General features: G+C 38.9%; 7 protein-coding genes and 1 long non-coding RNA gene across 10 annotated transcripts; 4 read left to right on the plus strand and 4 right to left on the minus strand.

Moving 5' to 3' along the window:
- The first annotated feature begins 16,673 nt into the window (after positions 1–16,673).
- Positions 16,674–45,556, plus strand: si:dkey-247m21.3 (5-hydroxytryptamine receptor 4). 2 transcript variants are annotated; one of them, XM_066646160.1, is made up of 7 exons: positions 16,674–16,746; positions 16,910–17,047; positions 20,144–20,344; positions 21,605–21,758; positions 24,066–24,628; positions 43,719–43,799; positions 44,678–45,556. In XM_066646160.1, the coding sequence occupies exons 1-7, from the start codon at positions 16,718–16,720 to the stop codon at positions 44,769–44,771; spliced, it is 1,260 nt and encodes a 419-aa protein (XP_066502257.1). In that variant the 5' UTR covers positions 16,674–16,717; the 3' UTR covers positions 44,772–45,556. The 2 variants fall into 2 exon arrangements, with proteins under 2 accessions (XP_066502257.1, XP_066502258.1); XM_066646161.1 differs by lacking the exon at positions 43,719–43,799.
- Positions 45,557–47,155: 1,599 nt separating this feature from the next.
- On the minus strand, positions 47,156–52,068 carry zgc:86764 (uncharacterized protein LOC797431 homolog). The gene is made up of 14 exons (XM_066646345.1): positions 51,888–52,068; positions 51,269–51,401; positions 51,055–51,177; positions 50,692–50,925; positions 50,339–50,509; positions 49,751–49,900; positions 49,482–49,632; positions 49,216–49,352; positions 49,003–49,098; positions 48,707–48,853; positions 48,292–48,387; positions 48,100–48,201; positions 47,679–47,780; positions 47,156–47,497 (listed from the first exon to the last, which is right to left on the minus strand). Exons 1-14 carry the CDS (start codon positions 51,902–51,904, stop codon positions 47,432–47,434), a joined length of 1,725 nt encoding a protein of 574 aa, XP_066502442.1. The 5' UTR covers positions 51,905–52,068; the 3' UTR covers positions 47,156–47,431.
- A 2,764-nt stretch (positions 52,069–54,832) lies between these two features.
- slc26a1 (solute carrier family 26 member 1) lies at positions 54,833–60,548 on the minus strand. The gene is made up of 3 exons (XM_066645977.1): positions 60,477–60,548; positions 56,827–57,460; positions 54,833–56,745 (listed from the first exon to the last, which is right to left on the minus strand). The coding sequence occupies exons 2-3, from the start codon at positions 57,442–57,444 to the stop codon at positions 55,234–55,236; spliced, it is 2,130 nt and encodes a 709-aa protein (XP_066502074.1). The 5' UTR covers positions 57,445–57,460; positions 60,477–60,548; the 3' UTR covers positions 54,833–55,233.
- A 3,507-nt stretch (positions 60,549–64,055) lies between these two features.
- On the minus strand, positions 64,056–65,306 carry rbp4l (retinol binding protein 4, like). Its single transcript, XM_066646405.1, has 5 exons — positions 65,190–65,306; positions 64,921–65,057; positions 64,706–64,818; positions 64,411–64,623; positions 64,056–64,066 (listed from the first exon to the last, which is right to left on the minus strand). Exons 1-5 carry the CDS (start codon positions 65,304–65,306, stop codon positions 64,056–64,058), a joined length of 591 nt encoding a protein of 196 aa, XP_066502502.1.
- Positions 65,307–71,030: 5,724 nt separating this feature from the next.
- Positions 71,031–79,394, plus strand: pde6b (phosphodiesterase 6B, cGMP-specific, rod, beta). Its single transcript, XM_066645517.1, has 22 exons — positions 71,031–71,730; positions 72,821–72,973; positions 73,685–73,774; positions 73,858–73,998; positions 74,194–74,268; positions 74,361–74,425; positions 74,506–74,572; positions 74,659–74,706; positions 74,824–74,973; positions 75,060–75,203; positions 75,297–75,362; positions 75,471–75,617; positions 75,740–75,847; positions 75,973–76,082; positions 76,219–76,306; positions 76,394–76,494; positions 76,586–76,693; positions 76,850–76,913; positions 77,001–77,075; positions 77,216–77,299; positions 77,417–77,573; positions 77,732–79,394. The coding sequence occupies exons 1-22, from the start codon at positions 71,260–71,262 to the stop codon at positions 77,788–77,790; spliced, it is 2,571 nt and encodes an 856-aa protein (XP_066501614.1). The 5' UTR covers positions 71,031–71,259; the 3' UTR covers positions 77,791–79,394.
- Positions 79,395–81,069: 1,675 nt separating this feature from the next.
- Positions 81,070–81,623, minus strand: LOC136668897 (uncharacterized). Its single transcript, XR_010795543.1, has 3 exons — positions 81,412–81,623; positions 81,280–81,334; positions 81,070–81,146 (listed from the first exon to the last, which is right to left on the minus strand). It is a non-coding gene; the product is annotated as an uncharacterized lncRNA (long non-coding RNA).
- A 2,350-nt stretch (positions 81,624–83,973) lies between these two features.
- On the plus strand, positions 83,974–84,588 carry hspb9l (heat shock protein, alpha-crystallin-related, b9-like). The gene has a single exon (XM_066646643.1). It carries the CDS (start codon positions 83,974–83,976, stop codon positions 84,586–84,588), a length of 615 nt encoding a protein of 204 aa, XP_066502740.1.
- A 3,792-nt stretch (positions 84,589–88,380) lies between these two features.
- zgc:103482 (intracellular hyaluronan-binding protein 4) lies at positions 88,381–91,819 on the plus strand. 2 transcript variants are annotated; one of them, XM_066646341.1, is made up of 8 exons: positions 88,382–88,838; positions 89,106–89,217; positions 89,622–89,759; positions 90,303–90,374; positions 90,500–90,580; positions 90,695–90,860; positions 90,997–91,185; positions 91,541–91,819. In XM_066646341.1, exons 1-8 carry the CDS (start codon positions 88,574–88,576, stop codon positions 91,583–91,585), a joined length of 1,068 nt encoding a protein of 355 aa, XP_066502438.1. In that variant the 5' UTR covers positions 88,382–88,573; the 3' UTR covers positions 91,586–91,819. The 2 variants fall into 2 exon arrangements, with proteins under 2 accessions (XP_066502439.1, XP_066502438.1); XM_066646342.1 differs by lacking the exon at positions 89,622–89,759 and having other exon boundaries at positions 88,381–88,838.
- The last annotated feature ends 52,360 nt before the right edge of the window (positions 91,820–144,179 follow it).

Here is a 144,179-nt window from a genome sequence, read left to right on the forward strand (position 1 = left end):
AAGCACAAGCATTACACGTTAAAATTTAATACAATTATTATTTATTTTTTAAAATAACACCCATGTACAAGCTTTATGTGGATGTTGACAATTATACAATAAGCTATTTATTATCATATTTACAATATGATGGTTAACTGATTATTATTTAACCCAACGCAATCTAATCAAACTTCCCATGGTAATGTTCCAAGATCTAATGTGAAGGCTTTCAGAGGAGAAGTGTCTGATGCCCTTCATTTCACAGGATGCTTTGAAAGAGCAAGTGTCTACAAACATTTGGACATATAGTATTGTGCAATTCCACAAAAGGTCACAAAAGTACAGTCTAAATTAACTTTCTAACAGCTCATGGAAAATTCCTTTGGGTGCCACACAAGCCCACTGACCGTCCACAGATGTTCCTGACAGCTGTTCTGCCAGAGTTCTGCTGAATCACAGACCCTAGCAGTCGAATCGCAAATGTAAATAATGCTTTGTCAAAGTTGTGCAGCCCTCTGTTAATTAGCATTAATTTATGATCATGTTTTAGCAGAATGCTGCTATATATACATACATACAGCAGAATAATAACAAACTAACAATTCAAACTTATTGATTTTTACTGAAGCCTTCTTTTAATCCATTGCTTAGTCTGTAAAACTTTATTTTACTCATTACATTTTATTTGTGTCCTGCAGAAATTTTAAATCTCCCAAAGCCCTCACCATTATTCTGTAAGTTCTTATCCAGTTCAGGGTCGCGGTGGGTCCAGAGCCTACCTGGAATCATTGGGCTCAAGGTGGGAATACAACCTGGAGGGGGCACCAGTCCTTCACAGGGCAACACACACACGCACGGACACTTTGAATCACCAATCCACCTACCAACGTGTATTTTTGGACTGTGGGAGGAAACCAGAGCACCCGGAGGAAACCCATGCGGACACAGGGAGAACACACCAACTCCTCAGACAGTCACCCGGAGCAGGAATCGAACCCACATCCTCCAGGTCCCTGGAGCTGTGTGACTGCGACACTACCTGCTGCGCCACCGTGCCGCCCCTCACCATTATATTTTGTGTAATTATATACATATATTATAAAACATCCAACCCATTATATTCATTCATTCTTCTGTAGCCACGTCATCCTGATCAGGGTTGTGCTGGGTTCGGAGCCAAGGACAAGGAGCAGTTCATTGCAAGGCACCTCAGGAACCTGGAGCTGTGTGGCAGTGTCACTACCTCTAGCGCCACGTTGCCAATTTTTTGTCAAAATGAACCACCAAATAAAGGCCTTTTATTTGTGTTTAAACATATTGTAGTGTGTTTACATGTAGAAGCGTTTGAAGTTAGTCAATCATACTTATGCACCGTATAGCAGAATCTAGGGTTTAACTCTAACAGGTGTAAAATTAGGGCATGACAATCAGCTGTTGTATATGCAAGATATACAAGACAACAAGAAAAAAATATGCAACCTTAACATCATACTTTGTTTATATTACAACACATTGTCAGAAATAAAACTACGTTCCATAGACAAAGCCACATAATTGATACTATCTATATCTGTAAACATTGCTGTAATGTTCATTGGATGAACAAGATACAGTATGAACCAATGTACTGCTTTGAGGGTACTGAAGCACAGAAGCTGTGTGAGAAGCAATGAGCACACTCAGTCCTCTCCTCTGCTGCTGCCAGCTAAAAACACTCCATCACCTTGACAACTCATTCTCTGGTGTACATTAATATTCATAAGCAATTTTATTAAATATTAATCTGTGATCACCTGTTTGCCTTGATTAATCACAACACTTCCAAGCAGATTCTTCTTGCATCATTGGCTCTTCAGTCCCTCGCTGATTGATCGCCACACTTTCCACATTTACAAACCAAACACATTATCATCTGTTACATCACTGTTACTGCAAACTCTTCCTGGTGTGAGACTGTTTATTACACTGTACATTTGAGTTGTACACAAGAGTTGTGGGCGATGGAGGCAAGTTGTATTACCTTTTTGCTGGGAGCAGCTTACGACGTCCTTCCAACCCTGCAAAATATTGGACAGTGGGTAGGTGAAGGGCCTAGTTGTAGGAAATGTCCAGGGGTTCGCACGTTGAAGCATATTCTATCGGCTTGTAAGGTTAGTTTGTCACATGGAGACACAATCCAGTGCTAAGGGTGTTAGCATGTTTGTTGGAGCAAACACCTAGAGGTTAATGCATTGATGAGTGGCTGTAGCAATAAAATTGTTAGGTTTGTGCAAGAGGGGGATCATCATTGAGAATGTGCGCAAGCTACATACATTTGTCGATGGGGTGAAGCACAAGATTGGAAATTGCTGATGGATGTAGGTAAAAAAAAAACTACAGGTCCCAGAGTGCATTGTGTTAACTACACTGAGGCCAGACATGATGCTCTACTCTGAAAGTAAACAGATTATTTATTTTAGTTCCATTTGAGGATGCAGGAGCTGAAAGGAAGAAACTGAAGTCACACAGACATGGCCGCTGAGGTGAGGGAATGCGAATGTGCAGTTTGGCATCAGGGGACATAAACAAAGGGCAGCTGTGAAGGAGTAATCAGAAACATGGAAGTTCACATGGAACTGGTAGCACTGAGCATGCATTAACGGTGCCAGTGGGGCTAGGTACAGCCTTAGTCACCAGGGAGGCCAGTGTGGATTTATGGTTGCTGATTTTAAAGGGTAAGGTAGGACTGTAAAGCTGTCTTGGATGGGGGTGGGTCTGGGATGCCAGACTTCACTATTGAGCCTTCTAGAGGTGTTGTGGGCTTAATTCATTGAGGAGACAAGGGGTGGTGCCTTTACTAGGCTCATTGATTAATCATAATTGTTAAGGATAGCTGGGTGCTGATCGGATCATGAACGGAAACAGCAACCCTAATGGGTAGGTGTAGGATATTATTAAAGGATGCTCCATGTAGCTGGTTGTTGATCAGTTCATAAATGGCCACAGCAACCTTAGTGTTGAGGTGTAGGATTCAAACAACAGAAATTTTGTGGCTGTAGGTAGGAAGAGAGTGCGCTGGGCCCTCTCTAATGGATTGGCATAGGCTATTTTACATCTTAACCTTTTCATGATTATTATGCAATACATTTACACTTTTGGCAGACTCTCCTATCCAGAGCAACTTAAACTAAAACAAGTTAGTGGTAAACAAATGTAATATAAGGAGTCTTGCCCAAGGACTTTTACTGGTGTAGCGTAATATGTGCTTGCCCAAGAAGGGAACTGAACCCTTGACTACTGATAGAAAGGCAACAATGTTCTCCAGTCTGTTATCCCAACCACAAATTCTGTACACACATCTTTACTCTGATGCTAGTTATTATCAACACAATGTTTTGGGGCATGTTGTTGTGTAGGACTGTGCTTTTTCCATTACGGCTTTACAAAGAAGCATGACTAGTTCAATCAATGGCAGCATAAGTCAATGACCTACATAAGCTGTTATGTAAACAAGAAATGGGTCACCCAAACCCCAGCTAAGAGAAAACGCATGGGCATTTTAAAGAGCCATTTAATTTCGAGTGACAGCAGAGGGCAAATGTTACAAATAAGTCACTTAGGGCACAGAGTAATAAACAGGAAACCCAAAAATCAATACATAGCAAAGGACTCCCAAAATAAATAAGAACCAATACTTCCATACTGGAGGGAGCCTCTGCTCTTTAGCCACTGATAAAGAATGCAACCATCTCCAGGAGCAAAAGGTAATATACGGGTTTGTTTTCATCCCTCAAAATATTACAGTCTTGCTTGCTTTTCAAAGCATATGCCTCCATTAACCTCCATTCAACCCAGCGAGTCACTGACACTCAGGTAGTTCAGAGAATTCTGTTAATGTTGTCTCACGCAGAACATGGAAGGTATGAAAGGACAATGTTTTGATTTCTGATTAACACTAACTTTGAAAGTACACAATGTCCTTTAACAGCAGTCACCGGATCTCAAACTAGTACATGGTCTACTGGACATTTTAACCCTGAAGAGTGTCAAAGCTGCCCAACATCAGCCAATAAAAATATTTGGTCTGGCTGTCCAGAACATTATCATATCACCACCACCAATCTAGTGAAAGAACATTTTTACAACATTTCATTTATAACATAATTATTTTCTTTAAAAGTGTATTTTTTTTAACATATTTTAAAATGGAAACTAACAATGTTTAAAAATCCATTGTATTACTGTATTCATATATCCATGTCTGTAATATTTAATCATTTTGTCATTTGGCCTATCACAAACATTGAACTTTGATCTCTCAAAAGAAAGCTTGGGAACCCCTGATCTCTGTATATGACTCAACTTTTCTTGTTTCCTATCTATTTAAGGTGGTGATCCAAGCAGGAGCAATCTGTTAAATCAGTTCTCATTCAGAAGATCGAGACTAGGCAGCCTACAGATTCTCTCTCATACACACAAGCACAATGTTACGTTGTCCGACATTCATTTTGTGGAGAGACCCTAAACTAACTTACTTTGTGGGGCTTGTGTAAACAGATTTTGGTCACCACAAGCAGAACCCCCTCCTTCACACACATGGATAATGTTGTGCACATGTGTACGCATGCTACATTAAACACCCCCAATTTATATTTGAGGAATGTGTTTTTCTAGGTGTTAATTTAACTGTGATTGCACTGTATGATAATCAGATTTATGCACATTTTTTTCACAAACCTGTGTAAAGGGGGAACAACTATCACACATACAGGCAACTGAGGAAACGCACTAAACCGAATGAGGACTTATTTTAAAATTTAAAAAAAGAAAACATAGTTAATTAAAACCATTTGAGGAACCTGATTCTACAGTCTTTGGTCAAGCTGTATAGGCCCCAATATGTTGTACCAGTCATTGAAATATACTGAATTAACCAAACGAAATGGTTTACTGATCATTAAATATCTAAAATAATAATAATACTAACAATAACAATAATATTAATAATGATGATAATAATAATAAATTACTACTTCAAATGACTTTCTCTGCCCTACATTTCCCTGTATCACAATATTACATAATAAAAAACACAAATCTTTCTTATGGTCTACTAATAAAAAAAATAGGTGCCAAAGAAACCTGTATAACAAACACTATTATCAGTTTTTATATTTCTTACTGAGTGTTTTACCGGGAAAATGTTTTGTATGATTGCCACCTCTGGTGGTGGTATGTGGTACAACTGAAATTACACTACAATCTTACAAGAAGCACTGCCCTATTCCTGCCCAAATGGGGGGTGGGGGCACAGGCCTGAACTCCTGCCCAGAGATGTATCTGTTTGTCTCTCGGTTACGGCCAAAGCCTTGACTGCTTATGTTGCTACTTTAAGAAGAAGAAGAAGAAAAATCTAGTTGAACAAATACAAACAAATACAAATGATTTGGATGCTATCAAACAACATCATGTTCAATCCAACAGCAAGATACCCATATTATCCCACCTATTCCCTTAAGCCCCACTTTCAGCTTTACAAATGTAACTTTCCAAAAACCTAAAAGAAGTATTTGGAAAATGTTTGAGAGCCATCAAATCATAATCTCCTGCCCCTGAACAAGAAATCAAATCCATGTGAATGGTTCGAATTTCATATCAGTCTCTCGGAGTACATGTGAATCCCTCTGGCAAACTGAACTTTAAGCCTTCACAGCAATAAGAAAAGAATCTGGTGATGGAAAAACAGCCTTCTTTGATACACGAAGGGCACATCAAAGCCGCCCCCATGCAGCCACTGACTTACAGCAATCTGGGAATTGTCATCCTCATCATTCATCATAAAAGAATTTTCACAAGGAAACAATTTATTGTGTCCCACCAACTTGCACAATTTACTGCATTTAGCTCATAATTCGAACCAGGAATCATTGCAAAGACCACGTTCAAATGGTTGGTAAATTTAAGTGGTTAAAAAGTAATGTTTTTTCCCTTTTCCCTTCAGTGTAATTCCCTGCAGTATCTTGGACATCTTTACCTATGTTTGTTCTGTGTTTGCTGTTGCTGGTTGTTAATTTAGGTGCTACTCAGTTTGAATAGATTATGTCAGTTTAAAAAACGGAATGACATCTTTGTGACTGGATATCATTCTATGCCACAGTGTATATGTGTCAGTCCTGGCAAAGTGCACTTTGAGCCTTTGCAACAATAATAAATGCCTTTGAAGATGGATAAGTTGCCAAGGACTAATCTAACAAATGTGCAGTACAGCAAAACATACAAAAAGCCCTCTAATAGGCTTACTACACAGTTCACGAAAAACTGGACTGCACATGAGTTTACCCTTATCCACAGAGAGAACAGGGTCGTTTGGGAGGATGAATAGCTTAATTGTGTGCATTTGCTTGGAAATAAACAGATGTCTAGTACTGTATAAAAACAGAAACCACCTTTTAATTACTTAATTTCTAGTCAAAACAGCCATTCATTATCAAAATATATTCATTTTTCAGCACCAGGAAAGAAGCAAATATTACAGATCCCATTCTTTTCATAAGACTTTAAAGTCCTTTAAAGAAATCACAGGCCCCCCAACACACATACTCCCTCAAAGTTATGTCTCTGATAATTTGCAGCATTTATTTAAGATCTGAGTGTGGTCAGTGGTGTTCTGACACCAGCAGCTTCTTTGTTTGCCTTGTAAGTTTCCTTCTTTTTGACTATGTCCTTTCTCAGTAAATGAGCTGTTCTCACAGTGAAAGGATAGAAAGAAATTCATATTGTTTTCAAATCTGGGACAAATCTTGTTTTTTCCATTTTCAAATAGGAATGTTTTAGGATCTATTTATATAATGGTGAGAGTTTTGTGGTCTACTGTGTGTTGCACAGTTGTTAGGAGTCACAAATTCTCTATAATTTAACTTTTTAAAGTCTAAGTTTAATTCTGGAAGCCTCTGGATGTTTTTCACATGTTATCCTTTGATTTCCTCCCTGATTACATAAGTGGATTATCCTATATCAAATCTCTTCAGAAATTTTAGCTGAAAAGTTTGTAACTCTCCATTTTGACTGTAAATCAAATATGAATATCTCAGGTTTTACACAGGACTTTATTAAATTCTACACCTTACCCATTATCCATATGGCTGACAGGAAGCTCCCTACATGAGCCATACTCTTTGCAAAGAGCTAAAGTCTTCTTTTAAGACCGTTCAAGGACGTTTTCATCAAACATTGGGTGGCAGTGTTGTTCCAGGATGAAGATCATATCATCATAAGCTCCTCAGGCGTAGTGTAAACAGGCAAACGGGGGAGTGAGTGTGTGCGCGCACCTTACACTCCAACAGCCCTGCATCTCCCTCCTGGATCAGCTGCTCTGGTGGCATGAGCGCTCATCAGCTGACTTCAGTCCACTCAAAAAATGGAATATGAGAGTTTACAGAAACAAAACGACACTTGATGATGATGCAGTTCTTTATGGATGAGGATTACTGACACCCAGGTGAGTAAAGTTATCATTTATATTAGAAGCAGTTTTACGATACACAGCTGTACATTGGAAACCAGCTTTGACTGAGGCTAAACAATTTTCAGAAACACAGAGAAACACAGAGAGAGAGAACAGGTAGAGTGTGTGTGTGTGTGTGTGTGTGTGTGTGTGTGCGCGTGTGGGTGTGTATATATATATATATATGTAACGTGGCAAAGTAATTTAGTGTTTAATGTATTATTATATTACTATCTATCCATTTACTGTCTGACTTACCATTTTCTTGAATGCAGTATGATTTAAAATGCATAAGCTAATTTCCTTGACCAAGTATGAAACATTTTCACCCATAATTCCATGTTCTGGTGTAAGTGTGGGCAACATGCCATAAATATCTTGATACTTAAAGACATTTTCACAATATACGTTGTGCCTCAATATTTTGTCACAGTAGTGGCTTATGGAACACCCCCCCCCCCATCCGATATTTTGGTACAATCATCTATTAAACATCTCACATACATTTCTGTGATGCTGGAACATGTAGAAGGTCAATATTCATACTATGCTCAGCAAATCACAATAACGATATTTCACATTAATCTTAAAGTATTGTCATGCTGCCCACCTCTAACCTGGTGAGTAGGTGGTAAGTGATGTTTAGGCAAACTGTGCCCTGAAGTGATACACTGTGAGATGAGGTCATTCTAATTAACGACAGTCAAGTCTCACAAGCCTTCAACACCCATGCCTTTGCAAAAATTAACAGCAAAATAGAATTTTGGAAAGCAAAAGGGAACAAGGCAATACCACAGGTTTAAAGTTATGTTTTGCTTCATTTTCAGGCATGCTGCTTTACTTGATCTGCATTTTCTTGCTTCAGTCTTGGTTAAAACGCAGAGGCAGTAGTTACGTCTTGGGAGAAAAATCTAATTGCAATGTTCTGGACCAACAATTGCAGATGCAATTTAGATGGCAATTACATTGTTTTTAATTATTATAGACTCTTGCCTGTGAAAATTAACTTCACAAAGCTGAAAAAACAATCCCATCAAAATGCTGGGTGGGGCTTCCCTCATAAACTCAAGCGATAGGTCTGGGTTGAAACAACTGGATTAATTGCATATTCCTATCTCCGTACTTGATGAAGGCAAAGCATGAAATAATACCTAAAGTTTACACTTTTAAATGAGTAATTTTAGATCAAGAAAGGTGATTTTAAGGTTTATTTTTGGATGGTACCGATCTGTTTTTGTTTCTTTGGTTTGGTTTGTGATGTCACCTGGATGTTTGTTTGTTTCTGATTAGTTTACCTCATCTACAGAAAGTTCATCAGGTGTGATAGTAGAATTTAAACAACGTTGTTTATTATGTTGCTTTAATAGTGTAGCTATTGTGATTTGAAAATTGCATTTGTGTTACATTGTGAAATAATGAAACTTTAAGCCCAAGTGCATTTAATAAAATTGTCTTCAGAAGGAGCCTGGACTATGTGTTGAGTGGGTTTTATTATTGTTTTATTATTATCGAATTTTGTTGTCCGTGTGTGGGCCCTTAGAACGCCTTCTAGTCACAATTAATGTCAATTTTTCTTATAACACAGTCCACAAATTCCATTTATAAGAACTAATCCAACTACCTGCACACCAATTTTCAACCGAACTACACTCTGAAAACACCAAACCCGCCCTGCTCCTCAGAGTTTATACCTGGAGCACATCGTCTTTTAATGTCGGCTGGTTAGGGCACAACATGTCACTTTAGATGTTGTTAAAAATCACTCACAGTATTGGGAAACTGCACCGCTGAAAAGCTCCGTATTCCCGGGTATAATATCACATGCACATGTAATTTCTACGTACTGATAACGCAATAGTCCGGAGCGCCTAGCGCCAGGCAGTAGGAATTTTGAACAGAAAATCTTTGTGAATTCAAAGAATAAGGCGTTCCTTCTTAGATTCTACGGCAGGTGTTTTGTAACAAGTTCTGCTACCGGCGATAATCTACAAGAAGTAGCTAAGATTTGTACAGAAAGCCAGTATATTTGGTGCTAGCCTGTTTTTTTTTTAAATAACTCTGCAGAAGGTTTGAAAAGTACTAAATCTAGTGGCAAAATCACAAATTGGCCATACTGAGCAGCAGTTTGGACCCGGATGTGACGTTTCACAAGGTATATAAACCAACAATAACGTGGCCAGAAATAGAACTGCAGCTGTGCCCGAATAATTTGACCTCAGCAAGAAGTGGAGTTGTTAAATGTTGGTATCTGGTTTGGTTTGTCGAGGGTGGAGGCGGTTTACTTACACATTGTATTGATCAGGGGGGGTTTACAGCGCTTCACAAAAGGCAGCACCACGTCTTGTGAGCTCTGAGAATTAACTGTGGCTGGCTGGTAGGACAGGTCCTGTTTGGAACTGTTGAAGCTGTGGTGGAATCTTCCAAGTCAGAAGGTTTAAAGAAATAAAGTAAGAAGTGAGGATATTTCCAGGAAGAAAAAAAAACGTAATATTCTGATGTTATCTCTCACATCTAAAAATCCTTGATGAGAGAGATTTAGCCAGTATTTGTCTGCTGAGTCTTCTGCTTACTTTTGGAGTGGGAACATGTGTTTTCATTGTGATTGGACATTGCGAAATCATTGCATTTATTTATTAATTGTCTGTAAGTGCTTATCCAGTTCAGGGTCACGGTGGGTCCGGAGCCTACCTGGAATCACAGGGTGCAAAGCAGGAACACACTCTGGAGTGGACACCTTACAGGGCGACAAACACTCACACATTTACCTATACACTCACACCTTTTTGAGTAGTCAATTTTGAGTAGCCAATCCACCTACCAACGTGTGTTTTGGACCACGAGAGGAAACCAGAGCACCAGCACCAAACTCCTTACAAACATTCACCTGGAACAGGGCTTGAAACCATAATCCCAGAACCCTGGAGCTGTGTGACAGCGACACTACCTGTTGCACCACTGTACCACCCAAAAAGATAAAAGATGAAGGTTGTCATGATTGGAAAAAAAATGTTAAGACAATCTGGTATAAGCCCACCTGGCACTCAGAAAAAAGGACACTGTTGAAGAAGCACTAGTCTCAGCCACACAAGTCGATGGATAGTCTGATACTTTCAGTGCACTAACCTGGTCTCACTGTCAGGATTCTGCCAGTTGCATACTGACTGACTCTCTTTAAATCTGCATATATGCGCTTCCGTGTATCATTTTGCAGTGTCTCTAACTGGACCGACGTGAATCATAAAAGACGTCATGCCAAAATAGCAGACTTGTGATTGGTCCTACTGCATGTCAGTCAGATGTCTTTTCCTGTAGTAGCAGGTGGTTCTTGGCCACATTAAATGGCAAAAGGCACTAGACTCTTCCTAGAGAGCGCTTACCCCGTCCAGGCAAAAACATTTAGAACAGACTTACATTGAGGCTACATTTTAACACAAAAAAATGTTTGGTAACAAATTATTTTTAAAAATTTTGGGCACAAATTCTATCTTTAGAAAAGGCTGTGTAAATCCAGAGCTACAGAGATGTATCAGTTTGGTTTTGGTTTAATTTTTAACAACACACATGTCATCTCAAGCAAAAAGGACATATTCTAGCCAGAATGACACACACATCGCTCCATTCTACATTAAATGGTGCAGCAGCTCACTTCCCTGTTCCTCTTAATTTTTTTTAAATCTTTAATTGCTGATAAACCAATTTATTTTTAAAAACTATAATTAAAAAACAATCATAAATTTCAGCCCTAAGAACAAAAGTAAGGTCTTCCAACTAGGGCTCAAAACCTAAAGTAATACCTGTGGAATGTAACCGGAGAAACATTTTTCAGCAGGTTTTCAGCACTAAATTCCTCTGCCCTAGACAAAACAGCAATGATTTATCACCATGTAATTCATGAGAAATGCCATTATAAAACTATTTTTGTAGCGTTAAACAGTGGAGCTGTGTTTAAAATGTTGAAGAGGCAACACCCTTCATGATGAAGGAAGCTTCTATGATAAGCTGATTGCTGCTTTGGTGTGCACTGTTAAAATTCACAATCTCTTTATCATTTCTTTCTCTAGAATTCACAGTTGATATTCTGTGCTTCTCTGGAATCCTGGTGTAATCTGTATTTATTTATTTATTTTATTTATTTGTACTATTTCTCTTGGGAAAATGAAAGCGGAAAGCACATGATGACGGGGATCACTGTAGTAACATTATCTCTGCTGCTTTCTTCTGCATGGAACAAAAAGCTGGGAAGCAAAGCCCAGCATCAAGAATCCACCACAAAGGGGTTGTTTTTCAAATGATGCACCAAACGAACAGATACATCATCGGAAGGGGCTTTTCCTTGTTTTTAACCAGAAACACTCACCCTTAACCTTACTGTTGTAGTGCTGTAGGAGGTGAGTGGATGTGTTTGTGACAGAAAAAGAACTGGTTACATTTTTTATTGTTGCTGAAGTGTTTTAGAACTTTTATTTTTAAGAGTGTATGACCTATTTACTTCCTTCTCTTCAGGTTCTGATAGGTCTGAAAGGTCACTGTGCACGTTTCTCTCTTTCAGAGGTTTTGCTTGTTCGCTCCCGTTGTGCTGTTGCTGAAGTGCACCTGCACAGACTCCAGACTTCACTAGAGAAGGCTGGAATGAGCTTTTTCAAAGGTAGTGGTAACGTGCCATTTCCTTTCATGTCAAAGAGAGTGGTGTATTGCTGTAAATGTAAACGCTGCTCAAAACATTCAGTTTGTCTGATGGAGTGGAATTAAAAAAAGGGGTTGTGTGGGAAGGTGTCAAAATTGATTATCAGAGCATTTGTCACTGTTTTTTCTTTTTTTTTCTCTCGTGCTTGTATCATATTAAGTGAGTATATAAGAGACAGTCGTGGAGAATGTAAATGATGTACACCCATGTTGACATGACAAAGAAATATGATTAATTGTGGGATTTTGTATGTTTATTTATTTATTAATATTTTATATAGATATTTGCTGGAGAGCAGTGGGAGTTTGACTTCAAATTTTATCCCTTTAATTGGTTCCTTAAACAAGTTGTGCAAGTATGTTATTTCTCACAACCAACACTGAGCTATTTCCCCATGAGGATGTGTTTTGGCAGAGTGTCCTCATCTTAGACAACATGGATGTGCCAAATTCTGTTAAGGCGAGTACAGGGCGTAACTGGGATGAAAGATTTGAGCTCTTACTTAATTTTTTTTTGCCTCAATAATTCATTAGTAAATAATGCACCATTTTAATTTTGACCATTTTCGTGAATGTTCAAATTCATGGTCTATTTTCTCAGCTCTACTTCGCATACAGAGGCACTTTGAAGTTTTCAGTTACAGACTGTAGTTCATTTGATGCTCGGTGCTTTGATAGCCCCATTCACACTGCTCTCAGAATTTCCGATATTCTGGATCTCCACAGGACCCCCACAGAGCAGATTTGGGAGGTGAATCAATCTCAGAACTGCAATGTGGTGGTGTTTTAGTGAGTGTTGTGCTGGTATGAGTGGATTAGACACAGCAGTGCTGCTATTGCTTTTAAGCCCTCAGTGCAGCTGCTGAAAATAGTCCAAAAACAAAAAATATCCATCCTACAGCATCCTGTGGGAAGTGTCTTATGACGATTCATGAACTAGAGGACATCCAACACAAACTGTGCAAAAAATCTCTGACCTCTGTACAAGGGAGGTGTATCAGATGAGTGATTTCGATGTTTAAGAGCTCCAGCAGCACTGTCTGATCGGCTCGTGCCAGCACAACACACACCAACACCTCCACCATGTCAGTATCACTGCAGCACTGAGAACGATCCACCACACAAATCATCCCTGCTCTGTGGGGGGCCTGTTCGTGGATGGAGCTGCTGCTCTGCATAGTTTGTAGAATATGGCACTGATAAAATAGAGAATGCCTATAGAAACAAGAATGCCATTTTACGGTTGTGTGCATGGTCTGTGTGTATTGATCCTAAAATGGTCAAAATAAGATGTCTTGGATGTGACAAGCTTATTTACGAGCACAAGAAAAGTGGAATTTATCTTATTTTCATGACATCTGTAGCATGTTTTAGCAGATCTTGCATAACTTCCAAATGAGTGACTGTTTTGAATTTGCATGGAGGAATATGGACTTCTCTCATTGTTTATTTGGGGAGGATTAGCTGTCACCATGTGGAGGCTGTACTGTACTTTAGCTTGGCTATCTCTCACTGTGTGTTGTTTACATCTTCCAAGACAGTTATTAAAACTATATATGAATGAATTCTGTGAGGGCACACATACATCAGTAACTAAATGAATGGTTATGATGAAAAAACATGTTTGTGTGTGTTTGCTGTCAATATGTTGCTATGGCAATATCAACTTGGACCTGTATTATGAAATATCTATGTGACATTTTACCCTGTGTCATTCTGTGCCCTGCCCTCCTCTACAGAACATTCAGAGATTAAGTGATTTTTGGTGTCTTCAGTCTACCAAAGGTTTTCTTATTTTGATTGCTTTATATTGGATTTTGTATGTGTGTGTGTGTGTGTGGCCATACATATTTCAGTAAACTATTTTCACACATGCCCTTGCTCTTCAATAGGTGGAAATGAAGGCACAGTTCCATGTGGTGTGATGGATGCATGCACATTTACACTTAGCCTCATGTGAGAAAGAAAAGGTCAGGGAGTAAATCCGTGCCCAGAATTGGCAGCCTCAATCCAAATGCATTTCTAAGGACAATTGATCTGTTTCCAGCAGCCCCACAACTCTTTTCAAGAAGATCTTTCTTCATAGACCTTAGCCTGTTAAGTGCTCGAGCTCTTTAGAGCAGCCACAAATAGAAAGCCTTTAAAATCACAAGCTGTAGTTAGAGAGGATGTAGAAATTTAATACAGGCCCCAATTGCAGAAAATGTATTTTCTGACACTGTTTAGAAAACTGTTGAAGATTGTTGTGGACATTTGCAGTTCCCTTAGGGTGGCTGAGGCTGAAATGGCAAATTTTGTTGAAAAGGTGCTTTTGGACAATCTCTGAGCTGATTTTAAAGGAGGTGAAATAGGCAGCAGCAATAAGAAAGAGGCAGCAAAACTGTTCAATCCCCACTTGAGTTTCCCATCTGGGCAAACACATCACACTTCTTTTCTATTTGCTCAGCAGGACCACACTCCAGTCCTGCAGGACTTATCTCCAGAGTGTTTTGGGCTCAGGGTGTGATCTGGACACTAATCGTGTGATGATGATGATGAAGTGTCCTTGCTGTTTGCTTGGACTTTAGGAATGGAGTGGCATCTGCCCTACAGATTTAAATAGAAGATAAAATTGAATAAATCCCTCTGTGGATCATTGTCATAATGTAAAAGCTAGATACAATATTCAGGCATTTGTTTATTTTCAAATTTGATAATCTATTCAGCACCCTCGTTGTCGTGGTTCTTCTTATTATTCGTCTTGTTGTTGTTGTTGTTGTTGTTCTTCTTCTTCTTCTTCTTCTTCTTCTTCTTCTTCTTATTATTATTATTATTAATATTATTATTATTATTATTATTATTGCTATTAATATACAAGAGACTTTAAATTATAAATTAAGACAATTTGAACCTGATTGGGTGGCACGATGGCGCAGAAGGTAGTGTTGCAGTCACTCAGCTCCAGGGACCTGGAGGTTGTGGGTTTGATTCCCGCTCCGGGTGACTGTCTGTGAGGAGTGTGAGTGTGTGTTGCCCTGTGAAGGACTGGAGCCCCCTCCAGGGTGTATTCCTGCCTTGTGCCCAATGATTCCAGGTAGGCTCTAGACCCACCGCGACGCTGAACTGGATAAGTGGTTACAGATAATGAATGAATAAAACTGATTTAAAAGGACAATTCCATGTAAAAAATAGTTTTATTTGAAATGAGTTTGAGGTTTGTAAACATTACTAAAGTTTACATTTATGGACCTACTCTTTAACTTAGAGCTGTTTAGTTCAATGCATTCCTCTTTGATAGACAGGAGAAAACCAAGCTGAAGGGTTTCTGTGCATCCTTCCACTGTGACAACACAACATAGCACTATGGCTCTGAATAGACATGAAGCTGTCAGGAGCCGAGTATTGAGAAAAAGACATGGACAGAACATCTAAGATATGGAGTAATGTTTAATGGACTAATGAGTCTAGAATTGTAACTGGAATGACTTGGAATGTGAGAAGTAAAAATGCAGCCAAAGTCCAAGACTTTTTACATTTTTAATATCGCATATAATGAACAGTTTGTATATAATTCTTAAAGCCACAGTATTAAAAAACTGATTTAGTTAAATAATTCATTCATTCAACCATTTTCTGTAACAGCTTCATTGTGATTAGGGTCATGCAGGGTTACAGGAGGCTACTTTGAATCAGTGGGCACAAGGCAAGACCACTGTCTGGATAGGGTGCCAGTCCATCACAGACAGATTTAGTGGTAAGATATAATTGAGGGGGTTGGTTCTTTTTGTTCCTGATGTATGTTTTTGTCAGTGCTAGTTCATTAAAAGCCAGCTGTTATTCAGATAAAAACATGTTATGTCCATTCCTGTTACAGAGGGATTTGCAGCACACTGCAGTAAAACTCTTCAATTTGAGGTTGGAAAAAATAATGTTTTTGATACATAGAACTATACAAGTGTACCATACAAACTGAACTTCAGGGAAAAGAAAGAAAGAAAGAAAGAAAGAAAAGAAAATGTAGGCTATGACTCTTTAAAGATAATGAGCTTTAAGTTTTGTTGGTCTGCTTCTCGAGTACTTGTCAGCTTTGTTTTGTATGAGAATGTAAAGGGTCAGGGGCATTTAAATATGGGTCATTTTCTCTTGTTTATTCTCCCTCAAGTGCAGATTGATGTAGGAGAGACTTTAGCCTACGCTTTTTAATGTGTCAGGAGAATTGTTTCTAAGAGACAAGCTGCATTATTTTGATGGTTTTTCATTTCCATGAAATGCTATAAAGGACTGATCGTCCAAAAGACCTTCTTCTCCTTCCCTGACAATATGAAGAACTAGAGCGTGACTGGCACAAAGTACCCAAGAATGGCCATGCTTAGTTTGAGCCTTAACTTCAGGAGTCCTGATGACAGATCCATCTTTCATTTAGAAGATACGCTTTGGTCCCAGTGCTCTCACTCTGAAGTTCACGCTTAAAAAAAATGATTGAGTTTTGAGATGTGAGAAAACTAACTTATTATTTCTCTCTCCGCAGAGGTGCTGCAGTGTCTAGTGTGGAGGAATCCCATCTGACCGGCTCCATGCAGATGACCAGTGATGGCCACAAAATCGGACCCAACAGAAGAGTAAGGAGCTTGAGGTTGTCAGCTATTAGATGTTTGAAATCTTTGTAAATCTCCAGTGAGAAGGTTTTGGCGTAGGTCTGAAGCATGCTTCCTGTTTTTCTTGGCTACCACACAATGACGTGGGTGAATCCTCTGTATAATCACTGGTTTTATTTGCGTCCAGTTCAGTTGATGAAGTGGTGACCGCACACATCCCACTTGAGAGGATCGTTCTGACTTTCTTCCTGGCCACCATTATCATTATGACTGTCCTTGGTAACCTGCTGGTGATGGTGGCTCTGTGTAAAGACAGACAACTGAGGTAAGACAGTTCCTGTCACATATACAGCTGTCATTCAACACAATAGTGGTGTTATTATCTCTTATCTGGTGGAATATTGAGAGATATGAAGAAGGGGTCAATGGGGCATTGGACTGACTTAGCATAGATAAGATGCAGAGAAAATCACTGAGAGTGTTTTGATGTGAATTGCTTAGTACTGCTGACATCGGTAGTAGTGGTAATATCCAGATGTCTGAAGCATATAAGGTCTGATTGCATTTGTTTATATTTTGAGACACAAAATGTATTTTTCAAAATAGAGAGGTACATTTAGGACACTGTTATGCAAAATAGTTCCAAAAGAAATGCAGCAAGGCCTTCAAATTTTGAAAAGCATGAACTGAAGTGAGGACATTGTTGTATTCCTGCTCTGTAAGTGGATAGTACTGACTTATTTTTGCTGTAAATGGAGCAAATGAGTTTCTGTGATAATTCAAACAGTGATTAAAAACTTACAGACAAGTTAAACTTCAAACACGTACAAACAGCAGTTGTTTTGGATCATAAATGATATACATATATAGTGCTAATCTTTGTTTGAAATCTGGGAACTAAATTACTCATTCATCAGATGTGAAAAAAGGAGATTCTTGAGCATTCATGGATGATTAAAAGTTCTATTAAAAGTCTTTAGTGACAGTAAATTTCTCTACAATTAACCATTTTCCATCAACCACTGAATGTATTTGTTTATATCTCAGTGATTGAATAATGCATCAAATGTATTCTCCACCAAATTCTCCATCAAATAATAATTATGGGTGGCACGGTGGCGCAGCAGGTAGTGTCGCAGTCACACAGCTCCAGGGGCCTGGAGTTTGTGGGTTTGATTCCCGCTCCGGGTGACTGTCTGTGAGGAGTTGGTGTTTCCTCCGGTGCTCCGGTTTCCTCCCACAGTCCAAAAACACACATTGGTAGGTTAATTGGCGACTCAAAAGTGTCCATAAGTGTGAGTGAATATGTGTGTGTTGCCCTGTGAAGGACTGCGGTTACAGATAATGAGTGAATATCATTCATTATTTTTATATTGACACCACAATTTCATTATGTGCAATTTTTCAATCACAAAACTAGCCAACATTATCTTGAACCAATTTTTAAATGGGAACATGCTAATATACACTATATGGACATAAGTATTGGGGCACACCTCCAAATTGATTTCAGGTGTTTTAAAGTAAGTCTTGTTGACATGTATATAACATCAAGCAAACAGCCTCACATCAGCATTCACAATGCCAAGTGTTGAATGGAGTGGTGTAAAGCGTGTCACCCTTTGGAAATGTGTTCTGTGGAGAGATGAGTCACACTTCGTTATCTGGCAGTCTGATGGATGAGTCTGAGTTTGGTGAATGCCAGTAGATCAGATGGATGAGTCTGGGTTTGGTGAATGCCAGGAGAATGTAACCTGCCTGACTGCATTTTGCCAACTGTGAAGTTTTGGTGGAGGAGGTATAAGACTATGGGGTTGTTTTTCAGGTGTCGGCCTAGACACATTAGCTTCAGTGAATGGAAATGTATTGCTTTGGCATACCAAGATATTTTGGATGATTGTATGCTTCCAGCTTCGTGGGAACAGTTTGGGGAAGGTCCTTTTCTGTTCCAATGTGACTGTGCCCCAGTGCACAAAGCAAGGTCCATAAAGGCATGGTTTGGTGAGTTTGGTGTTGACGGTCCTTGGGGATGAATTTTATGATAAATTGACATTTTTAGGATGCAGTCTAACACTATGCTATATACATGACATCAACTAGAATTGTTGTCTGGCACTCTACATTTAGATCATTAGTTTTTAAAAATGCCTGGACCTGAACTTCCATGGCTTTGAAACTCCCTCCCTCCAGAAATTCAACAGTCTACCTCTCTATCGCTATTCAGATCCAACCTTAAAACACATATATGTATAACCTATAACCTCTCTGTTTCCTGAAGCCTATAACAGGCCGACCGGCGCTATTACTCCTGCTGTGTTTTGTACTGTGTTATGTGTTATTAGTTTTTTTCATTTGTGTTTATTGTCTAATTGGGCTGTCATTTACATGTCTTCCTATTGTAAGTAGTGTCTTTGGGTTATTGAAAAGCACTTTAGAAATGCCATTTATTTTTAATACTATTAATTTATAGAAAATAATTACAATTCTGTTTTACAAAAATCTTATAATTATATATTTTCCAATTATGATTTCCTTTTGTTTTAGAAATCCTTTCATAATTTCTATTGTTTTATTGCAAAGTGACCTTGGATTATAAAATAGGAATTACTAATAAACATATTTTTTACTGCATTATATTAATCAAGTCGTATTGTAAGGGTGTGATACTTTAGTAGAAAACTGACAAAAAGCAAAAACAAAACACAGCTGTTCTAAGTATCTGGGGATTTCAAGGAACAGTGGTTGAGAAGCCAGTGAATTGAATAATGTTGTAACTGAGACATAATATGTCAGCCGGCTCCGTTGGGGATTTTTTGCGTCCTTAAAATCATGAGGACCCTTGTGGTTTGAAAATTCAATTATCAAGAAAGTACACACACAAATTAACAAAAGGCACTGCACAATTGGACAGTTACGCATTCCTGTATATATCTGGCATGGGAGTAATTCAGTGTTTCTCAGTCATAGTGCTTATGACCCCACATTACTTTGGTGACAGCTCTTTACTGTTTGGATCAGCTACAACAAGCACATGGGAACACATGGAATGGGATTGAAAGCCCATACCATGATATGTGTACCCAGTGAATTATAATATTTTATGATGTATCCAAACACTTATAGACATTAAATAGAATTTGTGAATTAATATGCACCCATTGTCGATTCAAATTTACCATGTGCATCTGCATTTATGCAGATTTGTAAAAAGTTTGCATATAAAATTCAATGAAGTGAGCTTAATGTCACCATGCCCAATGCCAGTTCTTAGCTAGATTGATATCAAGCACTTAGGATTGGTCTGTAGAGTACTGGAACTGCAGTTTGCTAACTTTTGGCCACATTGTTTATGTCAGTAGTGTTGATACCCTAAAGCCATTTTGAATTTTCTTTTTCTTTTTTTTATTTAACCAAATGGTAGGAAGAAGAAGACCAACTATTTCATTGTTTCATTGGCGTTTGCTGACCTTTTGGTGGCTGTTTTAGTGATGCCATTTGCAGCTATAGAGCTGACCACAGAGCACTGGAGTTATGGAGAGACATTCTGTCTGGTCCGAACCTCTCTGGACGTTCTGCTGACTACTGCATCAATACTGCACCTGTGCTGCATCGCCCTGGACAGGTACAAACATGACATACAGCTTTTTACCAGAAACACAGCTTACCAGGTAGTTATCTCTTTTAATGGGTTATAGCACATTACCATTCACTCAGAAACCAGATTACCTGGAAATTAATTGCATAAAAGTTTGTACATATTACTCAAGTGGCTGGTTATTTGCTCTAGGTCGTGTCATTATTAGCATGTTGTTGAGAGTCCACTTCAGAGCTTGCCATTGAATTCAATGTGAATGGCTAACACAATGGCCCAAGGTTGCTGCGTTTGTGTTTATTAATATCTAATTGGTGCTTTGTGGGTCATGACTTGTTTATGAAACGTTCATAAATATTCACCCTATGCTCCATTCCAAATTTGCACTTTTATGGAACTGGTTGCAGTGCTTTTTAAAGTGTATGGGTTTGCTGTGCTCCATTCAGGCACTGAGTTTCTGTTACTCCAAGCACTATAATTTTGCAGTGCTGTATCACAATGTGCTATTATTCATGTTTTTTCCTTTCATGTCCCCTGCTGGGTCAAATATTCTGAAACATTGCAAGGACTCAGTGTGCTTGTCATCAGATTCAAACACTTTCCTCTAAATCCCTGCCACCATCCTGCAAATTTCATACAGAATATACATATACGGTTCAGTACCTTGCAACAATATATGCCCCATATCCATAAGGGTGGAAAAAATGGAAGACAGGCCATGTATATCTTCATCAGCTGCCCAGGTTTGTCAGGCTAATGATGTCTAATTTGCAGTGTTTTGCATGCACAGTCTCTCTGCTCATCTATTAGAATGATGCCACCTCCCATGGCTTTAGAGAGAGCAGCTGCGTCTCTTGTGCTGCACCTGGTCCATATGGCAATAACACTCGTTCTTTCTCTCTCCCTCTCACTCTCTCTCTCTCTTGCTCTTGCTCACTCTCTCACACACAGACACACACGACCACATGCATACACATTTTCCCATTCTCACCTCCCCCTTCACAATTTTATTCATCCCACGATGTCATTCATTTTTCTCTGTGCCCCATCGAGGCATGACTCATGTTTTTTTGCCACACGCAGGTCAGAAAAAGTGCTTCAGATTTTCAAGTGACAGCTATGCAAGGTTGATTTTTCTGGGTAAAATCAGCAGGGGAAAAAAAAGAAACAATGTGTTGTCAATCAGTTTTCGGGACCTGTTGGTTATGTAAACACGTCACTCAACAGCAACCATGATTCATACTTGAGATATTCACTTGAGTTATCATTCACAGTTCTTGTCTTTGGCAGGTACTATGCAATTTGCTGCCAGCCGCTGGTCTACAGGAACAAGATGACACCCATCAGAGTGTCTTTGATGCTGGGGGGATGTTGGGTTATCCCCTCATTCATCTCCTTTCTTCCCATCATGCAGAACTGGAATGCCATTGGCATCGAAGAAATTGTAAGTGAAAGGCAGATATTGATGTGTAATACTGAGGAATTTGGCTTGAATGTTTAATTCTCTAAAAATATTTAATCTATATAATTTTGCATTTTTAATGGACACTTTTAATATCTTTTCCCATTTGTTAGTCCTTGGTGATATTAAGCATTCATTTTTCTCATATTCTTTTAAAGACAAACCCTACATATTCTTGTAATCTTAGTTTGCTAAAAATAATGACAGGTTTCACCTCCTCCACCCACCAACCCTTTTCAGAAAAATACCATGGAATGAAAAGAAAATGCATTTGGATTTCAGATTTTAAACTTTAATATCTGCCTTGAGTCATTGATTAAATCCTTAAAACCTCACCTCTCTTCATCATGACATAGTTAGAAGTAATTTCCAAGGAAACTATAAAAGTGGCTTAGATATAATGCTACACATTTACTTTAATTTAGTAAGCAGGGATTTATGAACCTGTAGTTAATCTCTGCATCTTAGTTCCCTTAAATCTCTGCCATTGTCAGGCACTTCAAGCTTTCCTGGAAAGCCCAAACCCACCACACAATAAGATTGGTTCCTAAAGTTTATGACATAAGAAACCCTTGCTGTCTGAATGCACCTTATTTGTACGCTGCAGTTTTAAAGAGGCAATGCTTAGCCATGGCATTAACTGCTTATTTCATTTATGATGCATCTTCTAACAAATAAAAACACCACATGGATATGTTTACCAAGTTAAAAGCTTGATTTTCTCTAGAGGGGGTCTATAAAATGCTCTTCATATTACATCTTATTTACAGCATGATTACTTAAATACCCATCCAACCCTTTAGGGAACCTAAAGCGATTCTGTGGCATTGTTCCAAAGAACCCTTTTGGCATTTTTAAGCAGTGTAATTCTCTCTGACAGGAACACTAAGCTCGAAATGCAATTCTGGAAACCCCAAAAAATTTCAGTGAGCGCTAATGATTCGTCCTTCTGTGAAATTGCCCGGGAGAGCTCCTACAGATAACACGAAGACTGGCTTCTGTAGGGCTGGGTTAATAATAATTCTTTGACACAGGTACCTACACATATGTGTGTTCAGTGATCAGCTTATCATTATAGAGTTAGAGAAAGGGATTATGCAATTCAGTATTTTTCTTGTAGATCAGATTTAGAGCAGTAAGGTTTCATTCATTGCTTATCCAGTTCAGGGTCACGGTGGGTCTGGAGCCTACCCAGAATCACTGGGCACATGGTGGGGACACACCCTGGAGGGGGTGCCAGTCCTTCACAGGACCACACATACTCACACACTCACACCTAGGGACACTTTTGAGTCGCCAATCCACCTACCAATGTGTGTTTTTGGACCGTGGGAGGAAACCGGAGCACCCGGAGGAAACCCACGCAGACACGGGGAGAAGCAGTAAGGTTTGCTAAAATAAAATTTAATGACAGAAATGAAAGACTATATATTAAAGAAAATGTGTGTTTTATTTGGGGCTTTCACAAGAATTTTAGTATGCCTTGCCTTTTTTTTCCTTCTGTAAGCACTCCATGGTCATGGTGGTTCTGTAGCCCACCAAGCATCACAGTGCAGCTATTTCTATATCTGTCAAGTTAGACCATTTAAATGCCAGAACTTATGCCATACGTGGGTTTAGCATGCACAAAGTTATTTGTGTCCTGTAAATGTGCTATATGTTATATATCTGTCTGTATATGTCTGTATATACCTGAGATGTTGTCTGGTTTCAAAATATTTTACAGCAATGAGGAGCAACATATTTTAGTACAATCACATTTACATTTGTGTCTGACTGTAAAACCTAAAATAAAAACTAATGTAGCCCATTGTAATGAAATTCTAAGGTACAATAACAGTAATAGGGGCGTCCTGGGACCTGGAGGTTGTGGGTTGAGGTCCCACTCCAGGTGACTGTCTGTGAGGAGTTTGGTGTGTTGGTGTGTCTGCGTGGGTTTCCTCTGGGTGCTCCAGTTTCCTCCCATGATCAGGTAGGTTGACTGGTGACTCAAAAATGTCCCTAGGTGTGAGTGTGTGTCACCTGACAAAGGACTGGCGCCCCCTCCAGGGTGTGTTCCTGCCTTGCGCCCAGTGTTTCTGGGTAGGCTCCAGACCCACCGTGACCCTGAACTGGATAAGGCTTACAGACAATGAATGAATGAACAGTAACATGGTTAAAGGAGACACATGAAAAACTAAATTCTGTCTTTTTATTAAGAAATCATCTGATGCAAAAACACATTGGTAATATTCTTTATGTGCCTTTAAATAATGTTTTCATTTTTATCAATTTTGTCATTATTACCAGATTGAAGAGAGGATGTCAATTAATGACACAAACAAGACATCCTGTGTGTTCTTGGTAAACCGGCCCTATGCTCTCATCTGCTCTGCGGTGGCCTTCTATGTGCCACTGGGGCTAATGATTCTGGCTTACCAGCGCATCTACGTGACTGCTATGGGGCATGCACGTCAGATTGGGACACTGCAGCGTGCTGGATCTGCTCCTGTGTCCTACTACAACCATGACCACCATGGCTCCAGCCGCATGAAGATCGAGACCAAAGCAGCCAAGACACTGGCTGTCATCATGGGCTGCTTCTGCTTGTGCTGGGCTCCATTCTTTATCACCAACATAGTGGACCCCTTCATCCAGTACCGTGTGCCCTGGCAGGTGTGGACGACATGGCTGTGGCTGGGCTATATTAACTCAGGCTTGAACCCATTCCTCTATGCCTTTCTGAACCGGGCTTTCCGCAGAGCCTTCCTCATGATCCTGTGTTGTGGGGATGAACGCTATGCCCGGCAGGGAAGCTTTAGTCCCAGCAGACCTTACTCAGCGTCTGTCAACGGTACCTCCATCGCACTCAGGTACAGTAAGTCCCCTATCCCGAACACACTGTTCTACCTGAAATGAGTTCTGAGAGAAAGGAGATGAAAGATTATCTAACATATGAAAACCTTATCTTTAAGGGTTAGCTAGGTCGTCTTCACAGGGCTAGTGGAGACATACTCTTGCACTTCTTATGTATAATAGATACCAGCTCACTGTGGTCATTTTGCACTTTTCTTCAAGTTCATCTGTGAATGCTTATTGCAGTGCAGAGCAAAAGAATTTCCCTCTGTTAAACTGGTTTATAAGTGCCACGGATATCTGGGATGTATGAGCAAAATGCTTTGCATTTATAGCTAAAATTTTTGACCTTGCAAAATTACTAAATAATGTATCATAGACATTCACACAAAGTATCACTTCATTTATTATTTGACGACGAAATGCCTCTTTCTCTACAGCTGTTGCAAGATTGGAGAAGCTTTGCAGAATTTTGACAAATATCTTATATAAACTGATTAAGACATTTATTTATTTAATATTTTTTAAAAGGGACTAAGTATAACTTAGTTTTGTGATACAGGTTTGTTCTGACCGTAGCCTTATTTATATATATATATATATATATATATATATATATATATACAATTTTACTACAGGGTCTTGGGTTCAGTCCTTGCAAGTAATTGCACGTTTACATTCCCATTACATCCTCTAAAAACCAAAAAAATAATAAAAATACACAATCGTGTATGTGGATTGGCTATGTGGATGTTACAGACAGGTGTGACTGTGTGAGTTACTGGGTGAGTGTGTGATAGTGATGCCCTGTCCGAGGTGTGTTCCTGTCTTGTGTCCAGTGATTCAGGGTATGTTGCAGACTCATGACCCTGGATAAATTCATTAAAACAGATGAATGACTTAATTAATTAAACTGGGCTTCAGTTTAAGGTTTTAAGGTCAGAATAAATGTATGGCTGAAATCTGGAAAGAACATAGACCTAATCTGAGACATAACTAACTATCTATTTTTTTAAAATATTCTCTTTTTTTTTTTTTGAGCTGAGCTACATGACATCATGTAGCTCTGGATGGGTGTGACAGCAGGGGGTTCTTCATTTCAAACATTTATATGCTGTTTAATACAATGACCAACTGCCCTTTAATTTCCATGTTTACTTTTTTATAGGTGCATTTTCTCTTGCAAATTATCTCTGTTGTTGTTACCTTTCATACTGCCCAGATTAGAACCATTACCACAGTGGGGCTCCCCATTGTGGTTTGAAGCTTCAGCCTAGCAGAATAGCTTTATGTGTCTTTACAGAGGGTGGGTCTTTATGGTTTGTTTTTGTACGATTATTGTTTGTGGGTATTCCCCCATTTTATTGTTATTAGACTGTTCATCATCCACTGTGATTTTCCTTCATTGTATTTACTGAAAACTTTTCCTTATGGCTTGTAAATTTGCTAGATCTTTGTATTTATTGGGTACAGCGTCTCTCGTAGAGGAACTTAGAGGAGTAAAGGAAATAATGTTAGAAGCAGGCTGTTTTTAAAAATATGAGACTCAGAACAGATGTAGTTATTTTTGGTAATAAATTTAATTACTGTAATTAGAGTAGAAGCTGTCTGTAAGCCATTCCAAACTTCACATTAATATGTCTGCTGTGATGCTGTTGATGTGTTTAACAGAACTGCTTTAATCCATGTTCTTTTTGTTGTATAAGCACTGTACTCACTGGTGTTTTATATATTCAAGATGTATTTATCTTCAGATCAAAGAATCGTTTAAGTAGACCTTTTCTTTGAAGATCACGGGGGACACTAGTCCAATCACCAGAGAGCCAGTCTTCTCTTGAAATACATCACCTGGCATTATTAGCATAATTAGCATTGATAAAATCTCTTGTTATTTGAATGAGATATAGAGTGTTTTCTAGTCAAGTGTGGATCCCAGTATCTAGGACAGCAGACCGCTTGTTTTTTTAAACAGTGCATAACACTTTAAAATGCAGATTTGTATATATAATATATTACACTATATGTTCAAATGCTTGTGGACACAAGTTTATCCATTTTTTCCCCTCAAATTCTATCAATTCATAGGTGATTAAACCCCCATTTGCTGTATTAAGACCTTTTTCTATTCTGGGAACATTTCTCTGAGAATTTGACATTCAGACAAAAGAGCATTTCTTCTGCTGCTTTACAATCCAGTGCTGAGGTTCCTTACAACTCTTTAGCCCACGTTTACCATAAGGCACGGTCCAAGAACATCCCAGTTTGGCTCATGCTTTTCTAAGGATATTACACAATCTTTGTGTGTTATTTGGTGTCAACTATTGGTGATCTTTCTATCAGCTGAAATCACTAAATATAACGGGTGTCTTCAAATTTTTGTACATACCTTATATATATTTGACATATATTGTATACAGTATTTTTAAGGTATACAATATTTTAATTTCCTAAATGGGAAATCTCACTCACATAGATACTCACTCACTAACTCACTCACTCATTCACGGTAAGAAACTGCACCACTAGAAGCACTAATTCTCACATTGCCACTCACATTTAGGGACTGTTGCACAATGAAGTGCTATTGTGTGTTTTTTTTTTCTTTTTTCTTTTCCCCTTAGTACCCTTAAAATCTTAATCTAAAAAACACCCCACATTTCACAGTTAAAACCACATGCATAATTCTGTTCTAAGGAGCTACCGCAAAATTTATAGTACTTACAGAATAAGACTTGATTAATGACTGAATAATAAGCCTACTGAAGGGGTTAATCCTTTCCTACCAAAGTGTTTTATATCAATGCTGCTTTCAGTGTTTAACAATGTAAGGATTAAGAGTTGCACTTTGTATGGAGAGGCACAGACCATCCAAGCTGACTCAGTGCTGGTGTAACAGCAGTAGAACCAAAGCCAAGCGAATGGGAGGGGGGCTCAGCTTCCACAAAACTGGCACAGGCCTCTTTCTCACCAGCTCCATTATCAGTGTGACGATTAGAGTGCTGCAGAGGTGGAATAATAAAAAAAAACCTAACACCATTTCACATGTCTGCTTTCTCTTTTGGTCGTATTCTAACACAACAAACCCCCTTCCCCAGCTCCAACCACCCACAGCCCACCTTTTGTGTCAAACACAGCAGTGTTTTATTTCGTCCTGAAGCATGTGCATAATGCTGTGGTACAACAAATTGTGTGGAATTTATGGTCAGTTTTTTTTGGGGAAACTTTTTTTTTTTGTGGTTGTGATGTCACAGCACATGATTACTTGGCAGATAGATCTAACACCAGCCAGTTCACAAGCTGCATGTTATTGATTGAGTAAACTGCCTATCTTAAACGTTTTTAAAGACAGCACTATATGATCAAGGAGAATATCAAGAAACAACACCTAAACTTTTAGAAAAAAAAAACATTCTTTCATGTTACACTATTTTGTTTTTGTATTTATAGTAATAATATATAATTTTTACAAGCACCATTCTTATTGAGATGATTAATTATTTAAAATAACAATATTATACTTGAGTGCTTAACACTTTTACGCAATACTGTATATGCAAAGTATATTTAGCTATAAACATGTTTTAGTTTTATCTGACTTATGTACATGATTATATGTAATTTTAAGCATTTGTGTTTGTTTTGTCTGAAAGAACGAAGAATATTTCACTACATAATGTAAAACAAACAGGTAGTAGCTGCCATTAGCTATCCAAAGTTTATAATATGGAGTAACACAACAGCCTGAAAAGAAGATTTAGTAATTCTCAAGGGATTGGAAATGTAACTAAAACTAGAAATGTTCTTGTTTTTGAAAGCTTAGTGGAAAAGCATCCAATGTAGTCTATGTGAATATGAGCAATACAATACAATACAATACAATACAATTTCTCACAGTAATTCTTAATTTTATGTGCTTTCAACTTCAAATATTCAAAAGGTACTATGTAAGTACTAAACATATGCATTACATTCCAAGTACTGATTTACTTGTACTTTGCTGTACATACATAGTAATTTAAACACAAGTTATTATGCACTTTATTATCCAGTATTTAAAGAATGTATTAAAAATTAAATTAAAGTGCTGCCAGTAATTCTGGGATTTGTGTGTGAACGCATATGTGAGCTTACATTTATGTAGATGTGCCTGGCAAAGTATTATATCTTCAAGAGGAACTTTGGACTTGGACGCAGTGAGAGCCAGCTACAACCAGTGTATTTATTGGCTTAAGCAGAAGGCTGTGCACTTTGTTTATGCCAAGAATGTGTAGTGAAAAACTGGCATGAAAAATTGTTGTTCTTGAGTTTGCTCAAGAAATTTTTCTGTAAGATAAGAGAGAACTTTATCTGACAAATTGCACAGTTGTTTAACAGTGCAGAGCAAACTCAACAAAAGGGGTTCATTGATAAAAGACAACCAAAAGGCCAGATGGGCAACCTTGCAGTGCGTTTAGTGTGTGCTGTGTCAAATATTCATTCTGAAACTCCATAACCCGCCCCTGAGCCTAGATAAATAGGATTGCATGACTCAAACTGGGCAGGTTGATTTTACGTGACATCATGTAAGCTTATGGCACCTCAAACAGGACATGGCCAAATGCTAAAGTGTTTTATGATGCTTTTTTTTTTAGATTAGGGATGTTGTTATTATGGCTTGTCATAAAGATGTCCTGTTAGGTCTGGATGGTCTGGTTAATGGTTCAACAGCTGGAGGGTTATCTTGATTACAGTGCACTTCATTTGACAGCAATGTCGTACGGTAACTTACAGTAGTTACAATAGTCAGTGAACTTAATATCACCTTGATTATAACTGTATGAACTATTGTACACAATGTATTTATGACACTAAAAGGTCAGTGGATTGGTGCAGTGTGAACTCTCTGCATGAAAAGAACAGTAATTACTCATCAACTCCTATTTTGCTCAGCCTTGAATATAATTAGAGCATTAAATAAATCCAGGATAATTAAAAAATTACCACTTCAAATATATTATATGGAAACCCAGTTAAAGCAGGAAAATACAAACTTTAGCAAATATTGTTTTAGGATGGTCCTTGTAACCTTGTGAATATTTGAGTTAATTGCTGACAAAGTCATAAAATACTTGCAGGAAACTTAGGGAAGTTTGTTATGGAAAACGAGCCAGTATGTTCCCTGATACCATGTGACTTCACCACAGACACAGGGTCACTGTCCGTGAAGATTTGCTGTGTTCTTCCCACATTTGCGAAGGTTTCCTTGGGGTGCTCTTTTTTCCCCCCTCTCTCACAAACTCCTCTACTCTCAAAGCACATGTTTGTAGGTGGATTAGCTGTGTGAATTTGTCCACAGGAATGAATATGTGAGTTAATAGGATTGTGGGATGTCCTGTGATGGATTGGTGCTCTGTCCAGTGTGTGTTCTTGACTTGTATACAGTGATTCCTGGTAAGTTCCAGGCACACTGTGACTCTGATTATGATAATTAACTCATAGAAGATGAACAAGTGAATATAATGTCTTCATTAGGCCTCCCATCACACTTATTACTAAATGTGAAAATGATCATCTATCAATCACAGGCTGGCTCTATGTTTTTTTTTATTTATTTCTTATTTTTTCTTTTGCAGTGAATAAATGTCATAAGTGAATCACTGCTCCGTTACTGATTTCCAGTTGATCACAAATCATAGAACTACAGTTTGGAGATTTTCCGTTTTGCTATTGTTATGGACTGATGTACAAATGCAGCAGAACTTTAGTACCACTAGCTCTAGGCGTGGGTTTATCTGTGTGGTCATATAGGCTTAGGGTAGGACATGTGTTCTGAGTGGAATCTGATTGGAAATGAGGAAAGCCATCAGACTCAATCAGAAAACAGTTAATTCAATTCATTTTTAAATTTGGGCATAAAGGCACCTGGTATGGAGACTTACCCCAAGTTATGACAGTCTGTAAATACATTTAACTGTAGCCTGAAGATGTGAGACATTTAGATTAGGTTAACAGAAGCACTGGGGTTAAGGTATCATCGATTTTATAATGTGCTTTTACAAGCTTTCACTGTAGGTTGATGCAGATATTTGAGCCAAGATTGATTCCAGTCTTGGCAATGTTTTAGCAATCTGCAGCAGGTCAAGCCTGCCTACTACTGAAATAAAAAATGCAGGAATCTAAAGAAAATTTCCTAACGTTTTGACAAGAATCAGAAATTGCACAGTATGGTGTGCAGTAGTAGACTAGAGTGAGAACTTCTATAGAACCACACATTCATTTGGAATTGTTTATTTCTTTGGAACTTAGTTGTGATAAATGCACTTAAAATGGTCTGCCTCTGTGAATGGCTTAAAAGGAAAAGATCCGGGTCTAGTGTGGAGTGATGGTATCTACTGGAACAGTAGACTCAGGCATTATAAAGTTATAGCATCACCACATATAATGCCTTTATGTCCATAGTTCCTAATATCACTTCAAGGGCACATATTTTGGGGTTTGCATATCAATTAAGTCATTCCTTATGGCTAGTTAAAGTAAAGTGTAATTTGTTATTTTTAAAAAAATACCATCTCTATCTGCAGTTTGAATAAAAAAAGGAAACATTCATTAATCAGGACATTTCTGCCATACACATGCTGCTTTTAGAGGGTGTTTCACACTCATTTTCATCAGCCATTTCTGTAATTATTAAGCACAACTGCAGATCTCGGCAGGCCAATAGAATGAAGTGTCCCTCAGTGGGTTTTGGCTTGATATGAAGCTTCCAAGCATAGTTCTCAAAGCACATTTAAAGTGTCCTTTCTAATCATTTTCAGTCCTTGTCAGTCAAACATGGGAGCAGTTTTGGCTTTTTTGGCAGGTCTGATGTATTAACTTGGCCATCATACGCACATTTAATCTGTCTTTTCTAATCATCATCGTATCCATTTGAGGCTGGAACATGCAAATAAAATAGCAGCCTAGGTTATTGGCCTGTTCTGATGAAACCTTCATCACAGCTGGGGCCATTTATGAAGCTCTTGTAAAATAGGTTGAATTTTTTAAAGTAACCTGAGGGTAATACATGTTCCAGTGATGGACATAATTCAATGTTTCATGTTTAAAAAAATAAATATGTAAAAGTGTAAGGTATCACTTTTGTATCACTGCTTTACTCACCATTTACTAGGTATAGTACTGTTTTTGTTTTAATAAAAGCTGCTTTCCAAAAGCACCAGAGAATGCACATGTGTTTTTAGCACTTGTTACGGTTAAATAGTACATGGGGTAAATCTTAAACCAAAAAAATGTTCCTTTTCAGCTATTTATTCTGGTGTATCTAGATGCCTGCATATAATTAAAACAATTATTCAAAGCAAAACTCCTATCCCAGACCTAGTGTAAAAACAGCATGCAGTATATTTGTGAGGAAGATTTTAATGGCAATAAACTTTGGACAGGATGTTCTGGTGATAAAACTAATAGTGTGGCCTTAATACAGCTCTAGGGTCCTAATAAAATGTAATTTAATAAAATGACACCATCCAAAGAAGACCTTACATTAGGAAAATTATATGTAAGAATATTGTAAGTCTTCTTCTGTATTTTAGAAATGCATGTTTTATGACTGGGCGGCACAGCAGATAGTGTGGCTGTCACACAGCTCCTGTCTGTGAGGAGGTTGGTGAGTTCTCTTCGTGTCCACGTTGGTTTCCTCTGGGTTCTCCAGTTTCCCCTCACGGTCCCAAAGGACATACATTGCTAGGTGGTTTGGAGACTCAAAAAATGTGTTCATAGTTGTGACTGTGGGAGTCAATATGTGAGTGTGTGTCCCCCTGTGAAGGACTGGCACCCCCTCCAGGGCGTGTTGCCATCTTGCACCTAGTGATTCCGGGTAGGCTCCGGACCCACCATGACCCTGAATTGGATAAGCGATTACAGACAATGAATGAATGAATGTTTTATGACAGTGAAAAATGTGAGTTCAGTTAGTTGTTTAGTTTAAAACGTCTGTAACCAAAGCTTCCTTCTGTTGTTGGTAGACTTCTGTGAAATGAAAAGAATGAAACCAAAAGAGTTACAGGAGACAAAATCATAAGCATGTGTGGCTTACAGGATGGTTTCAAAAGTAGTAGCAGTATTTCTATCACACATTAAGACTTTAATTTCTAAGGATGCTGTTGGGTTGGTGGGTGAGTGAGAGAGTGGGTGAGTCTGTGTGTGAATATGACACCATGCAGCCCCAGCTTGCTCAGATGGTCTGGACACCAAGATAATGACCCAAGTTTAAAAGATTTGGTGCAAAAATAAACATTTGAATGAGCATTTGTTCTCATCCAAGAGGTGCTGTTCAACTTTGGACAAATATTCAGTCTCAGCTCCTCATCAGAAATGTGATAACTTCACGGTTCTGATATTATCAGGCTTTATTTGGATATTGTAAAAGCATTAGCACAAAGAAACACTGCATTTCAGATAGTAGTTTGTTAACCTATTTCAGTCTGCTCCCAAGGTCTGAATGTAGTGAACTGTAGATGAATGATGTTGGATCTTGGCAAGCAGCTTTTGAAAGGTATCCTCTTTAATCCATTGCTAAAGATGATGTTTCCATTTTTGGTTAGAACTGGGACAGGTTTAATCTCTGGAGCAATGATTCTAGCTTTTCCAGGTTAATGCCATGTCAAATAAATTCTGGTCATAAGATTAATTGATAGTGCTTGAAGTGAACGGCTCATTCATTGGTTCTTTTTTACTGAACATGATTAGCATGTCTCGGGAAATTAGCCCTCAGTTGGATTTGATCGGAAAGGTATTTGAGTCAGCCTCTTTAGAGCTGTTTTTGACTTGATAACACCAAGCCAAAAATTCCTCAGTGTAATTTTCCTCTGATTTGCGCTATGAGTTGTTCAGAGTTGAACACTGTGGTCAAAAATATATTATGGTTCTTGTTAAGATAAGAGACCAACAGACAAACGAAGACCAACAGTCTTTGAGACGAACAGACCAAAAAAATAATTTGGTTCCACATTTAAAAATATAATAGACTGTACTAAATGTAGTTAAACACATTATGAGGTTTGTAGTGTGTACTACAAGACCTTTGAATATTCACAGTATGTCCAGAAAACCACATTATGACTTATTGTGAGATAATTCATCATGGTAACCATATATCTTTCTTACCACACCCTTAGGGCTAATAGCTATGGGCAAGAACTGCATACACCAATTTCCATCAGTGATTAAGCGATGCATGGCATGGAAGCGTGCTGAGGTTTGTTTTCTCATGGGTCAGTCCATTTGCAACTGGCCAAACCTCTCATACGTATTAGTGTAGAACTGTAGAAATGCTTTTAGGACTCACTGATGAACAGAACTCTGATTGTTATAAGGAAAATCAGAGAATATGACTTTTGAATGTTAATGGATGGTGCTCCCAGTCTGACGCTTTGCAATGAGATATGACATTGCTTTTTCAGCCCTATCAGGTTTCTCCTACACATAGCTCAATAATCTGTGCTTCAATGCAAGCGAATTTCAAACTTTTATATACATGTCAGCTCCAATAGTGCAGGAGATGGCCTGATGGTGCCTGTATGCATATGGATCTAATGTAAAAGCCCTGCCAAATTTGTCAGAGAGGATTATTAGAAGGTTTAAGTGAAACAGGGATTTGGCTGAGCTGAACTGAAACACAAGCCAATGTTTCTTCTCACTATTCTATCACTGCTTGTGTAATTCGGGGTGCCAGTGGCTGAGAATGGGCTGTATTCACATCCTTTTCTGTACAAAGTGTGCATAGATTACACAAGAATGTCAGAGCTTTGTTTCAGAAAGGGAGCCTATATCCTCTAGGGATTAGATCTATTTATCACAGATGTTTGGGATGTTTTTAAATGATCAAGCTATTTGACTGTGGTCTGATTGGATCTGTATTTCGGAATGGGATTTGCAAACGTTTATTTGGGTTTGATATATCTGTGAAAATTCATAAGGCCCTTGCATATTTTTGGCCCCCCCTATCTATTGCTGTGGACAGCCATGGCCTGTGTGGTCAGATATGACAGAGAAAAAAAAGGCAGCTAAAATAATTTACATTCTTACATACATACATATCCTGAATTGATATTTTGTAAATTATAAACACTTGTTGGACAAATTGCCCCCTCCAGGGTGTGTTCCTGCCTTGCGCCCATTGTTTCCGTGTAGGCTCCTAACCCTGAGCTGGATAAGCGGTTACAGACAATGAATGAATGAATGAATAAATGAGTAAATGAATGTTAGACAAAGCAGTAGGTTCTGCTCCAAGGAACTAAACAGTAGAGGTCAATGTACTCTCCCAGCTTTGCAGAATGTGTTGATTAATGGTGGGCATTTATGGCACTGCGCCATGATTTCCTACTACTGTGGACCACTCTGATCACTGTCAGCAGTAACAGATATTATGTGACCTGAGCAAACTAAGTCTAACATTCATTCATTTTTGCCTTCATCTTCTGTAACTGCTTGCTCATGTTCAGGGTCGCAGTGGGTCTAACCCCTTGAAGTCTAACCCCTCACATAGATTGTGTTTCATTGCTCTTTTATTAAAGCTTTGTGTACATTTTTCAGTATCTGAAAATGCCAGCAGACCTTTACATTTTACGTACCTTTCATAACATTGTTAGATTGCTTTTTATCAAAGGGCCCACTATCACCGTCATGCACACTGAGGCTTATAAGCCGTATTTAAGCCTGGACTAATTTCAGAATATGACACAGTTTAGCCAATCAGAATATAGATCATTTAGATATGTGATATGATTGTCAAATTAAAATGTAGGTCTTTTTTGGTCATAAAATATGAGTGAGTGATACAGACCCTTTAAATAATCTTTTTTTCCCCTGCTCCTGCAAAGTTTTGTTACATGATCAGTGAACTGCAACACAAACACAAGGCCTTTAATTACAGCGCTATTGTAATACTGTTGTCAGAGTATGCAACAGAAACACCACAGATCGGAAAAATCCACCTGTGTGTGGATAACTGATAATAAAAACATGAGTCACTCGCAATTAGTGCGTGTTTCAGATCATCCTGAGCCAACATGAGGGAAATATCACAGAGATTGCCATATTATTGACATGGAACAAATAAGGAACTGCAGACACTTTTAAAGGCACGGGCACATTGTCTTTAACATAAAAAAGGACTTACGGGGATGGTGAAAAGTGTCATTTTTGTCAATGATATACAGAGATAGGTGCCTCTCTGAGGCTAATTGCAGCTCTTACTCTTAATGGCTTTAAAAGCCTGAGATTGTCCTGATGTCAGCAGATGTTTGGGGTCTGCCCTTCTGGAGCTGATACATGGGGGAAAGCTAATTGATCAGAGTCCACTTTTTAGTGGAGAACACATGGAGTTAGAACTGAGCTTAAGTGCTGCTCTGAAGTCATTACACAACTTGAGCTGTTGGAAACACTGCCAGCGTAGTCATCATTTCACACCGTGGACCGCTTTATTTCCAGTCAATATCTGATTTTTTTATTCTGTAACAGTAAATATGCTTCTTTGTGCTCACTCTGTAACCACTTATCCAGTTCAAGGTCACAGTGTGTCCAGAGCCTACCCGGAATTATTGGACTGGAGGGGCCCTCTACCCTAACCCTAACCCTAACCCTAACCAGTCCTTCACACACTCACACCTATGGACATTTTGAGTCACCAATCCACCTACCAACATGTGTTTTTGGATGTGGGAGGAAGCTGGAGCACCCGGAGGAAACCCAAGCAGACACAGGGAGAACACACCAAACTCCTCACAAACAGTCACCCGGAGCGGGACTCGAACCCACAACCTCCAGATCCCTGGAGCTGTGTAACGGCGACACTACCTGCTGCACCACCATGGCCATTAGCTCAAAGTCATGCAAGTGGTTTTGAATGCCACAGTAGTTGTTTTTGAATTTTACTTTTTTACCAGATGTGGAAAGAGTACTATAATATTCTACTCAAGTAAAAGTACTGTTAGTTTGATGAAATTTTACTCAAGTACAAGTGAAATCACTGGTATAAAAATGTACTAAAGTAAAAGTAAAATGTAGTGCATTTGAAATTTACTCAGAGTAAAAGTCAGTTACTTTTTTAACAGGTAGGTGGCAGGGGGCTCTCTCCTGTGCAGTGCAAAAAGGACAAGGGGATATAGATTTCAGATCAGTTGGTTTTACAAATTAAATTAACTGCTCATGGAGAGGCCTGAAGTTACGAACATGACTATTAAAATAGTTTGAAGTTATGCCTATTCAAAATCATATTCCTATTAAAGGGATATTTCTGCTGTTTTGAAGTGGGTACATGTGAGGCACTTATGCCTAATCAGTGTGTTACCCATAGTAGACAGCATTCAGCGTTCTTCCAGTTCACAGTGTTCAGTGCTGAGCGTCATCTACTATGGGTAAGTTCACGTTACCAGCAGATTGCTAGCTAGATTTTAGGAACTTTATTTATCCCTTGAGAGAAATTAAGTTGTCATAGCAGCCAGGTGCTTTTAAATACAGAACTATAATAGCGCATATAGAGAAATGTACAAAAAAGTTCAGTGTTGTATGTCAATATGAATATATGAGAGATAAATAACATTGATGGTTACGGATTGAGTCGTAACACAAAGGCAAATAGAGGTACAGTTCAATAATACCAACCAACACACACTGATGTTTTTTTTGCTAATGTGAGCCTCTTACTAAAATAGGAACTTATTTTTAACTACCAATGCAAAGGAACTATTATTTAACATACCTGTACATGCTTTACATGCCCAGGTTTGATGTTGGGTTTTTATAAGCTGTTAATTCTCTCTTGGCAAACACAGCTTTCACTGCATTATAAAGATGTGGCTTTTCTTGCACTTGAAGCCAAAGTGGTCCCATATATTGCTAGGGGTTAATTTCTTTCCAGAGCAACTCAGAATTTGACAGGTTCTCGCACTCAGCTGGGTCTGCACCGGTGACAGACTTGTGTTTTATATAGTCTTTTCATTCTCTTGAATGGCACTATGAAGTGCTCTTTGGTATTGATGTCATTTCAGTAGGTTTGGAAGGAGTTTGAGTGGTGTCTGGGATCAAGATCTAATCATCCAACATCAGTACCTGACCCCTGAACCAAAGCGGGACAAATTCCCTATTAATACACTTAATTTCAGAAAAAAATGTTGGAAAAGAAAATAAAAACTTTTTAGCCATAGGATGTATTTTTGCACCACAGTATAAAAGTGCTGGACTGTATCGAACACCACATTGTTTTAAATGTCAAGTTGTCCTTTGAGAAGCTATCTGGTTCTCTAACTGTGTTTTACCAAGCATTAAAGCGTATTGCATGTATATATATATATATGTATATATATATATATATATATATATATATATATATATATATATATATATATATATATATTTTTTTTTTTGGCATTTCCAAAACTTTTAGAGTTATTCAGTAATATATTTTGCAATTTGATGTTTTTCTTTGTCTTGCACTCATAACCAAGGTTAGAACTGTTATCTGAAACCTTTGTTGAAACACTATGTTCGTATTAGGAAAAAACAAGAAGCCAGAGATTGAGATGGGCCGTCCTTTTTGGTAAATGCGTCTCAAAACACACGAGTCATGAGAATCTGTTTTGACATATGGGGAGTATTACTGGACATTATGAGTATAATGTACCTCATAAAAGAGAGAACGGAGCTGAACTGGATTACTGATCTTATCGCACAGAGTCTTATTATAGTAAAGGTTCATGTGAAAGACTTGAGAAATGCCTTCTATAAATGTTGTTGACCCAAGGGCACCTCCAAAATCTTTCATTTCTGTATGATAGTTAAAGTACTAACCTATAATCTCTACATTCTTCCACTTCTTTTTTGCCATTTCATAGGCATCTTTGAGAAAAGGATTTAGACTTGGGTAAATTCGCGCTACTATTGACAATGAAAAAATTCATTTAATTAATTTTGTTGCCTGTGTTTTATTACATGAAATATTTTACATACATAATACTGTCTTAAAGTCTGACAAGACACATAACATTTACAGTCAAAGATACCAGTAAGTACCCAGGACATTAACTACATAGAGAACTGGACAGCCAACTTTTAAAAAATAAATTCCCAAACCTTCTTAAACACAGTTTTAAAAAAATAAATACAAATAAGTGACATATTTAATCACTTTTCAAAAGCTAATACAGTTCTGTGGTCTTGATTAAATGTTTGTGGCATGCTTTAATCAAAACTCCACAAGGATCAAACAACACAGAGCCATTTCCGCCCTTGCTATATAGCCCTGTTCAGAATAAAATGTTTCAGCACAGCTCACCTCAGCTCTGAGTGTGCACAGAAGTGAGATGCGAATCTCTCGATTTTACCATTTTTGCTCTGTTTATTCCTCCAGTCTGGTTTGTTTTACACAGTGTAACCCACTGTGACTGAAGATAGGGTCTAGTGTGTGAGACCTGGTAAACCATCAAAACTATCACCATCAGATGACCAGTACTAAAGGCTGTGAGACATAGAAAAAATAGGTAATAGAAAATAAAACCATCGTCTAAATCTAATAGAAAGTTACTGAGGTGTGTGTGTAAATTTGTGGTAAATATTTATCTTCTATGCTGAAAAACAAACAACTTGTACTTAATGGCTGTATCCACTGGAATTAATATAGAAGTAGAGTGGTCTCTTTTCTTAAGCATAGACATGTCTGAACATCTGGTTTGTTAACCTTGTATTATTGAACACATACTGCATGCAGCACGTTTCATCCAGTGCCAACAAGCTGCTCCTCTTCTGTTAAGGCTAAGCTCAATTCATCTGAGAACACATAATTCCATACATAAAACTGCATTTCTGGGAACTTACAATAACTTACCTTTATTTATATTTAACAGGTCTAGGCTGTCCTATAAATGAAGCTAGCTTTCCTTTTCATTCCCAGTTATTGCTCAGGAGTCAATCTGTCAGAGGAGTCAGAATGTAATTTGATGATAATTTGATTCACATTTTCTCAGAGTTTCAGATGCTGTCATTTGTGATTGGTTCTGATTTTTGTTTTGGAAAGCAGGAGAGGGCCATTTAGATTCTGATTCCAAAGGCAACTGTGAATTTAAATCAAGAAGAACTTTCCGTGCACTGCATTCAAATTACATTTCCCTCATGAGATAATCCCAGGGAAGATGAAAAATAGCTGTGATTGTTGATACAGACCTCGTGTATTTCATTTTGGCAAGGGGGACGAGCAATAAAAGATTGTTCTGAGAGGCCTCTTGGATAGTAAACATACCGCTGCTGTGAGGGCAAATACTTATAAGCCGAACAGTGGTGTATCGGCAGTAGCTGTGCATGGCTATACAGACTGTGTTTATGCTCTGGACGTTTGTAACAGGAACATTGTTCTGGACTGGGTCAGTCTGCACAGGGGAACGAGAGGAAGAGGCGTAAGTGAGCATGAGAAATGTGGACATCAAAATGAACTCAGTGAGTTTTTGCAGTTTCTTTAGCAGCCAGGCTGAAAATTCCACAGTCATGCACTACCAAAACTTAGCAAAGTCTTCTACAAGACAAATTCACACAAGTCAATCATTTCATATTCCTCCTGAATAGCCACAAGTACGCTCCAGTCTATTAAACATCCACTCTAGATTTAACACTGCCAAAGTGCTCTAATGAAATAAAGGTCATGCTGAGAGGAACTAATGCATGCACTAATGCATCTTCTTGTTAAACGAGGGCTGGGCTATGTGAGGATATTCATTAGTATCATTATAAATAGTGCTACAATATGCTTTTCTGGGCTTTTCCAATCATGGATATGTCAGTACCAACTTACAGTGGCCTAGAGAGCCAGAATTCAGTGTTTAGTACTGTGCATATGTCAAAGACCCTTCACTTATTTAATAGTCATTCAAATTTCAAGCTACTTTTAAGGTCATATTACAGCTTCCATTCTATTTATTCAGATTTACTGTCACTTTTTTAAAATTTGAATGAAAAATTTAAGGCTTAGAAGTTGGTCGCATTTTCTACTTCTCAAAATCCAGAAGACCAACAAAGGTTTTTCTAGCGCTACACTGAACATCTTAACTATAGAGCCCTTTTGGTAGAACAATGCACAACACATCATTAATCTGAGGAACCCTTTCTCCACGCAAATGGCTGTATAAACAACTCATGGTTCTGAAGAGAACCATTGCCGTACTACAGAATTCATGAAGAACCTATTGAAAAGCTGTTTGATTTGCAGTGTTTCTTTTTTTCTATATACTTCATGTCTAGCTAACATCATATCAGATCCATTGTACTGATATAATGAACATAATCAGAAATTTAAAACCCTTTCCAATCAAAAATCATGTTTTCACCTTGTTAAAATGTGTTTTCTTTCAATATGCAAAAACACTGTCACAATATCTGAGCATCTTCGCTTGGAAACTGCAGAGTTCCAAACAGGTGAATGCAAACAATGTTTCTGGTATCATAAACCTAAGGAACCAGCCCTTCCAACTGACAGGGTGGGCCTTTAGAGCTGCCAGCAAGAGGTGGAGGGGCCAGGTTTAATTGCATACTTACAGATCAATGCCTAGGGAATGAAAATGGGTATAGTTACTTCTAAACCACTTAAGGAATTAGCGGATTTTCTTTTCTTGGGCATATTGTAATAAACATATTTGAGGGGGCTGTGGTGGGGCTCTTTAAATAAATGGAGGGAGATCTCTGACTTTACAGCACAACACCATAAGGATTCACATCATTTTGGTGATACCCAATATGCATATGTATTTTATCTTGCCATATTCTTCACTGTTGAGTGTGAGGGAAAAGAAATTCCATGCATTGTGACTCTACTGGATGTTTCTTACACTGAAAAATATAGGTCCCTACTGCTTTAACCCACAGCCCTTAATTGTAGTAGGATCTTTACTTCATGTGGAGTTTTTTTTAACATTTAAAGCTGTTTAGTGAACCACAAATTCTTCTTGTCACCTGTACTTGTAAGAGTGTTGGAACGGATAATGAAGTGATGCAGAATAAGTTTCTAAAGATATTTTAAGAGTGAACTGTTCCAGATTTGACTAGCTGAAGCTCTGCAGAGTGCAAGAGGTCTGCTGAGGTTCAGCAGCGAGTGATGAGATATTACACACAGAGTGATACTTTTAGAGTTTCTGCACCACATTCTGCTGCTCCATGACTGATGATGTTTTAGTATCAGGTTCCTTCAGTAATTCAAGCAGGCTTAACTTCCAGACTGCAGTGTGAAATTTAAGTCCACTATAAAGCTGTTACAATACTATAACTCTAAAGAAATTCCCTGGAATTAACCCCAGCCTGTGAAGAGAGAAAGCCGGATTGGATCAAAAGCAATGAAGCGAAGATTACTTTCAGGTGGAGGGGAGGAATCCTTAGTACTGGCGCTAAGACGTTTTCGTTTGAGTTGCTCATCACAGACAGAGCCCTTTTGCTTGAAAACGTTGTTGAATTATTTAATCACTGTCCAAAATCTAAGTATGCCCATTTGACTGATTTTTATATCATTTGAACTTAGACGTTCTCTGCATTGTTTGCAACATTCAGTAAGGAAATGACTGAAATGAGTTGGCATAAATGAGTTGGCCGTTTAATGTAAACTTACATTAGAAGTGAAGAAGGTTTTGTCTTCTCTTGTAAATCTGCCATTTTGGAGATACTTTTTGTTTTAGTATGATGCTTTAACTGGACTCGAGCCTCTGTACTGACAGTTTCTGGACTATTTAGAGGACTGTAGTAACACTAGGCCATTTTTTTGAAACAGACACAGACTAAGTGAGGAAGTGGAGCATGTCCAGTGAATATGACAGGAAAAAGGACAGAAAATGGCTTCTCTCGTGCTAGTCTGTGAACACTCTTGCATAACGTTTTTCCTGAACAAGGATAAACTGTGTTTAATGCTTTTGGATGAGGTTCATGAGCTTCGGGTGAGATGACTCTTTCCTGGAATGTTATCTCCGAGCGATCTGTTATGCTGTCTGTGTGCCTTTATTATGTTCAAATATGTTATAATTAATTTGGTTTCCAGAAAATAAAATAATAATCTATGAACCCATCCCACACTACCCTTAATAGGTCTGATCTATTTTCACAATCTGGCAGCACTTTGTAGCTGCTGATGGGTCAGTGACGGAAAAAAATGTTTCCAGCCAAAAAGGCAAAAAGAGTAGAGCAAAGAAAAGCAGATGTGTTGATTGAACAGATAAGGAGCAGCGTATGTGTCCCTACGGCCAAATCTATTAGACTTCTGCCTGTAGTTCATCTTCATATACTTTCTTCTAACTGTATTAACACCTTTGCTATTTTTTTTTTGTCTGTTGTAGGTACAGTTTACCTTAAGCATATACTATAAAAATGATATCAGGATTCAAAGAGGTTTATGGCCATATGCACAAGCTGTTTGGCATGTGTAATTAAGTCCATTGTAAGTTTGAATGTTCTCCCCAATGCTATAAAGATATACATTTATATACATTCATGCATAATAATAGAGGTAGATGAATAAAAACAGAGCGCTTGGAATATACTATGCACCAATCAGCCACCCACATTAACATCAACTCCTTTATCTCTTTTATCATTTAATTTGAATATTTCATAGATACTTTCTATAATAATGTACATCCATTTTTGTCACATATGTTCAGTTGCACATGCACAGCTGGTATAATCTTCATGGAAATTATAAAATGTAATGCCAAGGTCTGGAGCAGCTGCACATGAGCCAAAGGTCATCATGCCCAATTCCTAGTGTAGGCTGGAGGGTTATAAATCTCCACAGGTTTAGGCCTCTTTTGGCAGAAGAACTGTGTACTCTAGAGAGATGAATCTCAATCTAATACCTTTGAAGTGAGGTGGAGTAATCTGCGTGATGTACAGCTAATGGAACAATGCAGACAAATATAGCAATGTTTCAGCATGTAGTGTAAAGCATTTTCCGAAGGGTGGATGATCTTACTGCAGCAAAGGAGAACTAACTTTGGATGAGCAGAGACCATACAGAGGCCATACAGTGTATTTGTAAAGCAAAATCTTGGGCTGGGTTAAGTGCTAGTGCTAATATAACCTGAGATTGTTGTATTTCATGTTGTTGATCAGGAGCACTTGTATTGAGGTTCCCTCACCAGCTCTACAGGAGCTCCTGAGACAAAGATTCAATGGACAGGCCCATCAACCTAGGTACTACACCACGACTGTGTCCATGTTTTGATTGAATTCATTGTCTTGATGTCTGTGATGTGACGTATTTCCTGAAGCGAAGTTTCTCAGTGATGATGGTAAGAAGGAATGTTCTTGAAATCGGAGAAATCTTGCTTCATGAAAAGCCCCCTGTGGTCGTCCATGTTGACTGTGTTGACATTCCACAGAAGGAGAGATGACATTTGGTTATTTAAAGGCCAATATCATATTTATAGTTCCATTTGTGTCAGTTATTTAGATTTTTCACACAACTTCACTCTATCCTTAAGAACAGACCGCTTTTGTTGTTGTGTATATGCAAATGCTCTCCCTGTATGTGGCTTAATTCAAAAAGCAGACCTGAGTGAAGCACTACTTACAGCTCCATTACAAGTGGGTGTAGCCTGTATTATAGCCACATATATGCCTTGGTTTTTGTGAAATCACAAAGGCATGCATTCAGATGTAGCTCAGTTTCTATGTGCAGACTTGGCATACACTGAAATATTAACCATGTTTAATAGCAGAATATTTTAATATATAGTTTTCCATAATAGGGACATTTTTAAGATTAGTTTTTCTGTGATACGTCTCATCATCTATGCATTTTATGGCAATATTTTTAATGTTTGTATATGGTACTTAATGTTGTATATGTATAAATAAATAGAGTTTAAAATCACATGATTAATGGAGTGTGTCCAATGTTTTCTGTTGGTGTTTTTTTGTAAACCTGTGGCTTATGAAGAGATGGTTCATCATTTGAGTTTGTTTGTATGCCCACTCCTCTGTATCTCATTCAGCTGTGACCATGCGGTTTATTTTAAATACTGCTGTGTGCACACTGCTGTACTAATATAACAATTGTTTCTCCACAGATTGACATTTCTACCAAACCGAAGCTACAGTGACAATGGCATACGAATCCTGCCGAGTGAACAGGAATCACAGGAGTCGGCTGGTGTTTTATAGCAAAGAGAAGACAGTCTTACAGATGGCAACAAGCTGTTACAATGAACAAGCATCAACTGGTGGGTGGAAGACACGTCTTCAAATGAGACACAAACGAATGCTCTAAAGCATCATGGATTATACCTGTCGCTAACACCAACCTTGTGAAGAAGCATTTTACAGGCCAGCTACAGATCACGCAGAGATGCAAAAAGGGTGAGACAGGCACAATGGAACATGGATAATAATTAGCCTCCAGGAATGAGAGTGAAGTTCAGTACACAGAGGAACAAAACGGTGTCAGAGGACAAAGGAGTGGATGCTTCAAAGAAAAGACTTTTCTTGACCTCCATGGCCAAACATATTTTCAAGGGGCCATAAGGTGCTCTCACCCTTGTTCTTCATTTATGTAACTGACATTTCGCTCCAGTTCTGCAGAGTGCATCTGCCCAAGACTGTAGACTCTGATAAATGAAGTGCATTTCTCACCCATTTCCTACTACCTACTGCAATGTTACATAGGCAAGTCATGGAGCTTGCCCGGCTGAAAGTATCTGCGAGTACTAAATACACTATTTGAGGCTGCTTAAAATGGTTTAATTAAAACATTAACCTCCAGTTCAACATCAGTCTGGGGTGGATGCACTTTGCTCAAGATATTACTAATATACAGTGCTTTATTTATTTTACAGTGTGTAATTTTGCTTCTGAAACCAGGAGAAACGATGCCTGTCACTGTGTGACCTTTCTTATTGTACCTTCTTGTATTCTTTAATCTATATGTGTGGAAATATTGTTTAATGTCATCTGTGGGACAGATTTGGGAGCTGTGGCCAAGTTTTATTAAAAATTGACATGTGCTTACCATTGTGTCTATTCACTGCTCTGATGAAATTGGACTGACATTCATTACCCAAAACCCATTTTTTGATTAATATACTATTCTTCACCTCATTATGTTCCCCAGACAGCTAGAGGGAGTTTAGAGGAGACAGGCGAGTGATGGACTCTTAATTACATAATGCTCCATATTGCCATGAAACTGAGCCAATTACAGATTTTACACCATTGACAAAATGGCTTATAGTTATCAAAGATCCAAATCATAATGAAAATGAAAACTATACAAATGTAGTCTAAGCCAAGCTACAAGTAAAATTATGTATCCATTCCCACTCTAAATACCTCAGAACATTGGCTTCTATTCCAGCAACCTTTACATACCACACAGACCATCTTTTCTTTTAATTCCAGTCCAAATGGCGATTAAGTTCCAGTGACATGTTTTTAATCAGGAAAATGCAGAAAACATACATTACACAGAAATGCACCCAAAGCCCTCAACAGCTAAATATAACATTAAATTCTGAATTGTTCCATGCATCAATACTTTTCAAGATTTATACAGGAGCCTGATGAATTCTTTTTTTTTCTCCTCAAGTCTCAAAATTCAGTCTTATAAATTGGTGTGAAGCAGAGTAAACTGATACTATTTACCAAGAAAAAATATTTTATTATTTATAAAATTATTTAAAAATTAAATTATTTTTTCTGTTATAGTATTTTATTTATTTGGAAAGGTGTTTTCTAGTACAAAGCTAAAGTGAAGCTCTTCAACTCAAGGATGAAAGTTTTAAGTACTGCTTATCTGGTGGGGCCAGAATTGGTTTTCTACCAGGTCATGATTGTTAGGAATTCCATTTTCAGTTCAATTCTTCAAATAGCTTTTCCCTTTGATGCTTTTTCGACTATTTTGTAGAATCTTTAGTTATTTTAAATGTGTTTAGGTAGTTACGGGCAGCCATGACCTAATGGTTTGAGAAGAGGGCATAGGACTGAAAGGTTGTTGGTTTGATTCACACGAGAGGCAGGAAAAGTGGGCACGGTGGGAGTGAAGTAACAGCACTGTCCTCCTCCCTCAAAACCACAATTGCTGCCTGGGCACTGAGGTTGGCTGTCCACCTCTCTGGGTGTGCTCAGAGCCCCTAGTGCACTAGTGTTTGTGTGTTCACTGCCACAGAATGTTTAAATGTGGAAGATGCATTTCATTGTATGTTGTACAATGACAAATAATTGCACATTATATAAGTTTGTTTGACTTTGAATGGTAACGGAGTTTCACTGACTCGATTGAGAATAGTTTCTATTGAACGCACAAAGATGCATCTCACAGGAAGAATTCAACAAAGTGCACAAAATTTAGACTGGAACAATTAAACACAGACAGCTCTGACAGCATATTTAATGTTGGAGGACTTTTGTCATTTTCTATTGAATATATTTACATATGAGCCACAGTACTGTATAAAGCAAAATGATAAAACTAATTAGACCCATGAGCCCTCTACAGTTGATATAATTTAAAGACAAAATGGGCTAACCTGGATTAAATGAGGCAATTCACACGTTGTAAACTTGGATATTTATTTGACTTTATCAGCATAAAGGCTCAGCACAAAATATTTAAAATGCATCATATTTGCATGCCCCTACAAAAAACAGTACTGTACAAACAAGATAAAAAAAAGATGCCCGCCAAAGTGTTTTAAAATGACATTACACAAAATGTACATAAGAACAAATGCTTTGTTATATTTCAATGCCACTCATCTATAAGTACATATTATAATGACCTATTATAAAAGGAAATTAAGTAAAATGATCCATTTTAAAGATAAAAATCACAGCATGTCTTTAACAGTGGAGTTCAGAACAGCATCGTGATCTGCCTTTCTGGAGAGCTCATTCTGTGGGAGGAAATCATATAAATGGCACACATTAGAACATTTAAATGCCTGGGCTATGATAATAACTACAGAAAAGTGCATAATGATGTTCTTCCTAATGAAGATTACTGAAAATGAACTTGATGAACGAGCTTTCTAAATCTGCTGCAATCCTAAAAAATACATTATAGATGTTACTTACTGTAAAGTCCGAATAGCTGATGGAATTTACTTTCTTATCACTGTTGAAGTCCTGCAGTGGCATTCTGGATCCAGAACCAGCCTCAGATGTCTTAACCTTTTGCTGGATTGAAAAATAAGAAAAACAGACATGTTCTGAAATCAATAAATCTCTATCTTTGAAAATATTAGCCACACACACACACACACACACACAAAAAAAACTCTTCTGAACATTTATTCATCATAAGTATCTAAAGATAGCCAGCAGCCATAAATGAAGAAGCTGACTGGTATATGGACAATCATGGTCTAGTCACATTCATGGATTCTTATTCTTCAGCAACAGTGTCCTCTAGTGTTAGTCAAAAGAAGTGCTTAATATTATGAACTACAGCTCCACCGAGCTTAGAACCAATCTAAAAGTGAACAGCTGTTTTTACCTTGGCTGAAATTGGAGGTTTGCCAGGCACACACAGAAATGTACTGGACACAGTGCTGCTGCCGCTCATGGTCATGGTGCGAAGAGCTGACTGACTAGGCGTCTAACAGGAAATGAACATGGAAATGGATGAGGGAAGAGATTGAAGTTCACAAGCTCTTATCACAACTATATTTATGTTTATTTGCAGTACCTTCCTTATCTTGCTTGGGGTTACTCCACTATTAGCTTGTCCATGGGCCCTCTTAGTAGGTGTTTTAAACTGAGAGTTTTCTGCCTTCTTGGAAATCTGTAAAATCAAAGTTGAATCTTATCATGTCTTACTTCACACACCATCCAATATACATAAGACATAAGCCAAAAATAAAAATCTATACAAAAACTCAAATCTTCTACGTACTAATGTCTATTTTATTTCAAACCAATTGGCTGGAAAATAAATACATAAATATTTGCTTTAGATGACATTTTTCAGGCTCTCATTTACATTTCTTGGTGAAAGCTGTGTAGAACAGAGCCACTGTGCATATAATAGTGTTCAGTAAACATTCTCACATAAATAAATCTAAATACAATTACATTAAAAAATGTTAATATTAAAGCATTACGCGTTCATTTTTCTCCTTGTCTTTAAGGATGCGATGTTCCTCCCACTGCTTGGCAATGTACTCCATGACCCTTTGTCCTCTCATCAGAAAGGCAGTGCCCTGATTCATTTCCCAAGCTTCTACACGTGCTTTCAGGTCTTCTTCAAGCTGTATGTGCACACATGCGTTACAGTAATCTGCACTCTTCCAAATAAAACTCAGTTACAAACATTGGGATGTTATGTGATAAGAAAGTAAAAACAAAGCTGTGAGTATTATAAATCCTCTTTGACCTAGCAATTGTGTGCGCTTTGTACCTTAGGAAGCAACTTCTGCACTTTAGCCCTGTCCTTGCTCTCCTTCAGCAAAGAGCCTCCTCTGTTAGAAAAGCGGCTTGGATCTGCAGCCTTTCTCTGCATGAAACAGCAACATAATTCAACAATTATCCTCTTATCTGCAGATGGCAAAGGCTGATTGAATGCTTTAACTATAACATTGTGAATAGGCATTCTGTGGAATGTTTCCGGCACCTCAAAGTCCTGGAACAGAGCCCAGTGTCTTTCCCACTTCTCAATGCTCTCCACTAAGGGGCGTGCTGTGTCATAAAACTCCTTCACCTTCTGTAGCTCATGGTCATGTAGAGCAAGCAGCTCCTCTGTGTAATGATCTGTACAATCAGGGTGAGATAAGGACAGTAGTAACAATCAGAACCTATTCTTTGATTCTACACTCTGACGTTATGGTATGTTAATTCTTAGGGAAAAAAAATCTAAATTACATGATTAATTAAGCTTACTGTCACAAAAGTGTGCACTGAACGCTTCTCTTCGCTCTGGTCCAAACATACATTTATCCCAGAGAACTAATAGCTCCTGCCGTACTTTCTCTGTCACTTCTTCCAGCTTGGCCTTCTGCAGCACCTCCAGACGATCCACTGAATTCTGCCACTGCAAAGACACACTCTACTTAGTGCAAGAGAAACTCTGAGACAGCATCCTGTTTAAAAAGAGTATATTTGGTACCCTGATCTCAGATAGCAGACAAAGGTTACTATAAAGTCCCTACCCTTCGAATGTCATCAGAAAGAGTTTTCAGTGCTTCCTGTTTGAATTCCGAAGCTTCCTGTTCTGGACAACACAGGCGATTCCACAGGCTCGTAGCTCGATCCTTGAGTTTGTCCCGCGTTGAAATAAGGGTTACCTTCCTCATTTCTAACTGTACATGGAAAGTTATGAAGTCAATGACATTACACAGTGCAAAGTTTGGTAAAACAAGACTTAAAGTATAAATTTGAAAGGGTGATAAAGAAAACATAACATCTAATAACTTCAAGGCATCTTCACTAAACTCATCACTACAATTAGTTTCTCAGGTTTGATGAGATGGAACAAAAAAAACCAGAACAAAATACTTGACATGTAAAAATGCAATTAAAAGTTTTATTTATTTGTTCACACAGAACTGCAACCAAGGAAAACTAATTATGGTCTAATTGTAATAAAACAGATTTGCTCAGTGTTTAAGTGCTTTTCAAATGCACATGCCAAAACATCCTCAGAAACGCTTACTGTGAAATCCTGAATCACAATATAAATCTAAAGTCCTAAACTTACAGTAGAGTGTGGAAACACTAAAATTGTACACTCTTAACACCTGACTGAGCAGCAGCTTCAGAGCTGTGATGTTTTCATGCGTAAGCAGGAAGATATCCGTGTCAGAACACACAGACTCCCTCTCCAGGCTGGTCTCAGGCTCGTGGCCCAACTCATCCATCAGGCTCCTGATGTCTTCCCTGAGCCCTGAGAACACCTTCACCCGGTTCTCCTGCGCCAACAGATGGAACCAGGTGACAGCAGAGGTTAATAATCAAGATCCTGTGGTGAGTGATGATTACTCAAACTTAAAAAGTTTTCAAAACTCTACAGGAGCAATCGAAGGAGAGGCAAAGGAAAGCACAAATAGTGCTACAAATCGTATAGCAGTGTGCCCTCATAACTGCCCCATACCTTCTCCTCGCTCAGTTTTTTTATATGCTCTCGTAGCTCCTGGAGTTGTGTGTGGGAAGGCATGCTGCCACTGGGAATGTAGTATGGGGTTGCACATAGTGTCACACACAGCTCTTCATCCTGCTGCCTCAGATCATTCAGCTCCCTCAGACGTTCAACCTTTTCTTTCTGGAGAGTCTCCAAACGGCAGCGAAGGTCCTTTTCCATCTGCAAAACTGTTAGGTTTTCCTCTAACTGCAGAGAGAGAATACAAAGCTGTAAACTAAAAAGAAATCTATAAATTTACTTGTTAATACAGTCTCGTAATGATACACTGATACTGAGTCTAAGACAGTAACTAAGGCTCCAATTCACAAAACTTACTTTGTATGGTTCTACAGACAGTTCAAGACATAGTGTATCCAGCTGCTTTTGTGTTGTAATGATACTGGCTTTAATACGATGTCTTAGAGATTCCTCTTCACTGATCATATCCGTCAAAAGGTCCTGTGTGGAAAATATCCATAAAGTGCAGTTACATAAACAAGGAAAGGAAACATGAATGAAAAGAAAAAGATACAAACATTCTAGAGCTCACCTCAATATATTTCTTCACAGTCTGCATTCTTTCAATCCTCTGTTCCTCCATGATGCCGATACTGTCCCATATGTCCACCAGCCTCGCCATGGCATGGTTTATCCCAGTCACAAGAGAAGAGGCCAGAGTTTCACTGCACATTGGAACAATACAAAGTTTTAATATTGACGTCTTACGTTCATATAAGCCTAAATGATTAATGCTTTTTTCCTACTTCACTTGGATCAAATGTCCAAACTTACATTTCCATGGTCTTTGAACATACTGAAAAATACTAAAATAATTGATACATTTTACACAAAAAAGAAAATATTTATAAAACAAACAAACAGGAAATACTAGAAATTCAAAACTTAACGGTCAGCGGAGCTTCAAGAAAACACGACACGATAAAGCTTTTCAAGAATATGACTGTTTTATGGTTCCTACATTTAATAGCAAGTTACGGTTCGCTTTAACTCAGTGTTGTAATAGGAACAACAGTCTGGGGAAAGTGGCACACAACAATACATAATGTCCGTCGGCTCGATAAACAAGTTGGTAGCTTTTGCTGCACTATTCCTGCTGCTGCGTTACAGTTGAGCTTATTTCTAATATTTATTTCGAACCAAAATCTTACCTTCTCCGGCTCCCCATTTTTTATGTGAGATGCAGACACCAGCTAGGTTTAAACGTTTTAAAAGCCAACTGAACAAACCCCTCTTCTTCTTCCCCGAGCCAGAGACGTTCCGCCAACACGGCGCTAAAATTTGAATCGCGTCTCTTCTTTAGGGCTTCTTCAAAGACACGGCGGCCATTTTACTGCCGCCTGCTGGAGAGCGCCAGTCAAAAAAAGCACAGACAGTACCTTCTGTTACTGAGGGGCTATACGAAGGTTTGTACGCTAAGACGCGAAATAAGCGGCCAGAAAAATGGCTGAGCATTTTCACGTTGAAACTGGATTTTTCCAAAGATATTATTTAACTCAATAATAAAATCCAGACAGCGAGGAGTACTTGAGGATTTGTGATGTTATGAACCTAAGGAACCTAAGGGCTTTGGAGGTGCAGGCGAGGAGCGGAGTGGTAAAAGGATATTGAGGATTATCTCATAAATGCGTTCTGAATAAACGCCATCGTTGTGGAACCACTATGTATCACTACTAATATGTCATTTAAATTCTGTTAATTTACACACAATATATACTGAGTGCACTTGTGCTTTCTTCACCACACTTCAACTACTAATAATTTAAATATATTTTAAATACGTTATTAGTATAATTCATATACTTGTAAAATGCAATGCTGTTTTTTATATTGCATGAATCCTTTGTTTTTATTAGATACTTATTTTTTACACTTTTCCGCATGTATTAATGACTTTTATTGATAACTTAAGCTCACATTTAAGTGTTTTAGAGCTAAATCGGGCAACTTAGATAGGGTGACGAGACGTCCTCCTTTACCAGGACATGTCCTCTTTTTTAGACTTAAAAAAATGTCTGTATATGTATATATATGCCCTCCAGTCTTTACACAACTGTCATGGATTTAGCTTGACTGTATTTTCTGTATTTTGTTTGTGATGGTGAAGGTGATTGGCACCAGGAGTTGCAATGTCTGCATCACAAATACAGCCATTTATTTTCTATCCATAATGACCAGTGAACCTAATCCTGTCTTGTGAGATTTAATACATGATGCACACACGTAAACAGAAAGGATGCATGAAACATTTTCATAAGCAAAAGATTATGAATAGGTTACACACCGTCTGAAGATCTTTCACAAGTTTTTGTGGTTCAGTCGGGGCAGATAACTGTTATTGTGTAGACTCCTTATTACCTGTTGCCTATAACATTACTTCAGTTGTTGAAATATACAAACCACTGAACACTACAAAGCATTACTGTCTATTTTTTCACAGGATTGTATAAGAAGAGAGGAATCCAATGCAGCCTGAAGATGATGATCAGTAATCCGCACTGACCTCAGCTTTATTTCACCTGTGGCTTTACTGCTGTAAGTAATATGACGTCCACCACAACAACAGGTACCTGCAAGCCAAATAGCTGGTGGCCGAGCGGGGAAGCATGATGTTATTGTTTTTGTTTTAAGCTGTTTTTTTGAAGTGTTTTTTTTTTTCATAAGTTCTGAACCCTAGAGCCAGTTTGGTTTTATCTGCAGTGCAAAGAAACTATACAAACATTCTCTCATTGTCCTTTATCCTTTTTATGATTATTTTCTTTGCTGAAAAAAGGAGTTTGTGTTTGAAAAAGCCTCCATCCTCAAATAAGAGTAAAATGAATATTGCTTTGAGCTGTTGACAGATATCTGCTATTTATTTTGCTTGAATATATGTTTTTGTGTAATTAAGCTCCAAGATATCATCAACATGCTGGAGTAGTATAACCGGTCTAAGAACCAGCATAGGCTACTAAATAAGCCCAAGGCTTCACAGAATGACAGTAACCAGAGACAGGCTGTTTTCATTTTTAATGATTTTATTATATATTTAAAATTAAAATAAAATATTATTTTACTGTAGACTCAGAAGAATAAATCATTGAGACATAACTGAATAATATAAAAACCTACTGTTAATAACAGATGAACAACACATACAGCAATTCTTCAGTTTGGTCTTGATTTTCTCAACAGAGAATACTTTTCATTTTGCATTTGAAACTTAACACACCAATGCCCTGATGCCCTGGAATGGACTGGTATCCTGTCTAAGGTGTGTTCCTACAATTTTATAGTTATTTGCAATGACTATAAAATAATATGAGTACAAAAATGAAAAATCTGTCCTTTTCATTAAAGGTGATATATCTGACCTTTTTAAATATTAATATAGCAGCCAACGGCAAATTTTTATGTACAGATAAAGAAACACTCTCTGTGTGTTGTCCTCTGCTCTTTCATTAGCCAGTCCAGCCGAGAGCATTTGTTAGTACCCCATGTGAAAAGTTTGGCATTTCCCACATTTTTTGCGCTACCCAAGACTCAAGACTGTGACCAAACACATAGCATTATACATCCAATATGGCAGAGTACAAACGTTCAGGTAAAACAGATCATGCAAGTACTTCACCAGTGGGGAAAAAAGGGATCTTCATCTATAAAGGCCTCTGACAAAGAATGGAATAAAAATCTAAGTCTTTTTCTAAGATGGAGAAAACTAAGAGCTGCTGAAGGCCTACAAAATGACTCTAAATTACAACTGCTCCATTGTGCCTTATCTATGTTTAGCAGCCACTTTTCTGGTCTGAGACGCACCTCTCTCACTTTTAACTGTGAATATGGATTCCTGAAATGATGAACATGTCACCTAAAAGGAAAGTTATACATTTTACATAAAGCTCTTTTTTCCAATTTAAACCCCTTGTAAGGAAAAAAGCTTAATGTAAAGAGAATTACTTTACTCTTGAATTACAGGTTTATTGTTTCAGCTGTAGAGAGTGTTTCTTAGCAGTAATAACTAGAGAGGTTTGTTGTTCCTTTGTCTTTGTTTGGTACATTAAGCCATGCTAATGTTTTTTCTACATTTAGCTTAATAGAATATCCCTGTTGAGAACAGGAATGGAAGGAGTGAGGTGTGGCTGAAGGGAAGGGTGTAACTGATTACGATGAATTTGATCCTGGTGGTCTAGTGCAACATCTAGTGAGAGACAGGATCATATAAAGAACCTTTAATACAAAAATAGTTTCACATTAGCATATTAATTACAGTTGGTTAAATACATACAGTAACAGTAGTCACATCTTTTTAGTTAAAAGTATGAAAAATCATGACTAATTCCCTTTAGTTTCAGAAAAAACATTTAGCATTTATAAAAACCTACTGACTAATATACACTGGGTCAATAATGTTATGTACTGGCTATTAACTGAGATATAGTGGAGAATGGTTTTGTGTGCGTTTAACAACTATCAGATTTTTTTTTCATACCTAGCCTGTAAAATCAGCTTACATACAAATTACACAGATGAAGCATAAACAGATTCTGGTGCGTTACAAGTGGCAAAAGAAACTGCACTATGCACTGTGTGAAATGACAATCTATGCATTTCTTTATCATCAGGTCCAAAAAATGAACCTCGTCCCAAAGAGTCTATGACTTTTGTGCTGCAGCAAGCAAGGATTACATTTACACCAACCTCTTTGTAGTCTTTCAACAGTGCTTTAAATGTGTTCATTCCTGTTGTGTCTATAAAGGGTATGGAGGAACAGTCTAGGATAATGGTATGGAAATCCAACTCATTAACTATTAGGCCAATAGTTACATCACCATTTTCATTGTTAGCTTTCTTTGCAGCATTTTCTTTTGATCTTTTCACTAGTTTTCTTCTCCTGGATTTCTCAAGGAATGGCTCAAGTCCAACTGCTTTGTATAATGACTTTAAGAAAAAGTCCTTATTGGCATAGTAAAGGGGAGCCTGAAAGCGGAAAATTTTTACTTTGGGAATGATCTCAAGGTGGTTGTAGTCACTCATGTCTTCATAGTCATTGGTGTTCTTGATTTGGCCCAACAGTGAAACCTTAGGAAACTGGGTTTGAGACACAACACATACCATTGAAAAGACTACACCAATCACCAGCCCAATCTCCACGCTGATCAAAGCCGACGAAGACATTGTCACCATCCAGACAGCTGCATCAATCTTGCTGAGACCCCAAAGCCTGGGAAAGTCTTTGAATTTACGCAGGGCACCTCTCAAGCTAACAATAATGATGCAGGCAAGGACACACTTTTGCAAAGAGTAGAAGAATGGGGCTAAAAATAAAAGGACCAAGAGCACTACTAAGGCACTCACCAGGCTAGAGACTTGTGTCTGGCAACCTGTTGAGTCTTTGACCATGGTTTTGGCCAGAGCAGCGCTAGTGGTGAAGCAGTGGAAAAAGGATGGGATGATGTTACAAAAACCAATAGCCAACATCTCCTGGTTTGGTCTAACAGTGTATCCATTTTTTTTAGCAAACATCTCTGACAAGGAAACTGTGAAGGCAAAACTGATGACAGACAATGGAATGGCATCAAGTGCTATCCTTGGCATTAGTTCAAAACTTGGGACCTTGGGAGGAATAAAACCAGTTGGAATGGCACCTGAGATACTAGAGCTGTACTGCCCACTGAGGTCAGCAAAGTGTGACACTATGGTAGCTAGTGCCACTACTACAAGCTCTGTAGGCAGCGGCATCTTCAGACGATTTTTGTATCGCTCTTGGAGCTCCTTTCCTGCCACTAGCACTGCAATACAAATGGCACTTGTAATCATATCACAAAAATTGGTCTTGTGTATGTTCTTGAAAATGTTGATCCAGGTGACCACGACTGTTCCGTAGCCCTGGTGGCGTGGAATTTTGAGGCCCAGAAGATATTTAGCCTGGACAGTAAGGATAGTGCAAGAGGCACCCGTGGCAAAGCCATCTAGCATTGGAGCAGATAGGTAAACGGAGACAAAACCAAGCCGGAATACAGCCATCAGCACCTGGAAAGTATAACATATTAGTTGCACAGTAAACAGTTCTTTTTATCAATTTTAATATGCATAATGAAAAGAATTGAATACCTGATAGATTCCAGCAAGGAAGGTTAATGCTGCTGCAATGCTAATAGCATAGCATTCTTTTCCACATTCCATATTTAAGGCACTTATTGTGAAATTGGTTGCAGTTTTGCTGGATACTTCAGTGATGTTCCATCCACCACCCAAAGGGATTTGCTTACTCTCATCACTCAAATCAAAACCTGCCAGATAGACTTCCCTGTCTACAACCTGACCAACCATTAAGCTCATGAGACTGAATATCCCTACAGATACATGCCTGGACGTTCCCAAGATGAAGTAGATTATATTTGCAAAAAAGGATGTGTACAATCCATAAATAGGTTCCAGTCCTGCCAGCAGACAGTAAGCAATGGCTTGAGGCACCAGAATGATCCCCACTATGAGCCCTGACATTATATCGCCCCATACATATTCCTTTATTTTGTACTTTGGTAGCCAGAGCACCACTGGGAAGAGGCCTGCTAGTGTGCTCTTCACTCTAGGCACTGAACAAGAAAGTTGACGGCTCAGCTTGGTCCTAATGAATTCAACTGGTCTTTTTCTTTTTTGAGTCTTGCGTTCCAAGGAGCTTGTTGGAGATTTTGCATCTTCCATGTCTTCTAGCGATGATGTATCCATGTACTGATGAGGCTTTCTGCAGATATATGAAAAATATGCAGAAATATGTTGGTTATCTAGTACATTTTTCAAAGTATCAAAAGGTTTTCATGAAACAGATCCCTGTTGGAACTGCAGTGTGTCAGAATTGCCCCTAACCAATTATTTTACTTGGTTATTGAATTTAAAATTCTTCAACGACTCAACATGAATCAAGTGAAAATACCAGACTCTGCTACATAAAATTTAACACACCTGCTTGTGGTCGCTTAGTGATGTGGAGCGCAAGGATTTATCTACTGCTCCGGTTTTCTAAATGATCAGAAATGTGACTCCTTGTAAGTTACTGAGGAGTCACATTTCTGATCATTTAGAAAACCGAAGCAGTAGATAAAAATTTAGAGAGTGAAGAAAGCATTCGGTTATGTCAGGTCACATGAATTAAACTGCCAACTCTTAAACGAACTTTGTAAGTTCTCTGCAATCTTTGCAGTTTTATCTCTGTATATTTTATGTAAATGAAGTTCAGATTATATTTATAATATATTGTCTTGGCTGTCAGCTGAGATTTGTTTTAATTATGGACAGATATTAAGCCTTTGTATGCTTATCGACTTAACACAATGCCCTTTCATTTACTGACTTTGGCTATGAGGTATATTGACATGACTTTGTAACTATGACATAGCAGGAATTTATAGCCCTCTCCGTTAACTAATAATGCTTTTATGATGGCATTTATTGTGTGTGAGTGTATTGAAAAATATGAATGAATTATATGCATCAGGAAAAATATCCAGGGCAACTTTAGCAAATATGGCCTCAACACATAACTAAACGCTGGCTTAAATTTTACTGTATAAAAGGCTGCATCAGTTTGATAAATCAGATATGAAAATATGAAAGTAGTTCAGTTGTTTCCTGAAAAACACATTCAAAACAGAGAAGTGTAAACAATGTGTGAAGTCATATCATGTTAAACTATCTTAATGTCAGTAAAGTAAACAAATGTGTTTTGATGTGTGCCTCCTTCCTGCAAATAAAGGCTTAGCCTGAAACCAACTTGTGCACCCTTAACCTCATATTAATTATACTTACGTAGGTCGTTCTGTTAAATAGGAATCAGGCTATGTCAACAAGTGTACAAAAAAATTACTTTCAAACATTGCTTTCTCTAATGTGTTTGCAGGAGACAGATATTCTCTGAAAAACATTTCATAAAATGCCAAGTGTATAGCACTACGATACTTACATTACAAAGACATTTCAAAACATCACCTAACTAATTCAAATACACAAGCAAGTGCATATATAAGAATTATTTGATCTAGCTATAAATTTGTGTCAGTTTAATGCAAAAAAGGTATATATTGCAAAAAGGCATTTTTGCATTTAACTGATACAGATTTATAGCTAGATCAAATAATAAAAATAAACATATAAATATTTATATTTAAATATATAAATTGTCACTTACCACAATGATACAAGTTAAAGGCACTTCAATGCACCTCAGATTGAAGTTTTGACAATATTTAAAAGTAAGTTTCAGAAAAAACAACAACAACAGCACAACCTTGCACTTCCTTTTTCAAATGTAGCTGGTAGCTTAGAGTTCAAACTCACTTGCATATGATATAAAAACATAAAGGCAATCCCTTGTCAGATAATGCCAGTTTTTATAGGCTGAAAACACAGGGGGTGGGGCTGTTGTGTCTTTACAGGGTTGAACATAGTTATGGTAGTCCTCCAGTGAGCAAAATCAGCAGGATCAGGGCAAAGGGTGCAGTCCATTTGTACTTACTGCTCTCGTGTGTTCTTTTTAATACATAAGTCACCTAAAAGAACCACCAACTGTCAGCACCTGGCTCCTGTGTCTCATATATTACTTTCATAACCTGCTGTTTAACTTTTCCAACCATCTATTTAAGATTACACACACATACGTTCGAACTACTTATTAACATCCTTTACTCATTCCTTAGGTAGCGTCACCAATGTCCATGCCCTGAGTCCTACAAGCATCACAGATCTGATGATTTTGCTGTCCTGTCATTGCATTTGGTAACTATGTTTAAATTGAATTTTATTTTTGCAGATTTGTATTTTGGTTGTTATTGTGATTAGTATTTTAATATTGTAAAAGATGTTTTCCTAATATGTAGCAAGCCTAATGAAGCCAAAGAAAATTGAACTCTCAGTGTCTCGTGACATCACAACATGAGAAAAAGATTTTTAGTGTGTCAGCATGGCCACAGTAGATAAAGTACTGCTTTTCTTTCTTTCTTACTTTTTTCATATTACTGTTCTCTATATTCAGCTGGCCTTTTACTTTATATATATATATATATATATATATATATAAACACACACACACACACACACACACACACACACAAAACATACATTTTGTGGGCTTAAGTCCCCTTAGGGAACACATGTTTTTTTTTTTCATTATAAAGGGCCTTTTGGCAATTAGTTACCATTACAGGCTTTCAGCACATGACTGAAGCATAAGGGACACTATATGATTTGTTCTGGATATTTGTGTGTGTGTGTCAAGAAAGAAACAAAAGGCTACCATGACTGTGACTGTATATGCAGCACATGAAGTTCTGGTTTTGTTCCTGATGAAGGCATTCATTGTCTGTTACTGGAGATATTGACCACCAGACACTGAAAAATATTTCTGAATTATAATTTAAGTCACTGTATACCGTCTTTATGGAGGAAGCTATATGATAATACAGTTTATCTAAAATATTCTTGAGGAAATGATGTACATGACTATTAAGCCATAAGGCATTTAGCTTTAGTTGGTTAGTGTGAGTTCTAAACACCTTAATAAGATTTGTACAGTGTTCTGGAATTCATGAACAACATATATTTAACAAGTAATGAACAGACAAGTAAAGATGAGTAAGAGTTCATATTCAATATTTTTATCTAAATTATTTCACATGCTTCTACTACCAACAAATACATGGGGCTCTCTCTTTTACAAAGCCAGCTATTAAGGGCCAGAATATCGTGAGACAGAAAGACCAACTCACCCTCACCATAGGAGCGAGTATACACAGTGAAGAATACATTTGCCATGCCTTGCTCGCTGGTGTGTATCAGGTCTGCTAGCTTGCTTTGAATGGGGCAAGGGATGATGGGAAAAGAACGTCGCTTATTACTGAGCTCTCCACCTCGGCAGCCAATCCGGGACAGATGGGTAGAGAGGGGGAGGGGTGGATATGCGTTATCTGTCTTATCACCATGGAAACTGTGCCTCAGTCATGAGAGTAGCTGAACCTAAATGGATGAATGGTACTATAGAAAATGCATTTGTTTCATGAGACTGAATGAGCTGTTTGACAAAGCTGACTGAAATGAATCTGTAATTTCATGCAGAATATTAATAGGTTTTAAAAGACATGCTTTTGCAGTTCTTGAAATTCAAAGCAGTGTAAACACACTCTGTAACCTCTTTAATAAGACAATCCTTTATTCTGCTGATTTACATATTGTTACTGTATTAATACCCAAACAATATTTGTCTCATTATTTTACAGTGTAATACAGTAAACTACCCACACCCCCACCTCCAAAACCACCTCAAAGTAATATATAATGTCAAGTGGTGCTTTTGTGATATGTTTATAATGATGTAATAATTTGGCAATATTATTTTTTTGTTAATTATTATTTTCAGAGTTAGCATTTACAATATATCATCCATTCTGTAGCATATTCCTGTTTGGCCAAGCTTATGTTGTAATTTATATATTAACTTCAAAGCTCAAGACCATCCTGTGTAAATGTTTACACATGTTCAGCCAAGTCAAGTCACTTATTGCAAGGATGTGCTTAAGAATATCAAGTGTTAGGTCCCAAGTTTGGAAATTCATGGTATTCATGGTCTCAGTATTCATGTAGACTTTAACCACAATAGTTCAGACTTTGATGTTTGTGCAGTTTTGATTATAAAAGTATAAAAGTGAATATTTTCTACAGGTCTTTATTTATTTTATTTTATTTTTTACCAAATGCCTGCCATCTCTAATAATCTCAAGTCAGCAAATCTCAGAAATGTCAGGCATTTGAGGCAAATTTTTTACATTTCTAAACCTGAATTTGCCTCCTCTGACTGTGATTAGTATTTTTATGTATTTATACTGCTAATGTGTATGTACAGCTTGGGATTGAACCCATAGCTCCAGGATCCCGGGGCTGTGTCAGCATGAAACTGCATGTTGCACCACAGTGTTGCCCAGGATAAAGTCTACAAACAAAACGATTCAGTGTTATGTTCTACCTGACCAAAAAACATGGTTGTTAATGTTTCTTTTTTTCATGAATAGCTCTTCCTCTGCACCAAGTAGTTACTTATTATTTTAAGATTATTTGTAGTGAAGTTGTGTCTAAATATAAGGGGTTAATAGGAATTGATAGCTTAATGTATGAATTTGTATCTTTGAAGAAAACATCATGGCTTATTAATTAGATCATCATCATTAAATCATTTTAATTCATCATAATTATACCAAAATAATGTTGTTTTTTTGTGTCCTTAAACCATTGTAACGCATTTAAATCAGGATTTCTCCACGTTTTCTTTTTCAAATGAATGCTTTTGTTCACTGTGCTGATGCATTTAAAACTTCTGTTTATTGTTTTGGAGACAATACCTTGAACTAGACAAGATGTTTCATATCTCTTACATTAGTCTGCCACCATTGCCAGTTGGTTAAGGTGGCCCATTGAGCCAGTTCTAGTCCCAAGCCAGCATGTGCCTCTTCAGCACATGTTTGCTTCAGAATGTTTCTGGTTTATCTTTGTACTAATTTGTGAATTCCAGCCTGGCCCTTCTCAGCTTGGTGCTGTTGAGAAGTCCTGCATTCTGTAAACTGGTTTCATTGACATGTTGTGGCCTTCTGTATTTATCTCCATCTTTGTCAATAATACAGTAGTATATGTTAATATTCTGTTAAATATTTGGCTAAATATAAACATTAAATGTTTTTTTGCTTCTCACTATAAAAGGGTTAACAATACTTGATGGTTTTCCATCATTAGCCTAAACCCCATATACTGTTTTTAAAAAAGTATGTCAGAAAACTGTGTCAGACTCCACGTAAAGGCTTTTCCACATTGTTCCCTTACCCAAGCAACCAAGATTACTGACCCTTAAAAGCCACTTAAATCATTAACTCTGGCTTCCATAAAACAGATTTCTTCAGAAAAGGTTCTCATCATTAATGTCGTCTCCAGGAAAGATGAACTGGTGCTTGCCAAGAATGCAAATACTGGCTTTAAAATAGGTGTAAATATCACTTTTTTGCTAATTTTTTAAAATGACTAAAGATGTGTTGAACGCTGAATGCTGCTAGAGAATGCAATGACTTCAATGCTGAAATGCTAAAATGGATATAGATTTTCTGCCAATGCTAATTTAATTGTAATATTAGCCCGACCTATGCCAGTTTTCAGCAGAATTTAATTACTTAGAATTGGCAATAGGATTGTTAAGTGTTGTTTTTAGTTGTTTATCTATTTGCTCTTATTTGTTTGCAGTAATTAAGGTAATTTAATTCTAGGCTACCTGTAATCCGGTTTTCAGACAGGGTTAGCAGCAACACTGGCTACCCTCTTGTCTATGTACACGTTTTATAGGATTTGGAAAGACCTCAAGTCCCAAGCATGACCACTTAGTTTCTTAAACCCCAAATATTTTTTCCTACACTTCCAGAGTTTTTATTCGTTTTTTGTTTGTTTGTTTCTTTAGTTGCTGTGCTCTTCATAGATATGGTTCCTTCTTTATTTATTCAAATATTTTTATTTCAATTGTATTTTTATTTTATAGAGTATATTAACTTTTCATATTATGCTAACAAATATCACCTTAGGATTACAGCAAACAGGGAATGTATGATCAACACACAGGATTTATTATATTTAACATGAGAATACTGAGAATTAGGTGGATAACTATTTTTAAAAGCCTTAAACCCTAACTTTTTATCTACTTTTCCAGACATTTTCCTAATAATTGTTGTTGGGTGCCCCTGACTGTGGGGAATTCTGGTTTAGGCATGGCAAACACCAAAAAGAAAAATTCCTTAAGAGAAACAACTAAAATATGTCCCAGAGCAATTCATTGCCACATTACTAGCATTAACATGTTAGAATCCACCAAAGGCTTACAACTAGAATTGTTAAAACAGACAATATTTAAGTAAAGTCTCTCTTGTAGAGATGACATGGAACTGCTGCAGTGATGACATGGAGTTATTGCTGTTTTTCCACAGTACAGAAAATACTGTACTATATTTTTAAACGGATTTGAAACAATTTGAAACAACATTATCCATTTACTACAGAATTCACCAGTTTTTTGAGAGAATTCACCAGAGTTTGAAACCATATTAACAAATGCATGATTCTATTCAGTGTAAACACTCCATGACAAAGCTTTTGCTTAAAAAATATTTATTCACAGACACAAATTTCCCTTGAGACAGTGTGTTGCAAACTGTATCACCCTGATGCATGTTTTGTTTTTTGAATCTATAGAATGCTGCTAGGAGATACCTCCACATGTCTCTTCTCTTGCCAGTGTCTTAAAACAACCTCTCTTCAAGATTTCAGCATGCTCCTGTTGACAGAAGATGAAAGGTACAGGATGTGAGTCATAACACTTTGTTAAGTTAGCATGTTCTTAGTTAATATATTGTATTTGGGACAAAATTCAGAAAGGCATTTAAAGAATATTGAGTCCCACACTTAAACACAGTGTTTTTGCTCTTATTCATATAGAGTAATATGCACTTTGCTCTTATTTGTGTGTATATATAAACTAGTACTACATATTTCTTTACCTATTCATGCTCGCACTGGGAGCACCCATCAATGAAGTGCTTTAGCTTGGCCATTTAGCATTAGAGTAATTTAACATTGAGAGCACATCTCTCTGTGAGAAATCCATGCATCCAGGCTCACCTGACTGTAGCACTGGCTGGAACTGGCCAGCCATGCAGATCTCTTCCTGCTTCTGACGCACAATGCGCTGGATGGCAGGGGGCAGGCCACGAGGGTTGCGAGAGAAAACCAGGGCATAGCCATCGTCACAGGTGCCATCGTCCTTCAGGGTGCGGCAGGCATAGGTGATGGCATAGTTGTCGTAGTCAGTATCAATGACCCAGTAGTTGTCACCTGTTTAAAACAGATCACGTTTTGATATAGATTATGAAGAACACAGGCATATAATGTTTTTTCAACTTGTGTATTCACTGACCTCCACTGGACAGATAGCTGGCCAGGCCCTGATACGTCATGAACATTTTACCAGGGGTGGTGGGATCAGGCACAGTGTACTGAGCAGCCATATCAGCACATACAACCCAGAATCTAGTTATGGAAAGCAAAGTTAGTACTATAAGTATTTTAATTTTAGGATGTTATATATAGCTGTTTTAGTTAGTGCCCTATGCTGTTCTATTCTTAACTCACCCAAACAGAGTCACACGGCCCTTGGAGGAAGCAGTCATGGTGCCATCCTCATCAATAGTGTATTCTGCAGAAATGTTGTCCTGGAGGAAAAGTCCTTCTGGGTCTTTCTTCTGCTGGGCATACCACTTCCCTGCATACTGTGAGTGAAAGATCTCGAGTTACAAGACATCATTCATACTAGCAATTCACATGGCAACAATAAACAGACCCTACAGTTTCAGCCAGTAATATGCTATTTGTCTTAATTCTTATTAATTCTCTCGACTCACTTTTTTTGGGTCAAAGTCCTGCTTCACCATGAAGCTGTCTACCACACATGAACTTGACCAGCAACGTTCAATGTAGGACAAGAAGACCACAAGCAGGGCAAACTTGAAGTATTCCATTCTGTACGGCAAAGAGAGAGCAGGTGAGAACAGTCGTTCCCAAATCCACAAATGCTGCATATTTCACTGCTTCCATTTTTCTGTTTAGAAAGCACACCCACCAAAACTGTGTGGTGCAGTTGATTGCAAATCTACTGTTACAAAAGTTCAGCACAAAACGTCCATATCTTACCTGTTGTGAAGTTGTGTGGTGTTAAAGGAATAAGAAAAAAGGCAGCAGACCTCTCTTTATGGTTCCTCACCAGGCTATGATGTCTCCACAGTACAGGGCCCTCTTTATACCAACTCTACAGACGGGCTTATTGATTATTTTCACTTCTTGTAACTAAATAAGGTGCTTAAATCTAGGGTTAATCCGGTTGTAGAAATCCTCAGTGTAATCTGGCTTCTTGGTTCAACCCTCCCGTGCTTGCAGTAAAAACAATTAAGGCTTTATATAACACAAGTAACTATTCATTAAACCCCAAAGAATGATGATGACAAATGTAAATAAACAGGATCATTATATTGTAAGAGGACCTTTTGTGGTCAGAATGTACTGTGTGTTAAAATAGTAGGTTTACAGAAGGAAAAAAACTTTTTAATTTTAATGGAAGTAATTTTGGAGTGTTTCTATTGGTCTATTCATCAAGAAATTTCCACACAATGGGAAGGACAGCTGCTGATGTAGCAAATTAAAAATCGACAGAAATGGAGATATATGTTTTTAATTGGATGGCAACAATATATTGTGTTTATAAGACACAACACATTATACATTATGAATTTTTCTTATTAGTGATTTAGTGTGTGTTTTGTTCTCTGGGGGATGCTAAGTAATTGGGTAATTACAAGCTCCCTATCCAAAGAAAGCTGTGATAAAGAAAGCTGAGGTAGTGGTTTCGAGTCCCGCTCCAGGTGACTGTCTGTGAGGAGTTTGGTGTGTTCTCCCCGTGTCTGTGTGGGTTTCCTCCGGGTGCTCTGGTTTCCTCCCACAGTCCAAAAACACACATTGGTAGGTGGATTGATGACTCAAAAGTGTCCATAGGTGTGAGTGTGTGAGTTTGTGTTGCCCTGTGAAGGACTAGCGCCCCCTCCAGAGTGCTTTTCTGCCTTGCGCCCAATGATTCCAGGTAGGCTCTGGACCCACCGTGACCCTGAACTGGTTACAGACAATGAATGAATAAATGAACTGATAGGGCAGCATCTGGGTGGAATTCTGAATCATGTGCATGTAGCTAAAGAAAGGTTCAGTCTAAAGATAATTCTTCATTAAAAATTGCACTTTATTTTTAATATTGTCTGTTTAAACAAGTCTAGTTGTAAGCCTTTGGTGGATTCTAACATGTTAATGCTAGTCATGTGTCAACTAATTGCTCTGGGACATATTTTAGTTGTTCCTCTTAAGGCATTTTTCTTTTTGGTGTTTGCTGTAGCCAGAACCAAATCAAGTCACATGCCTTACTGTCTAATACACCATCTTTAATTGATTAACTCCTTGCTTTGCAGTCCCTGTTTTTGAAGCTGGTCATCAATGATTCACTGTACTTCTATCTTTACATGGTATCTGAAGACCTGACAGTGCTCTCTTGTTTTGGCAGAGGGACAGTGATTGCATTGTAATTGTTTGTTACAATGTGGAAGTGCCTGTGCCAAAGTTTTTTTCCATTGAGATTGGCTCCTTCTGGCTGTGGGCCAGTTTGATGAGATGTACAGCATTAACAAAGCAGCTTTTCATGTTATGAGGACCTATTATAGAACCGTTATATTGGAGTATTTAAAACACCTCTCTTCCTGTATTAGGTAATGCTGTATTAGTAGAAAAATATACTACGTTATTGGTTGACAAATTACAAAAATAAAAATATATATTGTTTTAGCACAGATAGGGTTATTACATACTGATCCACATTTGTAACTAAATAAGGATTCTATGAGCTGACTGAGATATGCATGTTAATTGACGGCTGTAGCAACACTGAAAATAGCAGATGTGTGAATTACGAGCTTCATTGTCTCATGTATGAAAATTCATATCATGTTTAATTTTACACAGTTTAACAGTGCATTTCACATTGTTCATCATTCTGCATTATTGCACCTTTTATATTTACACGAATCTGTAGTCTTCAAAGTTTTTCTAGTTAACTCCTCCAAGATGACCCACACTGAACCTCTCAGGTGACTGTTTCCCACGCGGCTGTGTAATCTCACAGTGAATGACCAACATTCTGTGAGTAGCATTAGGACTGGATTCTTAGTCAGTGTCCTTAAAGACCCACAGGATCCTGCCACTTGTTTCTAAAGTATTCAGAAGTACTCATACTGAATGCGGACAGGATGTGATGGCAGTCAATCCTCAGGACCCTTCCCTGAGGGTACCATTTTTGTCCAACTCATGAGCATTGTTCTTAGTTTAAAGGTAGCCCTGAAGTATTTAAATGTATCTGACAGTGCTGCTCTTCTCATTAAACCAGCCTGAGCTGCTGGCATAGACCATAGATACGCAGTTCAGTGATATTGTCTATTTGTAGTCAAGCTTTATAAGGATTAGCACAGTTCTTTTTAAAGACCTTTTCTTTCTTTGGCTGCCACACTACAGATATTTTGCTATATTTATACATGTAAACAGAAGTGCCAAGTCACAGATGTACTCAGGTTAGTAAGATGTGATCTTTTTAGCTGCTATTCTTATGCAGTAGAGCACATTGCACACCACATGCAGTGGATTTAGTCCAGACATAACATTGACATTGTTTACGCTGACCAAAAAATATTTTTGTGATCTTTAAGTAACTGCCATAAATTTTGGCAGGAAGTTAAACAGATGATGTCAGTGTGCACGTACTCCACATTGATTTCTGGTATGTGAGTTCCTAACTCACTCCTTTTCTGGACTGGTTGTGCAAGCTCACTTCCAGCACTGAAAATGGAGACTGAGTACATAAGAAACGCATCTATAACTTTTCTGTTTTACTTGTGCTACACGTGGGCCTCCTCCCTTGGACTTACAGACCTAATCTCCCACATCCCCCATGTGACCAGGCCTGGACACCAGCCAGCCTGTCCAGGCTTACAGACAAAAGCAGTGCACAGTGCAGGCTCAGAACAGAGGACTTTGACATTACTGCTGATTGAACACATGTTCCTACATACAGAAGACCTGGACCAGGCTTGGAACCTTAGTAAATCTGGGCCTTGTTTGTGTTGCTGTGTTGTTTTTATTTATTTTTTTTAGATTAAAGCCTTTTTTCTTAAGATTACAACAGAGAAGATGGTTGATAAAATGAATGTAGCATGTGGCATTATATCTGTAATACTGTAATAGCATTTTTCTTTCCACATAAAAGAATATAGTCTTGAGCCAATGTTAAATGGTAAATTAATTCTGTCAGAGTTCTGGTTTTGTTGCATGTGTGGCTTTGTTTGTGGGTCCCAGGCACGTACCTGCCTTCCATGTACCTGGAAACTATACTCTTATGTGCATTGTATCACAGAAAATCCAGAGGTTATAAATGTGTTCAAGGGATCATATTATAAAAATAATCACCTTTTCAGTGTACAAGCACATTAATTTGGGGACCTGGAGTGTCTACCAACACAGACAGTTTTTGTGGTCTACCAAATACATTAAACATCAGTTTTGTGTTAAAGCTTAGAGTGCAGACATCTCATGTTTATGCACTCAGAAAACAGGTACAGTAGAGGTACAAACAGTGTAAATTAACCTTTAAAGGTATAACAGTGGTGTTAAAGTCCAGTTGTGTTCCCTAAAGGTACATTACATTCTCTTCTCCAGAAGGAGAGGTGAATATTTATAATATTTAATTGTAGAATACTTTAACATAATATGAAAATTTTCATACAGATGAAATTGTCATACAGATGAAATGCACAAATCTGCATTTAAAATCTACAATTATAATAGTATAAGGTGCAATTATGTTCCTTGAGGGATATAAAATAAGTTTGCTAAATAAATATGGCAAAAAATGGGAAATGAAATGTAAGACAACAAAACCAGGGATTCCTCACTACTGGGCTCAAGTACCAGTGTCAGAGTAGCAGCAGAAGCACTTATAGTTTTCAAATGCTTTATTGTTATGTGCTCCTACTTGGAAGGAATGAAATGCTGCAGGTGCCATTACTCTTTGTAAATAAGATTGGTGACCTGCCTTAATGTGTTCAGTGTCTAAAAGGAATTATTTAAGTTAAATATATATATATATATGCAATTAGTCTTTTGCTGTGGTTTTGAGTAAGTTAAGGTCTAAATTGTTTAGAAGATTTTGTTAAAAATGTAATAAAATTTTGCAGTTTCTCTATAAAACTGTGAAACTTCTGGCTCAGTAGTCTTTCAAACAGTTGTTCTACCTCAGCTTCTCAGTATCAAACATTCTGACAGTCAAATTTGCAGCTTCATGTTGCTTTACTGTTGAGAACATCCAGTCAGGCATCTTCCTTGTACTGTCCCTATAGCACCCACTGTAATGCTCTAACTGTTCATTAAATCACAGACCATTGAAACTCTTTTATTCAGCAAAACTATGAGGTTACAAACAGTGTTACACTGCGCCCTTCTGGGCATTTTAAATATTGCAACCTTCTAAAAGAAATGTATTTTATGTAATGTAAATGTAAATTATAATTCGAGGAGTTTATATTTGCCTTAATTTAACAGAAGTTGAAACAAGCTATATGTAATACATTTTAATGTATTTTAATTTAAATTAATATTCGCACTGTCTGTATTATATTTTGATATGGAATTATCCCTGTGTGCATTCTCCAATCAACAGTAATTGATGCTGGTCACTAGATGGCAGTGTAATATGTATAATATCTAATATGGATGGCAGTTTTTTTACGTTAAGAACAGTGATTCGTTATTCCGTTGTTCTAAAGAATGTGTATATTGTATGATTCTAGGCTATATTTTGAACAAACATCTGATCTACATCAGTATCAGATACAAGTGAATGGTCTCACACCTGATGAAAGCAGTCCTCACTGTGGATAATTATGTGCAGGTATCATGCTATTAATAAGGTGATTATCCTCCTGACCTTTTGTTTAATATGTTTAGTAAGTCTTTATATAGATGTGTGTTAATGACATTTTTGTACGCTTCCTGTTGCTTTCGAAATAGGGACCAATGTATTTAATATTCATTATCAAAATTACAAAAAAAAGTACATAAAATTACAATATAGGCTCGTAATACACTTTAAAATAGTAAGTCAATGAACGAATACAAGTTGTGACAGTGAACTGAAGTATTAAAAGGTTATAATGTTAAAAACTTGCAATCTTATAAAAAATGCATTTTATTTATTTATTTATTTACAGTTTAGAGAAGGGCAGTAGTACTGCTGTCTTGGTGAGGGGTGAGGAAAGGACCAGGGTGCTGAGATAATCAGCTAGTGGCCTGACTAAATAGGGCTTAGGAATGAGGAGTGTGTTTTTAATAAGAACATAAAGAGCTTGTGCCACAAAGGCCTGGGAGAGGCGACAAGGGGAACAATCCAAACACAAATCTCCTGTACACATCTGTAACATCCGTGGGACCATTTAACTGAAAAGTGCTGCCACCAAATATCAGTCACCTGCTAATGAAGTGAAGAGGAGCAGAAGAAGAAGGCAGAGGTATTCCGTTTTGACAGTGGACCCCAGCTTTGCTGCACATTACCTAATCAGTTTTGCATGAGCGAATCCTGGTTCACCTTCAGCACTCTTAGGGGAGCACCTTGCTGATGACAGTTGGATTGGACACAGGTTGCCCCTGCTGCTGCAGGCATTTCTCTGCAAAAGAGGATCCTATTCTGTCGTCCTTATTTTTTCTCTGTGGATTTACGATCATGTTCTGTAAATATCTTTCTCTCTTTTAAGACCCAATAAGCCTGAACCTTGTTACAACCTCTTAAGGTGATCACAAGCCAGTACTGGGAAACAGGCATAGAATCCCAAACTCAAGATGAGTGTCAAAAGTGAAGACGTGCAGAAATTCTTGGATGGAAACCCGGATTTTGCCAAGAAGTATTTTGAAAAAAAGCTCAAACCTGGGGCTGTGGCCTCTGTGACTGGAATTCCAGAGTCTAAGGTGGATTTGGATTCTTTTTCAGAGATGTGCCAGGTAGAGGAAGGCGCCATGTTCTATGATTTAATCAAAGACATGCAGGAGAATGTCAACATGGAGAAAGTGATTTTCAAGATCCTGAAGAGAATCAGTGCTTTGATTCATGCCGACCGCTGCAGCTTATTCATGTACCGACAGAGAAACGGCATCGCAGAGCTGGCCACCCGGCTATTTAATGTCACTACTACATCTCAGCTGGAGGATTGTGTGGTTCCTCCAGACTCTGAGATTGTTTTTCCTCTTGATATTGGCATAGTAGGCCATGTTGCTCAAACCAAGAAAACCATCAATGTTAAAGATGTTAATGAGGTAAGAATCACATTTATAGAATTTATTTTCAACAATTTTAACAGGAGGAAAACACAACAACATACTGGCTGTATGATATCTTAATTCATAAATAAATAAATTAAATAAAGAGGGACAAAAAACCCATCTGTGCATATTAATATGGTAGAAAGTATATATTTTCAGACACCCAAATCCTCTTGACATAATCCATTTATTTCAATATCTTATGACCCATTAACTAGTGGGGATTATTTCACCTGTGGTATTTTTTGGGGACAGTGAGAAGATGTAGGCGATTAATATTAAACCTAACCCTAAATTAAAGAAAGTGATTTTTCTTTGTTATAGTTTAACCCCCTGCTCATGTTGAAGCTTGAAAAAAAGTTAGAGCTTACCTATACAGACATCCCTGCAGAATACTGACTACAGGTTATTCATCTATTAATTGTAGTGGAGCATCGCTGTATAACCACTGACCCAGCAAGCATATTGTTGCTCTCCAGTGAAAAACATCTATCTCCCAAAATAGGAACTTTACAGAAAAATGAAAAAACATCTTTTCTTTCAATAGAAGACAATGTAAACATTTTTATTGCAAGTAATTTTGGAGTATTTCTACTTGTCCATTCATTCAAAGTGAAGGACAGCTGTCATGTTCAAATGTAAACTAATAATCGACAAAAATATAAATACATGTTTTTAATTGGACAGCGATGCTATCTTACAGCTATTAATGGTTGCATGCTGTGAGGAGCACCCACTCAGCAGAGTAAAGAAGTTATAATAAGTTTGGACACTCTCTGAAAGGTTTTTCCAGTGTTTACAATTTTCCACATTTTAGAGTTACAGTGAAGACATCACAAATATTTTATAATTTAGAGTCTTCTGTGTAGCTATATTTAAAAACAACTTTGCCCTGGCTGTCTGTGACATTCATTGTGTGCTGGGAGATCTACTACTGTTATGGTAGGGACCCATGGTGTGTTGTTAAAAGAATGGACCTTAATCTTCACTATATTTTGTCTTATTCTTATTTATTTTGACAAAAAACATTGAATTATATGCTGAATCATTTTTTTGTGCTGAAACGTTTTTTTAATAATTCCAGAACAGTCACTTCAGCTCATTTGTTGACGAACTGACAGAGTACACAACACGCAACCTCTTGGCTACACCCATCATGAACGGCAAGGATGTGGTGGCAGTTGTCATGGCTGTCAATAAAACTACTGGACCCCATTTCACAGATGCGGATGAGGATGTGAGCCATTGTATACCATGTCTCAAACTGACCTATCATTACCCCAAAACAATGTGCTTTCATGAGAAACAAAAAGAGCTTATGGAATATATTATTTATCTTACAAAAGATAGCTAAACCGTAATAGATGATTTTTAATGGGTGTAAGTAGAGTTCGGGCCTGTGCTCACCATTTTACTTATTTGTTTAAATGCAATGCACCCTCTGTATTCCAAATTATAGTCATACTTCTTGCTGAATCAACATTTATAAGATACATGACCTTGCTAGATAAACTTCCATGGCAATAGACTGTTGGACCGTGTGGTTAGAAATGGTTAAACATGGCACTTATTTGGAAACCATTTCAAGTGACCCTTGTAAATAATTTTGGCACTGAATTCTGTGCTGGTACAATGCTTTGTGGGAGGGGGGAAAAGGTATTACCCCACTGCCCTTCTTAAGATGGAATATAAGCAAAGGCTTAAACATCTCTGGAGGTTTATAAGATGTCTGTGAGGTAAATCTTTTATAAAGGTCAGGCACACAACTATGTTGTTGTCCAGTAGAGCTGTGGCTTATCCATGTGTTCCCTTATCATTTATCCAGGCCTTGATGTTAACATGTACAATTCTACAGGAACCAAATCATTCTGCACATATTTCACATATTAATTAAAATGTTGTATCTTTCGTTTACAAATCTGTTAAAGCTGTTAATTCTCCTTCCCAGCTTTTTTTAAAGTATCTAAAAGTTGGTGCATTGAACTTGAGGATTTACCACTTGAGCTACCTGCATAACTGCGAGACACGTAAAGGACAGGTTAGTGTGTCCTATGTCTCCTTGGATACCATGATGTTGTCCAAGGTGAAAGGTTCTAACATCATGATCTCTTCTGTGGACAGCTGCTCTTGTGGTCTGCTAACAAGGTGTTTGAAGAGCTCACAGACATTGAGCGACAGTTTCACAAAGCTCTGTACACAGTGCGTGCATACCTCAACTGTGATCGGTACTCTGTGGGCCTGCTGGATATGACCAAAGAAAAGGTACACCCAAAAGCTCTATATCCGTTTCTGTATTTTCAGACTGAATCTCCTACCTACATAGTGGTACCCGCTGAAATTTTAGAATCCATACCTTTGCCAGAACCTGTGTTTACATGTCTATCTGAGCAAAGTGAAACATCATACCTTTTGGAATTCAGTATCTTTGTTCTGCTTCTCCTGTGTGCTCTTATATAGGAATTCTTCGACATCTGGCCTGTTCTGATGGGAGAACAGGCACCGTACTCTGGCCCTGTGACTCCAGATGGAAGGGTATGAGTCTGAGCAGCTCTAGAAGCTGAATGATTCAACATTTCATTTAGGCTTGACATAACTTGAAGGCCCATTTATTTATTTTCTTCCAGGAAATAATTTTCTACAAAGTTATTGATTATATTTTGCATGGAAAAGAGGAGATCAAAGTCATACCGTAAGTTTTTCGTCTTTTAAATATAGTTTATGTAAGGGTTAAAGTATATGTTTTTATATATATTTTTGTTTTTGTAACAGAAACCCGCCTGCAGACCACTGGGCACTGGTCAGTGGGCTACCCACTTATGTAGCAGAGAGTGGTTTTGTAAGTGTTGATCATTTGCTTTTGAGGCACTTATATGTTGTGACATAGTGACTTGTTTTAATATGTTTATTTAATTTGTGTTTTAGATTTGCAACATCATGAATGCAGCAGCTGAGGAAATGTTCAGCTTTCAGGTAGAAATCCATCTTCCCTGCACAAAGATTACATTTTACTCCATGAGAATTTAAACAGCACATTGTGATGTCCATTATTTCCCACCCATACCAAACACATTTCTCCTTGTGCTATAGACTGAAAGTCTTGATGACAAAGGCTGGACTATTAAAAATGTGCTGTCTCTGCCAATCGTCAATAAGAAGGAGGAAATTGTGGGAGTAGCAACATTCTATAACAGGAAAGATGGCAAGCCATTTGATGAACAAGATGAACAGCTAATGGAGGTAGGGTTGTTTGTTTTACTATGTTTAAACTCAATAAAATATTATGATGTAGTTCAGTTCCATGGAAAATAGCGATTATTTTTCAGGCTTTGACCCAGTTTCTGGGCTGGTCAGCACTCAACCCGGACACCTATGATAAGATGAATAAGCTGGAGAACCGGAAGGACATTGCCCAGGACATGGTCTTGTACCACGTTAAGTGCCGAGATGATGAGATTCAAAATATCCTTGTAAGTTCAATTCTTTAAATAGTTTATCATTTTCAGCAAGTAACTAAATAATGTGGATGAATGAGCATGGATTTGACTCTTTTTGTATTCTAGAAAACCAGGGAGGTTTATGACAGGGAACCAAGAGACTGTGAAGAAGATGAACTTTTGAAAATCCTGGTATGCAAAGTGTTCTAAACACTTAAGCTCAGTTACATATGTCATTTCAGTGCATTATTGGCAAAGATACAAATAAATGATGCCTATTCCATTTCCTTTTTCCTGCAGAAAAAAGAACTTCCTGGGCCAACTAAATTTGAGATCTATGAATTCCGGTTTTCAGACTTCGACTGCACTGAAATGGATCTGGTGAAATGTGGGATCCAAATGTACTATGAAGTTGGAGTTGTCAAAAAATTCCAGATCCCTCAAGAGGTCAGTGATTGTTCTGGATGGGGACCCCAGTACTACAGAATTAAAATCTTACAGTGTCCATGTACATATAGTATATGAATTAAGAACCCAATGTAGTAATATCTGAATCCTTTTCCTATTAGGTTCTTGTGCGTTTTATGTACTCTGTCAGCAAAGGCTACAGGCGGATCACCTATCACAACTGGCGACATGGCTTCAACGTGGGACAAACTATGTTCACGCTGCTAACCGTATGAACCTCATGACTATACCACCATTGCACTTGCTTCCACAGATAATGCTTTTGTTGCATATAATCTGAATTCAAGAAGTTGCAATAGCAACTACAATTTTGGTTATTTATTTGTGGAATCAGACAGGGAAACTGAAGAGGTACTACACAGATTTGGAGGTCATGGCCATGATCACAGCTGGTTTCCTGCATGATATTGACCACAGGGGCACTAATAATCTCTACCAAGTGAAGTGAGTTAACCACGGTCAATCACTGCAAGATGTGTTTTTCTACTGCAGAATGAATTATATGTCAGCTGCTTAAAATATATAAAAATTCTGCCATCAATGTTGTAATTTTGTGCTTTTTGTATTTATCTGTGATCAGATCTCAAAATCCACTAGCAAAGCTGCATGGCTCCTCCATTCTGGAGAGGCATCACTTAGAATTTGGCAAGTTCTTGCTTGCAGATGAGGTAAGAATTGTATCTTAAATAACTAATACGTAAACTATTGGTAAATATCTGGCAAAGATTGATCCTGAACTTTCTCTTTATTCCCAGTCCTTAAACATTTTCCAAAACCTCAACAGAAGGCAGATAGAGCATGTTTTCCACCTCATTGATATTGCCATTATTGCAACTGACCTTGCCTTGTACTTCAAGTGAGTTAGCATTATTTGAGTATTATTATTATTTTTAAAAAATAGTTCAATTTTAGAATTTAAATATATTTGTACTCCCTTTCATTAACAGGAAGAGGACAATGTTCCAGAAAATTGTGGATCTCTCAGAGACATACGAGGATGAGAAAAAATGGGTTGATTTTATGTCTCTGGAAACAACGAGGAAGGAGATTGTAATGTGAGTATAAATAGTTTAAAGGTGCATTAAGCCCCTGCAGAAATCAAACTTGGCAAAACTGCACAAGATAATGTTGTGTTTCTGATGTAGGGAAGGTAATAAAGTTTTATACTAAAGGTTCATTTAAGATCTGTTTCTGTTCCACTGAACAAACAGGGCTATGATGATGACAGCTTGTGATCTGTCAGCTATCACCAAACCATGGGAGGTGCAAAGCAAGGTGAGCTCTCACAGGAGTTTTTGTTTAATGTGGAATAATGTGAAACAGAAGAGGAGTTCTTCAGCCTGACACTTTGAATCTTCCCAGGTGGCCCTTTCAGTTGCAGCAGAATTTTGGGAGCAGGGTGACCTGGAGAGGACTGTTCTTGAACAACAACCCATCGTGAGTAGTTTAGAGTTTGGCATTTTGTCCGTGTCTGAGTTGGTTATGTTAGAACACTAACGTCAGGTCTGATTCTGTATAAAAATGCAATGTTTTTGTTTGTTTTTAAGGCTTGTCATGTATCTTGAATTTATTTGTAGCCCATGATGGATCGGAACAAAGCAGCAGAACTGCCCAAGCTTCAGTGTGGTTTTATAGATTTTGTCTGCACGTTTGTTTACAAGGTACAGTGTACTCTGTAATTATGAGTAAACTGCATTATGCTCTGCTTCAAAGCAGAAAAATATATTAAACATCTCAAATTCAATTGTGTCAACATCATATACACTTCTCCTATGCAGGAGTTCTCTCGTTTCCACTCAGCCATCCAGCCTATGTATGATGGCATCCTGAACAACAGGAGAGAATGGAAGGCATTGCAGGAAGAATATGAGGCAAAGCTGAAGGCAGCTGAAGAAGTAGCCAAGGCAAAACAGGAGGCTGCAGCAGCCAAAAATGGTTTGAATTTTACATGGAAATATCTTTACTAAATAAGCATTTTTTACAGCAAATGTTGCCTTTGTAGTGAATAGTAACGTCTGTTGCATTTGCCATTCACGCATGGAAAAGGGCTTTTGTTTTTCGTTAAGCATTTCTATTCTATTCTTTTTCTATAGCCACTATGAACAACGCCAGTGGAGATTCATCAGGGTCCAAGACTTGCTCAGTCTGCTAAAACTGAAGAATGACTTGGAATGGCAAGGTACTTTGAGAGAGAGCACAGCCACTGATGGCACATGTGAGGAAAACCACATCTCTGACCACAGAGACCTCGGAAAAAGGGTGGTAATTTCAATGCATCACAACCAAAACCTTGAGACTGGCACTTAAATTTGGCTTCAGTTATATACTCTATATATTTATACTGTTCTGTATAAACATGTTTATATTTTGGCTCATAGATTGTTCTTAGATCTGTTAATAATGAGTAAATAAATTAAAGAAATTCCAGAATTGGAGTGTGTATAGTGCCAGTGTGGTTATATTTAATGAACATCACAATGCAATGATGGATAAAACAATATAATTGAATTATTGTTGAAAGATGCAAGATTGTAATGTTAACTGGGACAGCTGTTTTATACTTTTTGTTGTTATTTATGAAAATGAGTTATTTATCAAGCTGAATTTGCAGTAGCGAACAAGTCTGTCAAATGGGGAATGAGAACATTTTATAAAACATATACCATAAAACGACAAACATCAAAAATCAACAACACATCTGTTAATGTATAAAAAAGTACAATATTCACACTTTGGGTATCATAAGTGATTTTAAAGATTGTGACAGAGATGTTCAGATAAGTGCTACTGGAATTTTTAACTTACAGCTTATTTACAACTCATTTTTCATAAAAAAAATTCAAACAACAGATATCACAGGTTTCAGTGTATCAGACGATGTTGTACTTATATATTTTAACCACTTGAGAGTCATTCAATTTAATTTCCATCATAAGGTCAAGTGCTTTGCTTGTCCTTTGCTGAGAAATTCTAGCACTTGATGCTTCCATTTGTGAGACATGGAATTGGAAAAAAAACAGTTGCCGGTGGCCTTTATTCCATACATCTAATGAGTGCACAGCAAACATCTGATGAAACAAAACCTGTTGATATCTCAGCTGTAACATAAACGTTTTCATAAACATTCATAAAATCCCTGACAAGGATTCGATGTCTCGTTTTCTTGTGTGATATATTTGGTAGCGGAATTTGTCATTTTCCAGCAGCTGTGTTTGATTTCATTCTGTAAATAAACATGTAGAAGAGACTGGCTTTAGCATGAGAGCATGTCACTGGAGTATATGCTAAAGCTCCTGAATTAAGGCAGGTTATTTTTGCTATTGAACGTTTGATTGTGCTACTTCAATAGCGCATATATAAGTTTAGTTCATGTGTTTATGCCTGAATGGAAATCAATTCAGTTTATCAGATCTAAAAAAACAGAAAGTGTAGAACTGATCTTAACATGAACATTTCTCATTGTACTGCTTTTAAGATACGTCCCCACACCAACATGTTTGATAAATACCCCTGTAAAGCTGTTTATGTATGCGCTCCACAAAAAAAGGATTAAAGTACATGTTTTTATTAACTTTTTTAGTTGTGTTTGCTTAAAAGTCAACTGTTCTGCAACTGGGGTTCATTTCTACAATTACATTTAATCCAAGCTGAGAATTTGAGGCATTGTTTTTGATGGTCTATTTCTACTAGCCCTTTAATTAGCTTGTCATGTCACAGCCGTTTATGTGCAATGACTCACTCTCTAATAAAGCCTCTTATAGAAACTATCAGCAGTTTCCACCCCTCTAGCTCAGGGGTTGCCTGCCCGTAACTTTGTGTGGTTCGTTTAGTAACTCTAGCTTTCATTTTATGTTTTTTTTTTTTTAAATACATAACAATTAATGTTTTTTATTTTGGCTTGATATATATCTATCATTTAGTGTTTCTGCTTCAGTTATGTGCTGATTCCTTTCAATTTCTAAAATATATGTAATTAATCTAAATTGAAGTTTATACTGTTTGTTAAACGTTATCTTTTAATTTCAGCTGAATGACTGCAGTTGGAATAGCCAGGGCCTGCTGCAAGCCAAGGTTGGGTAAAACTTGCAATAAGAGGTATTGCACAAACTCAGCACTTTCTCATATTGGACGGTGACCTGAATCCCAGGATTTATTCTAAACCATGTGTAGCTTACACAACTGCTTGCTCTCTTTAAAGCTCAGCGTAGCAGTGCTGAAGGACAATGATGATAGTTATGCAATTAATACAATTTCAATGAATAAGAATCTGTGTTTATTATTAAGACTATAGTAATAGGAATTGAGGACATTGCAGACATGTGATCTGCTATATAGCTAAAAGAAGTAGGCGGAGAAAGCATGCCCTCTTAAAACTTTGGAAAAATTAATTCCTTATACTCACGTAATCTGTTTAAAGATGGCCACTCCAGAATATAATTCTTCCCTTATTAGTTTCCTCAATTTTAGGCATTAAATCTTAATTATTGGGAAATATTTTTGTACAAAAACAACAGTAATTTTTAAACCTCTCTTTATTCTTTACAAATAACATGGCTATTTTACTGTGCTTTTAAGCTGGTTATGTAAATAAAAACAATGATGAAATGCATGGACAAGTATATGTTAGGGTTTGAAACTTGAAAATCTGTAAACACTGTTTCACTAATTCAGTTGTCCATGATATGGGCACGTTAAATAAATTAACATTAAAAACATACAGTACTTACATACAGTTACCTTCTGCTATTACCCAATAAATCATGCATTAATCTGCCAATGTCTGCTGAAAATACAGTACCTCTCAGATAAATGCATGCCCTTAGCAATATTTGTTTATACCCAACAAAAAATGTGGAAAAGTGTTGGAAATGTATTATTTTTGTAAAGTATTTAAGTTGTGCTTAATGCAAAATACATTCTTACACATAAATAACAGTGTTTTTAACTATCAAGGAAAAACAGACAATATTAATATTTACATTTTTTATTAAAAAATAGTGGTATTTTAATTATGCTTGTACTTCACTTTAGAGTGGTGTAGGATGTGACTGAAGTGTCAAATCATTTCAGAATAGTGTCAGAGTCAGCTGTGAAAGAAGATAAAGACAGTGTTGTTAAATCTGGACAGTGCCTTATCCTGTAGACATGATTTATATCATCTATCTGCTTCCCAAGTAATTTTAATTAGATGACATTCAAAGCATTCAAACAGCAATTCTACATACACATATTAAACTAATAAATTAGATTTCTAAGTACCTAAAAAATGAATGATCGACATCTGTTTGAAATGAAATCAAACATTGTACCATTTCAACAAATTCTAAGACCGTTATCTCATACTAATCCTAGTCTAGGATGAAAGCATATCACTCAAGAGAATTCAGTCTTCATTTAATCTTTGCAAACCTTCAGCCAGCTGTTTGTAGATTCTCTCTTGTTCCTCCCTCAGTTTCTTCTCGGCTTCTTCCACACGCCTTTCCTCTGCAGCAATGGGCTTCAGGTAATCTTCAGAAAATTAGATTTATCAAGGAGACATTTTACTTTAAAAACTGGGCCAGCAACATTTTGCACTGTAGCAAACACATGTAATGAACGCAAGCATATGTTAAACACTTTAAAACTGAGTCAAGGATCTTACCATATCTCTGCTTCCCATAGATGATTCCAACAAGTAAGGCTGACCACCTTGCAGTCTGAAATAAGCAAAAAAGAGCATGAGACACAATCTATTACTGAGGTCTCTCTGCTGGTCACCTGTTAAGTCACTTACTCTTAAATTACAGCCGCTACCAAGATAACTTGTACACACTGGGATGAAAAATTAGTTGGTCAAAAAAAAACTGTGACTCAGTACGGCTGACATTATATGTTGAGCGTCAAAGTCTCGTTTTGGATGGCTGCATCACGTTTCAATAACACATTCAAGTAACATCAGGAATTACAACACATTACTGCTAGCACTAGCCAGCTAATAACCTACAGTATTTCATTCAATGACAGCAAGGCTGCATCCCAAATCCTTACTTACTCCCTACATAGTGCACAATATAAGCAATGACATAACGGCGAATTGCTGCTTTTTCACTCACAAAAGTGCATTTAATGTAATATTAAAATACACTATATTAAAAACGGTACTCCATCTCACAATAAGTACATGTTAATAGAAGGAACAGTATTGTTTTCTTCAGTGCATTATATAAGGCGTGGGCAGCCATTTGAGATTAAGCCAAATACTAAGTGTCTTGTTTTAAACATAAGCGTCTTATTTAACCACATAAGAGCTTTAATGGGTTCAATGTCAAATAACGTGTACAGATAGAAAAACATGCATCCTGGCCTAGCCTAACTAGCGCCACTGACCAAGGCCATCTGTGTTAAATTGATCCCTGTTCCCTTCGTATTTCACTAGGGCGTCATGAAATAACAATTCCACACACAAATAAAGCTTTAAATGTTTAATATTCAGCGGTTTATATTCAACTGTAAGTTGAAGGATTTCACATATATTACTTAGTGTGCTATTTGGATGAAGATATATTAGTTTCCTGACCTATGGAGTGAACAAATAGGTAACAGGGATGATCCATTCGAGATACAGCCTTAATCCAGAGCCGCTTCTGCTGATACCTCCCTAGGTGGCTAACGTTAGCAACACAGAGCTCCGTACAGCCTTGTGTACTACGTGAATAAAGGTCGCTGTGAAAAACTCTGCTCTGTAAGCTGCCGTATGTAAACTATGACTATATATTCAGATGAGAGATTACCTTAATAAGCGGTGAAACCTGTACAGGAGGGACCATTGTAGCGGTGTTGCAGCTCAGCCGGTAACAGACAGCAGTAAAGTAGTAATGTCCGGCAGTGAGGCTCGATCTCGAATCACAACCTACGGCCTATAAAGTGAACTTCAACGGCGCGTAGTCCACTTCATAGGGAATAACAGAGTTCTACAGCGAAACTACCACAAATGTTAAAATAGCTGAAAGGCCTCGGACTCCAGGGTGTTAAAAGAGAGCAGTGTAGACAGTGGCTGGATGTAAATGACTTCCTGTCAGAATATAATTGGTTATAGAAACCATTATTTTACTAGTTCCGTTTGAGACAAACGACTGAAAGTGGGTATAGAAGAGTAGCCTAAATTTTTACTCAGTTAAATGTATTGTTACTTAGTTAAACCATCACAAAAATAAGCAGAATGTAGAGTAATCATGATATCCAAGTATCTATCAATCTAATATATCTATCAATATAATATAATATAATATAATATAATATAATTCAAACTTGTACTAGTCTGTAGTCCATGAATAATATACAAACACATAATATACAAATACAGTTATACTGATTTTACTGAAAGTCAATGTCTGAAACAGTAAATACTATGTATAGCATTTTGTTAGAGTTATTTTTAAAGGAGGCATGAGATATCTGGTATGAATGTGGGATGAGGGACAGCTGGTGGCTTGCCTTCTTGCTAAATTTAAGGATGTGACAAACATTATGAAAGGAAATATTCAGGAATATTCTTATTTTTCTGATAAGATTAGATAAAAGAGTCTATTTTAATAAAGCAGAATATGGGCCATACTGACACTGATTAATAAAAATGTGAGTCAGATAAAACTAAAAAAACTATCCATTTACTATGAGAAGAAAATGTGTTAGTGTCTTAATGGGTCTGAACATTAGCTCTCTGTCTAGCTGTTACAGTAAAAATAAAAATAATAAAAAAATATAATAATAAATAAGGAAGAGTCTCTCTCTGTTCAGAGAACAGACTTGGAGCTCAGACCTCAATCATGATGTGGTTGGGATTACTTGCATTGTGAAAAACTGAAAATGTGATCAACTTCTAAGGCTTTGATATGGAACAGTACATTGCAAATTTCTTTAAAAAAAAGTAAAAGTAAAAAGAAACTAAGACTAAAAGTCTCCTAACTATATAAAGGGTCATCTCTAATGTAGTTCTGTATGTGTATTGATTATGTTAGACATTCAGTTGTCTTTTACCATAAGTATACGACCTATTGGTGCCCTGGGACAGAAGTGCAGTAGCAGTGGTTGTAAATAGAACAATGACGTGCTCCTTCTGGCATGTGGCAGTTAGGTCACGAAAATACTAGCAGCTTGTTTTGGCATATGACTGAACCTGCATGGTCATGGCACTTGGGTATGAAGATGACACATAGTACCCAGCTGCATAGCTGTAGTCCTGCTGGAACTTTCCAGCCTGGAATATAAAAGAGCAGCAGTGGGTTTGCTGAGACAGAAACGGCGCAAGAACAGAAGAGCAAGGATCAGCAGAAGCGCTTAACGAGAGCAGCCGAAGATGCTTTGCCCAAGCACATTTCACTCTACCCTCAGCCCATTTGCAGACTTCCACTGGCCAGTGCGAAGCCTCTGGCCAGAGACCAGGCCTCTCTTCTTCCAGATCGAGCAGGAGATGATGAGGCACATGCAGGAGATGAGGCACAACCTGGAGTTTATGGAGCGCCTCCACAGGAGGATATTTGACGAGATCGACCATGTCCCACACCCAGTAACATTCAAGCCAATCTCATTCCAAGTGGGAAAAGAAGGCGACCAATTTGCTCTGACGCTAGACACTACAGACTTCACCCCCGAGGAACTGTCTGTCAAGCAAGTGGGCAAGAAGCTGAGAGTGAGCGGGAAGGCAGAGAAAAAACAAGAGGATGGTAAAGGATCTTACTCATACAGATGCCAGGAATTTCGGCAGGAGTTTGATCTTCCAGAAGGCGTGAACCCTGAGTTGGTGACCTGCACCATAAATAAAGGCCAGCTGCAGATACAAGCTCCCAAAGAGAGCTCTGCGGGTGAAAGAGAGAGAGTTGTCCCTATTACTTACACTCCTGTTCCTGCTGTGAAGAGCCCACCTCAGAGTCCACCGCCACCAGAGGTCCAGGAAGATTCCGCTAAGAACTGAACTCAGAGAACCCTTCCACATTTGATGAATGTGCACATCTAATTTTATATAAATACAGCAGCTGTCTTGGTTGCTGCCAACCTGTCTTTGTTTTAAAAACTCTGTATTTAATACCTGTATTGTATTGTGTTAACCTCTACTATAGCAGACTGATCAAATCTATTCTATATGTATTAGAGTGGGACGGTGACACCTACCTGAGAGTGTGAACTTTTCACTGGAATCACTGGATTATTAACTTTGTACAATAATAAATAGATTTATGTAGAACTTTTAAACATTTTTATGTTTACTTTTACAAATTATTGAGATTAACTTGCCTTAAACTGTCTGCAAGAAATCCACGCTTAGCCACTAAAATACTGAAAATAGCCTTTACACTATTGGAGGTTTTATAGCAATTAATGCTTTTTTATTCAAACACTTATCCAGTTCAGGGTCGCGGTGGGTCTGGAACCTACACTGAATCATTGGGCACAAGGCAGGAACACACCTTGGAGTGGGTGCCAGTCCTTCACAGGGCAACACACACACCCACACACACCAATCCACCTACCAGCCTTTGTTTTTGGACTGTGGGAGGAAACCAGAGCACCGGGAGGAAACTCGCTCAGATGCGGACAGTCACCCGAAGTGGGACTTGAACTCACAACCTCCAAGTCCCTGGAGCTGTGTCACTGCGACACTACCTGATGCAACACTGTGCCGCCTCATCAATTAATCAGGGCACTCACTTTTATTTTAAACTAAACTTCTTGATTTCCATCAAAGGTTACCACTTTTGTGTATTACTACAATACCTAATAAATGTAAATCCATCAAGCATTAATATATTAAATAAAAAACATGCACCTGTAACCACTTAATATATAAATATTTAATATATAATGTTATATATAAATCTTTTTCATTCATTATCTGTAACCCTTATCCAATTCAGGGTCGTGGTGGATCCAGAGCCTACATGGAATCATAGGGCGCAAGGCGGGAATACACCCTGGAGGGGGCGCCAGTCCTTCACAGGGACACACACACACACACACACACACACGTTTTTGGACTGTGGGAGGAAACCGGAGCACCCGGAGGAAACACCAACTCCTCACAGACAGTCACCCGGAGCGTGAATCGAACCCACAACCTCCAGGTCCCTGGAGCTGTGTGACTGCGACACTACCTGCTGCACCACCGTGCTGCCCCTTATATGTAAATGAATAATTGAAATATATTAATTAATTATATATTAAATATATACAGTACTGTGTAAATGTTTTAAGGTTTTACTGTGTGTTTATTTATTTATTTATTTTTGCTAAAACAAACAACAAATAATACGCAACATTAGAATAAAACCAAATAACCTTATTCCAATAAGTGGGATAATCTGTGTTTTTTATTTTTTATTTTTTGTATTTACTGTGATTATATATAACTTTATAAAAGCACCATGCTTAATAAGAAGGCATTCGTTTAAATATATATAATTATCTTAGGTTCCTAAGACTTCTGTGCAGTACTGTAATTATTTTAATATAAATGTATATAGAGTGCCACTTTTCTCCAATATAATACACAATATAAAACACACACTTGGTTGTTATTCTGATGCTTTGTTGAAATGTGTTAGAGCTGTTGCTGTGATGTTTAGCAATGCATGCAACACAGGATGAAATTCAACCAAAGGCTTATAGTTATAGGGACTGAAGGTTCTATTTTAAAAGTGCCCTAATGGCATCCCAGTGGGCTGAAACTCAAGTGAAGTCTTACAGTTCTTACAGTGCTTTGGTGCCATATTGCATCATATTCTATGACTACAGTATTATCTGGGACTTTTAGCTATAGGCATGTTATGGCTAAAAGAGCGGAAAATAAAAATTATAAACCATTTCACTATTTTTTCACAACTATCAAATAAAAAAGGTTCTCTCTTACTTTAAAAAGCCATTGTGCGACTGTAGTTGGTCGCTGTCCAATAAAAAAGTACCTCACATAGTAAGTTTACAGGAGAAAGATTAAACTTCTTATCTTTCAGTGGAAGTCATGGTAAAAATATTTGATTCCAAGTAATTTTGGAGCATTTCTATTCACTCATTCATCTTACAATATGAAGGATATCTGCTGGGTTCAAATGATGTAAAATATCCACAAAAATGGAGACATGTTTTAATTGGACAGCAATTATATATTGTCTTTGGTGTTTTTGTACAAAGTTCAGATTCTATTGCACATTTTCCCTTGTATTTTCATCATATATGGTGACTTTCCACCTACATTGTTCTTGCCTTTTATTTAATTATTCATTGTCAGATATATGCAAGGATCTCATATCAGTGTGGTCTCAGTTACTTTTCAGAAATGTTCATAAAAATCATAACTGCACAGATTCCCCACACTTTTTCTCATACTGAGACTATTTACTCATAGCAAAATCCCTTATTGTATGAGTGCATTTGGCACAGTTTGAAGTCAAAAGCCAGTGCAAAGAAGTATCATTTCCCACTGAACAAATCCTGGCACTGCTGGCATCTGGCCACAAATGACAAATCAAACAGCTGGGTCATATGAATGTTGATCCATATGAAGCTTTGTAAAGTCTTTTGTTTGTGCCTTAGTTGTTTTTTCATATCCATACACATAAAGCTCTGTTTCATATTGATTTAAATTTTTAAGATTCCGTGATTCCAAAATATAAAAATGTAGATTTCTTTTATTTTTTTCTTAGCATGTTATTCTCTCTTGCTAAATAAGGACAAACTGAATTCACTTATTAATCTAACTTAGTGCACAAGCTGACAAAGAGGCCATGCCATGATTTGAAAAGGAATACACTAGAGCAGTGGTTCTTAAACTTTTTAGACTAAGTACCACCCGTTATCAATACAAACCCTGCAAATACCACAAATAAAAACATACTACACACATGCTTTTGGATAAGTGCTAAACATAAATTCTCACCAATTTTTGCCTGCTACCAGCCAGCATTGTAAAGTGTTTATTTATTTATTTTTTTTAAATTTGGAAACTAGGGTGGCAATATTCCTTATTGTGCATGTGCACTGCCTCAGATTTTTAAGTTAATATTGTCCACATTTGATTTATTTATTAATTCATTCATTGTCTGTAATCGCTTATCCAGTTTAGGGTCGCGGTGGGTCTGGAGCCTACCAGGAATCATTGTGCGCAAGGTAGGAACACATCCTGGACCCTTCACAGGGTTCATTCACACCTATTTGAGTCACCAATCCACCTACCACTGTGTGTTTTTTGGACAGTGGGAGGAAACCGGAGCACCCGGAGGAAACCCACACTGACACAGGGAGAACACACCAGACTCCTCATGCGGAGCGGGATTTTAACTCACAACCTCCAGGTCCCTGGAGCTGTGTGACTGCAACACTACCTGTTATATATAATTTAATTTAGACATGACTTCATTTAATAAATTTTTCGTTCCCATTTTTTTCCCCCAAAATCATTGCTATTTTTCTTTTCCCTCAAATATCATTAATATTAATAGTTTAAGACAAGCTTGTTGTATAAACTTTACCTTTTAGGTTTGTGCTAGAGTTAAAATTCTAATGTGGTTTATATGTAATGTGAAATAATGTTTGTACATTAGCTAATGGACAAGGCTATTTTTTATTACAGGTCAATTTCTCAATGTAGACTAAGACTGGGGTCTCTGATTGGTAATTGATCGTATTAATGTGTCTAATTTGGCCAATCACAGCTTCACAGAGAGTTAAGTGGCGGTCTCGGGGCGGGGTTTTCCCGCTTATAAATCTACCGCCGTTAAAGTTGTGTGGCCTGTAATAAGCCTGGCAGATATAATTATCCCATAGTAAAGTTCATGGTCTATAAAAACTCCTCCGAAAATGCTTCTCTTTGGTCTGTGACTCAGTGAAGCTCTACACGGTCTGTTCGGGTTAAATACAACGCTGGACATTTTTAAGTTGTTTATGAGCGTCCTCTTGCTGCCGCTGAGATGAAGGATCTGGTGGAGAAGCCGCCGGATCCTGGGTTCAGCTGCACCGTGGCGAACCGCTTCGGGAATCTCCTGGACAACGAAGCGGACCCTTTCGACTTGCTTTGCCAGTCTCGGGTCCAACAAGAGAAAAAGAAGAAAGTGGAGTCGAAGAAGTCCTCTTCTCCTCGTGCGAAAAAGGAGGAGTCGTCTCAGAGAGACAGGAAAGCTGCCCCCAGAGCCGCGGATGAAGGCGGTGGAGCTACAAACCTTAAAGCTGCAGAAGGTGAGCGACAGACTTTAATAACCCTGTTTTTCTTCACCTCTGGGTTGTTTTCGCCAGGTTAACCCATTGAAGCTTTAAGTAGAAAAGAGTAGAAAAAATTGGTCACATTAGTGTTAATAAAAGTCCTCCTTGTCACATTAGTGTTTGGTAGTACACTAATTCGTCAGTGGGGTGTGAGCCTGATGTCGAAGATACTGTTGTCTAAACGCTAATTTCTTTAATAGCTTTGTCATTTATTTTTTCTTATCCCTCCACAAACTTTACCAGGGCAAAGACGACCTGTTCGTGCTCAGCAAGAAGAGAGAGTAGAGAAACGCGTTTCCTTTACTGAGCCCAAGTACACTGAGGGTGAAGATTTCCAGGGGTTCTCCTTTGAGAGGCAAGTTTTTTTTGATGCTGTGTTTTGTTTATACTTTTGTAGACTTTCTTCCCACATGCGTAGAAGAACTGTCTGAAAAAATAGGTTTACACGGTGGACCACAGTTGTGAACCACTGGTCTTTGAGAACCTGTCCTTTTTTGAGCAGCTAAAAAACTGCTGTACTGGTGATACTCCAGGACCATGATATAACCTGTTTATGAGGTTATGTCAAGGTGTTTCTTAGCTACATCTGCATTCAATTGAGTAGCCTCTGCACTTTTTATAAAATTTTTCTTAAATAATACATATTTAAATTTAATGTCACCAAACCATTACTGTAGGATTTACGTTTTTATGGTTCCTGTGCATAAATACATTGCAATAATGAACATCCATTGAACTACCTAATGACACCATTAATAGACCTACAGATGTGTACGGAGCTGGAAGAGGAATTGGAAGGGGGCGTGGAGCACGTGGTGTTGGCTATCCCAGATCGACTGATGGCTTTAATCTGAGGGGAAAGAGGGAATTTGAGCGCCACAGTGGGAGTGATCGTGTGTAAGAAGAATTTCCATTAATGCCATGTGTATCTCGAATACTAAATGTAGACTGAAGCACCTCACACTCCAACAGGCTCTCTCTAGCCCAACTTTATGGCTAATCCTAGATTCTCTAATGCTCAAGTTGGGCATACGCTGATTTTAAGAGTCTTATGCTTGGCAGACAACTCAAACTGCATGGTAAAGCCTATACTCAAATCAAATGCTGACACTAAGTGAAAGTAATCTGTCCAAATTACATGCCATTGTGAGTGTTCACACTGTGCATTAAATGCAGTCCAATTCTGAGCTTGTTGGCCAGTGCTCTGACATTTGTCCATATCTCAACAGTCAATTTTGCAAAGAGAACTGGACAGAAACTAAACCTTGACTGTTCTTGGCATGATTCAAAAAAAAATGTTCAACTTGTGTATGGTATGTTAATGCCCACCACATTTGGAGCTAAAACGGGTTAAAATTGATGCATTTGCCCAGTTTTGTCTTTAACTTTATGTTCAGTTTAATCTTGATCTGCAATTGAAATTTGAATTGAATTAATCAGGAGTGTTCGTCCTGGGGAGAAGAGGGGAGGCAGTGGACCACGTAACTGGGGATCAATGCAGGATCACGTAAAGTAAGACTGTAATTTCCGAAGGTTATTTAAGGCATACACAGATGAATTTTGATCTGTCTGAATACCTGTTTGACAAGGCATTTGTTTGCTATGGTTACACTATTTTTAACCTCTTTTGACCTCAGTGCAGTAGCTGAGGTGTTGTCTAATGAGGAGAGGACTGAAAATGAAGCACAAGAGTCAACAGAGGCTGAAGGAGAAAACCCGTAAGTCTGTGTCTGCAGTGTTCTAATGCCAATAAGATCAGCTAAATAAACTTGAATAAAGACGTACATAGATGTCTGGTTACAGAAGATGGTAGAGATGCTGTATTCTTACAGGCCTCCTGAGACTGAAGAAATGATTGAGGTTGCCATAGAGATGACTCTAGATGAATGGAAGGCCGTTCAGGAGCAAAACAGATCAAAGGCGGAGTTTAACATCCGTAAGGCAGACACAAAGATGCCCTCCAAGGCTTTGGTGATCCACAAGTCCAAACATGTTGAGGCAAGTTGCATCATGTTAATGGGCAATCATAAGCACATTAGCAAATGTATTAATTTTAGCAGACATGTTTGCAGTGGTGTTTATAATGAGCTTTTTTTTTCCCTCTCCTCTCCCCCACCCTTTTAATAATTTTTAGATGCATTCAAATGGTCCTCATGAGGATGATCTTTTAAGTGTTCGGCGCCCTGCTAATGACATCACCTTTCAGATGGACATTAACTTTGGTAGTCTCGCCCGACCCTCTCGAGGGGGAAGAGGTGGGCGAGGGGGACGTGGCCGTGGAGCACCTCCTGCCCAAAGATTACCTGAAAGATCTGCTGAAGTGGTAAGCTTTTGACAGCAATAAGGGTTTGCTCCTATCAGTGTCATGCAGTTCTAAATAACATTGCCTGTTTATCCTGAATAGCTAATGAGAATCTAGTCCCAATAACTGGCAGTTTATACTCTTAACTTTCACTGAAGTTCTGTCCAGCACTGAAACAGCAGTCTTGAGTTTAGTTGAGCCTCTTTGCCAATGAGGCCCATGAGTAAAAAATAACATTTCAGCTGTGCAACATCACATTTGATAAATTAACCCATTGCATATGGGATCTGTGTAGTTGCATGTGTGCCTGAACATTTGCAAACTGCTGAGATGGTGCATTGCACCATAGCTCAGTGAGACTTTTTAATTCCCCCAGGCTCCTGACCCAGATGACCCAGAGGATTTCCCTGCATTGGCCTAATGCAGCTGCTGCACAAAATGCCCTTTGGATCCAACTGGTGCCAAACCCAGAAGGCGTATGGTTGCCTTGCCCAGACTTGAATCAAACTGCACTTGAATTTGTAATAAAAATGTAAATTATATTGAGCGGTTTGTTCGCTTATTCTTAATGGTCTGTGTTTCCAGACAGTAATATTTGGCTAGGCCCATTCTTTGTGATTGATCTAATGGTTTACATGTGTGGCAAAAATAAAGCAAGCAAATCAATGCAGAGTCCTCTGAGGGTTTTTTTTTTTAAAAACTGAAATGTTAAAATATTGTAAATTTAATTCATGAAGAATCCTAATAAGAATAAATCTAAAAGTATAGAGGCCTCGGGAAAGGGACCGCCACTAGAGGGCGCATTAAGACCAGTCTTATGGCAGCAAGAATACTTCTGTCACATACGTTAGTGCATTTAAAAGGAAAGTCGTATAACCTGGAATATACTTGCTCAATATAGTTGTGTATACTGAGACATTATTATTTTTTTTATTTGACTTGTAGCAGTGTTCTGAACTGCTTCCAGAAAGAGCACTGAAAGTCTTAAACTTAGTTTTGAAGTTTAGCTCGCCTTAGGAACTTTATGGTAGTGATTTAGAAATTGGGAAGATATTCAGCATGGGTATCAAGGGATTAGCTAGTGTCTATTATTGGATGTCCTTTGGCATGTTTTTAATGCCGTACTTGTGGCCCTTTTGTTTCAGATTTTTATTTGTAAGGCAGCATAAATTGAGTCAAGCCTCATAATTTAATGATAAATGATAACAGGTGCTAGTTTTATATATATTTTGTGCAGGGTGACATGGGACTTTTTGATGTCTGTGTGTGTATACAATGAAGCAGTAATATATCAGCTGAGGGCTGTTATCTCTACGTTTAAATGGATTTAAGTAATTTATCTGACTGCCTAATGTAGTTGAAACAGCACTTAAAGACTCTGCAGCAGTCCATATAACCAGGGGAGCAGTGTTCAGTGTCTCTGTCGTCTATATCCATGCTGTACTTGTAAAGTACCTTGATCAGGTTGATGTCCTGCTCCTTGGAACAGTGCTTTGAGGCTGGCGGCTTGGACACAGTTTACAGAGAAGGGACACGTGACAGTTGAATAGACTGCAAATTCTACCAGTGATGATTATGAATTATGGTTTGTCCCCCAGCCCCATTTTGTGTTGTCCTTGAGTGTAAAGAGCTGTTATGGAATCTTCATTAGCACAAGAAAATACATTCCATAACTTTTCAAACCATTTCCTTGTGCACAGCTGACAAAGCTGCAATAAACCATATCTAAAAATGAGTAAAGATGCACATATGCTTTGTTATGATTGCTATTTTTCATGGAGCATGATGAGAGACTTGTGAAAGAGACAGAGGGAAGCATTAAATTTATTTGAATCAAATCAAGATTGTTGCACCCTCTGTCTGTAATCAAGGATATTAAGACCTCATCTCCCCTTTGCTTTGAAAACAGGAACATTTTTTTGTATTAGATTTTTGAATATTTTTGTGAGGGTTTGATCGGGTTTAGCCATAAAAGCATTATGCTTTTCCACTGCATAGAATCTACACAACTCGAGTCAGCACTGCTCTTTTGCTTTTCCACTGGCCAAACTGGTACCTGGTCCATTGAACCGGGTAGGTTTTCAGTCCCACCTTCCTAGGGTTCCAACCATGCTAAGTAGGTACTAAATGGTGACGCGTAAACCCTGCAGAGCACTGATTGGCCAGAGCCAGAGCTCATTCACATCCAGTACAAACTTGCTGCTTGTAAAATCTCTTAAATTACAACAACTTTCACATTTTTATCGGATTCACAACGGCAGCTTGTTACTTTACCTCAAGGTGTTTTGAAGAGGTTTATACGCTCCTTGGGTCAGTGGTCGACGAAAATTTCAGGTGAAAGCCGAACGTGCAACAAGTAAAACTGATCTGTGGGAACTGTGATGTGGAGCTGTGTTCAGTCCAAATACAAATACAACATGAATACATGATGAGTAAACAGCACCTAACGTTTCCACTGCCATTGTGGTTTTTTAAAAGCCAGCGATTCCTGAGTAGGGGTTTTGCAACGTGACTGAGTCGGTTTTGTGGGGGATCCCTGCCAGTGGAAAAGCAACAAGCTTGCGAGCCGAGCCATAGAGTCGAGTTGATTAGAGCTGGACACATCTGGTGGAAAAGCGGCAATAGTGAAGCCATATTGCTGATCCTATTTTCTAGCACACATCCTGGGGATACATATCCCAATTCTGGGGAAACTACTCCCTTCTATCTGACACTTGGCATTGAATATGGTGACTTTAAGCTCGTGTGTGGCTGCTCAGTATTGTCCCATTGTGTCATGATGCTTTTCTAAGGTGACTCTGGACTGGTAAACGTGGACTATGTTCTGTCACGTGAGCAGTTCAGCATCTCAGCTGTGGTTTCTCAAACAATGCTCTGAGGCGACCAGCAGGGAGGAAATCCTACTCGTTCTCATCCTTGGCTTCAACTCAGGACATCTTGAAGGCACATGCCAAGAAAGTGAACTTCGAGCTGTAGATTCCTCACTCAAAAATGTCCAGTCACATAGTGGATCTTCCATCTGCCAGGACCTGGGTGATTACTCTTCACTGCCTCACTGCCCTCTCTTAGCCTTGGGCCAGGAGAGCTTTGCCTGAGTGTAGTCATATGATATGTGCTGTGTTAGTCTTTGAAGAGAGTCTGTTGGTGTTTTAGTGGATTGGACCCAATCCCTGTGGCTGGGTTAACACCGAGGTGATTGTAAATGTTAGGCTTAAGTGTTCTCTCTGCGTTCTCAGGGCTGTTTTCTGGAGATAGTGTGCGTTGACTCAGTGTAATACACGCAGGCGTGAGCTCATTGGGGCTGACAGAGTGAATCCAGATGGAGAAAGTCGAAAAACTGCAAATATGCATGTGTACACAGACTTTTCTGCAGCTAAGCCCTGATTTTTTTCCCCCTTCTTATCTTGACTGTGCATCTTTTCTCACTCTGCTTCAATATGTCTTTCCTTCTATCCCCCTCTCTCTCATTCTACTGTAATTGGAGAGATCTCATGAATTATGTACATAATAGACTGTTTGCTGTATTGAATTCATGGAGATTCGAAAGGGCATGACGAATTTGGAGATTGATTTACTCAGTGAATGTATAGACTACTTCTGCTTATTCCTTGGAGAGCGATAAAGTACCATATAAAATTGTGTGAATTGAATGAGCTTTGGCACGTTCGGGAGTAAGGGGCGGTGTTCAATCATAAAAGAGAAAAAGTAAAGCTACGGATTTACTGCTTTTTCTTTACCTCACTGATTTTCAGCTGAAAATGTATTTTAAAGGCCCTGTTTCATGACAAATGAATATGGTTCTAATTAGGATTACTTGGAAATGAAACTAATTTGGTTGCCTATTGAAATACATAGCTTTATGTTTTGGATGCAGTTCAGTTCCTGGAAAAATACTAGTCCCGTTTTGCTCTGGATTACAGGTGCAGAGTAATAGGATATGCAAATGTCCAAAGGTTTCAAGCCTGTTTTTGAACAACTGTTTTGAAACAGACTAGGTTTAGTTTGGTTCATTTTCTACGCTGGAGCAGGAATGTCTGTTTGAGGCCGTTTTGACTGACCAGTCTACAGTAGAAGGTTTAATATTTTCATGATGTTTAGGAGTTGTCTTATACTTTTGTTCACATATATGATATACAATAAAGCGGTGTACAAACAGTGTGACACATGATATAATAATCAGCCTCTTTAACAGAATTGTAGAGTCAGGGATATTCTAGCAATCCCTTATTTCCTGCTGTGTAGTCAGGTCCAGTGTCACTTAATGTTAATCCAGTCTCAGGATCAGAAAAATCTGATAAATGTATAGGCTTCTTGGAGTTACCATTTAGCTTAATATGGCCAACAGCTCACTTGCTTCATTCCTGTTCCCCTTCATCTTGCCTCCCTCAGTTATCTGCAGTTGAAGCCAGTATAGCCAATTGTGTGCTATACAGTCAAACGGAAATATTTGATTTTCTAGCTGTGTACATACTCTACACCAGCAAACAAGCCTCAGTTTTACACACATTTAAACATAATTACTGTTTACTGTGGAAACTAATAGAATGTTTCCTGTGTAAAGATAATGGCAAACTTTATTGTAGTTGGCTTTTCCCCCCAAAAATTATGGAAAACATTATGCAGTGAAACGAGTATTTTTTTTGGTGAAATTTAGTTTAATTATAGTTGAACAAGATTTCCCCCTCCTCTTTCCTCCTCCCTTTTCCCCTTTTGGAAACTTACAGCAAAGTGATGTTTGGGTGCTAAAACACTGCAATATTCAACATGGCCTTTCCTTCTTTTTTTTTTTATAAATACCAACTCAATCTGTCTTTTGGGTTCCACTAAAAAATCTCACAAAATGCAAAATGCTGACTCTCTCTCTTTTTTCTCTCTTTCTTTTTCCTGTTACTTTTTGGCTGTTTTTAATGGACCGCCTAAGATTGAAACAAGCATGCGCCAGTAAGTACAGTTAATTCAGCCGTGTTTCACAAAGAGAACTTAAGGTGGTGCCACTACGCTGTCGGTTGTTAGTTTGTGAACTATATTTGGAACCGTTCAGTGGTGACCAGAGGTCCTCTTTACCCTGGATAAGTACTCATTTTATGACCTAAAAAATGTATTTAAGGGGTCAGAGAGTTGAAAACTGAATTGGGACACACTCGCGTCGCTTCAGCGCTGTAGGTCCACCATCCACCGCAGTGCAGACGTTATTGAGGTAATATTTATCATAGTCTCTTCTTTATGTGTGGAGAATGTTTCTGTGACCCAGCCTTTTGTTTTCTAATATATACAGGGGGTCCTCGACTTACGACATTGATCCGTTCCTACGTCGCGTCGTAAACCGATTTTCGGTGTAATCGGACATACATACATACTGTACATAAATAACATACTGTAAGCACTTATCCATCTTAACACCTATCCTCCTCGGTCCTGAGCCGTGTAACCGTGTAAACATGTTCGCGTTACGATGTTTACGACACAAAAGCCTCGAAACAAGGCTTTATACAGAAAATGGGAGATGTGTCGTAACCACGAAACATCGTAACTTGGGACTGACGTAACCCGAGGACCTCCTGTATTTAACAAACAGAGTCATCTTGTCTGTCCCTATAATGACGTGAATACATGGACACATCTCACTGTTACTGACTTTCTGATGTGTAAATTACATCTGCACAGCTTTTTGTTTAACTTTACAGGAAAACGGACAAAATCTCCGGATTATTAAACCCAGAACACCAGAGGTGTTATTCAAAATAAACAAGGCTGCGAATTTATTATAGGACTGTTTTATCTGTCGGACCCTTATAGTTAAATGTGTCCACTCATTCTCGTTCTTGCAATTCATTCATTCTTTCCTTTATGTACAGTGCACATTAATCAATGTAAATATACTAGAGTAGGACTGTGTTAGCAGTTTCTTATGATTCACCAAATACTGTGTTCAAAATGTAACTTATGGATGCTCATTTGAGGAATACTCCTGTATTTGCTCACACAGAGATCTGAGAGGAAAACCTGATAGTGCTACCTGTCACCCATCACTCCTCATGTTCATTAAATTCTACTGTTCCTCAGGACCTTGCAGTTGGCAGTTTGTTTTGAGTGGGAACTTTCAGAAGCTGGAGAGTAAGTACAGGCCATGAAGCATTTCCTTTTTTTTTTTCCCTCTCTTTTCTCCTGTTTTTGAGGCGGCTCAAGGTTAGCCTCCATGGCAGGTAGGTGGAGATCCTCAAAGAGGCAAACTCTGCTTATTGATTTGAGCTCCAGGGCTAGCACTGTTAGCAACCTTGAATCCTGAAGAGCTGGTACCGCTGGGACCTGTCTGAAAAGGAAATGGAGTCTGATGTACTATATGGGTTTCTTTCGGAGAGGCTTGATTTCATTCAACTCACATTATGTGGTTCAAGAGAATCATCCTTTCTCTACAGAATTATCATTTATTGATTGTCAGATCATAGCCTTTGCTTTGTGAGTAGCCCATGGTCTCAAGTCGGAGTAGGCTGAAATGTTTGTGCTTAACAAGGATGAATGTTTGCAAGATATATATACATACGTACATAGACATGTAATTCTTAGTGTTAGCATGAGCATATTGGTTTGATCTATGCTGATAAATGATATATATATACTGGCTGCTCCCACACCTCCTGTGCGTTAAGCTATGAGAATTTGTGCTGGTTCTATATTGTGAAGCATTCTTGAGGATGGGAGTGTCTGTGTTATTTTGTGCGTACAAAGCAAGAGGCCATATCAAAGTCTTAACCCTTATCTATTAATAATGTGCAGCAAATCAATCACAGCTGCAGGGCTGTTGAGATCCAGCGTGCTTCAGCTGTCTGGTGGAACTGAGAGTTGGTCAGCAGGACCCACGGTCATTATTAATGCAGCAGCTTAGGACCCTCAGAGCCCACTGCCCCACAGGGCTTAGAGCAGTGTCAGCTCTGTGCTCTTCTACTGCACTTCTGCCATTTTGTTTGATTTAGTTTCAAAACTAAAGGCTCCAAGGTGTCAGGCCTTTCACCTTTACCATTTGAAGGGGGTTGCTATGGTTCCGTATCGGGGTATTTCTTAGCCATTCTCACACCTAAGTGGATCAAACATGAACTGAAACTTTTCAGTTCGGAAACATCCCTCATTATTTTAGACCAGATTCTTGGTGACGCAAATAAACAGTTGTTACAAGTGCAGTTGGCTGTACAGGAGTATTATTAATTTTAGATGTGAAAATCAACTATTGATCTTTACTAAAAAAAAGATAAATATGGTAACCATATTGTAAAACATTAACCAGTTACAGACAATGAATGAAAGTAAGCAACTGCTGTTTAATTATTCAGCTATATGTTCTAGATTGGAGATAAACTGTATACTAGGGATGCTATAAGATTTAATCTTTGAGTTATTATTTATTTATGTATTTATTATTATTATTTTACCCTAAAAACTTGCATGTATCTCACAAAATAGTAAGGAGAAGGGAACTTGTCCTTTAAACTTTCAGTGTAAAGCAATGCAAAACCTAAAAAACTAAAATCCAGTCATCACAGGGCATCACTGACACTCAACTGGTCACTCACACCAGTGGACATTTACACACAGTCAACCGAACAATCAAAATATGTTTGCACTGTGGGCGGAATCTCACATAGACATGGGAAAAACACAGTGAACACTTAACAGGTAGTGGTGATCGAACCCAGGACCCAGAGGATGTGGAGCTGCGTGGCAGTAACATGGTCTCGCCCAGTATTCCATATTACCTCGTAAAAATAAAACAAAAAAATAAGTACAAACCTAAGATATAAGGGCTCCATATGAGAGTGACAACATATCTATACATTCACATTATTAATTAGTCTCATTCTGTGCTTGTTGATAGGAGACATCACAGACTGCTCTCTCCACAGCTGGAGAAACATCAGCGTTTGCTAATGAGAAATGGGGTGACTGCTTGAGAGACATCTCAATCTTCGTGCAGAAATGAGAGAGAGCATGTGGAGGTAGTTAGCATCTCCTCTTTGTTTTCACCTTAATATGACCTCTGCTTTATGCCTCAGCTCCCATTTTCATGAGTGCATTTGAACGTGAAGTATTTGAATGCGACATCTCAATTCAGGCTAGTTCTTATCATTTCTCATTTCCAGTCATTGTGGCAAAAATGAGCACCTTGTCTGGAACATTTTGTTCCCCTGGTGACTAATCAAAACATTAATATTCCAACACCATGGGTTCGGGGAGCCGTTTGGTCCTGTGTGGCGGATCTGACGCCAATTTTGGAGTATTAGCAGTGGAGAGTACATTTGAAAGAAGGTGGAAAATGATTGGATTTGGTTGCAATTGAACAGGCTTTTTAAAGAGAGCCTTTCTTGATATGGAGGTGACTTAAGGTACTCCTGTGGAGTTAGACTTGATGGATGGGCCTTGCGTGTGGCCTGACCTGCTGTATTACCCCACAACTACTTGCCTGTTGGATGTGGTTAATATATTGCCTTGCATGATCCTCTGTTATTGTGCTGTTCTTGTCCCTGTGGTACTGTGCAGCTCTGGCCTGACAGGTTATAGGAGTGCAATCCAAACAGTGTGCTGTGAAAAGCTCTAATTAGTTCACACTGTTTGCCCTGTGGACACCCAGAGGACCCTTAGGCGCACAGTTAGTTTGTCTTAATGTGTTTACTCTCAGATGTAACTAAGTCACATTAATCACCCAGCATCTAGCTCCTCAGTGCCCTTGAGAGTGTGGGCTGCAAAGGTGGAGGCAGGAGATAATATGCATAAACTCCAAAGAGCCACCATGTGAAGTGTGCACTTTCCCCAGCTTTGTCTGACTGCTTCTCTTATATTAAAAACATGCTGCCTCCCTTTATATATGCAAACAATTCCACTACTCAAGGGCTTTCTGAGCACTTACACCACTGTCATATAGCTTATTATGTGTGGGCATGCAGCTCATATGTCCTGTGAGCTAATGATGTGATTCAGGGTGTTCTAGGTCAAGGGCTACATTTTCTGTGAGCTGGCATGTTTTGGCCTAAGGTTCGTAGTGTGTTCTCACAGAGCAACAGGGAACAAAGGCCTGAGGCTCTTTCATAGTTTCAGAATGAATCGTTTGGGTCATAATGAGGGTCATTATAAGTGGTTAGATTAGAGCATTCCCCAAAGACCTAAATGAATTATTATGCTACATTTACAGTGGTCCTTTGCAGCAAAGCATTGTAACGGATCACTTTTGGAAGTGTTGGGTTTGTCCTGGTCACTTTGGATGATAAATAAAGTGGTCTTGATTCCCATCAACACAATTAAAAAGTCTGATTGTCATCACTGTGATTCGTGACTCATGACTACACAGACTTGCATCCCAGAGATTAGTCTCGACTGAGATTCACATCAAGATTGACACTCACATCCCAGTAATTCAACATGCACTGACATGAAGTCACTCACAAACATTTATGGCTGATACATACATGAAAAATAGCTGATGTTTATTTCACATTGTGTATAGGACTACATAACTTTACTGCTGCAAATAGAAAATTCCCCTGTTACTGTAATATTTAATATTACAGCATGGTGGTGCAGCAGGTAGTGTCGCAGTCACACAGCTCCAGGGACCTGGAGGTTGTGGGTTCGATTCCCGCTCCGAGTGACTGTCTGTGAGGAGTTGGTGTGTTCTCCCCGTGTCCGCTTGGGTTTCCTCCGGGTGCTCCGGTTTCCTCCCACAGTCCAAAAACACATGTTGGTAGGTGGATTGGCGACTCAAAAGTGTCCGTAGGTGTGTGTGTGTGTTGCCCTGTGAAGGACCGGTGCCCCCTCCAGGGTGTGTTCCCGCCTTGCGCCCAATGACTCCAGGTAGGCTCTGGACCCACCGCGACCCTGAACTGGATAAGCGCTTACAGATAATGAATGAATGAAGTATCTTTAATTTTTCACATGTGATTTTGTGCCTTTGTGAGTGCACAGTGCTGAACAAAGAGGACACGTACAATAAAGACAGAAAACTTTGTGTTTCTGTGGTGGTACCATCAAAAGAATGTATTCCATTTGTACCTTTTGTTAGGAAGCACGATTGTACCATATTCTATATTAATTGTGTTGATTTCATACACCCCATTTAATCTCCAGGTTTTATATAATGTTGTGTTATTTTACACAGTTCTGTAATTAAATATTACAAATATTTACCACTCCTTCTGAAGAAGAGAATGTAATGTACCTTTAGGAAAACAACTGGACTTCTGTTGTACGTTTAAATGTACATTTACCGTTTTTACCTTAAATGTATTGGCTGGCTGTGATCTTCAGGCGTTCGTTTGTCACTGAATTAAAAACACAGGTTTCTTTAGTGGAAATCACTGTGTGGCTCAAAAACACATCCCAAACCCATTCTGTACACACACACAAATGTGAAGTTTTATTGTTTCATCCACAAATCCAAGTTAAAAATCACAATTAGAAAAAAGAAAGGATCCAGTATAAAGTGAAATGCCTTCTCTTGGTCTGAGCTAATTTCCAATGGACTGAGGTGAAGTGGGAATGCGGTCCAACAAATGAAAATCTGAAATGTTTTGGAAATTATGGATGAGTTTATTCTGGGCTGAAGAGAAGGGCCATCCAGCTTCTTATAAGCGCACAGTTTAAAAGCCAGCATGCCTGATTGTATGAGGTGCACATCTGTAAAGAGACCATTAATGCTGAGCAACATGTTGCCATCCAGACAACATCTTTTTCAGGGAAGGCCTTGTTTATTTCAGTAAGACAAGGCAACAACAGTATAGCTGCTTAGTAAAAGACTTGGGTGCTTAATTAGTCCAGACCTGTCACTTATTGAAAAATAATTGGTGCATTATGAAAATAAGTCATTGTAAGCAAAAATCTGATAACATAAATAATGTTTATAGACAAAAGAACAGAAATAAGAGACAGAGGTGAGAGGAGCCAAATCTGATGAATGAAGGTGTGTGCAGTTTCTTAGCAGGATTAAAAAAAAAAAAAAGCAATATATGAGTGTGTGTCAGAGCAATACTGGTTCTCACACTCCTCATCTGTAATCATGCTGACAGCGTGCACTGCGTGCAGACTGTAAGTACGCCAGCTAATCCTTTGTAATTGAAATCGTAATAAGACAGTGAGGTGATGAGGGTTACGACTGCCACAGAGCAGCATGTGAATTTAATGTCCTGGTCTTGGAGGAGTGTTATGCAATATAGAGAGTGTTTATTTTGGACTGTATGAGTTACATCCAACGATGTAGTTAAAATCCAATTAGAACAACACTATATTGAAGTAATCCTCCTATTACCCAAATATCAAAGCAGCCCAGAGAAGACTATTAATCGTGTGCTTTCTCTGAAGTCATTCCTTTCTTATCTCTTCTGAAAATCTGTTATGGAGCGTGCTGATAAGATGTGGTTTATTTTGCTGCAACTGATTTCCCCCACAAGAGGCATGTTAAAAGCTGGAGATGAGACTACAAAGGCACATAAAAAGAATTGAAACTAAACTCAAATTCTGTACTAAAGACTTGGGACTTGATTCAGGCTCACATTCCAGGAACCTGTGGCTTGAGTCAGCCTTGCATGTCCATAACTCATGACTCAATTCTAATTTGCAGCCCAGAAAATCAAAATTCGATTTGGAATCACATAACACTGATTTGTGGCTTGACCCTGAATCAAATCCCAGTGACTTTTGACTCAACTTGGAATCATCTTAGTGAGTCGAATCTTATTCATGTCTCAGTGACTAGTGACTCGATTCAGATTCATATCTTACTGACTCTTACCATGACTTGACTCTGGTTCATATGCCAGAGACTCATGACTTTCCTTGGAGTACCATCTCAGTGGCATATGACTTGACTTGAATTCATCCTAGTGACTTGACTCAGATCCACACCCCAGTGTCTAGTGACTTGACTCAGTCTTGACTACTAGTCACTCATGACATGACTCTGGCTTGCATCCCAGTGACTTGTCACATGACTCAGACTCATGTTATATGGCTTTTATGTTGATTCAGCTTCACATGACGCAACTTGTGACTCAGTGCTATATACTGAAGTCATCTGCAGATTACAGTAATGTCAAGGCTGTCAGATGAAAGCTAATAATAAGCAGGTGCTTTCTCTGAAGTCATTTCTTTCTCTTTCCCATAGAAGATGGGATCTTGCATTTTCAAGTTTGCAAGTCTGAGATGTGGTTGACTTCGCTGTTGACGACTGGCTCTTGATCTTGAAAATTCTGCTGCTGCTTCGGTGAGAAGCACTGAAAGTCACATAGGAAATCAACAGACACGAGGAGACTCTGGTTGATGCAGCTTTGTCTGGGTGGGAGTATTTGTTATGCAGACCAGCTGGAGCGGTCACACTGATCTCCTGATCTCAGCCGGACACAGCGTCCAGAGCTCCAAGAGCAGTGTATTGCAGCGCCTCCCTGGTGTTTCTGAAATGAGAGATGTGAAGTTTTTTTCTTGCCACTCAGTGAAATAAGAATGTGTAGCACATTGCTGTGGTTAGATAAGCTTGTTGACCTGAAAGGCTGTTGGGAATTGAAAGGAGAACGAAAAAAGGAATCCAAAGCCTGTATGCCTGCATATGTAGGTGAAAGATCAAATGATTCAGTGGCATAAAAATGTACCACTAACTCCTGTCAATGTTTTGGCAGTGGGCTCATAAGTAATCAGACAATGCTGTTTGGCCTAAGGTTAGAACTAAAAACATGACTGTGGGGTTAAAGAGCAGAATGTCAAACTGAGTTTGATGGACTATAATTTGATACTGGATGAACTGTGTGGAAAAATCATCCTATGAGACCATAATATTTTTACATTTGGCTGTGGTGTTTGTAGTGATTACTTGGCTAGCAGTGATATGTAGCAGATTTAACAGATTTCACTGCACACTGAACTATACATAACAAAACCCAAATATAGTCCTGCAAAGTTTTTTCTTTGGGAAAAACATGGTTCATTACATCAAGTATTGTCTAAACTCATTTGGGTTCCCTTTTCTGTTTTTTTTGCAACTGTACCTCAGTGGAATTTAGATCATCAGTTGCTACTGTTGCTCTGGACCAATATCTGCTGTGTTCTTCTCTTGTATAATTAACTAGTAAAGATTTAAGCCAGTGGTTTGTTGTGAAATGCTTCTATTGTTCACTGTGGTGGTGATAGGAGTCAGATGTCCAAAGATTTTATTGGCTCTTCTGTGGTGGCTTTTGACTAGAAACTTTGTTGTGGATTAGTAAGGTTAGACAGTGATGCTGGATGACAAACAGCACTCTAACTTATCCCAAAGATATTGGATGAGTTAAATTCTGTTGGGCTTTATATCCCTTTGGTTGATGTCTGGCATTAGGCATGGTGGCCTTAAGTTCCTGTGTTGCTGAACCTGAGCATTGTTTTTCTGCTTTATGCAAGCTGTACACGTGCAACTGAAGCTTTGAGTCTATAATAGGTGCTCCTTAAAGTAGCTGAGTAGTAGCTGAGTCTAGTAATAATAAGAGATTCCCACAAATATTTGGACACATACATATACAAACAGAGCAAGTATTTGCAATGAGTGTGAGGATGTAGGGGTTGGAAGTCATGGAGCTCATTACAGGACAGATGATTTAGAGACATGTGATAGTAGACTATTCAGTAAATTACTGAATAGTCCAGGTGTGGTTTTTAATCGCAGCTGGGTGATGAGTGACACATGCAAATGGCTGTAAAATGGTCAAGCAAGTTCAGAGGACAGAGAGGACCACAGCAGGAAAGCCACATCATGATCCTGAACTATGTTTGCAGAGTTTACAGGTCTAGCCGCTCTACAGAATTTCAACGTCTGTGGAATTCAACGGTATGTTTGGGGAAAAAATCCCACTGTATCTTGTATGTGACTGTTGTTTAAAGTGCTTGTAAGTTTTATTCACAGTATGAACTACCACAGAAACTCATTTGTAACTCAAGTTATTTAGTTTTGTATCGTTTCAGTCTGTGTTTACTTTCATGCAGTTAGCCATCTCCCAAATTTAATCAGTTTCACCTTACATAATCTGTAGCACCAAAAGTAAGTCAATATTACCAACCTATGGAGCAGGAATAGAGCAACAGCCTCATCTCTTTTCATTATTTTCAGCTTTCTGAGGTCTCTTAGACTTCCAAGCACCTAAAGAGACCGTATTTCTCCACAGTGAAAAAGCCTGAGCCATTTTGGACTAGCACTTCCCAGTTTCTTTCCGTTTAATGAGCTATGGATGCTTTTCCAGCATGCAAACAGAATGGAGAGCTAGCAAACTGTGAGGAAACATCCTCTAAACTTTATAAATGAGATATGGATTAAAATGGTGAACATTGCATTTAATTGAGATCATAGAACAGGCTGAAGCTTAGTTACAGCCTTTTCCATTAAGTCTCTCTCTCTCTCTCTCTCAGTGCTTTGACTCCTCTGGAAATTTTCACGTTAATGCACACCAAACAAGTCTGGGAAAACAAAGAGGCCGCTCAGTCCTGTCAATATTCCCAGTCAAACTAAGGCTGTTTGCATGTATATGCTTGGCATATCCACAAACATCTTTAACGGGGAACTATGGAAATTATATTCATTGATTTTTTTTTTTTTTTTCTTCCTCTGGCTTAGTCAACCGTTTTCAGCTTGGCTTGAGGCTGATGAAATTACTCTCACTTAGAAGGATATAAACACACTGAGCGATCAGTCCTGCACAATGACTTTTATGAAGCAAACCAATTACTTGTTGCTGGCAATTTATTCTCCATTAGAAAGTCATTGACTGTACATATGAACCAAAGTAGCTCAGCCCTAATATGCCTTATGTTTACTCTCTATATGTTCCTTTATGTGCCATGTTGATGATATATCTGTGTTTCTGTGTAGTTCTTCTTGTTTCTAGGAAAGCATCAACTAGAAGAGGCACAAAGGTAATATGAGGATAAATCTGCTCTAATGGTTGACTGGTTATTCTCATCATCTGTTAGCATGGCTCTTTTAAAAATAAAGGTTTCTATGGTTCTTGGCTTGAACATCCAGTTCTTGACAAAACCTTTAAAAGTTATAGAACCATTACGTTATAATGAGGGCCTTTCAACTTTAAAAAGACTCTTTGTGCTCGCATACGTTATTTGAACAAATGTTTCTGAACACCTGCTCATCAAACATTTAATTCTGCTATAAATAGGTAATGTCTCTCCCCTTGTTGCAGTAATTGCTACTACCCTCTTCTGAATGTTTCAAACTAAATGCTGGAACATTTCTGTGAGTATTGCTTGCAGTCTGCCTAAAGAACATTAGTGAGTTTAGGGAATGATGTGGGATCATTAGTTCTGGGTCACAAATGCCATTTCAGCTCATCCCAGATGTACAGGGTAGAGCTCCATCAGGCCAGTGAACACAGGAGCACTGCTCAACAATCCAGTGCCTGTGGAGGCATTATACCCATCTAAATGACGCTTGGCACTGATATTGGTGACATCATGGGGAGCTGCTCCAGTACTTCCCCTTTCATTTTATGTTTTTTTTTTTTTTCATGGAGAATATACAAGCTGTGTATGCAGAGTTGAATTTCTGTGTCTACAAGGATTTGGACATATTGAGTATCATATAAAATGTTTTAAGGAACCATTGTGAGGTCCTTTACAGACCCAAATATGATTTTTCTGTGGCATTTTTAAGTCTGGTGGTTAATCCTACAACCAAATGGAGACTAGGTTCTTAATACTCAATTTAATATCAGACCCATATTACGAACAGATCCTTCTGTATGTACCCCTGAGATGTGTAATAACTGGGCTGTTTTGACAGCTGTTGAATGTCCAAACCAGATTCAGAATATGTGAACGCAAGTCTGGCCTGACTCACTGCACCACATCTAACACACAGCACTACTTACAGAATACTTTCCTGCACTGTCATAGCTATGAGGCCAACGAGGAGGGATAGTATGTGAAGTGGTCACTTTTGGAGAAGTTTAAACCCCAATGTTTCTATGAGAACACATCAAGGCACTCATTATAAAGCCTTGGTAAGAAACCACAGAAATAAAGCCATAGCTGTCCCTGGACTACAATGTTTACTTCCAGAACATTAAACCTTCAGTGTGGCTGTGTTTCAATTCAGGCACTATTTGTATACTATGTACTATGCACTTATTTAAGCAGATCCTGGGTTTTATAGGAGCAATACATTTTCCAGTTTTCAATAAATGGAAATAAAAATTGTCTCTAATGTCTGGTTAGCGATCGGAATGATCGGTATCCACTTTTTTATACCATCATACCATCCCAAATTATTAATATGTTTAATATGATACTGTATTACTGGGTGCTGGCAATGGCTGCACTGGAGAGGTTATGGGTGATTAGCACAGCTGCTATCCAGTTAGGCTTATAAGAGAGCTGACAGGCTAAACACCACAGCACAGACCGTGTTCCAGGTAACAAAGGCTCAAATCACACATATTAGGAATAATTCATAAATTCATAATTGTGAGCATAAAGTTACTGAAGGGTCTTTTGAAGTGTTTTTGTCTGTTTTCACCTTGTTTCAATTGGATATTACCTGAAATGAGCTACGCTGGCCTCCTTGGCTTGTGTTTTAACCCCACCGATTTTCAGATTGTGACATTAGCAATCAGAGAGCTCTCACAGTGCCCAATTTGATTTCATAAATGCACATGATTTTGCCATGTACTATGCAAACAGACACAGAACAGAAATACACCAGACACTTCAAAATGTTTAAATACCACCCTCATATTGAGATATCCTTCACATTTTTAAATAGCACAGTAAAAGTTATGTATTAACATTGAGGCTCAACCGTAGATTAATAAGATGACTAGCTGACATTAGTAACATGACTAGGGATACACCTAGTGATGGAATTATTTTTATACTTCCCATACCAATATTAATATGTGACCTGCCAATACTGTTGCTAACGTTACCTCATACGTGAATACTTCATGCAATTCGATAAATGTATATACATATATTCATACCATTTACAAATGTTCAGTATTTTATCTTGATTAAAGTTCTGTGTCATGAATAAATCCTGCTAATCCAGAATGAATAGCATTGTACTGATTGGTCAACTTCACATTCCAGTGGTTTAAGTGCATTTAAGGCTAGCACTGGGAGCAGAAGAAATGCAATCTGATGAATGCAGCTTCATCTGATACCTTTAGGATGAGCTAGACTGGTGTTTGTGATGCAAATCTAATCATCCAACGTCAGTACCTGATCTCACTAATACTTTCATAGATGAATGCCTGTAAATTCTCACAGCAATGATCCAGCATTTAGTGTAAGGTCGTCCCAGAGTAGTAGAAGTTGTTGATGCAGCAAAAAGGGTAAATTCTTGTTACTTCCTTAAATTTTAGACGGAATGTTTTACGAACAGTTACTCAAAAAACATTTGGCTACAGACTTTACTGAATATGAGGCATAGGGCAGGTTTACTTATTTACTGTGTAGCTGGCATTGCAATTCCATGAATGGGCTTTCTCCAGACATAGTGATTCCAGATTGGCACTTTATTTACCTAATGCACAGGCTGATGGATGTTGCATTACATTATGTTAGGAAGATATGGTTTCAATGCAAATTTACACAGTGTATGATGTGAAGGCTTTGATTTGTATAGAGACTTAATTTCTGGAAATGCAACCCTGATATCTAAGTTCCCAATTTTCAGAAATGAGTTCATCATTATTATTGTCCTTCATTTTTGCCTTGTGCACACTAATATATGTGTGGTTAACTGCTGCTGTCTCTGTTCACTGCTGGCTTTAGTTTGCCTTATTTTTAAATGAGGTAAAAGCAAAACTACATTAAATGACTATGACTGGGCTGGAGATGAATGCAGAGTTATCTTCAGCGAGGCCATGGCGTACACTGATTACTGAGAGGTAACTATTGTTAAAGCAGACCTTTACTGCAGTATGTGAGATCAAGAGGTCAGCACCTGTTTGTTAATTCTCTTATCATTCTCATAAAGATACGAGTATTAGGAATCTTTTTTTTATATATGTACAGGGGTTGGCTTTTGTGGCCAATGCAGCGTCAATTCGCCTTGGGAATGACATGTACAAGTCCTGCACAGTGGTTAGAGGGATTGTAAGCCATTCTTCTTGCAGGATAGTGGCCAGGTCACTACGTGATGCTGCTGGAGGAAAACGTTTCCTGACTCGCTCCTCCAAAACACCCCAAAGTGGCTCAATAATGTTTAGATCTGGTGACTGTGCAGGCCGTGGGAGATTTTCAACTTCACCTTCATGTTCATCAAACCAATCTTTCACCAGTCTTGCTGTGTGTATTGGTGCATTGTCGTCCTGATACACGGCACCACCTTCAGGATACAATGTTTGAACCATTGGATGCACATGGTCTCACTGGTGCAATGTGCAATTAATGAAGATTGGCCACCAGGCTGCTCCAAATTAGCCATGAAACCTCCCACACTAAAATGACAGTTTCAGTTTCATTGTCTAACCCCTGTGTGTGTGTGTGTGTGTGTGTGTGTGTGTTTAAAAAAAAAACTTTTTTTGAAGCATAAGGGACCTCCACATAAAAGGTTCCACCCCAAATAATGTTGTTCCTAGAAGCTAAGAACCATTTAGGAGGGGTATTTTGTCTGCCATCTCCATGCTTGATGTCAGTCCTGCTTTCCAATCCGGTGTGTATCGCTATCTAGAACCTCTATTATTGTTTCCCCTGGCTTGCAGTGTGTAATTTGATCTCGTTATTCATAGCATCTCTTAAAATCTCTCCCCACCAACATACCGTGGCATGATTATTTGCTGAGGATAAATGCATTAAAAGATAGCCCACTGCTGGGAAATTGAGCATTTATATTTGCACTGGATGCGATAAACAGAGGTGCACAGACAGAGTGTTTTTTTTCCTGCTGTTTGTCCTGAGTTTGCAGTCAGCTCACAGCTTTACTCGGTGTGTGCTGGCAGAGCACACGAGCTGAGCTGCAGCCGTGGAAAGCAGGACTTTCATCCAGCGGCGCAGTGCAGGAGGTCTGGCTGAGAACGGTGCGAGGTGAAGCCGCCTGTCATTGTCAGCAGGAGCCTGGGCCACTGTAGCCATCACATGTTGAGCTAATTTGCTCCAAAGAGTCAGGTATTCATCCAAAACGGAAATCCAGAGGAAAGTCAACTGTTAAAACAACATCATAGCTCAATCCACAAGCCTGAGGCCCAGAGTGGAAAGTGAAATGAAAGGCTTGTTTTATGGTGCCCCAAATGGTGGGAAATCATGCAAGTTTTGCAATGGAATGAATCCTGGCCTTCCTCTAGTAAGCTATTCAATTTCACAATATAAATAATACAGTCCTGCTCAGATACAGGAGCCAGCACAAACAAATAGAAGGCAGAATGGAGAGGGAGAATCGATAAGGAAGCAAGAATTTTCCTAATCCCCCTGAACAGGATTTTAGAAGACCCTCGTTTGGCCTTAACTGTTCATAAGTGTGAAGATATAGCCATTAGACTCTGTTTGCAGGTAATGTGAGCCTTAAGACAGGGAGCGCTAAGCTTATGCTGCCTGTAGAATATGTTAAACAGCTCCAGTCTGCACCTCCAGGCCCTGTGAACTTCACAAAGTGACAGTTGAGCGATGAAAGCTGAAAAATTAAAAGTTTTATAAACTGTCAGCCTGCTCTGTTCCCAGAGACCCTGTCTATCCTGCGACAGACTGAGGAAATCTCATTTCCTCTCTACCCGTCCTGATGATGCCTGTTTTCATAATGTTCTGAGTCACAGTTCAGTCCGGGCCACACTGGGCACTCGACCCACTTGTGGGGACACAAGCCGTCTAATCTTCTAAATGATACATTTGCCACAGTGAGGCCTGGAGCAAGCCTGGGGAACTAACTTGCCCAAGTCATTAATTCAAGAACATCCTCACTAATGATCCAGAGTTACATTATGATGTCATTTAACAAACATACAACTGGGAAGAACTGTTTGCTGAAGGAATAATCCAGATATTTTCAATTTAATCTCATATGTTCCTCTTTTGAATCATACAGCTGTTTCCACTGAAAATAATGTGTGTATGTTTATATTTTCTAGGGCACCTGCTCACAGATAATTTATTCCCTAGTTGCGCAAATACACTTTGCACTTCTTTGGAAGCCTGTACACACACATTACTGCTGGTATTTGACTGCAATCGAACACAAGAACCTTTTCCACTGCATCGTACGTACTTGACTAGACTCGAGTCTACTCTGATTTTTATTTATTTATTTGCTTTTCCCTGGTACCTGGAACAAGTTTTTTAGTTCCTGCTTTTTTGTGGCTCCAGGCGAGCTGAGTAGGGACTAAACTGTTTTGTGTAAACAATTAGCACAGTGCTAATTGGCCAGAGAGACTTGTCAGTCACAATGAAATATAGATCCAGCACAAGCTCTGCATTTGTATAATCTCCAACCTGCACTAGCGATCACGCTTGTCTTTCTATGACTCAACAGCAGCTCATAAAATTACACTGTGGTGTTTTGAAGAGGTTCAAATGCACCTTGTATTGGTGGCGGTTTGAACTCAATTTTGAACACAATTAAGCTGTGTTCAGTCCCCAAAAACAAAAATAACATGTGAATACACAATGAGTAAACAATATTTCCTCCACCATTGTTGTGGTTTCTAAAGCCCATGGTTCCCTTTAGAGATGAAGGGCCCTTGTAGAGGAAAACCAACCAGGTACCATGGATCAAAAAGTGAGCAGTGCTGTGTAGAATCGAGTAGAGAAGGTATCAGGCAGTGGAAAAGTGCTATAACTCTTCCCTATGGCACTGGATGGATGGAGGTCCATCACCCCAGAGTATGCGGTTCCGTTGGTCTACATGTCAGTGCTGCTGGGGTGGCTTAATACAAATCTAGCCCACACTTAGCATTGGGAATGGTGGCCTGAGACTCATGTGCAGCTGCTCTTGGGGGTTCCTTCCTAGTAGGTAATGCTTAGACATAAAATGTACCATTAGTTCTACCATCTGTGAAAGTAGTGCCATCTCTGCCAGAATTAATTACCCAGATTTACAGCTTAGTTTACGAATACCACTGACTAATTCACAAGTGTTCTACAAAAAAATACAAGCACCTTATAAACTTTTACTGACGGAATCCGGCAACTGCCCAAAGGCTTCTATTAGAAGTGAGTCAACAGATTTACAACATGCAGACCACCTTGGAAATGTCTGCATTTCCCTGGAAATCCTCTTGAGAGACACCTTTCCTGTGCCAGCATATCGTCACTGTCCAAATAAAAAACATGTATCTCCATTTTTGTGGATTTTTAGTTTACCACGTCATTTGAACACGGCAGCTGACGAACGGACCAATAGAAATGCTCCAAAGTTATTTGGAATAAAATGTTTTTATATTCACTTAGATTAAACTTAAGTTTTTTTTTCCCCTTGGAAATACTTATTTTTCATTGGACAGCGACGATATGATGCTCTAGCTCCCCTTGCATCATTATCTTTGGTCCCCTCAAAAGCTTCAGAAAATTTCTGCATACACGGGTGCCCTAGTATTTTTTATTTATTTTTATAATACTGGAGGCTCCTGTACACCAACAACCCCTGTGTCAGACCTGCATGAAGTTAGCCCACACCTGCTTTATGTAATGGCTTCTTATTCTGCCATTCTTCATGAAGGGCTATTAATGGTCTTACTATTTACATTCTCTGACCTAATTCACTGCTCCTATCCTCTAACAAGCTACTTCCAGGCTTCTTTCTGGACCCCTACCTTTCTGGTCTTTGCCTGAAGTCTAACTAGACTCTAACTAGAACTATGTAATCATTGTGCACCTACGTACAATAAAGTTGTGGGGTTGCTGAGCCTGCATGTAAGCAAATACTCATTTGGATGCCAGTGGGCCCACACAGATACCTGCTCTTTGTTTACTTTGTCTTAGTTTTATAGGAAAAAGTGTTAACATGGAATGTGTTTTCTGACTGTTTGGGTTGGTAAGAACCACACTGACATGTTAATTATTGTTTCTTGGTGTCCACAGGCATTCAGCCAGATGCTAAGTGTGTGTGTGTGGCCCATTGCTTTGTTCAACAGTGCTATAGACACATCTCACCTTCACTAAATCTACAGTCTCCTGAGTTGTATGAGCAGTTCCACATGTCACATATACACTATATGTTTCAACGTTTCTTCTGAAATGGATGGAATTAATAGGAACTCGGTCCTGCATTACTGCAGTAATGGTATCTGCTCCTCTGCTGAGGCTGTAGGTTACATGGTGGAGCATTTGGTTTTAGGATTTGATGTCATTTAATATAAAAACATCTGTGATGTCAGGGTGATTAGTTTTTGGTCGAAAAAGCCACTTTGGCTCATCCATAAGGCATTGTTTCATTACTTTAGAGTAAACAGTTTCACTCTTCACTGAGAGGCTTATACCCATCTAGTCAACATTGAGTAAAATGACCTTAAGCTACTCCAGCATTAAAAGAAATGTGTCTGATTCCATTTTAAATTTCATGCTTCTCTGTGGAGGCTACACAGGCTGTGCATGTTCATTAGCATGTGCTGACAATTTTAAAGGCACCTTCACCTTTTCCCAAACAAACTTAGCATATCTTACTTTTTAGGTCACTTTGAAGATGATGTTTTCTGGATCTGTTCGTTATTGTGCCATGCTCAGGGTGTGTTCCCACCTTGCACTCAAAGACTCTGGGGAGCGTTCTCCTCCACCACAATCCTAACCAAGATGAACTGATTACAGAAAATAAATGAATGAATTAACTTTTTTTTTTGTTATTGTAATTCTAGCATTAACAGCGCTTTTGTACTGTTTTGCAAGATGGTTGGCTGTGAAGGCAATTAATATTTTGGGGTATATCTCCCCCAATGCACCACAAATGATGCATTGTAATAGCCATAATGCACCATATAGTGTCGACTGAAGGTTCACTCTAAGCAGAACAGCAAGTTGATAATGTTACCATTATTTATTATATTACAAAGCAGCATTTCCCCAGACATTAATTACATGAATTAATTAGTCACAGTGGACTAACTGCATGACATTTTGTGTGCTTATGCAACAGAAAGTGAGTATGAATTCAGAGTGATGAACAAATCCTATTGTTGAATCTTTTTCCCTCTAATAGTCTTCTGTTCTGCTGATGTTCCAATGTAGGGAACAGTGATTATGGGACATTTTTAACCCAACCCATGTTTATTACTTGACCTTCTTATTCTCCTGAATCATTTTCCGTTTGTGTTCTGTGTTCTGGTTGGCTGCAGAACATCTGTGATCCAGAACTAGCCTCTTGTTCTGACGGACTGTAACTAAGCCTTTTTAAGTCAATTCCCAGTGCCTTCCAGTGGAGACTTGCTTTAACTTACTCAGAGCCTGTGCCTGGAACTGTGTAAAGCGGCTTTGTGAAAATAGCTGCTATGAAAAGCACTATATAAATACTACTTAAACCACTAGTACTGAATTTCTTAGAAATGCTACATATTGTACACGTGTGGAGTTCAATGACACTTCCATCAAGCAATCCTCATGCAGAGTGTGTTGAGTTTTCTCCTCCTCTGAGATGAACTTGTGAAGAATCAGCACTTGGTTATGGGTGCAGAGAGTCATAATACTGTCAACACATCACAACAGTGTGATATAGTTATAGATATAGAGAATATTATGGATATGATAAGTCCCTGAAAATGTAGACAGTAATAGGTTTAACTCTGTTGGTTCACACTGGTTAGAAAATATCACAGTGCAGCCAACAATAACAACAGCAGGGTGCTTCTTTTATATTCTCATAGAAAACACAGTCTCTGTACAACTCATATATTTACCATGCCTAAAATGCAAATGCATGCATTATAAATGCTCTAATGGCAGATTTTATTAAATTAAAGGGAACATATCTGCATCTAATAACATTATGACCATATCCTGGTTTCTACACGCACTCTCCATTCTCTCAGCATCACTGAGCACAGAGGAGCACTTTGTACTTCTTCTATTACAGACTGCATTTGTTGATCTGTATACATTGTTTGCCCCTTTTCACCCTGGTCTTCAATGGTCAGCACCGCCACAGAGCAGGTATGATTTGGGTGGTGGATCATCCTCAGCGCTGCAGTGGCACTGACGTGGTGGTGGTGTGTTAGTGTGTGTTGTGCTGGTATGAGTGCATCAGACACAGCAGTGCTGCTGGAGGTTTTAAAAGCCTCAGTGCTAATGCTGGACTAAAAAATAACACCAACTAAAAATATCCAGCTAAAAGCATCCTGTGTCCACTGACGAAGGTCTAGAGGACGACCAACACAAACTGTGAAATATGTATGTGTGTGTGTATCTTCATGTGTTGTGTATCATGCAGATGCTATAATGTTATGGTCTTGCTATACTGACCACCTCTAGGTGCTGTTTTCTGTACTTGCTCGTGTTAGAGTGTCTCGTAAGTGGAGGAGTAGAAGAATGAGAAGAGAAGAGGGCGGATGGAAGAGAGGAGAGAGGTGCGGAGAGGTGATTAGCTTGTGATTCATCAACTCTTCCTGCAGAGTGGCCGCACTGATGGAGCTTTAATAAGTGCACAGTATGCAGGCCGCGGGACAAGAGCCAACCCTAATGCAGCAATTTGCAGACTCTGGCTTTTCGGACGGCAAGGAGCAATAAAGCATGCTGACGATAAAAATGACACAATTACCGGAGCACTCCTGATGCCTAATTGCGTCTGATCACATTTTATCCCCAGCTTGACGTTCCCCGATGAACTCTTCGGCGCTAATGAAAGCCTATGAGGGACCGAGGCGTTCCAAAGTGGTCAGTCTTTCTCTGTGTCGCTTTGGACGTCAGGGCGAGTCGGTTTAGCCGCTCGCTGTAAAAGTGTGTTCGGGTGATTCAATGCTGGCCCTTACATTTTCAAGCACGGCTGTTGTGTCCTTTATAGCAGGCTATTAGTGCTCTGACATTTTGTCCATCATCATAACACAGGCAAGTGATTTCATAGAGCTTTGAATATATGAGCTGAAAGCTTTGATCCATTACAAGCCTGTGCAAAAATTGGCTGCTGCTTTATCATCCTCCAGGCCTATTTTTATTCTCCTCATGAGCAGCACATTTCCAGTTTCTTCCCATGTATTATCCAGTCTTGTATGATCTTCTAATGCACTCATTTTTAGTAGCTTTGGGTTTAGACGGCTGCAATTATTTTGCTTCCATTATCCCTGAATAGAAACTATTAGAGTCATAATTAACACAATATTACCCTCACCTTCTGGACCTCTTGCCATATGTAACGTGAATAGCATGTAGCCTGGCAAGATGGACCATTAGAGAGAGCAGATCATCATTGTTTACCCCTCTGAACGAATGCGAGCATGTGCTATTGCGTAAAGGGATTTCCACATAAAAGCTACATCCGATCTGATCCCAGTCATCCTTCTTCCTCATTATGTTTCAGTTTTGGCTGTTAAGAAGTTAATGAGCTGCAAGGGAGCGCTTTAGTCCACCATCAGGCCTGCGCTGGTCCTCCAAGGGGATGTTTATGGGTTTTACATGTTGCTCCTCTGTTCAATTAGAGCCGATGAAGAAGCCCTGGAGGGCGAAGGGCAATAAGGGCTGACTGATAGCTGAGGTAATTAGAGTTTACCTTTGACAGGGAAGGTCTCTGGGTTAGTGTCACAGACTGACCGTGGACATCGGTGGGAGGCCTGTTATGAAGCCCTGCATCTTTATACATATATTTTAAAATGGATTTAATCTGGTAATTGTATTGCCTTGTGCCCAGCTGCTTGGCACAAGAAGCCTTACACTGGATGCCTTGCATGACGTAAGCCTCCCATTTCTCCCAGGCATGTGATACATTCTTTGGACAGCAACAGTATGTTTAAAGAGACACTGACTGAAATAACAAATAATCATTGCTACATGTATTATAAACCAACCTACTAACACCCTGCACTAATTTAACTCTTATGATCCAAGTTGGAAGGGACTACATCTTGCCACATGAGGAGGACAACTGCATAAAACTTAGTGAAGTTAGTGAGGGTTAGACAAATGACGCACGTCACTTGTAATGATTCCAAAAGGTGATTTTTCACTCATATATATATATATCACTCCTCTCTCCCTCTCATTCTTCTACTTCTCTCTTACTCATTCCTCACCTTTCTCTACTTTCACTTTTCTTTTTTCCTCCTCTCTCTCTCTCTCTCTCTCTCTCTCTCTCTCCCCTCTCCCTCTCATTTTTCTTTTTACTTATTCCTCACCCTTCTCTCACTTTCACTCTTCTCTTTTCCTCCTCCTCTCTCTCTCTCTCTCTCTCACACTCTCACTCTCACTCACACACACACACACACCATAGTGTTTCGAACACACACACACATGTTCCTTAAAGAAAATGCAAACCTACAGTTTTTGGCACCTAAGATAATTATATATATATATTTAAACTAATGTCTTCTCAGTAAGTGTGGTGCTTGTATATTAATCACTATTAATCAAATATTTTTACTAAAAAGGGCGGCATGGTGGCGCAGCAGGTAGTGTCGCAGTCACACAGCTCCAGGGACCTGGAGGTTGTGGGTTCGATTCACGCTCCAGATGACTGTCTGTGAGGAGTTGGTGTGTTCTCCCTGTGTCCGCGTGGGTTTCCTCCGGGTGCTCCGGTTTCCTCCCACAGTCCAAAAACACATGTTGGTAGGTGGATTGGCGACTCAAAAGTGTTGATTGGCGCCCCCTCCAGGGTGTATTGCAGCCTTGCGCCCAATGATTCCAGGTAGGCTCTGGACCCACCGCAACCCTGAACTGGATAAGTGCTTACAGATAATGAATGAATGAATGAATTTTTACTAAAGTAGTAGATGAGAGTGAGTTTGAAGAAAAATGTTTTGTTCAGATTCTCCTTGATTGCATGGATTAGTTAAATCAACAGCACACATTGTTTAAAATCATTGTTTATTAACTAAATTAAACTAGGTATTGGATGATAACCTCAAATAATACATACTCCACGAGTAGAGATTTGGAAAAAGTTAAACCAACACATTTACACACAGAATATCACACTCACTGGAATAATGTTATTTGGTTTTATGCTAATGTTATTTGTTGTTTGTTTGTTTGTTTTTATCAAATAAAACACTTACTGCTCAGATAAATAGCCTTTTACATTTCCATCTCTGGTGCCTAAAACTTTTGCACAGTACTGTACACTACACATTATTTTCACTAAAGGTACACACAGTATAAAGGTACAATACTGTTTAAAAGTCAGGTTGGGTTCCATAAATGTGAAGATTTGTAAGGTTTTATTGCAGAACTGTGTAAAATAGAAGAACATAATATAAGTCCCGGAGATGGAATGGGATGCATGAAATAAACACAACTTAAAAATCTACAAATGTTACAGAATATGGTACAGTGGTAGAAATACACTTATAGCTTATATCAGCCCACTTATGTTAGTGCCCAGGAATCATGTTATACTCTTATGCTGTGCAGCTTATAGAATTGCATTTGAAAAACCCAAGCTGTGACTCTTGTATCTGGAAAAAATAACTTGTACCAAGTAATTACTTTCACTCTGGCCTTACATATAATCCAAGAAAGTGTTTAAATTACACTTCACGATTTGTCCAGACTTACCATGCTTTACAGACAAACACATTCAGAACCTCACACTTTATATTTTTCATATAAACCACTGCTGCCTAAGACACTCAGACTTGATTATTTTTAGAGGCACTAATGTCTTACTGTGGGAGGTAAATTCCCTCTGGCTCCTTTGTAATTTGAACATTGATCCCTGACAAACAGGTGACCTTCAGAGCAGAGCTCTACGATATTGGGGAGAAAAAAAATTTTCTAATCTAATTTCAGTTTTTTAGTTGTTTTTTACTGATTGTTTTTTACAGAATGTGTAAAATATGGTAACAATTAGTATTTGCTCAAAAGTGTTCATTTTTTAGTTTTAGTTTTTTAATTGCATCCATAACCTGGTTTGTAATACTACAGTTATTGGCCCAAATGCAATAAACAATTCTATTGAAATTAATAATGATGTGAAACAGTTTTTTTCTCCCTTATTTTGGATCTGTCATGGCTTTAAATGGTCTTTAAAGCTGCACTGTATTAAGACTGTAAAATACAAACTCAGTTTTTTCAGCTCATTCCTTAGTCACTGTGTCTCACATCCGATATAATAACATAGGGTCAAAACAAGGAGAGTAATTAGAGCAGTGTGTGGTTGGTGTAGTGGGTAAAGCCCACTGGTTTCTACACAGAATACTAAATTATTATTTAACATCAACTAAAACTCACCCTTAATTAAAGGGTAATTAAAGGGTAAATACAACTTGTTACTATTGTATTATCATATTATTATCCACATGATACCAGTCTGTAAAATGCTCCAATTATTTTCAGTTGACTATCTGGCCAAAATTACTTCTGAAATGAAGGGGATTAATGTACAACTTGGATCTCTTCCTTGAATTAGTAGCTGCTACTGCCTTGAAGGCTTTAGAAGGTTAATTCGAGATCACACTTCAATTAAATGGCACTTCCTCCAAGGAACAGAGATTCACTGCTCCACAGCCCAATGCTAAGAAGGTTTATACATTTTGTACCTCTTGGCATCAGACGTAGTGGCTTAAATGTGGCTAGCAAGATTATACAAGTTGTGAGAGGACACCTAAACATCTGGGTCCACAATGGTGTGTTATGGGTACCACCTGGCAGCACCAGTACAACAGATATATTCCTGCAAAACAGGAAAGAAATTTTGGAGCAGGTTGCCATCATGACTCAATCCTCTGCAATTATGAGAAGAGTTGAAGGAATAAAAATTGGTATAACCTGTAATATAAGAATTATGTTCCATCACTAAGGCTGTGCACTATGCAGAAAATACCACGTGTGTATATCCCAGAATGCCATGTAATGTAAACAAACAGGCCAAACACTTAACATGATGAAAGCTAATATGCAGTATTTTGTCTTTTGAATTGTTTTTGTTTGTTTGTTTGTTTATTGAGTGACAATTTTCAAACACACCTCAGACATTTGAGTTTAGTCCATAAAAATGCATCCTGATAGTAAATGAGAAAATTAGGTAATGTGGAAGCCCGCTTTATAGTATTGTATCATGATCTGAAACTTGGTAAAGTACATTTAACTCTGCTCTGCATGAGAGGAAGCAGACAGTGATGCAGTAAATGGAATCAAATATGAAACAAGCCTTGGGGGAGCCATCAGCCTGGCTGAGCGCAGTGGCTTATAGCATCTTCTCTCAACTGTGGACTCCAGCAGCAGCCAACATTTGCATTATAAAGTGAGCGTGAATGGCCCCTGAATGATGGTGTTGTTGTTGTTATTATTGCATTTCTGTATGGCTTTCTCTGTGTTTGCTTGCCTTGCTCAGCTGATGCAATGAGGAATATATCACAGTTTGAAGAATGAAACAAAATCTACAATGATTGGTTTCCACTGTGAGCTTATTGAACATTGTCCATTTCGTCTTGAAAACATTAAAAAGGAGCAGGAGGCAGGTTTAAATATGAAAAGGAAAACTCATAGCACTAAGTTTGGCACATATTTACTGTGCAGTTTCTCAATAGAAAGTGCTAGCTGGCTTGTTACAAAGATATATATGTCCAAAGAAAGACATTCATTTATTCATTCATTGTCTGTAACCGCTTCACAGTTCAGGGTCGCGGTGGGTCTGGAGTCTACTCGGAATCACTGGGCGCAAGGCAGGAACTCACACTGGAGGGGGTGCCAATTCTTTCACAGGGTGAAACACACTCACACCTACGGACATTTTCTGAGTTGCCAATCCACCTACCAATGTGTGTTTTTGGACCGTGGGAGGAAATCTTAGCACCTGGAAGAAACCTATGCAAACACAATGAGAACACAGCAAACTCCTCACAGTTGCAGTCACACAGCTCCAGGGACCTGGAGGTTGTGGGTTCAAGTCCTGCTCCAGGTGACTGTGAGGAGTTGGTGTGTTCTCCCCGTGTCCGCATGGGTTTCCTCCGGGTGCTCCGGTTTCCTCCCATGGTCCAGTAACACGCATTGGTAGGTGGATTGGCGACTCAAAAAAAAGTGTCCGTGAGTGAATGTGTGTGTGTGTGTCTGTGTTGCCCTTTGAAGGACTGGCGCCCCCTCCAGGGTGTATTCCCGCCTTGAGCCCAATGATTCCGGGTAGGCTCTGGATCCACCGTGACCCTAAACTGGATAAGCGATTACAGATAATGAATGAATGAATGAAGGAAGGAACTCAGTGTAAAAATATTTTATGGGGGCATTTCTATTTCTATACCATTCGTCATGAAATGTGAAGGACAGTTGTGCTCAAATTATGTAGTAAAATAAAAATGGAGATAAATGGTTGTTTTGGACAGCATCGATAGGCCGAGTAGCCAGAGACATATTGTTTAAAATTATTTTTTACAAAATCTATTCATGCTGTAGTGTTTTACAGGTCTCTCCTCGTTCAAATATATAGGACCCTGGTCATGTATGCATGTAAATAAGTACTGGAGTGCTTTACCAAGATAGACCCAGAGTGGACAGACTTTCCTATAAGAACTGTTCATCCTCTGAGCAGCAGCATTGGTCCCATAGGACACATTACATTTCAGACATTAGGAAACTCTTAAAACTCTATGAAGGGTTTAGGAATGAGACTGTTGTACTTTGTGATAGGACTCTAGCCCGAGTCACTTGGTGTTAAGTAGAAGTGGCGTGTTTTGAGTGGTAATCAGACGCAGCTACAGCTGTCCTCGTATTAGCGGAATGAAGGCTGATTAGATCACTGCGTGCGCACGCATTGTTATGACAGAGGAACTCCAGGGCTGGGAAAGTGCTGTGTTTCTGGACCGATCTTTATGGTATGGTGAGTGTGAGTAATGCGGTGTTTGGCCTGTTCGCTGGCTGACTCTCGCAGCCCCGCTGAGGCGGCACGGTTAAGGTTTGTTGACGTTCAGACAGCTTCACACCGCTCGGACGCAGGCAGTCTGAGAGGTGAGCACGCAGAGATGAGCGCTGGGATATTCTGCCTCACTGACTTTATGTGAAAACACAACATAAAGTGTTCATGCTCAAAGGGAATATAATAGAAGTTGACAGACTCTTCATTCCTCATGGTTTTGTTTTATTGATATGTAAGTTATGATACGGACAGGGAGCACTAGAAATCGACTTCAATTTGTGTTCGTGAAAGACTGAATAAAACTGAGCCCTGTTCAAAACCTCAAGTGTTTAGCGTTTATCAGTTGTTCTATGGCGACAAAATGGGTTCTAATGTTCCGAGAACCGAAAAAACAGAATCTATAACCAATAAATTTGTAACTAAGAAATCTGTCATTTATAAATTAGTTTTGTAAACAGAATATTTCTGTATATAATCAGCTATTTTGAGTTTAGTAGTCTTGAAGAATCCATTTTCGCTTTCATTCCTCCATTTTCTCAGTTGTGCTTCTCTCAGTTTTGGGCAGGTGTGGGCAGGACCTAGACAGCCATTGGCTGTTGAAGTTAAGCCACGCCCACCAATTTGGCACACCCTAGATTAACTAGTTAGTAGTCTGGCTCTAAGCCTCTGTGACGAGCTGTGCATTACTAAAAGACATAATCGTTAAAAATAGTTGATATGCCTTACTTGTGTTTGCTGGTCGGCCATTTTCCAATCAGGGTAAGAGTTGGGCTTAACTTCAGCAGCCAATGACTCTCTAGACCTCGTAGTTTTACAATTACAGACTGTTCACCTGTTTCTCTGCATACTTTCTTATCTCCATTTCTTCCTGCTCTTCAAAGGTCAGGACCCCCACAGAGCAGATGAGATTTGTGTGGTAGAGTCATAAAAATAGTGTCCACTCACTGTCCACTAGACCCACTAGACACATCTAGCTGGTTGGTCCTCCTTATAAATGAAAAGACAGAAACAGTAGCTGATCTGTTGCTGCACAGTTAGTGCTGGTCGTCCTCTAGTCCTTCGTCGGTGGACACTGAACATTCAACAACAGTACCTGACCTTATGTTCCAACCCTAAAGCCTTCAAAAAGGAGAAGCTGCTGCCACAGTAAATGGAGACAGACTAACTATTCATACCTCTAACTGTGGAAAAGTGTTGATGAGCAGTTGTCTACCAACTATATTCATATAGTGTAAACTTATATATGGCATTGCTAAGGAGGGTCCTCTACCTCGTCTACTGCATTCTGCTATGAGTGTAGTTATGTTTGAGATTCATTAAATGGTGGCCTGTTCTCTCTTGAATCATGCCCAGATTTTATTCATCACATTCAAATGGCTCTACAGAGCTGGCCCTTCCCCAATATTCTGCACCAGGAAAGGCTGAGGTTGGAAGAAATGGCTCCATATTTGCCGTATTTGCTGAGGCAGACAGGCAATAATGAGTGGGAGGTCAAACCAATTAATGGAGCAATGAAGAAGCAGCAGGCTTCCTGCAATCTACCGAGGAGCTCCATCCGTCTCTTCCTCCTTATCATTGCGCTTTTCCGCCTGTAGTCAAGCAGCTTCGGCCTCGTTCCTGGAGACCGGCCTCATCACTCACCCGCTGCAAACTCACGAATGATAACCTGAAGCGACTTCTATTAATTTTTCATTATTTCATTAAATTGTCAGTCCATCGCGCCTTTGGATTTGTGCTGAAGCGACTAGTCTCGTGCTGCACCGCTGCCAGCTCACTGCCACTATCTACACTGCCGAGCATTCTTCTTCATCACTTTTCCCGTGTTGCGCTTCTCGGGCTGTTACAGAGAATCGTTACGCTTAAGTCAGGAGTTTCTCCAGAGGTCATGTGGAGCGTCAAATGTAGCTCTTTCAACAAACGTTAGAAATGGCCAGCTCTGGCCTCAGTATGAATTATATGGCACAGAAATGAATAGCTCACTTAAACTGAGTGATGGGCTTTATTTGGCTAGTGCTACTTTGAATAGTCAAAGATCGGCCTTATCAATCAGCCCTCGCACCTGAGCCGAGGGAAATCGTGGTGGCAATTTGTCATTAGCACCTATTTGTTTGCAGAAGTCATTAGCCAGGAAAATCTCTTTTTGTATGAGGATCCTATTTTAACTCATGCTGGTATTTTCCACCAGGCACAGGATTCTGAATTAGGCTTGGAATAGAATAATGAAAACTAAGTAGGTCAGACTTTGTCCGAGTCAGGGCTGTTACAGGATGGGTTTACCTCTTAACTGCAGACGGATTATCCATAACTCACTAAAAACATCTTTTTCAGCAACTGATATGAAATAGTCAGTAACTAATAAATATATGGTTGTGAATTTTCATGCTTAAAAATAAGTTAAGTTGTGATTTGGATTGATGAGGGGAACAAAAATTATAATTCATGATTTTATAAATAACCAATTCATATCAAGATTAATGTATTCCACAATAATGATACAGTAAAGCCTAAAACAACATAGCTACCTTTGTTTTAAGAGTTAAAAACTGAAAACGTGGTCCTAAATATGGGCCTTTAGGGATCAGGCAGGCCCATGAGTGACGCAGGTGGAAGAAAAAAAAAGCAAAAAATGGGTGAGAAAAAGAGAGAGGCAGACTGGAACTGTTGAGAGCTAAGCCTCACTAATAGGAAATGATGTGTTCGGCCTGATGCCACAGGTGGTAATAAGATTAGAGAACGTGGAGAGTTTTAAAAAGGCGGAGGGAAGATAATGAGAACATATATAGTCCTGCTCTCCTCGGGGAAGAATAAGACCCCTGTTGGCTACATGTGGAATTCATGCCATGAAAGTATAATTAATCAGGTGCTTCTTAGCGGGAGGTAGAGATTGTGTACACCAAGCTGGAAAACAGTGTGTCATGATGCTATAACATGCTGGAGTTTATTCCATCTGCTTCTGCCTTCTCTGCTTAGAGTAGATGGGTCTGTTGTATTTGCATGTGCCCTTGAATCATGGATGTAGATATTTAATAATTTGTTTCATGTAGGAGTTGCATCACAATGTTGCATCATACATCAATAATGGCTAATGTCCTTTGAACTACGCAAGACCTACATTCTGCTAAAACCACAGGCCAGCAGCATCAGGGGAACAGAGGCCAGTGTTATAGACATATTATCGAACCCTGAGAAATACAGGTCCAAGTACCAGCTTCTGAGCTGTCAGAATAAAAGGAACTCTACACATACAGGGTCAAAATGGTTGTAAGCCACCAATAGTATACCGACAACAGTATACCCTTAAATTTGAAATGGTCTCCATGATATTTGTGCAAATTAAAAGGAAGGAATATGTTCCTTAAATGAGACATATTATACACCTGTTCCCACATGTTCACCCAAAAAATAATAAAATTGGTCCACCAGGACCAAACACAACAGGAATGTTCTCCCATGTCTAAACGGTCCTGTTGAGAATGACCAGGTTCAGTGCCTGCCCCTTTAAATGAGAACGAGCCTCTGTTTACACCAAAAGTGAGACACCCAGGAGTGAGACATAGGAGAGGAGCAGAATCACAATTTTTTAGTCATTTTTGCTTTGTTCTTTCTTCTCTGGTCTTGTTTTCACCATTTGTATTCTGTGCACCTGTTTCTTCATGCTCATTGTATTTGTTTTGCTTCGTTTAAACTTGCCTTTGTGCTCTCACATAAACACAGGTCCAGCACTGTGACTGGAGGTTCTCAGAAAGGAAGCTGGATAATTTTGTGCCTGCACTCCCATATGAAGCAGCACAAAATCAGAATGACTCCTTTTATCCCATGCTGGCAAACTTAAGCAAAGCTCTAGATCCCCAAATGAATGTGCTAACGCACTCAAAAAGTGATTTTTGATCCCCATTATAAAAATGTGCTAACCCGATGACCTAAAAGATAATCTTTAAATTACAGTTCTTGTAAAAGTATAAATGTTTTATTAAACTTTTTTCTTAGCCTATAGGTCTGTGGGTAGGTAAGAGTTTATTTCCATTGGGAGATACTTTTATCATGGGGGGATTCCCAGTTGATTTTTGATGTATTGTTTTGTTTTATTCCTCACCAATTCCATTCTAAAAGCTGGGACTCCTCTAGTCACAAATTCCGCCCCGGCAGGGTAAATGCCAGTACATGCTTCCACCCAGATGTGAAGCCAGCCATCTTCTATTTTAAAACTGTGTCTAATGCAGCATCGTTGGACAGCTCAACTTGCTGGAGGATAACACCAACAGACATTTGCTCTGGCAAGCACTGGGCATACTGTGCATATGTGCTGTGGAGGACCAGTCCAGCCAAGCCCATTTAGCTCTCTTGGACTCCAAGCTTCAGGCAGCTGAGTCATCCCTGGGGATCATAATGATGGATTTATTTTGAGAAAAACACTTATCTGAGAGATGTAAACCAATTGTTTAACCAATCATATGAACCAAAAACAAGGTTTCAAGATGGCTAATTCTACTAAGTTTAATTCATCTTGCGCCCACTGACTCTGGGTAGGCATATGAATGAATAAATGAATGAATGTACGAACAAATAATGCTTCTATTGCCAGTTAAATTTCCCTTCGGAACTGTACATCCAAGCCAAAATTCGCTTAGGAATATTTATTTTTAAGAGTATAGGTCTGCAGTTTGCAACTTAACCGCATTAGCCTCATTAGCCAACACTACTTTCAGTGCTTAGCTGAAGAAGCAAACTTCAGACTGCAAACGTGTCTTGGCTGATTGCCTGAGGGGCAAATTGGGTAAATTTGATTTTTGGCCAAGGCGTTGCCATAATATGTCCAGGGAAAACATGTCCTAAAATTGGGATTGACTGGCAAAACAGTGGAAGAATAGTTCTGTCAGCACAGACAGTCGGCCCCCTGACTACAGCTGGTACTCTGTCCCTCTCTGCCCCATCGTGTCATAGAGATCTGCTGACACTGGTCTGGTTTCTGAAAAGAGTCCCAGGGGGAACAGGGGATTACCTCATCAACTATAGTCTGTTGTCACCGTCCAGCAACACTTCATGACCGCTGTTCCATATCCGAGAACAGAGGAAGTCCAGCAGGTCTGTGGGGCCGCTTCACCCTGCTGCCGGCTGGCCAGCTCGTCTGCTCTCTTTCCGTCTGCCCTCACCCACCGAGACACTGAACTCATTCAGAGCTTTTTCTACCCAGTGCTTGGCTGGAAGGAGGACAGGGAAAAGGCCTAAGCTGGTCATTAAAGTGGACAGGACTTAGGAAGTGACCCGATAGAAAACACTAGCCATGATGGAGTGAGATGTATTAAGTACTTTGCATAAAAAAACCCATTGATCTGAAAGAAAGCCTTGTGAACCTGAAATCACAACAGCTGTACCACATCCTGCCCACATCCCATTCCTTACAGAGAAGAGCAGAGTTTCGATACTTTACGAAGGACAGAAATAACAGAAATCAAACACATGAAAGGAAATGAGAAGTTTCCGGTGAATGCATGTTTCGAAGATAGGACATTCATTTCACTTATCAAACATTTTGATGCTGTAATGAAAATAAAACACTGGTGCCAGTCAGAATGGATCTGCTCTCTATTTGGCTGTGTGGAGTGCTCATAAATCATTAAAACACTCTGCAATTCTATGCCAATTGGCTTTATTTCATTTCTTTTTCTTAATATAACCAACCAAGTTTCACTTTAGTTCTAATCTGATCTACATTTTTTAAAGAAGCCTTCTGGCAAAAGCCACATTTATGTGATTTCTAACAATTGTATGCGGTATGGTTATCTTTAAAAATAGGGATAAGTACAGTACTGTGCAAAGGCTGGAGATTAGCTTTTCATTCATTTAAGTTCTGGTCAAAATGACCATTAAGTTTGTTTTTAATAGTAATAAAAACAGTTAGCATATGTTTACCAACATAAACAACAAAAGACCCAGAAGGCTTCACTGTGATGTACATTTTTTTTGGTGTTAGTTGAGTATATATTTACAACTTACACAAGAATGATCTTTGTTGATGTGGAAATGCAAATTTTTATCCAATAGTTAAATGCAATTCTGCAGAACAGATTGGAAGCTCTAATAAAAGTAAACAGTAGAGACACATGAGTCATTATGCCATGATGCCTTAATCAGTTACTGAGACTTGTGTGTAATATTATGATAAGTATAACATGGTTAATCTAACAGCAAAAATGGGGTATCCCTATCGTTTCAGCGGTGTGTTGTAACCTTCACTCATACATGCTTAGTATCTGGTATTGTGAATGGGCCTTTTGTGAAGGTTTGAACTGTGTCTTGTCACAGGCATCAGGAGAAGGAAGAAGACGAGCTGTGTGTGGAGTGGACATGGCAGGACTGCTTCACGCTCCCCTGAGGAAGACATGCCCCCTGGTCAGGTTATAATAAGGTAAGCGATTCATACTCGCTGTTTCTTAGCCTTTCTTAATTCTATGTGAAGTCCCCTCTCCCTCGGCAAGCCTCTCGGAGAAGCAGAAAAGCACAGCTCGGCCCCAGAATGTCAACGAGCCCCCTGCTTCCCTGGAGCTGGAGATGTCTGAGGATGAAAAATGAAATGATGAGCAGCTGAACATATTTCTATGCTGGATGGCAGCCATGGAGAATGTCACTGAGGAAGAAAGGTGTGGCCTGGTTTAAATTTGCTCCTGAATCACACGGAAAACCTCGTTTAGGGAGAGTGGACACTGGAATACAAATATACCCTGAGCAGTATCCAGTCCCATAGGTCATGTTCTCCATGCAGGGAGAAATTACACTTCCACAGAAACCTCTTTGATTCAGTTTAATGAATATCCAAGCACTGTGATTCACTGCAAAGACAACGAAATGCAGCTTTATTTTCCATGAATCTCATTTTTTGTCTAATGAACTGTTACTGAAGTGGTGCTCTTGTGACAGAGGCACAGATGCAGACATATTGGGCTGTCGTCTGTTACACTAAACACTGAGCTTTGGGTTTTGTTCTGGGGAAATCCTTGTCAAGTTGGTTTCGGCTTTTTATGATACGATAAACCATATCATCTATCTAGAGCTTAAAAGATGAATCAGCCATTATATCCAATAGTTCTTCTTCACTTCATGAAATTTCCATTACACTGACCCCTAGTGGCCTGGGTGCATCAAATGTTCTGTACTTTTTTAAACACTATTAAACACTATTTTAAACATGGCTGCCTCCATGTGAATGACCCACCCTGTGGAGCATAAATTGGTTCATACAGAGGTGACAGTACAAGGCAGGCCCTGGACATAGCACCTGTCCATTGCAGGGCATCACACACTCCACCCATATATATTTTTTTCAAGTGTGGGAATAAACCGGAGCCCCCATGACAGTGACCCAAGGCAAGGATTGAACCCAGTACCCCAAGACCCTGGACAGTGTCAGTGACACTACCTGTTGCACCATGGTGCCAAAACATATAAATAAACACAGTGTTTACAGAGTAAACCTGTTCATATTAGTTTGAGATTCAACAGATTTTCCTCCTATTGTAAGCAGAGAATCTGGATTGAGTTGTGTTTCTGCTTAGTCAACAGTACACAGCACATGCTTGGAGGAAGGCGCATGTGTATAAATGGGCCTTTATGGAATGTTCTGTTTTACAGAGATAACTGCAAATTAGGGCCTCTTTTCAGAACTTGTGTGGAGCATTATAGATTATTGTCTTTCTCTCTCACTGTCTAATTACATTCCTCCACACAGGGAAAAAACAATTAACTTTTTTTTTTTCTCGATCAATGTTCATCATAAAAAAATGGGGCCTCTTGTAAGATTACAGTAATTGGTATACTTAGACTCATTTTAATCCATCAAGATTTTCTGGAAAGTCTTTTGACATCATTCAAATCTAAGAGAATGAGGCCGATGCATTGTGTCCTGCTTTAGTGAAAAAAAAATAGACAGAAAGAAAGAAAAAAATAATACCACTGCCTGTGATTGGCATAGAATACATTTGCTAACAATACTCCATTTGGAAGCAGAGTAAAAACAAACTGGCTGGGTCTGAAAGATGCCTTTAACTGTGTGTTTCACTGGAGCCGAACGATATATTTGCAGGCGGACGACAACGAAGAGAAAGAAACTGGGCGTCGTGGTTACAGCTGTTAGTCTGGAAGCGCAGCAAAGGAAGACTCAATATTAAAAGAGATAAGGACTGGAGGTTGTACAGTTTTTAATCTTTTAGCACTGGGCTCCAGCTCTTGTCTTTCCCTCCCTGATGTCATGCCATCGCTCACCTCTCCAGCCTTCCCGGGAGGCCCTCTCTGATGAGCAGAAACCCCCCTCACCCCCGTCACACTTTGAAGAGGGATGGCGTCTCTATAGATACAGCACAAAAAATCAATTTCCCATTGACCTGGGCTCTGTTCCACGCTGCTCTGCTGAAGCACTGTGCTTTGGTCAGACTGGACGCTGGTGCAGATTGTTCCATCATGAGGTCGCAGCCATTTACTTAGCCTCTCTACTGAAGTGAGAGACACAGACCCACACTCCTACTTTCTCTTTTGTTAAATGAGCACACACTCACATTCTCTCTCTCTCTCTCTCTCTCTCTATCAGCTTTGGTTTTTGAATTTGAAATTCTTCATCTTTTAAATTGCTGTGTTTGTATTTCTGAGCTGCTACTGGTAAACCTATGACCCCTCATGGCCTGAGGCAGTTCCAGGTATTGCATACAGAATCTGACTTCATTTACCTTTCCGTCTGCAAGTAAAAGTGTAATTGACCCAGCGGCAAAGCCAGAATTTCTTTTCAGGGAAGGCTGAGTGGTTACATATTGAGGGGGAAGCTAGGACAAGACATCACATAAGAAAGGCTGATAATCACCTACTAGCTACATCGCTATAGCTTCCATAATAAATTAAGCCAAGGGGGACAATGACATTTTCAACACAACACACGACCAGCAAAGTGCCTATAACAACTAATTATAGGCACTAATTGAACACAGTCCAGTGCAACGGTGGTGCAGCAGGTAGTGTCGCAGTCAGGTAGTGGGTTCAAGTCATGCTGTGGGTGACTGTCTGTGAGGAGTTTAGTGTGTTCTTCCTGTGTCTGTGTGGGTTTCCTCCGGGTGCTCTCTTTTCCTCCCATGGTCCAAAAAGTGTCCATAGTTGTGAGTGAATGTGTGTGTGTGTCGCCCTGTGAAGGACTAGTGCCCCTACAGCGTGTGTTCCCACCTTTCGCCCAGTGATTCCAGGTAGGTTCTGGTCCCACCTGGACCGACCCTGAACTGGATAAGCGGTTGCAGACAATGAATGAACACAGTCCTTCTTTATAGAACCTTAAATGCAAATAACAGTCTCCTACCCTCCTCCAAATTTTACATAGTGCAGTTTCTACAGCCTGTAGTAATGACAGAGGCTCTATTTATGGGTTGCAGCTTATGTCAACTTTTAGTAGCTGCCACACTGGGGATCACTCAAACACGAATGAAACTGTGATGTTTAAATTGTTTTATTTTTTCTGTTGATACTTTTAGTCCTTGTTTAGACATTAAAATAAAATAAAAGAAAGGTATGGATCCCTGATCCATTTTTTTCGCATCATGTTTGTGAAGAGTGTTTTGTTTGTCTGTCAGTCAGTAGAGGAGCTCGGACTGCATCCCAAATTAGAGCTAAACTTCCTACATAGTGCATATACCATACATATCAAAACTAATTATAATGCATTCATTATTAACCTTATAGCTCACTTAAATTATCGATATACAACTCATTACATAAGCGCAGAAACCCATATATTATGACCAATGCTGTGTCCTACAGAGAGTGTAGGGAGACATCTGGGACATAACATCAGCTCAGTGAGAAACGCATTGGAATCTACAGTAACATGCTAACAGTTTTCCACTAGATCCTGTCTTTTTCTCTTTTTTTTTTCCTCCAAAAGTTACATAGTTCGATTTCTGCTGTGCTGAGCCCAGAGTAGCCATGTCAGAGACTATAATCTTCCTATTACATGTCAGTGGAGCATCAGTGATTCCGTAGCTGTAATTTTAAGGTTACATTTTTACATAATATTCCTTTAAAGGAGACCTGAAGGCTATGGCATTACTTTTTTCTGCTGTCAGTTTTCAGTTAGCTGACAAGGACCTCTGCTGAACAAACGTGTTTGTTGAGTTTGTCAGCCAAGCAGTACTATTTCAAAGTATCTCTGCCATGCACTGTGTTGATGCACTGTGTGCTCATCCACAAAGACACAAACACGGACTGAGGGAGGCCTGTAATTGTTTTGGCAGCTGAGTATCATAATTGATGTGTGGACTATGAGTGTTATCAAGCATGGCAGCTTGACCTTTGTAAGTTACATCACTTTATAGAATGAATGTGGCTCAGGCATTAGCTACGATGAGTCAAACTGTGTCTTGGAGCTGAAGAAGCTGCTTCCTGGCTAACCCACTAATTTGCCATCCCCATGCATAATTAGATTGACATTTTTCACTAATAGCCTTTCCCCTCCATAATTACTGATTGTAGTTCATTTTAATATCCTGGATGACGAATGGAATGACCAGACTGCAGCCGTCAGGTGCTGTAATGAATTTTTTGGGTCCGTGCTCAGTTACAGGAGCTAGTGTCTATTAGGAAGATCAGATGTTTTCCGTAAAGCATGACGGAAAGGAACAATTGAATGTTTGACACACACTAATAGAGGTGAACTGTGGGCAGGAATGACTGGCTAATTGTCAGTGACCTGCCAGTGTCACTGGGTAGAATTCAAGTTATGTTGAATGAACTGTCCTGGGGGTAGGGTGGTATTTTATTCTAATCTGTGAATGTGTCATGAGCCATGTTCGAAATGGCCCTCTACTTGCTATTCCCTACAATACACACAATATCGAGAAAACTATTCTAGGGTACTGAGCGATTTCAGGGCGGCACGGTGGCGCAGCAGGTAGTGTCGCAGTCACACAGCTCCAGGGGCCTGGAGGTTGTGGGTACCACACCCGCTCCAGGTGACTGTCTGTGTGGAGTTGGTGTGTTCTCCTCGTGTCCGCGTGAGTTTCCTCCGGGTGCTCCGGTTTCCTCCCACAGTCCAAAAACACACGTTGGTAGGTGGATTGGCGACTCAGAAGTGTGGGTGGGTGGGTGTGTGTGTTGCCCTGTGAAGGACTGGTGCCCCCTCCAGGGTGTATTCCCGCCTTGCGCCCAATGATTCCAGGTAGGCTCTGGACCCACCGCGACCCTGAATTGGATAAGCGGTTACAGATAATGAATAAATGAATGAATGAACTATTTCAGACATGCAAGTTTGTTCATTAATATGATGACAGCAGATTCTGTCACATAAACATTTTAAACACAACCAGACTAGGTATAACTGCACAGACAAGAGTTTGCACATGTTGTTCCACGAAGTACCTATTAAATATATTGCATTAAAAATCATTGTGGGTTATTGTGTGTCCTGAATGCTACTCACATGCTCAAGCTCTTCTTTTACTGCCAGTGTTGCCTTCCCACAAAATCAACTTACCTCAGACTAGATAATAACTCTAAATTCAACACAAGCTTATAGTAAGGGCCTCAAAACACTTAAAGTATTTATTCAATGAATCCCCTACTTACATTTGGAATAAGTCTGTGGAGAGTTTGCCATTGCTGCCCTCTGTGGCTCTCCTTAGATAAGTAGAGGAATCTTCAAACCAAACAATGCAGTGCGTTATGGGTACCCAATATTTCTTAGCAAATGTCAGTTGTACACTATTTATTTTTTTTCGGACACACCCAGTTTATCGTTCCTGGAATCCTGAAAGGAAGCATTACTCCCAGTAAATGATCCAGTCCAGCTTCAGCTTCCTCCTGGGTCCAATCCTTGGCAAGGATTCACACCTGCAGTGATCCAAGGACACATTTAGATTCTCCTTCTTATACCCATTTTGCCCTTTTCACACATGAACTCCAGGTTCTTAGATGTTCCAGAATGGTCGTTCACACATGCAGCTCACATCGGAGACACCAAATATCTCAGTCAATGTGGTGCAAAACTAATTTGTGCATTTGTTCAGAAATCAGCGAACCCTCTCTGCCAATGCAACAACAGCTTATTCTGCCATTGACTTGTTTGGTATTTGGTGGACTGGATGACTGAACTTTGAAGAAACAAGATATATTGGCAGTTTAACAATTTATTCATGTAACAAACTGGAGCCTGACTGCTGGCAGGCCATTCCATCCTCTCCACTCCCAAATTCTGGGGGTAGTCTCTGATGAAACCAACTCTGTGAGAGCAAGCATTGTCATCTTGGAGGATAGATTTCAGTCCCAGACTGTGGAGATATGGGATTGCCACTGGTTGCAGAATTTCATCTCAATATCTCTTTGCATTGAGATTTTCTACAATGATGACAAGCCTCGTTCTTCCAGTGAGGGAGATGCCGCCCCACACCATCACACAAAATAAGCTGTTTGGCATCGGCAGAGAGGATCTGGCAAATTTTTCATGGGCGCAACCCACATACTCAGCTCTACTGCTCATCCCACAAATGCATGGTCCTTACAAATGTGTACCATTTAAAAGGAAAATCAACAGGCTTTCCAACGTTATAAGACTTATTACCAAGAAGCATGTTTACAACAAAGAACTAATGTACCAAACACAAATTTCCTTATTTTTTTGCTATGTTTATATAGCTGTCTATTTTAATCATGAGACTATTAAGCCGACTCAAATTAGAGAAAGTGTTTTATTCCATTGGCAGGTACTTTTGCTTTTTGACAGAGATTTATATTTGAGTGTTTAATTAAAAGGCAGAATTATTTAAAATGGTTAATAGATTACAAAGACCAGCAACATAACTTCTAGAAGTAGACTGAAATATAGTATAATTTTCTTACTACAGTCTATCAAAGAGAATGATTAAAAATATATACCAGATTTAATATATAATTTTTGCAGTGTTAAATAAAACAACATCTATGTGGAACACTAGGGTTTGAATTTCTGAGTCCTTGCGGAAGACTCCTAACATTAAAACCACATACTTCTGTAATATGATTAAATCTAGTCTTTCTAGATAACGTGTCTATAAATGTAAGGTCTAATGTTAGAACCCATCTCCCTTACTATTACTGGCATCATGCTATGATAAAAAAGCAACCAGTGCTCAAAGTGATCTGGATTAGCATAAACATAAATAAATAAATAAATAAATAAATAAATAAACTATGGGCCCCTGTCTTACTCACCTTTCGGGTTTGTGAGGTAAGGTGAGCTGAGGGATAGAGCTTGTGTTGTGCACTACAGCCTCTGGCCTTATCCCCCCCACCACATAATTGCACCAGTATTTTTCCCTCCGTGATTGAATTCATCAGGCCTCCTTTGTGTGCGAGGCACAGCTTTGAGAGGCAGGGGTGTGAAGCTGCTTATTTATATTTATGAATTCACACTGTTTGCCCTAGTGTGAAATAATGGGTCATTCCAACACAACATGGAGTGCGGAGGCTGAATTTCAAATGGATTTCTAGTTTCGCACCACTGAGCTCTATGAATGCTGAGCACAAGGAGGGGGAGGTGGGGGAGAGAGAGAGTAAGATAGAGAGAGAGAGAGGCGGAGAGAGGAGATGTACTGTTGGGGGAGTATGAGTTTAAAAGGCCGAGTGGGAGCTCATAGTGGACTGGCATTGTTCTGGTCACTGGCTTTATTATTAAAAGTCATGGTACAAGTGTAGTAGCCTCTAGTGGCTTACAGGCTTGCCCCCGTGCTGCATACAACTGATTTCACAATTCTCTCTGTTCTTATAGTCTTGCATTTGAAACAAGTCCATTGGCCACAAATGGCAAAGACAGCAAATGAACAAAACCCTTTTGCTTAAATACTGAGCACACATTTAGCTCAGAACACAGTTTATGATATTACCATAAAATCACCACTAATGCATTTTGGGTTTAATAGTTTCTGTAAAGCTTTTACCTCATTTGGTTTTGTCTGAAGTAAAACTGCCAGTAAATACATTAAAAAGTTATTGATTAAATCTGTCTTCTCATTTAATCAACATTGATTAGTTGAACGTTCATAGGCTGGTAAAGCATGTTTTACATTCTGGTCTGTTATAGTCAGAGGTGCCCAGTTATAAACTTCATGGACTTTGTTAATGTACATAAGTGCTTTTTTAAAAGTGGGGTATTTCCAATTTTGAGACTTTTACTCCACTATATTTCAAAGTCAAATTTTGACACTGTTCTTTGCTTAGTGATGAAATCTGGATTTCAAATATCCCAAACTATCATGGTCATCCAAACTGTGTCAAGCCAATTATACACACATTTAACTAAATCCAACATGTAAATATAGAATTTGCATTTTTATCTAGTAACTAAACCTTGACCACTGACAAATTTCCCAAATATTCAGTCCCATAGAACAAAGGGCAAGATATTAAAAACCTTCTGTGCTGCAAAAATCAGTGTTATATATTTAACATGCAGCAAGTCTGAATGGAAGCAGAAGACATCTATATAATATAACATAGCTTGAAGATCACAGATCAAACCTTTCTGAGAACTGTCTGGCTGTGTTCCTACTATTCTAATGAGCACACATGATTGACAGTCCTTAGTCCAACACTGCTACATCAATGAAGCAGAACTAAACACAATAGTGTGAGTGGGATGAAAAAAAGAAAGAAACAGAATCTACATTTACAAGTAAAGCAGTACGCTCTGCTCTGTCCACTCAATAAAATATTAAATAAATAATACCCAACTTTTATTGGAGTTGGAAACATAGCTGGAATTGGCCCAGGGAATGCTGGATCAGACAAACACATGAACTAGCTGAGTAGCTCTGTACATTTAGAAAGGAAACGTGGATTTAGCTTCCCCCAGACTTTACATGTGTTTTGGAGTGAAATTATTTGATCTGTTCCCCAGTGATTTTCTGAAAGAGAAGGAAAATGGATTCCCTAAACAGAAAGTGCATGAGGAGTGGTGTAGGACCGTGGACAGTGGATATGAACCATGTGGAAGACCACATTACCCTTCTCAGATTGTCTATATGAATCCCTCTGTGTTTAGCCTGTTAGCATGTTTGGGCTGCTGAGACATTCTGCTGTGTATTTGACCTTCAGATGAAGACTGGAGCAATTTTATGTCTACTTCTTTCTACAAATGCATTAAACTTAATGCCACAGTTGCTATGACACACTCTGTAGTTTGCCAGTCATAGCAACAGTAACCAATTGGTTGAGGGAACTTTATGACTAATTTGTTTATCCTGTTGCATCCATATGAGGGTTAGAAAGTCATTTGTAGCAGGCATGCTACAGGTGGAAGGTTTTGTGTTTTTAGTGCAGGTGTGAGTAGTGTAGCAATGTTGTTTTTCTGTTCTTTTTTATTGTGCTGTGTCTGTGTTATAGCAGATAATATAAATGAGTACCTTTAGATTTTTTGTTACATGAAAACAAATATTAGTGTCTTAAATCTAGCTCTACTAATATTTTTCTGGGGCGGCACGGTGGTGCAGCAGGTAGTGGCACAGTCACACAGCTCCAGGGACCTGGAGGTTGTGGGTTCAAGTCCTCAAAATTGTCTATAGGTGTGAGTGAGTGTGTGTCACTCAGCAAAGGACTGGCGGCCCCTCCAGGGTGTATTCCTGCCTTGTGCCCAGTGATTCTGGGGAGGCTTCCGACCCACCGCGTCCCTGAACTGGATAAGCGGTTACAGATAATGAATAAATAAATAATATTTTTCTAGGTTATGCATATTTATATTGTCATCATATTGAGAACTACCTATTCATCTTTACAGTACATGTTTTTGTTAAATTAAATCTTTATTTTTTTGTACCTATTTGTGTAACAATCAGTAGATTTCTCAATTACTAATATATAATAAATAATGATTGTTCTAGACTGAGTGTTTTTATCCCACTCAGCCATGACTATGTTGGGTGTTACATGCATTAAGGTGGGCTGTTGTGGGGAGTGGGCGGTGGTCTTCTCCTTGATTCTTTGCTGTGGCTCCTGGGGGCTGTGACTGACTCTGACAGCGAGGTGTACACACAGCTGTGTTCTTCAGTCTCACACCTGTGACACATTGGCAGCACAGAGAAACGACACACCTCAAGAAAACAGCCAGACTGACATGACACGCCACCGCCATCGGGAATGACTGGAACAGAACTTATTCCCCAGAAGAGAGGCCTTTAATGAGATAATGTATTAAGCATCTGAATACATCTGAAAAAAACTCCAAACTGAGGGTAAAATTGAAAAACTAGGCCAAAAAAACAGCAATTACCACAGCTGGGGTTTGTTCAAAAAAAGCAGAGTTTATATTTCTATGGGAAAGGATAGTGCACCAGATTCAACAGCCTTCCTTTAATTTCCCAAAATGATGTTATTTTAAAAGCGAGACCGGATTAGGAAAGAGCATGTCTGATCTAAAATGAGAACAGGGCCCATGCGACTGGAGCCTGCAACTTTTTATGTTTGTTTAAGGCTTGTTAACACGTTTCGATGGACTTCCTTTTCATTTCAGCCTCGGTTCCCTTAATGGGCCATCCATCTCTCTAACAAGCTGACAATATTTAAAAGACAGAGACAAATAATCTGATCTCTTTCCCAACCATTTAAGCTCTACTTTGGGGTCTCTGGAGTGGAGAAGGCCACTCGTTGCATGCCTATGACTCATGAGTTCTTCCAGAGACACACTCGGAATATCATTGCTAAAGGGTCACTGGAGCCTCATGAGCTTAACTTATGTCACGAGTGTCTGAGCAGTTTTACTGCCGGCAAAAGCTGTTCAGTTCTCAAGGCCTGTTCTGAAGACCCTTAGTGAGCCTCAGGCTCAGTATGGCCCTCTGAGATGTGTGCAGTTGCTCACCCGTTGGCTTTAATGACCAGGGTTCTGTCAATACAGAGACATTCTGCTTCGTTTAATGGGACTGGTGACGATTGATGTCCCTTCAGAAGATACCAGTGATGTCCTTCTTTCCATTTCAACAATGACCACTTCTCCATACTCCATAACAAACTGATGGATGATCCCAAGAAGAACATCCTTTACAGTTGTCAGTGTCAAATGAAGTTAAATGTTCTATATTGTCATTCCTTTAGAACGTACATACACTGGAACAAAATGCTCTTCAGGCCCTTGGTACGACACAAACTAGTGCAGATGCTTGACAGTGCAGAATATATAATAAATGTACCATACGATCAAACAAAACAATTTATTAATACACACAAAATACTTGTACACCATGCAAAAAAAAAAAGCACAAAAATGCAAACCTGATGGAACTCTTCTTACAGTGTGCACATTCATTTTTAATGCAGAATAAAGTCTGGTCATTCCTCTTTAGAAGTCAACTCACCAGTAGTGGTAAGCATATGCTATTCAATATTTATTGTCAATATATATATATATATATATATATAAAGGCTTTGCCTGTTTCTGAAAGAGTGTGTGAACATCCAGTCTCATAGAACACAGGGCAAGATATTAAAAACTTACTATGCTATAGAAGCAGAAGACATCTATATAATAATAACATAGCTTGAAGATCACAGATCAAACCTTTCTGAGAACTGTCTGGCTGTGTTCCTACTATTCTAATGAGCACACATGATTGACAGTCCTTAGTCTAACACACTGAAGCAGAACTAAACACAATAGTGAGTGGGATAAAAAAGAGAAAGAAACAGAATCTACATTTACAGGTAAAGCAGTAAGCTCTGCTCTGTCCACCCATTAAATATTAAACAAATAATACCCAACATTTATTGGAGTTGGAAACCAGAGGCGATTGCTCTAAGACTGCAAGGGAAGCTCAGCTTCTCCTAAAATGTAAAAAAAAATAAGTGATCAAATATATACTGTTGTGTGTACATGTCATTGAATAAATATGCACTACAACGCGCTCAACTTTTGTTCAGAATCAGCTTCTTATCACTAGTAAAGGCACGGCTTCCCTCTCAGTCATTTCCACAGCTTCACAGTGATTTAAACAGTGCGGACGCTGAGCATCCACAGAGTTCAATAGCGAAGCAGCGAAGTGCAGCGAAACGAGACGAGTCATTAGATAAATGCTGGGCTTTGTCCCGCCCATCGGACGCTCAGCGTCTCTGGGGGTCTATGGGGCAGTGGGCTGGCCTCGGCTGGCCCGGACGCTCAGCTTCGGCATGATGATTGGATGATCTGTCTAAGGCTGAATCCCTTTTTGATTGACAGCGAAATGAGCGAATCAGTGATCCTTTGGTGTAAAGATCCGTGGGAGCATTACATTTTCATTCTGTTCTGAGTTGAACCGGAGACTTTCTTAAACCTCTTAGCGGCATTTTCTTTGTTAAAAACGACTAGCAACAAATCGAGCTTCTATTTCTGGTGGGGTTTTTTGTAGCTGTTTGTTATTGGAGACTGACTTCTATCACTCTTTCTGACTTCTATCGCAGTTTCTGAATTCTATCACAATTTCTGACCAGCGGGTGCTGCTGTGCCTTTCCACCGTCTCAAAGCACTCACAGGCGGACACACTTCACATGGGCCAAGGCCGTTTAAGCAGCCTAGCTCTGCTGGCCATTGAGAGGACACTAGTCAAGTCCCTGGAAAAGACGCCTTGTTGGTACGACAGGGTCACAGATCATTTTCTTGAAAAGGAACAGAGAGTAGACACATCTTATGATGTAGGCCGAAATTGAGCTCCCCCTCCCAGCATCTGCCACTGTTGGAAACATAGCTGGAATTGGCCCAGGGAATGCTGGATCAGACAAACACATGATCTAGCTGAGTAGCTCTGTACATTTAGAAAGGAAACATGGATTTAGCTTCCCCCAGACTTTACATGTGTTTTGGAGGGAAATTATTTGATCTGTTCCCCAGTGATCTTCTGAAAGAGAATGAAAATGGATTCCCCAAACAGAAAGCACGTGAGTGGTGTAGGACCGTGGACAGTGGATATGAACCATGTGAAAGACCACATTACCCTTCTCAAATTGTCTATATGAATCCCTCTGTGTTTAGCCTGTTAGCATGTTTGGGCTGCTGAGATGTTGTGTAAAATGGGACACACTACACTTTTTCCACAAGTTAATACAGTTTTGGGGTCTTAATAAAGTGTCTGTGTCATGCTTGGTTCTCGCTTTTTCTGTTATTGTGTTCTCCATATTTAATAAATACACATATTTCTCTATGATTTTGCCTTTTCTTTTGGTCCAATTAACCTCACATAAATGCATTTGCAGTGCTGTGATCTGAGATTCTCAGAGGAGATAGAACAATTCTCTGCACTTGATGTAAGAAGCAACACAAAATTCAAAATGAATGTGCTAATGCACTGAAAAACTTTTTTGGACAAATAATATCTTTGATCTTTAGATTTGGGGTGTAACGTACCAGCAGTAAACATGACACTGGAGTCTTAGCGTAAATCACGTCTGGACTAGAGAGAATACCACACCACGGCACATATAATGTGCAGTCGGAAACATTGAGGGTCTTTGAATTGTACTTGCAGACAGGTCAGCAGCTGACTGTCCTGGGATCAGTTCTTCATCCTGTAATTGTTTGCAGACTCAGTTTGCCATGGCATGGCGAGAGCAGGTGTGAAGTGTGGTGGCGTGGCGGCTTCGCTACGTTGACATCATCTGCTCGTCTTCCACTCACAGCTGTGGCAGCATGGCTCAGGAGGCAGGAGCAGCTCCACATGAGGCCTTCAGGGGCGAGCGGATGAGAGAGAAGCAGACAGCAACACTGCAGAGAGCCACAAAATGATGCTAAATGCTGTAGACTCCATTGAAGGGCTCCTGTGGCTTGTGAAAATGACAGGAGAATAAAAGGGACTCTGCGCTCAATGGTTAATTAAGTGGCCGCAGATCCATTCCCAGCAGTTCCTACAGGAGCCAAATAGGAGCTGCCAGAGGAGGGGCAGCTGCTCTAGAGCCGATAACCAGCATCATGAGCCGCTGACTCTGCCGTCACATCTACCTGACTCAACCTCCAGGCAGGGTTTGGGAAGAGGCCAGTGGAAGGAGAGGAAAATGCCTTGCAGCTCTCCTCTCAAGTTTTCTCTGTAAAAAGCGAGCAACAGAGCCGAGGATGAGCGTCTGAGCGGCAGATTTATGAGAGCTGTCACTCTCTGATCTGTTTTTCTCACACAGCCGAGCCGCAGAGCCTAACCTGAGCAGACACAGCGATGTGCTCATTATTCACATCGCCCTCAGTCCTAAGAGGCTGCAGCAGCAGATGAATTGGCTGCTGCCAGGCCTCCGATCCACACTCCTTGCCATTTGGCAATTAGGAATCAGATTCTAATGAGTAGCTGTCAGGTGAAAGTTTGACTTGCTCTGAGTGCTAGAAAAAAATGAAAACAAGGAAACAAGGCAATACAAATGAGTGAAGAGTATAAAGATGTTTCAGGTACTTCTTACTTCTTTCTTCATATGTCTCAGATGAATCAAAAGAGGAAATATTCTTAGTTTAAAAAGGGTTTTAATATTATTATTATTATTATTATTATTATTATTATTATTATTATTATTATTATTATTATTATTAATAATAATAATAATAAAAAAAGACCTGGGCGGCACGGTGGCGCAGCAGGTAGTGTCGCAGTCACACAGCTCCAGGGGCCTGGAGGTTGTGGGTTCGATTCCCGCTCCGGGTGACTGTCTGTGAGGAGTTGGTGTGTTCTCCCCGTGTCCGCGTGGGTTTCCTCCGGGTGCTCCGGTTTCCTCCCACAGTCCAAAAACACACGCTGGTACGCGACCCTGAATTGGATAAGCGGTTACAGATAATGGATGGATGGATGGATAATGAATAAAAGACCTTGTTCTAACATTTCATGAGCCATTTCTATTCTCACTGTAAACACACTGTAAAACCACAGTGTAAACAGAAGCAGACATTTTGAAACAATCTGAAAATGTGAACCCCAAACCCCACCACAACCCACAAAAATAAAAGAGATAAAAACATCAGTGTGGTGTTACGGTGCGTCTTGGGGTTTGATTCCAATATAAATCTCTTATTTATCTGTAAATAGCACAGTATTTTCCCCATATCCATGCCTGGAAGTATTTTGTAATACAATTTCATACACCCCTAAAGTGGACCATATCATCTCTAAACATCTCCTATCTAACTCCCATCACTGAACGCATCTTCATTAACATTACAGTGCAGTCAAAGGAGGCACTGTATGTTAATATAAGTAGCTGTCTATCTAGCTTTTTTAATATACTTAATTTCTTTTTGAGATTCAGAATTAGATTGTGTCAGCTGTATAATGGATGAATGCTAAGTCGTAGTTTACTGTAAGAATTGTAAAACTGCAGTTCACTGAAGCAAGTGCCTGTGCTGCACTGGTTTTCCTTTATGCTTCAAAGAGAAGACTGACCCCATATCACTGTATAATTCACACTCTGGTAGTAACTGTCAATGAAAGTAGATTTCCAAAAGCCTTTGTGTGTCAAATGTGTTCAGCTCAGTTTTCGACATAGATTTTGTGAGACAGATTCAGGTGAAGATGATGATGATACAGATCTGTTGAATGACCTCATACCTCAAGCCAAGGTTCACACAGTAACAGAAACAGCTGTAGTTCCTCTAAATATGGAAACACGGTTGTGCAGATCAACAAAAAGATGTTTTATTACCACCAGTATATGAAATGTAAAAAGCTCAGAGAGAAGAACAGCGTCTACTAATAGGTCAAGGACCTCTGGAGCAGTGTTTCCCGTCGGCTGAATGTTGCGTTTTCCTGATAATTCTGAAGAACAGAGACATTCATTTGCTATTCATCATTTAATTGAAATTAATCAAAAGTACGAAAAAATATTCAAGAAGTCTAAAGAACAGTTTTAACTGATGCAGTTAACTAAATGTAACACCAAATAACTAAAGATTTTTAGTTTAAGGGCCACATAATGTGTGCTTTTCAAAAAATCAGTTTTATTGTATTATTGTTTTATGTGTCAGGCTTTAAAGGGTTAAACAAGTATCTTTGTACACTCTTAAGAATAAAGATGGTACAAAGAGTTATTTGAGTGATGTTTGAGTGTAAAGAACCTTTTAAATGTTTACAAATCTTAGTCTTAATGTTCTTTACCCATTTAAATGTTTCTTTATGAAACC

This window comes from Hoplias malabaricus, chromosome 15 (assembly GCF_029633855.1).
Source record: "Hoplias malabaricus isolate fHopMal1 chromosome 15, fHopMal1.hap1, whole genome shotgun sequence".
Lineage (NCBI taxonomy): Eukaryota > Metazoa > Chordata > Actinopteri > Characiformes > Erythrinidae > Hoplias > Hoplias malabaricus.

Excerpts from the sequence above, each read along its gene's own strand:
- si:dkey-247m21.3 (XM_066646160.1), top strand. The coding sequence starts at position 16,718 with ATGGCCACAAAATCGGACCCAACAGAAGA. Across the intron at positions 17,048-20,143 it reads TGTAAAGACAGACAACTGAG|GAAGAAGAAGACCAACTATT; the intron begins GTAAGACAGTTC and ends ACCAAATGGTAG. Across the intron at positions 21,759-24,065 it reads CCATTGGCATCGAAGAAATT|ATTGAAGAGAGGATGTCAAT; the intron begins GTAAGTGAAAGG and ends CATTATTACCAG.
- zgc:86764 (XM_066646345.1), bottom strand. Across the intron at positions 50,926-51,054 it reads TGTCTGTAGAACCATACAAA|TTAGAGGAAAACCTAACAGT; the intron begins GTAAGTTTTGTG and ends CTCTCTCTGCAG. Across the intron at positions 49,099-49,215 it reads CTCTGTTCCAGGACTTTGAG|AGAAAGGCTGCAGATCCAAG; the intron begins GTGCCGGAAACA and ends TGTTTCATGCAG.
- slc26a1 (XM_066645977.1), bottom strand. The coding sequence starts at position 57,444 with ATGGATACATCATCGCTAGAAGACATGGAAGATGCAAAATCTCCAACA. Across the intron at positions 56,746-56,826 it reads TCCTTGCTGGAATCTATCAG|GTGCTGATGGCTGTATTCCG; the intron begins GTATTCAATTCT and ends TATACTTTCCAG.
- rbp4l (XM_066646405.1), bottom strand. The coding sequence starts at position 65,306 with ATGGAATACTTCAAGTTTGCCCTGCTTGTGGTCTTCTTGTCCTACATT. Across the intron at positions 65,058-65,189 it reads AGGACTTTGACCCAAAAAAA|TATGCAGGGAAGTGGTATGC; the intron begins GTGAGTCGAGAG and ends TTTCACTCACAG. Across the intron at positions 64,624-64,705 it reads CAGCTATCTGTCCAGTGGAG|GTGACAACTACTGGGTCATT; the intron begins GTCAGTGAATAC and ends TGTTTTAAACAG.
- pde6b (XM_066645517.1), top strand. The coding sequence starts at position 71,260 with ATGAGTGTCAAAAGTGAAGACGTGCAGAAATTCTTGGATGGAAACCCG. Across the intron at positions 74,707-74,823 it reads AGGAAATGTTCAGCTTTCAG|ACTGAAAGTCTTGATGACAA; the intron begins GTAGAAATCCAT and ends CTTGTGCTATAG. Across the intron at positions 76,495-76,585 it reads GACCTTGCCTTGTACTTCAA|GAAGAGGACAATGTTCCAGA; the intron begins GTGAGTTAGCAT and ends TTTCATTAACAG.
- hspb9l (XM_066646643.1), top strand. The coding sequence starts at position 83,974 with ATGCTTTGCCCAAGCACATTTCACTCTACCCTCAGCCCATTTGCAGAC.
- zgc:103482 (XM_066646341.1), top strand. The coding sequence starts at position 88,574 with ATGAAGGATCTGGTGGAGAAGCCGCCGGATCCTGGGTTCAGCTGCACC. Across the intron at positions 88,839-89,105 it reads AAACCTTAAAGCTGCAGAAG|GGCAAAGACGACCTGTTCGT; the intron begins GTGAGCGACAGA and ends AAACTTTACCAG. Across the intron at positions 89,218-89,621 it reads CAGGGGTTCTCCTTTGAGAG|ACCTACAGATGTGTACGGAG; the intron begins GCAAGTTTTTTT and ends CACCATTAATAG.